General features: G+C 41.6%; 5 protein-coding genes across 6 annotated transcripts; 1 reads left to right on the top strand and 4 right to left on the bottom strand.

Annotated features, from left to right (window-relative positions):
- Nucleotides 1-10,726: 10,726 nt before the first annotated feature.
- LOC306959655 (uncharacterized protein) lies at nt 10,727-17,120 on the bottom strand. Its single transcript, XM_079551830.1, has 7 exons — nt 16,825-17,120; nt 15,907-16,109; nt 15,728-15,829; nt 15,546-15,641; nt 15,354-15,464; nt 14,790-14,913; nt 10,727-13,425 (listed from the first exon to the last, which is right to left on the bottom strand). Exons 1-7 carry the CDS (start codon nt 16,850-16,852, stop codon nt 10,829-10,831), a joined length of 3,261 nt encoding a protein of 1,086 aa, XP_079407956.1. The 5' UTR covers nt 16,853-17,120; the 3' UTR covers nt 10,727-10,828.
- A 437-nt stretch (nt 17,121-17,557) lies between these two features.
- Nucleotides 17,558-107,221, bottom strand: btbd11a (BTB (POZ) domain containing 11a). Of its 2 annotated transcripts, XM_079582248.1 has the most exons (17): nt 106,100-107,221; nt 42,352-42,501; nt 33,114-33,324; nt 32,872-33,024; nt 31,640-31,805; nt 31,242-31,331; nt 27,849-27,950; nt 26,911-27,004; nt 26,601-26,736; nt 25,086-25,318; nt 24,448-24,626; nt 24,161-24,266; nt 23,448-23,550; nt 23,276-23,357; nt 20,144-20,212; nt 19,942-20,055; nt 17,558-19,854 (listed from the first exon to the last, which is right to left on the bottom strand). In XM_079582248.1, the coding sequence occupies exons 1-17, from the start codon at nt 106,959-106,961 to the stop codon at nt 19,624-19,626; spliced, it is 3,081 nt and encodes a 1,026-aa protein (XP_079438374.1). In that variant the 5' UTR covers nt 106,962-107,221; the 3' UTR covers nt 17,558-19,623. The 2 variants fall into 2 exon arrangements, with proteins under 2 accessions (XP_079438374.1, XP_079438375.1); XM_079582249.1 differs by lacking the exon at nt 27,849-27,950.
- A 10,860-nt stretch (nt 107,222-118,081) lies between these two features.
- On the bottom strand, nt 118,082-119,841 carry LOC306959346 (transcription termination factor 2, mitochondrial-like; the record flags this gene model as incomplete). The annotated part of the gene is made up of 2 exons (XM_079551434.1): nt 119,778-119,841; nt 118,082-119,141 (listed from the first exon to the last, which is right to left on the bottom strand). A coding segment is annotated over exon 2 (1,041 nt), but the record flags the coding sequence as incomplete, so codon positions are not given.
- Nucleotides 119,842-123,025: 3,184 nt separating this feature from the next.
- tnnt2c (troponin T2c, cardiac) lies at nt 123,026-123,932 on the top strand (the record flags this gene model as incomplete). The annotated part of the gene is made up of 1 exon (XM_079551435.1): nt 123,026-123,932. One exon carries the CDS (start codon nt 123,026-123,028, stop codon nt 123,899-123,901), a length of 876 nt encoding a protein of 291 aa, XP_079407561.1. The 3' UTR covers nt 123,902-123,932.
- Nucleotides 123,933-132,352: 8,420 nt separating this feature from the next.
- On the bottom strand, nt 132,353-142,985 carry syt10 (synaptotagmin X). The gene is made up of 7 exons (XM_079551390.1): nt 142,498-142,985; nt 141,690-142,086; nt 139,144-139,705; nt 137,134-137,254; nt 136,603-136,774; nt 136,291-136,420; nt 132,353-132,745 (listed from the first exon to the last, which is right to left on the bottom strand). The coding sequence occupies exons 1-7, from the start codon at nt 142,697-142,699 to the stop codon at nt 132,674-132,676; spliced, it is 1,656 nt and encodes a 551-aa protein (XP_079407516.1). The 5' UTR covers nt 142,700-142,985; the 3' UTR covers nt 132,353-132,673.
- Between the last annotated feature and the right edge of the window lie 1,194 nt (nt 142,986-144,179).

Below are 144,179 nucleotides of genomic sequence, written 5' to 3' on the forward strand. Positions count from 1 at the left end.
AAAATCCAAGTGTTCAGACACAAAAGTGCAAATTACAGTTGATAAAATGGCAAAATATGGACTATAGGAACAGTGGGCAAAAGTAAGTTTGTGTTTAGTTCCACTGGGAAACAGCATCAGATGAAAATGGGAGAAGGTCGAGCAGATGCAGATGTTGATTACCTTTTGACAAGTTATGTGGTTCCTGGGAGCTTTTCTCAGCAGCTGCACCTACAAAAAAAAAAAGGTAGTATTTAGTAATCATGGTTGATGGGGAAACCATGATAAAATAATTGGAGCAACTAAACCATTAGGAATCATTTTATTTATGTATTTTTCCGTGTTATGTCTCTTTTCTGAACCAAGTCAGCCCCACGAAAGTAATGATTCACCCATTAAACCGTCGGAAAAGTTATAGTCTCGACTAAAGGCAAATGTATTATTTGTGTAGAACAGTTCATTCACAAGTCAAAGTGCTTCACAATCCTACAGTTAGCCTACATAAAATGACCAACTGAATCCAAACGAAACCAACGGCAACATTGTGGGGGCAGATCAAACAGATTTATTGGCTTACTATTGGTATTATTAAAGGTAAATTAATTATGGGATCGTAAATTAATCATTAATCATGTCTTGTTATGTTTCTGGGATGCGTGGAACATGTAAGCTTTCTTTGGTGGAAAACAGTTATAGGCTAGTAACGTTAGCTTGGCATACACATCAGCTTATGATAAACAAATGACAAATAAATAGCCTATAGCGTACAGTGGCCATTTAGTTTACTTTAAACAACCAAGATGACAATTAAAGTTTAAAAATGTCTGAGCACTTACCAGGTTTGTCTTTCTCCGTCTCCTCTGTGTCGTGCCGAGATGCGAAAACGTTAGAAGGAGCCAGGAGAGCGCTCGGGAAATTAGTTGAAATTTCCCGGGCTTTTCACCCCATACGTTGAAACAACATTGATTCATAGTTAATATTTCAATAACCAAAAATAAAATGAATTCTCAATATTGATTCAACATTACACTTTCAATGGTTGAATTTACATTAATAAAATAGCATTGTTTCAACGTTACACTTTCAATGGTTGAATTTACATTAATAAAATAGCATTGTTTCAACGTTATGCTTTCAATGGTTGAATATATATCTGTAAAATAGTATTGATTCAACGTTATACTTTCAATGGTTGAATATATATCTGTAAAATAGGATTGATTCAACGTTATACTTTCAATGGTTGAATATATATCTGTAAAATAGGATTGATTCAACGTTATACTTTCAAGGGTTGAATATATATCTGTAAAACACTGTTGATTCAACATTATCTTTTAAATTATCTATTTATTACCCGTAATAAAGCATTGAATCAACATTATTTTTTCAACCTCAACCAAAAGTCAACCATCTGACCCTAAATCAATGTTGAAACAATGTCCTTTTGCTATCTGGGTAACCACAGGTAAGTTAAGGTGCTATCCTAACCATCCAAGCATCTGCTGGGTCACGCTAAAAAAAAAAAAAAACATTTTTTTACATTAAAAGTTGCATAGTGCACCTGTAACTCAAGTTTCATCTGAAGACACAAGATCAAGTATCTCTAAATGTGAACATGCCATTCTGAGTACCTTACCTTTAATATGAATCATAATCTTATTTGCTTCATGCAACATCAAAATGCATTTGTTTACTACATCTAAATGTTGCATTACAGATGTTCACTGTGGTTTTACTGACGGACACTGGTGGTAAGAAGGACTCAAATTGGTTAAGGCGAGGTCACAACTTTCTGAAGAGCCTATAGTTTAAAATTGAGGCGTTGAGCACCCAAAAAAAATCCATGGTGGTAAATATGGAAACCATCAAAATTATTGTTTTGGTCTTGGATTATGGCTAAAATATTTGGCAGAAAGTTCATGATTTTTCATGAACGTATCCAAATGTGGTGACAATTTATACCAAAACCTGAGTGATGTTGGCCAATAGAAAGGACTTGGAATTGGTTTATGGTTAACATCACTAATGGCTGGACGTAGCCACATGAAACAAAAACAAAGTTCTCTCCCAGCACACATGAACTAAGGTCAAACTATTCATAAAGGTGTCTAAAAGTGGTGATGTGCTTGATGTGGTTCAGATAAAGGACACTTCCAAATAATAATCGTTAGCAACGTTTGTAGATTTTCAGTTTGGTGATTTCGTTTTCCGCCCCAAAAATAAGCCATGTTCTGACTGTCAATCCCCCATCCTATCCCTGATTATGTTTGCAAAAGAAAGTAGACTGTAATTTTGAGAAGACACAAGAGCAGTTGTTGAGCCATACAAACCCTGCAGTCTTGGGGACCCCAATACCTTTACTTTGTACATTGTTACCTCCTTACACCATTGATGTGGGGAGTGTGATGATGCAGCGTTAGTCGAAAGGTTGACCAATTCCTCTCAGCTTCAACTGCCCTGTGTTGGACATGTTCTTTTAGCCCCAAGTCTCTAAGAATTTACTATCCTTAGCTATCCACACATATAATCTGAGAAAATAGGGGAATTTAACTAAACTGGACACAAGCAACTTTTGATTAAGCAATTATATAAAGCCGACAAAAAAAGTCCTAAAAACAGATGTGTTGATAGTCTTTTTTTATTTTGATAATGAAATTTACATGGACCCATGACTAGATGACGCGCTTGTCACGAGTTTCCATAGTGCGCTGAAGTAAAGTGTTATTCAATAAATCACAGCTCCACCGCCATCTGCTGGTCATAGACAGACACCGAGTATTTTAATTGACACGAAGGCGCTGAATTGAACTTTTTGTTCACAAAACTGTGGGACTACGGATAGAAATTATCCTTTGGCTAGAAATCCGGCGTGTTCACATGCATGTAGCCCACGTTTGTTCATTAACTTGCACTGTCCCTGTTGCCCCCTCGAAATCACCAGGGAGAATCAGTTGGCTTTTCAAAGTTTATTTCGAGCTCAAATAGTACAGAAAAGAAAAGTGTAAACATAGGTCCCCTGTGAATAAAGGATAAAATAGTTTAGCGTACTATGGATTAAGTTAAAATGGACAAACAGATAAAACGACACTTACACGTCCCAGATGTAACAAGGCTTAGGCCACGGCCCGACTACTGCGCCACAGCTTCTGGACTGAGGCTGTGGGCCTAGCTCTTTTAAACTAGTATCAACAGGTCACGTGATGGGCGCGCTTCCGGTTTCAATTATAAAAAGACAGTGTTTAATTTAGCGAAAAGATGAATAAATACTGTTATTTACAGTGAACCATTTACCAACAATAAGAAGGCGCTTAAATACTTTGTCGAAAATGGGCTGACAACACCCTCCCCCACTAAAAATAATGTTAAACCAACATTCCCTTAATCCTACTGGGGGGTCTTACTTGACTTAAACCATAAATTGTAGCAAATAAACAATTTGAACCACAACAATACTTCACAAAAGAGTCCAGGCTAAATGAATAGTGTCCGTTATCCAAGAGTCCTTTGGCCCGGCGGTACACACAGGTTTAAAGGTCCATTTCCGTATTTGGGTAGATAGTCCGTTGAAGCATTGGTGGGTCCCAGAATCTTCAGAATTGACTCAAGGAAAATATCTTTTACCCCAGATTTTGTAGCAGCATAGTAAACCAACTAAACAAATGGCATGTACTACTTAAACAATAATTACAGTACATTTACTACTATTGCACATATCTCTATTGCACACAAGCCACATACTTTAAAGTGCAAAGTGCAAAGTGCAACTCAATTAACAGGTACATAAAGTGCATGTTACTACTGCATTACGACTGGAAATTAAAAAGGATATAGGTTGGCCGAGGTGCTGAAGAAGCCGTCTCGGACCCTCGCTGGTTTGGACACACCGACAGGACAGGTCTGCACTTCCCGGACCGTGGGCTCACCAAGCTGGTCGTAGGTGTAGAAGCGCCTGGGCCGTCTGGTTCTGACAGGTCTTGCAGATCCCTCCGAGGAGTCAGAGGATGATGCCTCTCGCTCAGATGAATCCGCTTCCTGCACTGGCTCTGGCTCCGGCTCAGGGTCAACCTCTGGGATCAGGATCACCACTTCAGCTCTCTCCTCAGCAGGTGCAGCTCCCTGTTCCGGCTGTCTTGGAGTGGGGACTCTAGGTTGGAACTCTCTGGCAGTTGGATTGAGCGGCTGAAGAGCGGGTTGGGGTGGCAGGACGAGATGGTAGTCTTCCTCACTAGAGCTCTCTGTACCTGCAGGCTGGATGTTGCACTTAACACTTGTCCCTCTTCCTGGCGACGTTCTGGTTCTCCTGCTTCTCCTTTTAGGGTTGGGGACGACAGGCGCTGGTTCAACCAGGTAAGGACAAGGTAAGAGCAAGTTTCTGTGCAGCACCCGTCTTCTCCCTACAGCATTCAGAGGCTCAACCACATAGACAGGGCGTCCAGGGCCTTTGCTCTCCCTCACCACATGGACAGTGTCCTCCCAGTGACTGCGGAGCTTCCCCGGACCACCTCGAGGCGTGAGATTTCTCACCAATACATGGTCACCCGGGTTCAGCGTGGAGCTCCAGGCGCGCTGATTGTAATAATCTTGGCCCTTTTTTGCAGACTTCCTCATGTTCGTCAGGGCAATGGCATAGGCTTCCTGCATTGCCTCTCTCCACTTCTCCGCATAGCCAGCAGGGGTCTGTTTCTCTGCGTCACCGAGCTTCTTGGGAAACAAGAGGTCAACTGGGAGGGTTGGTTCACGTCCAAAAAGCAGGAAGAAAGGGGAGTACCCTGTCGCCTCGTGGATGGTGGAGTTGTAGGCATGAACTACTTTGTTGAGGTGCTCCTTCCATCTGGCCTTTTGTGTCTCCTCCAGTGTCCGCAGCATACTCAACAGAGTCCTGTTAAAACGTTCGGCAGGGTTAGCTTGGGGGTGGTAAGGTGTAGTGCGAGAGTGTTGAATACCACCATATTCCTGGAGCTTCCGAAACAGCTGGTTCTCAAACTCTCTCCCTTGGTCGTGGTGGATCCTGGATGGAAACCCAAAGCGTGGGATAAATTCGTCAAACAGCTTTCTGGCAGCAGTTTTCCCGGCCTTGTCTTTAGTTGCGTAGGCCTGAGCGTATTTAGTGAAATGGTCCACTAAAACCAGGATATACTCTTCCCCTCCGTTGCTTTTCTCCAGATGTAAAAAGTCTATTGAGACCATCTCGAATGGTGCAGAAGTTTCAATGCTTTGAAGTGGTGTCCTTGTGACTCTGTTGGGCCTTTTGTTTTTGATGCAGCTGCAGACACGTGTAACGTAGTGCTCCATCTCCTGCCTCATTTTTGGCCAAAAGAAGCGCTCTCGGGCCAGGGCCACCATCCGGTCAGCACCCAAGTGTCCCATCTCCTCATGGAGGTACTTATACACCAGGGGCTTCAAGGGCTCTGGCACCACCAGTTGCAGCCTGTTGTTGGTCTTCCTCCACAGGAGTCCATCTTCACCCAGCTGCAGCTTTGGCCATTCTCTCAGGAGAACCCGGACTTGCTCACTCTCTGCAGCTTTGTCTCTGTACTTCAGGTAAGTGTTTTCTCTTTTCAGGTTAGAGACCCTCTGGATGGCTGGATCTGCATTCTGCTGGGCCTGGATGTCTTGGATGGAGAAGGGCTGAAGGGGTGGTACAGCACTGCCATCTGGTGGTAGGACATCCACATTACAGGTGACAGCAGAAATCCAGTTGATCTCACCTGTTTGGCTGCTTTTGACTGCTTTACAGATGCTGTCCATGACCTCCGGCTCACACTCTTCCGTGCACTCCTGCATGATGGTTTTGATGGGCTTAGGTCTGCGAGAGAGAAAGTCAGCATCTGTGTTAGCTGTTCCAGGTCTGTACTTGAGTGTAAATCTATAGTCTGCCAGCTCTGCAACCCAGCGGTGACCCGTGGCGTTGAGTTTTGCCGACTTGGTAACGTAAGTGAGTGGGTTATTGTCACTGTAGACTGTGAAGTGTGGCGCGTGGAACAGGTAGTCACGGAAACGCTCTGTGATGGCCCATTTCAGTGCGAGGAATTCCAGTTTTCCTGAGTGTAGCTTGTAGTTCTTCTCTGCAGGCGTCAGGGTTCTGGATCCGTAGCCAATGACTCTCAGTGCGCCATCTTGTCGCTGGTACAGCACAGCACCGAGCCCTTGCTCTGAGGCGTCAACATGGAGAATGAAAGGCTGCTCGAGGTCTGGATATGCCATAACAGGTGGATTTGTAAGTTGGTTCACAAGCGTCTCTAAAACTGCTCTGTGTATCTCTGTCCACTGAACCGGAGAGGAGGGTGGGAGCTGAGCACCTGAATGTTTTGTCCCCTTTTTGTGGCAGTGTTTTGGCTCACCTTTGGGCTTTGCCAGCAGCTCATACAGTGGCTTTGCAGTCCTGGAGAAGTCCTGGATGTAAGCTCTGTAGTAGCTCAAGAATCCCAGGAGCTTCCTCACCTCTCTCACTGTAGCTGGGGTCTGGTACGTGAGCGCCTTTACTGCCTCCGCCTCTCTTGGGTTCATCCTGTATCCTTCTGCAGAGATCACACGACCAACATACGTTACTTGTGGCTTAAACAACTCACATTTTTCGGCTCTCAGCTTCATCCCACAGGCTCTCTGTCGCCGCAGGACTTGTCTGACGTTTTCCACATGTTGGTCAAATGTGCGGCTGAAAACAAGGACATCATCCAGATAGGGCACACAGACTTCATCCCTCAGATCTCCCAGGCATCCCTCCATGTGGCGTTGAAAAGCAGCCGGGGCATTTGAGAGGCCAAATGGGATCCTGGTCCACTCATAGAGTCCCCATGGTGTAATAAAGGCTGTGTATGGTCTGCTCTTCTCGCTCATGAAGCCTTGGTGGTATGCTTTGCCCTGGTCCAGGACGGTGAACCAGGAGTTTCCACCCAAGTTTTCCAGGATTTCTTGGATCCTGGGGATGGGATGACGGTCTGGCCAGGTCTTCTCATTCAGCAGCCTGTAATCAATGCATAACCGGAGAGTGCCGTCCTTTTTCCTGACGCAGACTACCGGTGAAGAGTAAGAGGAATAGGACTTTTGAACCCAACCTCTACTCAACAAATCCTGAATGTGAGCCTTGACTTCCTGATACAGGTGTCGGGGTATGGCATTGTATGTTCTCTGGACAGGAACAGAGTCTTTCAAATTAATGTCCATTTGCAAACCAGTGACACAACCAGCATCCCACTCATCTCTGGCAAACACGTCACCCTCCTCCATCAGCATCTGACGAACTCTGTGCTGCTGCTCTGCCGAGAGGTGACTCAGATCTACAGGCGGGACCCAGGGCTCCCTCTGTGGTGCTTGACTGGGCTGCTCCGGTGAGGATGTGGCACTGCCCTCTGGTGACTTGGGCTCTAGTGGGTAAACAGCATCAACACTGTGTAACCAGCCAAGCGTTGTGCGGCCACAAAGAGTAATATCACAGTCTGTTGTGTTTTCAACAGTTACCTTAATCCTCGTATTCTCTTGATGTTGAATGAGCTGCTCTCTTACTTTGAGTCCTGTGGGCCACGGTGTCTCCGGGTTAGGCTCCAACACGACGTGAGTTCCACAGAGCAACCCTTGCTGTAGATAGTTGCATTGCACTTGGATGGCGTTCCTCTTTGGGACAGTAACTGGCATTCTTCCCAGACGAGCAATGTGGGGGTTGTTTTCAGGTGACGGCTTCTGTAAAACAGTTAGAACAGCCCTCGCAGTTTCCTGACCCACATCAAGCGCTGAACAAAATCTCCTTACCATGTGACCAGAAGGAAAACAGCTTCCAAGACCCTCATTTGCCAAAGCCAGCTCCTCAATTACATTAAATCCAATAATAGGACGTTCCAGATCTGTAGAGGCGACTAAGATAGGAACAACTACTGGTTCATCACTCATCCCAGCAACAGCATCTTGTGACAGTGCAAACTTCACTTCAATCCAGCCCTGATATGGAATCTTTGTCCCATTTGCTGCGGACAGATCCAGCCCTCCTTCTTCCAGTAACTCTTCTACAGGCCTCACAGTAACATGGGGTAAGTGTCTCTGCTTCCACTCATCTCCAATAATGGACACTTGTGAGCCAGTGTCCCACAGCACTTTGGTGTCAACATTGTTCATTGTGGCTCGAACAAGGCACCTCCTCCCCACAAGCTTAGCAGTTTGATGTTGTTTACCAGTGAGGGGCGCTGTGGTGCAGAATATGTCTGTGTTCTTACCAAGATGTACGCTGGTTTCGATCTTGTTGGTCGAGGCTGTGGTGTTCCTAGGCGCTCTGCGGCAACCAACGGCCCAGTGGTCTATGCTCCCACACTTGTAGCAGTGGTCGCATTTCCCCCCTGGATTGGTCCGCTGGCACTGGTGACACTGCCGGTTGGGGCGTGTCCTTGGCGGTGGTCTGTTGTAGCTGTGGCTGGCTTGTCCCCATGGTGGTGGTTGTCCGGGTGGCTGGTGCAGGCTTGACAGCTGAGTGGTGAGATTCTGAATGGCTTCACAGATTGCTTTGTTCCCCTGGTCTACTTTCTCCATCAATGTGTCACGTTTTTCAAACTTTTGCTTTTTATAACTGGTAGAGTTACTGTCATAACTGCTGCTCTCTGAATCAGTGAAATGTGGATCATTACTCACCGCTAACACCTTGGCTCTGGATTTGCTTGAGAGCTTGCCCTTCCTCTCCATCTCCAGGTTGTAGGCGGCGGTCATTTTCTCCAGCAGAACTTCATCAGTTACTCTCGGTTTTTGCAAATATGGCTTTAAGTCAATACGGATGGTGTCATCTTGAAGTCCGGTAAGTATGGTTTGCAAAAACTGATTTTGGATGAGCTCTGGGCTGTACTTCAAGCCAGTGTCTGCTCTCTCTGAAGCAAAGAGTATCTGTTGCCTCAAGTCCATAGCTCGAACTAAAAACTGGACTGGAGTCTCTCCGTGATCTTGTGCAGCACGAGTTAAGGAGTGGTACAGCTCATTAGCATCTTTTTCAACAAAATGAGTCCGCAATATTTGTTTCAGAGCTTTCAATGACAAATCATCTCTACTTTCCAGATAACTTCGCAGTTTTGTTCCTGGAATCATAGCTTGAAGGACTGCATCAATAATTTCGCATTCATCATATCCCTTCTTTAATGCTTTTGTAATTTGTCTTTCTAAACTTGCATATCCCAGCTTATCCGTTTGATTATGTTCACCAATTTGTCCATTAATTTTCAAGTCTTTTCTATACATTGGGTGAACAACAGTTTGAGTTCTTTCAGACAAATTATTAGGGGCAGTAAGCGTGGTGGCAGAGGTGCGTGGTCTTACCACAGGTTCCGTGTTGCTGGGCGCAGTACCAGCTGTGTCCGCCAGAGGGCGGCGTGGCGACGTGGGACCAGACGTAGACAGCGTTTTTCTCAGTTCATCAATTCTGTCATTTATTTTCAATAACAATGACATTCCTCCATCTTCAAGCGACGTGACATCCTCACACTCCAAATGCTGCAGAATTAGCCTTCTCAATTTGCGAGGTGAGTCTTTTTCTTCATCTTCAACATTGATTTCAAGTGTAGTGCATATTTTAAGAAGTTCCGAAGCAGGTAAGGCAATTAGCTTTTCCTCGATTTCTTCCAGCATATTTTCCCATTCAGACACTTGTTCGTTAAAGTCTGGCATGATTGGAAAGTCTTTTACCTTGGCTTTGATCGTGACTTGCGGTGGGTTGTGTCGTCTTCCTTGACCTAGCTTCCGTTAGCATTAGCTCCGTGATAGCTTCGTGTTGGCGTCTCTCGTAGCGTATTCCACTCACGAATATAGTCCACACACGCGCTCCGGAGCCACAATCCACGGTAGCGGTCCAGGTCATCCACAAACTTAATCCAACTGGGCAGAAACACCAAGATTTTGTTGCCCCCTCGAAATCACCAGGGAGAATCAGTTGGCTTTTCAAAGTTTATTTCGAGCTCAAATAGTACAGAAAAGAAAAGTGTAAACATAGGTCCCCTGTGAATAAAGGATAAAATAGTTTAGCGTACTATGGATTAAGTTAAAATGGACAAACAGATAAAACGACACTTACACGTCCCAGATGTAACAAGGCTTAGGCCACGGCCCGACTACTGCGCCACAGCTTCTGGACTGAGGCTGTGGGCCTAGCTCTTTTAAACTAGTATCAACAGGTCACGTGATGGGCGCGCTTCCGGTTTCAATTATAAAAAGACAGTGTTTAATTTAGCGAAAAGATGAATAAATACTGTTATTTACAGTGAACCATTTACCAACAATAAGAAGGCGCTTAAATACTTTGTCGAAAATGGGCTGACAACATCCCAATTAAATAAATGAAGAACGAAAGAAAGAAAAAGAAGTGTGTCGTGGCTCATTCACAATTTTCCTGACATTCCAAAAATACTATTTCTTTACAGGAATGACTTGAGAAGCACATGTCACATCATTAACGTAACTCTAATCTAAACGGCAAACACTCTGCAAGTTCCCAATCAATAGAAAAAAGTAAAGTCTTTACAATTACATGAACATCACTTTTGTTCCTAAAATGTCTGCTTTTTCAATATAGGCTTTCGGACGGGCAATCCCCCACTGCTACTACTACAAACACCAAACACCATCAAAAGATAAAATAAAGTTTATTTGCATATTGCCTTTTATTCTTTAACATTTTTACTACAGTTTTACAGATGGTCTATAGTTGCATTGGTCCATTATTGATATAAATGTAACATTTTAACCATAATTATTACTCCCTTCAAATAAAAAATGTACCAACAGAATTTTAACTTCAAATAAAAAATGTATATCAACACATAAGTGAAAAAAGAAAGAAAAAAAATTATACTGAATATATAGAACAAAACAAAATTGAAATATTTCATTCAAACTCGATGCTAACTTCTTCAGTGAATGTTTCTAGTTTGACATTGTGCGTCAGAGAATGTTCCCAAAGGGCACTCCTTTGGAGAAACGTCGTCCCACATTCCTCACACAAAAAGCTCTTCACCTTTCCAGCATGTGTTTTTCTGTGTTTCTTCATATGGTAAGAGAGCCTAAAGCCTTTTTCACAAATGTCACACTTAAATGGCTTTTCTCCTGTGTGAATGCGCATGTGTGATTTCAGATAACCAGACTGGATAAATGCCTTTCCACACATCTCACATTTGTAAGGTCGCTCCCCAGTGTGATACCTGTTGTGAAGCCGCAGCTCATTGGCTGTCAGAAAGGTTTTGCCACAAACTGTGCACTGGTGTGGCCGCTCACCTGTGTGGATAAGTTCATGCCTCCTCAACGAGGTCTCTTTCATGAACTGTTTTCCGCAGATATTGCAGGGGTACCTCACACCAATGTGCACTTGCTCTACATGATTTGTCAGCTGCAGCTTTGTGCGATAGGCCATGTCACACTGTGTGCATGCCCAGGGTCGCTCCTCAGAATGAGTTCCCATGTGCACAGTGAGCTCTGAGGCCGAGCGGTAGCTCTTCCCACACTGCCAACACAAGAATGGCTTCTCCCCGGTGTGCTTTCTCTGATGAACTGTCAAACAATTTGAAGACCTGAATTTCTCTGGACATAAGTCACAGGCATAGGGAAACTCTCCTTGGTGGATCCTCCCATGAATAGCAAGGTATGACAGCTGCATGAAGCTTTTGTCACATTGTCCACAAGGATATGGCCCAGTAAAATTGTGCTGCTTCTCGTAGTGCTCCCTCAAGCGCCTGAGCAAAGTGAAGGTCTTATCACACATGGTGCATTGCATTGGTCTGTGCATCAGCTTGTGCCTCTCAAAGGCAGCCTCATTGGCCAATATTTTTCCACATTCTTTGCAATAAAGCGGGTCATGGATTCTTTGATGCACTTTGAGTAGTGTCATACTCTTGAACTCTTTCCCACACTTTTCACATTTTAGATTTTCCCTCATGTCCAGTTTACACATCTTTTCCTGGTGCTCCTTCAAAGCTGACAGACACTCAAAGTGTTTACCACAGTTGGAACACCACACAGGAATCTTGAGTTGTGATCCCTGTTGGGAATCAGGGTTTGTGCTTTCACCTTTGCTGGACCCCGCTACAGGTTCTTTTTTCCACATGAATCGAGTCATTTTTTTGTGACAAATAGCATAAATTTGATGTCTTTTAAGCCCATGCATATGTTTGAATCTCTTTTTGCAGTGTACACAATGATATGGCCGATCCTCTGTGTGGGATTGCAAGTGCCTGTTGAAAGTCTTAACACTATCAAAAGTCCGTGTGCACACAGGGCAAACTTTAAGTTCTTTTTTTCTTGTTCTTGTTTGAGGGGCAGAGAGGGAATCCCGAGGAGCAGCTGCTGCTGCATCGAGAATGTTCTCCTTCTGATCAGTGCAACTTGGTGCATCAGCCCCAGCCAAAATCTGCTCAACCGTCTTGCTCTCTTCTTCCTTTACACCTTCATGTCCATGAATAATCTGGTGTTTCTTTAATGTATCTCTATACTTAAAGCCCTTTTCACAAGTAACACAGATAAATGGCCGTTCTTCAGTATGTGATCTTAAATGCTTGGCAATGTCTGCAGTGCATGGCAGGACTCTGCTGCAGATGGGACAGATTTTGCCCTCTGCTGGAGACAGCTGCAGATTTGATTGTGGAGTCCCTTTCTTTTTCCCTGCGTTAGGCTTTTGTAGATCTCTATTCTTGCAGATTTTGTTCTGATGTCTCTTCAAAATATATGGATTTTTGAATTTCTTTTTACAATGAGGACAGCTGTATGGTCGGTCCTCTGAATGAGACTTCATGTGTCGTTCCATGTCAACAAAACGAGCAAAGTATTTTCCACACAAAACACAAAGCTTGTTCTCTGATGGATAAGCGTCAGGATCTGTAGAGTCCTCAGTAAGTGGTGGGCTACCCACACTTTCCTTCGCATGAACACGCATGTTGTGTCGGGTCATGTCATACTGGTCTCTGAACTTTTTGTCACAGTTGCCACACTTGTACTTGAGTTCTCGGGTCTCTGAATGAGTTTCTTGATGGCGTCTCATTGCTGCTGCACGTAGGAAGGATTTTCCACAGACAGGGCAGGTTTTGTTACTGGAATATTTATTTCTTTGTCCTCTAGAAGTTTGTGAAGATTCATTCTTTACCTCGATCTGTTTGCTTCGTTTTAGAGGTTGAAATGAAGCTGGCTTTAAGGTGCCGTCATCCTTAGTCAATGTGTTTTCTACATCAGACTTCACTGCCGTCTCTCTGTCATTACCAGATTCATCATCGTCATCATCATCATCAGGCTCCATCAAATCTGATGGCTGTTCAATTTGTATGTAGTCCAACAGTGTTACAGTTTGTCCCTCCACCTGGACAGTCACACAGCCTTGCAGCTGCTCAGATGCAGGTTGTAACTGTATTTGGTCTGTATCAATTACAACTTTTTCCACTTGAGGAAGAGACAGAGAGGAGAGAATGCAGTTTCCAAATGATGCAATGGTTTGCGTCTCATCTGTAAGAAATATAATTAAACAAATTAATTATTATTGCCTTTCGGATCATAGAGCTCTAGGCTAACTCTCCCTGATAAATAGGAGTGATTACAGCAAGAAGATGCAGACGAACACACACACCACAGTGCTATGGAAATTAACTTAATTCATCATTAACTGTAGTACTGCTGGAAGATATATTGTTATCGTATCGATATCGAGATATGAACATTCAAAATATTAAAATAGAAAAAGACAAATGATATATATTTTTATCAATAAAACCGCACTCTTCTGTATTATGATGCTTTTATTTTTCTGAAAAATGCCTGGTTTACACCTAAACCATAGTTATGTCGTATTGTATCTATTAAGATATCTGGCAAGAATATCGAGATATGAAGTTTTGTCCATATCGTTCAGCCCTAAACTGTAGCAGTTATTAAGTATGATTAACACTTACAGGCACACATGGGATGCAATAACATTGTTCTTACACCGAGAGCTGCAAGAACAAAATCAAGTCATTTTTGCCTCGTAACCATGAAAAATGCAAAACAGACGTTTCAATGGTTACATGGCAAAAATGACATCATTTTGTTCTTATGTAAAAACAATTAGTTATTGCATCTAATGAAGTATGAATGACCCTTTAATAACTACTTAACTACTACAATTAATGCCTAACTCTGAATAGATCTTCACATAATAATAACTGCTTAACAATGAATAACATGAAAGAGCTTATGCTTTGGGGTTTTTACAGAGCGATGCCTGTGCTCTGTAAAAAAAACTCTGCTTGAGGACTGGGTGCAAAGCGGTGAGAAAAGTTTAGGAAGCGATTGACAGCGATTTTTTCCATGCCGGCATGTGTGGTTTTGATGCTTTTTGTGCGCATAAAACTCAATTCTGCACTTTGCTTGTAAATAGCTTTTTTTCTTTACAATTACAAGTTTTTTATTTTATTTTTTACACGCATGTTGTTTTGAATTGGCAATAACAAATGGACATATTTCAGGCCATTTATTAGAAAACAAGACTCTGCTGTCTTTAAAATGTCCCGATTTTTCATTACTAGGTTTTCTTATAATTTGTTTTTTTTTTGTGTGAGTTTATTTTTTGTCTGTTTTTGTCATGTCTATTGAAAAACGAATAAAATCTTAAATGGACAAGAACGTCCAAATAATGACAATTAGTACAATCTTGCCAAGCACCTGACCCTACGCGGCATTAATCACTTTACACACAATAACAGTCAGCCTTTGTTATACTTTAGAGATTTTTCTTCGTTTTGCTTCTATGTGAGGCAATTTTGATCACTTACTTTTTAGAACTGTTTACACAAGGAAACTGGCACAGTATCGATTATGTGCACAAAATTCACCTGATAAATCCAAGTGTCCAAGTGCTGTATGGTAATGAAGAACTGTCGTTAGATGCTGGGTGTCTGGGACTAAGTGTAGACATTCTTCCAGAGCAGATGGGTCAGCACGGAGCATAGAGGCAGTCTATACACAGAAAACAAATGCATAATTAAAAGAATGTTGTAAATGGTAGAATTTGACAGTAGGGTTTAAATCTATCACTAAATAGGCTCAGTTATGTTTTTGAACAAACATAAAACTTAAAAAAAAGGTGCATTATGCAACTTTTTAAGCAAAAAAAGAGAAAAGTTAATAATATTAGTGCATATTTGACTTGACGGTGGATCTGTCTCCATGGTTTCGTAAACATTCCATCCTAAAAAACCTGAAATCATATTGGTCCTGGAGCGTCATAGATGCCGCCAAAATAGAAAGCAAAGGCGCAAAGACCACACTTACAGCAACTGGGTCACTGAAAGGTCAAATATGCACAAATACCAGCTTCTGTTTTCGCAATAAAAGTTGCATGAATCACACTTTAGCTGAGCCTTGAACAGCACTTGTTGAGCGTTGGATTTTCGTACCTGCTGGATGTTTGGCATCGGAATGAGCTTCTCTAATCGAGTTAAAAAATCCAGCATTAAGACTTGCAGCGCATTATCAAACTCAGGACCAAATTCAAGTGGAAAAACATCCTGGAATAAAAGACAGTTTGATCAGACTAATTATCTCAAGAAAAACACTTCATGAAAAGGAAAGCGGAGTGAAAGTCATACCTTAAAAAACGTATCTTTTTCCGCAGGATCTTTCAACATCAACTGCACTTGATCTACAAAGGTTGATTCTGGGAACACAAGTTCTGCAAAACACGGCTTAAAACAGAAAAAAAAAAAAGATAAATATAAAAATTCATCAAAACATTCTAGGCAAAAAGATGAACAACGTGGCAAACACACACCTGTGCTGCCCAAGCGGATATGAGTGTTTTAATCTGCTCTAGGTGCGCATCAATAGATTCAAGGTTTGTTATTTCTTCAGCTCGGCATAGTTCGAGTACCACCTAAAATAAAAAAAAACAAAATACAGGTATTCTTTAGCAACAAAGGCTGCGACAAATTACATCAAGCACAACTTTACCCGAGCATGAAGAGCAAGCAGTAGTTGAGTCCTCTGATCGGTGCTTATCAGCTCAGGGACTATGTCTGTGACGCTATGGATGAAGTCTTCTACCATCCCATAGCTTCGTACATCACTCCCTTGAACCACATTCCACATTGCTGCAGAGATCAGGCGCAATGGAGGAACGAAGAGACGAAGTGATGGTAGTGACAGGGACTCCTCTGTAAATTAAAGCATTGCATATCAGTGTAAATGTTAACAATTTCATTTATAGAATATGGCCGCATCCTATGTTGTAGGGCGTTTGAAGAAATGTTAACCTTCACATTTCACCTGATATAATTTCCCATTATCTGGACGGACACGCAAGCCATTATACTTGCATTGTGCTTACTGTTCTCCCATAGTCCCCGAGCAAGACTTGCCATAAGCCTCAAAGCATTTAGTGGCACGTTACCTTTAAGGCAAGGTGTCTCTAAATGCTTTGACTGGCTGTATAATCGATGTGACTTTAATATGCATCACATGGATTAATTGCAGTACCAGTGCATAAAGGACCCCGGGAAGATAAGATGGCCCAAGGGTGCAGCTAATGGGGAACCTAATAAATAAACAAAGTATCTAATAGTTTGCTAAAGTTTTCAAGATGACATTAATTCAACTACTAAACATCACACATCGTTGCCCAAGCTGAGCAACTAAAAAGCTAGTTACATCTACCAATACCCATTATGGAAAACTGACGTCAGGGGTTTAAAAACACTCAAACAGCACGTTTAAGTGATAAGGCTTTATGGTTAGCTAGTTAGCCTCACAGGGAACTACCGCCATCTCTACGAGCGGGGTACGCCATGTTGAAAATCGGGCGCACACAATCCTACAGAAACAGCTATATCTCGCGACGGTGAGTTCCCACGCCCAGTTGTTACAGCTTACCACATTCAACTCCGTGTATTCTTGCCATTTATCCTTGAAATTATTTTACAAAACACGTTCAAATACTCAGGGCTGTTGTGAGTTGACGTCTGCTCGACCCTGCGGAATCTGCGGGAGGAAGGGCGGCTCTAAATAAGCCTAGTGCGCAGGCGCGCCCATGATGCCTCGTGCCAGAACTGTCTTTGGAACTGTCGCGCTATGATGGAAGCTATGGAAGCAGTAATGTTTTCATGTCAGTCCTATCTGCGCTAATAACATATTTTATGAAGTTACATAATGTTAATACAGTGAGTTTGTAATCACCCTGAAGCATAAAAGTTACTCTATGTGTAGCACTTTCAGATCAGTCTATTTGATCTGCTCTTTAGAACCACCTGACAGCAGTCATAATGCTTTGACTGTCCGTCTTATTAATGTAACTCAAATGTCGCAACACGGTTTAGATATTTCTGCCATTACCTGCGATATCACCTTTTACGAATTTTATTTCATAATTGTAGATGAAAGGCAGGGGCCAATATGGAGGAGGTTTTTGAAAGAAAAAAACGAACATAAAACATTTGGAAACTTCGTTTTTGTTGGACATTGGATCCACAAATTTGCCGAATAAATCTTTTGGTTTAAAACAGCCAACACTCATGTTTGCGTGGTACTGCCTGCTCATTATGGCAAAAACACCAATACAGCTGACACATAGAAAACACTGATAAAATATAGACCATATTGTAAAGTGTGGTCATTTATTAGCTTTCCACAAACCATGTCATAAAATAAACTATAAAATGCAAAATACCATTGTAGTTAATTCTGCACAGAAATCCATGCATTTGCTGCATCTAGGGGGAAACATTTTTTCCTACTAGGAACACATATGCAGGCAAATAAAAGACAAACAAATCAGGGTAATTCTTGTAGGGCAGAGCTGGTGTACATTGGCTAAAGCACATTCTCAACAACATTAAACAAGAAAAGCCATGCAGACCACATTTACAGCTTTAACCCACTGGAGCATCAACGTAGCTAACACACTCTCTTTATGCTATTGGCCTTGGCTACACAAACACTAGCACAAAAAGTGCTTGACATCATCTTGAATTGGTTAACTCCTAAAAGTTGCATTGCACAGGCATTTCAGTTGAGACATTAGCAAAGGACAAACAGAGCCTTAAAATGGCCATTAAAATGAGAGTAGGCTACATAAAATATACTTTATGGGATGTCATTTATCTTAATGCATCTTCAGCGAGCCTTTACTCTCATTTAGTGAAACTTGTAGTGTCAACGCACTTTTAAATGATCAATATTGCTTGATTTTAAAAGTAACATCGTCATAGTTTCTCACTTTGATAAACAAAATATTTAAAAGGAACATCAAATATTGACAGTATAGCACTATGTATGTATGAAAATAAAAAAAAAGGTTTCTTTACTATATACAGGACTTTTGAATTATACTTTTAAGGGTATTGCCCAAGATAAATATAGAATTTGCAGTGTGTCAGCTACAAGACTACCGGTACTTTATATATGCCATCTATATACCATATACTGCACTCTATCATCCAAGTGACAATGACAACAAGTATGACAAAACATCAGGACATTTGCATTGTAATCTATATCAAACAGGCAGGAAAGTACCCTATATGGTATTTTTATCTACCTAAATCTCACATTGTCACAGCAGATAGAGCCGCCTCCGACATGTTGTGTGTAAAGTGTGCGTTCTTGTGATTCACTTGATTTTGCAGGTTGTTTTTGACAGTGTATATACTATGACCCCCTTTAAATTTGGTCTGACATTGGACGACACAGCGTAAGGGAGCGGAGGTACCGAAGAGCCTGACATTTGGAATGTATTGGAACCTATGAAAAGAAAAGAGCAGATATTGTGAGGGTTCTATCTACCCCAATCTCGACATTTACACAAAAACACACAGAGAAAACAAACAGAGGTTTCAGGTCAAACATGCAACTTTTTGACAGACACACTTTTTAACAACAGAGAGCAGCACATTCATCGCGTCTTTTATCTCCACCGAAACCACTGGAAAATACCTCACACAACTTTGTCTTTAGTAGTTCCTGCATTCACGACACTCCAAGCTGATCTGTATTCCAGTGGACCAAACGGTTTGGTAGTAGTGCATAAAAAGCATTATCAGGGCAGCTTAGTTTCATGCAAAAGTCCATTTTACAGAGCATCGTTTTCAATCTAGAATAATAAAACTAAGATAGAGGCCTGTCAGTACTGCAGTTCGCCACTGTAGAAGATCTTTGAGACTTGGATCTTTGCACACAGTACAAACAGTAAAACACACCCATTGCAAAAGAGAGAGAGGGGAATAAAAAGAAATCAGAAAGCGTTCCAACTACTGATTGTCTGCTGGCATTGCTACTACTCATCTAATGTTGAAGCTAAAGCAGGGTAATGTGAAATGGCATCCAGGTGAAAAATAAAATATAGACTTCTATTGGAGGTTGCTTGGTAAAAATCTTCTGACATGCATTTGTTTTATTTGAAATACAGTACAAAGTTTAAGTTTATGTAATCTCCCTCTCACTCAGACAAGTGTGGCAGCTGACAGCCAACCAAAAGAGGACAACCTACGAATAAGGCAAGAGCATCCTCTCACTGATTGTGTCATGTATCGTCCCTTCAGGGTCCAGAATTAAAGGGTAAATCCCTGACATAAACACAAATGACAGTTCAGCTCGAGGGCCAGCCAAAAAATGTGGACGGGCTAAGCAGCAGGACAATGGTCGTTACATAAAGGGTATGGCCAAAAGGGGGCAGTGTCAGACCACTGAGCCCTTGGAGGTTGACAGGTGGATGGAGTGGATACGAGTGGCCAGAGTTTTCTCCAGATCGTGAAGGATGTCGGTGTAGGTGCCAGGGCAGGAGCTGGGACTTTCTGGGGGAGACTGTTCGTACAACAGCTGCTTGAAGTTCTCCAATTCGATCAGCAGCACCATGTTCTTTAGGAAATAGCCCTCGATGAAAGCTGTCAGCTCCAAAGCACCAAGGAACTGCAAAAGACAGTTTAAAATAGAAGCGCTGGAATACATTCTCAATTTTCAGTTATTTTCTTTTTTACAGTTTGCCTCGCAGCTAACCTTGGCATGCTTGTAGAGGTCCACGCACGTTTCTGTGGTGATATTCTTGGAGCAGATGATCTCACAGTGTCGTTGAAGGGCCTCTAGTTGGAAGAATTTTGCTGCCGACAGGAGCTGAAGACGACAGTAAAGACACAGAGAATGATGTGATGAGAAAGGCTCAAGCTATTCCTCTGCAGTCTGTATTAAAAAGCTTATTTACCTCCATAACTTCAGTATTTCGTATGTGCAAAGTCTCGGTGCCTCCACAATACAAGTACTGCATGACAAGCTGAAATAAAGAATACACCAGTGTCTGTACCAGTGGTCACCAAGCTTTTTCAACCACAGAACAAACAAGATGACACTGAAAACGCTTGAGCTGAAACGTGAGGACACATATAAAAACGAACTTACAGAAAAATGTATGAGCAATGCAAGCTTGCATTATACTAAATATAAGTGGCGTATGATTATAAAAACATCGGCTACACTTGTTACACTGCCTGCTACAAACTTATTTACCACTAATGAGGAATGCAAAAAAGCACTTTGCAACTCAGAATGACATAAATAACTGATATTTACTGAAGTGAAGTCCTGCAACTACTTTGATTGAAGGAAAGGAGCAGTATTTTATTCTAAATACCTTCAAATGAATGAGTAACGTTACCGGAATACAGTTACTCAAAATTAGTAAGTATTCTACAATAATTACATGTATTCTGTTACTACCCAACATTCTTTTAATAAAAATAAAAAATAAAGTCAACTAAAATGTAGTACACACTGTACACAAATGACAGCTTCAGTCCCTCACCACACATCAAATTTCTCAAATACTCAGACGACACCGCCATTTTTCACTACTTGCAGACAATAACACTAATATGGACCTGGACTACAACCACAGTGGCACACACTTCACCAATGTCACTCAATGTCAATAAAACATCTCCTCTGCATTAACAACCAAACAGTAGAAACAGTGAACAGTTTTAAATATCTTGGACAAACAATAGATGATGAACTTGCATTCGATCAACACACCACGGATATTCAGAAAAGAACTCAACAACGGCTGTCAATAATCTGGAAACTGAAAGGATCTCTGCCGTCATATTGTGCTGTTCCACCTGTTTTTTCAATCTGTGAATTGTCATGAATCAAACCAAACTCACCAAGGTAACAAACACTGCAGGAAAAATCAAAGGACTCCCCACATCAAACCTCAAAGATCTAAATAAACGGGCCACACTTTGCACTAGTAATAGAACAGGGCTCCACACACCCCCTGCACACTTAAATCACCCGACAGATTGTACAGAACGCCTAGATGCGGGAAGGCTCGTTTTAAAAGAAGCCTGATCCCGTCAGCCATCGAATTTCTTGCTCGTGGGCCCCGCAGAGTGTACTCCTTACTGCCCCGCTGAGTGTACTCCTTACTGTTTGTTCTTCATACTGTTTGTTCTCTTTTGTTCGGTCTGTCCTTTGTCAAACATGCACTCTATATGTGAAAAAGAACTTCTCTCTGGGGACAATAAAGTCTAAAGTCTAATCAAAATCAACCCAATAAACAATAGGAAATAGATGTTTGAAGCTGACAGTGATGTGGATCAGAGTATCTAGCGGCGTGGCAGAGGGGAAAACGTGGAAACAGCGGTCGTTGCAGATCAAAAGAATATGCGATTCAACAGTTCCAAAAGCGCTGATTATAGAACGCTGATAGGGTGGCAGAGGCACGCAATAATTAACTTCCTGGTCAAATTCCTTGTCAAACTATAAAAACTGATCAAATATCCGAGGGGAGTTGTGGGTGAAGGTCACTGGTCAATGCAGGGTCGGAGCACCGCAGGGGACTGTATTGTCTCCTGCCTTGTTTGCACTGTATACATCTGACTTCTGACCTGCCACATAGAGATGTTTTTAGATGTTTTGCATCAAAGGGGGAGAAGAGGGAGAGCACAGGCAGCTGGTGGAGGACTTTATGACTTGGTCTCACCAGCTGTAGCTAAATTTCCAGAAGACCAAATAAAAGGGTCTGGACTTCAATATGAGGCCTCCAGCCAGGGTGCACAGAGCGAGACAGTGTGGAGACAGTACCGTGGGGTAGTGTTGAACTACAAGCTGAACAGGACCTCCAACACTGACAGCTGTACTCATCTCACCTCTGGCCTAAACTGCTACACATGCTCTCGCAAGACTTTTACTAACATTATCTGTAGGTTTTGGGCCGCATGGTAGCGCAGTGGTTTGCGCTAGTGCTTCCCAGTTAAGGTCACGGGTTCCATTCCCTTTCTGTGTGGAATTTGCATGCTCTCCCCGTGTCTGCGTAGGTTTCCTCCAGGTACTCCAGTTTCCCCTATCCCTAAAAACATGTGCAATAGGTGAATCCTCCAGATTCTGACCATCAGCCTGGCACCACATCTGAACCCACTGCTCCTTACGGGTTGTCCAGTGGTGTCGAGGGATGGATCAAATGCAGAGGACGAATTTCATTGTACAGTTGTTGTATAATGACAAATAAAGCACCTTACCTTTTGCTACTACTTATGTTCACACATTTCATAAAAGCCTGTGGTAATTCTGTTTTTTTTGCATATGAACAAATAAGGAGCATCTCCGATTGCTCCAAGTGGAGCTGGGGGAGAGTGAGGTGCGGCATGTGATGGTTTAAAAGCACAACTGCTATTACTCAAAGCTAACATCACAGCAAAATTCTTCACAGTTACGGGCGGCGATAACACTGATATTTTCACCTAACATCCCCAATCTAGAGTGCACCTTAACTGTACAGAGAAGAGTGAAGCACGTGTGGGGTACATGAGGTATTGCGAGGAGCTCTTTCCTCTCGAAGGAGAGACGCGTGTCATCTGTGCCACGGACAATTGCTTTTTCTGGGCAAACAGTCGCTCGAGCCACACTCAGCACTGGGGCTGGGGTAGTATCTTCTCCAGGTGTAAAAAGCCAGCAGGGCTGTGTGCAAATATTCAGCTCTTCTCGAATGAGCCATATGATTGTGCATGTTTGTAATATGGCTTCAGTCTGTGGTGGCAAGTATGTGTCTCTATCCCCCGTGTGCTGGTGCAGCACCTATCAGAAGAACATATCCGACTGAACAATGTCATCAAAAAGACCAGCTCTGATATGGCTGAAGCTGACTGCTGTGGAAGAGGTGGCTGAGCAAAGGACTTTGCCCAGATTCAGGGCCAACATGAACAACGAAGAGAAAGTCCTTCTCTATAATAAGCAAGTAGCTGACTGGCATGAATTCAGCTTGAGAACTACCTTAGAGCTTGATAACCACTAGTCTACCAATAGCAAAAAATATCAAATTAAAAGAGATAGTTTTTACATTAAATATGGAGTATTTAACATGGCTGATCTCTATGCAGGTGTTCTCTGCTGCTGGTCGATTTTGGAGCAAAGACTTGAACCTGTAAAAGAAGAGGAAATTATAAATAAATATAAGAGTCTTTGATTTATTCACCTAACAAAGTGTTTATTCTTGGACAGCACTCTCTTACCTGGCTGAAGCTGTAAATAGTAGAACCTTATGTGCATAAAATGGTTTCCCCTCCACCAGGAAAGTGACATCAGACATTTCTTTGTTGTTGAGGAAGTGTGGATCTGAAATATACGACTTCTTATAATGCAGTGTAACCAGCCTAACACGTCCACATTTTCCAAGTGCAGAATAAAATTTACAGCGCACATTTTGTAGTCTTCAGTTTGTTTAATGTGAAATGCAGATGTTCAGTTTTTGCATTAAGCACAAGATGGCACTGCAGCATAATGCACTGTGTTTATTAACAGAACATTTCTTTTAACTATTGGGAGATTTTTATAAAGCCTAAGAAATATGGTGGAGAAAATACAAACATTTTCAGGAGAAAACTATTACAGGACAATACATTCCGTTTTTTCCGTAATTTCTAATTCAGTTTAGTACAAGATCTTTTTTGACAGCAGGCAATCTTTTCCAAATTAAAAGTGGAAGAACTGTGTGAATTATATAAGGCCAATTAGTCAGTCAGTAAGTTTCATAAACAAAGCAAATTACAGCTCCACAAGCCAAACCAGTGGGAAGGTTGACAGACAAGGGAATTCAGAGGTGTGTATAAAAACAGCACTGACAGCTGTCTCGCCTCATTAAAGCTCACCCTTCGCGCACTTCATTATAATCCACCAAATGAATCAAAGACAATAATGAGCAGGAGTCACCGTATGAGACTCTTACCTAGGCGTGAAGTCTGTTTCTTTTTCATCTCCGTCAGTTTGGGGATGGGAAACGGCCCGTAGCACTGGGTGAAAATGACCGACAGCTGCTGACTTATCACTTCATTCTGCAAAAGGCCAGATATGCATTAAGTGCAGCTTGTCTTCTTTCTACTGTATATGCTATCTGGGGCAACATTATCTGCAAATGTGTGGGGGGTAAATATCCCAGCATCGTTAGAATGATGGTGTGAGCAGAAAATGCGTGACATTTGCAAAGTGAGCTGTTTATTTCCAATAGTGATTGACCTTGCTGGTCCTTAAGATCTGGAACATGATCGGTAAACCATGCGTGATGAGCTCCTCTGTGTACTCGTCTTCCTGGATACCGCTGAAGTCTTTAAGGAGACCCTGGATCAGTGGCCGCCGGTGCTGCATCAAGCAGGAGCACAGAGTCTCGAGCCACGTGTGAAGTGTCCAGGGAACGCCTGAAAATAAACACCTTTACAGTAAATACCACAAGAGAAAACTAACCGTACAAACTTGATTTTGACAATCAAGAGCATCACCCGACCATGTTTCTACAACGTCTTTTAAAAATCAAAGGGAGTTTTAAAAGACAGTTGCTTCGTGGAAAAATGTGTTTTTCTAAAATCTATGACAGTTGTTGTGTATCATGTATCATCAATACGGAAACATGATTAATGTGCAAGATAAAACACACATAAAATCACATATAAAAAATGTCTCTAGACATAAAATAGTATACTTTACAGCCAAAATTATTCTGTCGTTTAGAGTCAACAGTAATAGTTCTGACCTGACACACAACAACACAGGACGGGACAGCACAGGACGTGCACAGCTTGAGCACATCTCCAGAACAGCTGGAGGCATCAGACAGCATGTTCATGTGCACCACTGAACCATGAAGTAGTGGGTCTGACCTAAACTGCGGATGTCTATGGTGATATCCACATGGCCGTGCTCTGCGCTATGGTACATGGCCTCTCTCAGAGCTCTCAGTTTGGCCTTTCCTGTCCGCAGAGTCCCTCCACCGTTAGCGTGCGGGGCTAGTCTCTTCTCACCAGGGTCAGACCCCTCAGCCAGGATCTCTTCCAGGGACAACACATCCCCTTTCTCCTTCTCCGACTGGGACAGCAGCCTCCGGAAGACATTTCTACGGAAAGATGTGGGTGGTAAAAAACACTGAATACACTCAAACAATTTGTCTTCCCGCTGAGGAGGCCCCCAGGGAGACCCACTGGAAGCACTATGCCTCATGAGCTGAGCCGTAAACACCTTGGGACCCCCCAGATGAGCTGGAGGAAGTGTGCGTGGATAGGGAAGTCCGGGCATCTCTGGTCAGACCGCCCCGGATAAAGCGGAAGAAAATTGAGGGATGGACAATGTATACATGAAAAATTATATTAACTTATTTTCAAAATGTTACTTATTACATAGGTAGAAGTAAATATAGACGTTCTCTGATTTAATAAATTATAACTACACATTTTCCCTGAAGGGGAAGGCCGATGATGAAGATTCTATGGCCATAGTCTTAAAATGGTTTTATTCTTGTACTGGTAAAAATGTGTTTAATTGTCACGTGACATACTAATCAGTCTCTGTACAAATACAGGTGCGTTTTGGAACCACTTTATGTCTGATGAAGGACTGAGCCCAAAACGTGGTGCTAAGTAATATTTAAGTAGTATTTTCCTGGGAGCTATGTGCGGATCTTTCATCCATTTTCAGTTCCTCTTTCTTTGAATCCGTCATGCCCATTTGTGTTTTGGATATGCGTCTCTTGACTAAAAATAACCAAGTCAGACATTAACATTACATTACATTAACAGCCTTTGTTACAGTAAGTGTTAAAGTAGGTGCAAATGAACAGAAACAACAACTGAAGGTGATTTAATCAAAATACACAACGAACAATGGATGAAAAGCTAATTTGTAAAGCACAGGAAAAACTGAAGCACAAAACAGTAATTACAGTGGATGTTTTCTACATTAACAGTACATCAGAGTGAGAGTCTGGTGAAGGCCTAGTGCCTTTGTACAGGGTCATGTGTTGATTATCGTCACAATAAAGGACAGATGACGTACACCACTATTCTATTTGATTACTGATATGTGAATTTTTACATGTTTCAATGGTAATTTCAGATTTTAGTTTTAGTCTCTTCATAATTTTCCCCGGATGTCCGTAGAATAACTCAACTAACATTATACTCTCTACTATTTCTCGTGGTCTAATGAGTATTACTGTAGAGTTGTATTTGCTGCTTTGTGCTCAAAAACTGGTGGTCGCCTCTTTTTTACAAAATCCCCTTACACTAAATCCCAGTCCCACAACAAAGCCAAACTCCAGTGCAATATTCAGTAAGTAAGTTAATAGAGATCTCACTGCAGCCTGTTCTCCTCTGTTATCCTGTGTCAGATGTGAGACATACCTGTGCCCATGAGCTGCAGCCAGGCTGAATGAATTCATGTCACCGAGAGGAGACGAGGAGACCCCATTTTGACACAAGGTTCCTATCATGGGGTCCGCTCCTCTTTCCAATAGCAAATTCACTAATTCAAAGTTACCTGTGAGAAAAAGAAATTCATGGGAAAATAATATTACACTTGCAGATCATACATACATAGACATTTTGAAAATAGCTTATAGTTTAATTTCCTCACGAGCAACACAGACATAGGTTTGATTGTAGTACATGTGAAGCATATACAAAATGTTATAGTAGTGGCTACAATCATTACCTGCCGCTGCCGCCAGCTGGAGGGGAGTCTCAGTGTGATTCTCAGCCCCATCCTGCAGGGCACCCTCCACATTGGCTCTATTATCCAGCAACAACTGTATCAAGCAGAAAAAGAGCATGAGAAAACTTTGAAACTATGAAAAAGGGTTAAAAAAAACCTACATCCCTAACAAACCAATATGAGCGATCACGGCGTCGTCATGTCCGAGGACTGTGGTCAATTTAATGTTTTAAATAAATAATAGTTCTATGCTCACAAACAGGGCATTGCTTCCCTTGCGCTGTAACACATCAGTGATTTATAGAGCACCTTTAGAGGCCTTGATGCATCAGCTGTTGCCTATGCCATTCACCAAAACATCCGTCAAACATCCATGTAGTTGTCTACTTTGAAGTCAGAAACTTTTGCTTTTACAAATAATGGCTGCACGGCGAAAATCAAATCAACAGATATATTTTACATACATTATTTATCATAAGCACTATTTTTGTAATATTATGTGCCAAAATAAGGATGAATATTTGTCTGCCTGGGATGATATGTCAGTTTGAACGTATTAGCGAGGCTAGACTGATATTTATTTTACACGTGGACATGGGCAACACATTAAGAAGTGGTTAGGCTACATTATCATTATTATCATCATTATATTATTATCATTATCATTATCATTATATTATTATTATTATTATTATTATTATTATTATTATTATTATTATTATTATTATTATTATTATTATTATTATTATTATTATTATTATTATTATTCATGTCTAAATGGGTTAAGCACTAAATGAGCAGAGGGAAGAATCGGGGCTGTATTGTTAAAATGCACCATTATCATTATATCATCATATTCATTATCATTAGCTTCATCGGGTGAGGATGGGGTAAATGTGGGGCAGGGGCCACAAATTATGAGGTAATTCAGTGTCTACCTGCACAACAGGGACGTGTCCGTGTAACACGGCGAATGTGAGTGGTGTCCCCTGGCGCGTTTCAGGATAAACTGAGGGGTGCTTGTTTACTGTGCTTGGCACCTGGGAAGTCATAGGTAAGGTTCAGGGAAAGAGATACAGCCATTAACATCAAACAGCTCAGGCCAAAAGGATGTGGGAGGAGGGAGACGCAGTAAGCAAGAGAACAAGTGAAGTGAAAAGGCAGAATGGCAGAGATTTTGGAGTTTCACAGGAAACTACCATAAGTTTCAAATGTATTCATAAGCCAGCACCTTAGCTTTAAAGTATACGTTTTGTATATCACTGAGTGCTTGATCTAATAGCAGCTAACTCTGACATAGTCTATAGTAGTCATAGTCTAATGTAGAGTGGGGTGAAACCGAAGAGAAAGCAAAACATTGACAAAGGCTGCAAACAGACACGAGCACCAGAGCATGCATTTTTCCAAACACATTTTAGTGTTATGTCATGAAAGGGGAAAATGCACTGCTGCTGACACCGACACTGCTATCAGATTCCTTCACAGTGAATTTCATCTTACAATTTAAACTCCTTGTTATATATGAGACCAGGTACACAACACCTCTGGTACTGAACATTAAGCATACAAGTCAGTCTATCAAACCTAAAGTGAGACATGGCAGGTGAACCATACATTTTCAACACATTTTGATTTTGGAATAAATAAATCAAAAAAAAAAAAACAGCTGGAGGAAGTGTGTGTGGAGGAGGAAGTCTGGGCATCTCTGCTCAGGCTGCTGCCACCGCGACCTGGCCCCGGATAAAGCGGAATAAAATGCATGGATGGATGGTAGTTAATCATGATAATGATTATTTTTGTGGTTCGTAAAATGTAGACGGGGCAAGCTCTGTATAAACTTGCAGTAAAAGTGAAGACATCATTAGTTCATCGTGAGTTCATTATGAATGTGCCCCTTAAACTAAAGCATCAGGTTCAACACTTGCTGAGCTTATCAAAGACTATAATAATAATGCTAATAAAAACAAAACTGCGCTTTACAAGCCTGTGTTACCAAGTCTCTCACAACGCAACACTGTAGTCATTATTCATTTCCTCCATACTCAGTGATGGTAAGCTACTATTGCCACAGCTGCCCTGGGGTACATTGACGCAAGATAGGCTGCCAATCTGCGCTATCAGCCCCTTCCACCACCAACAATCTCTCACTTACACACTATTTTCATACACAAGGTGGGAGAAGTGTCTTTCCCAAGGACAGCACGACGATGTGTATCTACGGGAGCCGGGATTCAAAGAATAACAGAAGAACTGATGAAATAACATCAAGAACACTTCAGGACTGATTCAAGTGTAGTTATGTAAAAAACAGCAAAAGGTGAGAAAAAGTGCATACAAAACTATAAGAACGCATGGCAAACAGAGGTGGCTAACTAGCAGTGTTGGGGAAAATACTCTAGAAATATAATCCAAATGAATATAGAATAATTGCCTTAAAATATATTTTGTAACGTATTCCGTTACTCTGGCCAATCAGACTACTTTATTCTGAATATTTTAAATACTTTCACTTAAACACACAATATATTATAGTAGTGTATACACTTGATGTAGGCTTAAATGTACAAATTAAAGTTACCTATGTAACTATAGTTCTACGAAATGTGTGTGCCCTGATAGCTGCGCTATTGCATATCTCTCGGAAGCCCCAGCTTCCTGCCCCTTTGAGCATCAAAGAACTGACCGCTCCAATCATCCCTCGGGGTCCACACACGGTGCACACATTTTGTAGAACTATAGTTACATAGGTAACTTTATTTCTTCTTCAATTGTGTGCTTGCCCTTAGATATTGCATAACATAATAGCCGTTCTCCCAGCAGGTATGGTCTCGCATTATTAAAGCGAGCCCGGTCTATGCGTCCCAGAGATCAGCCAAGCGCTCCATTGATAGCAGGGGCCCGTGGAGTGGTCAGTTCAACGATCCTCTGAAGGCGAAGAGATATGCAAGGACAGGCACACAATTGAAGTACAAGTTTATTGCGCTGCCTCTTGTTAATGCTTAATTTGCTAAGAAAAAAGTGCTTAATGTTCAACCGAACAGGTTGTGTACCTGGTGTCGCAAATGTGAAGCTGCTCTGGTCTGCAGATTATAACACTGGCAAATCATGGCATGGGGAGCATGTTTGACTGCTCCATGGATAAGTTTTAATCTTTTTTTTATGTTGGGAGGGCAGTCTTTTTATTAACCATTGGGAAAATCTCTGCATTACTTTGCATCTCACTCAACAGAGGAGTTTGGTGTAGCCTCATCCGCTAACTTAGCTTACTGCTCCTTCTGACAACAAGCAGCTTTCATTCTAAATCCTTGAAAACACAGTGAAAAGTTTGCAATCTACTTTGTGAGTTCTCTCCCCTCCTCCTCTGTGGTTCTCCTTGTGTGTCTCCCTCTGCATAGCATGTGTTTTTTTACTCATTAATTGTCCGTGAGAGTAAATACTACGCTGACAAAAAAGACAAAGAGAGAGGGATATTGTACATCCAATTACACAATGGAGATATTATTTTCACTCAAACTTGGCGGTAAATACTGTTTACGTGTGTGTTGGTGACCCTGACCCAGTGCAGTCAAGTTGCAATTGTGGTTTTCTTGTTCTTGTTCTTGTGGTTGAGGGTTGGAAGAAGACTTGCAGTACAGCAGAAGAGTTCATTTGCAAAAGCTGATAAGCAGATTTTCTGTTTTGTTTTGGATGTTTGTAACTGTACTGGACAGATGCCAGTTATGAAACTAAAGTTGTGTGAAGAACAAGTGGCTTTGTATTTTTCTGGCACTAAAACAAATCTGGTAATGAAAAAGACTGCTATATACAATAAATATTTTCAAGCATAAGTTGAGATTTCTCAATGGCACTTGCAAATGAACTCTTCCTTTTTTTCTTGATGTCAGAAATTTTAAACAAAGGTTACAAATTTCCCAATTCACCTGAAATGTCTCACCTTAAGCTTTGACTCAGAAAATAAAGTAACTTTTAACTGTATATTTTTGAAAACAATGAAAACAAACATATAAAACTTCATGCATCATGTTATCTCAGCACCAAGTTACAGTAAGTGCACAGTGTAACTCATCCATCATAATGCAATATTCATGTGGTTTGAAGCAATCGGCTTTCTGTCACAAACTATAGAGGCAATGAAGTAACTGACTGAACTGGGATCAGTGCAAAAACCTGTCCTCAGTCTTTTCTTTTTGCAGATGATTGGATACATTGGAGTACACTTGATGTAACGAAGTGCATCTAAACCATGCGGAGAACAGGTGAAACACTGAAGAGAAGGGTTTGCTCCAAGACATACAAATAATAATAAAAACAGAAAATAATGCAACGCTGACCTCACTGTTAATGTCTGCTCCTGCATCGAGGAGCATCTGCACCATGGCCTCGTCTCCTCGAACACAGGCGTACATCAGGGGCGTCATCCCCTACACAGTCAAAGAAAGTGTACAAATAATACAGATCTAACAAAAAAAACCTGACTGCTCTCAATCTATGTTCATACAATATTTCACATTTCTTTGTAAATGTGCTGTATTCAAATATCCTGTAAAGGTAGGTTTAGTGTTCAGTAATGATCCACCTAATGTTGCTCGTATGTGCCTATAATGGTATTTTAATGCTCATATTACAGCCTCAGTACACTGTGTGAGTTCATTCTGCTTATTGTTTCTCAGTCCCCTGTGTCTCTCCTGAGCATTACCTGCTTTATTACACTGTATTTTAAGCATCACACCTGCTCACTCATGCTGTTGATGCCATCAGGCCCCAGCAGGTTGACTGCCTGCTTGACCAGATCAGTGCGTCCACAGTTCAGCATTCTGAAGCCCAGGTCTTGCAGGAACTTGGCCTCAGTGGATGCTGCATCGAGCTTTTTGGTGGCGCAAAAGCAATCTTCAGCTCTGCGGGCAGACACAACACAACACACCGTACCAATAAACTGAAGCATATGTCACGAAGAAATCGAACATATTGAGCAGGAAGATTGTTTGACGCTTAGGTGACATTTTGGCATTTAAGTGAGATAAACAGAGCATAGTTAATGATGGTATCGAAATCAAAAGCATACTGCAACTACTGTGCTGTTCTAGCAATGGGAAAGCCCTTTTTCTGTGGTCCTCATGGCGACAGCTGACATTGCTGTAATACCACCCCCTGGTATTACACTTGGTTAACAGGGTTCTTATATAGCTTTGGACCTTGTTTAAACTGCTTAAAAGCCTGGCTCCAAATCATTTTTCTTTTTCTAAAAAATGCTATTATGACCCACGTGACAACGCTGGGGTAGGTATCATATTCTTAACCACGCTGGTTTTTGTATTTTAGAAATAAAAAGGAAAGCCTCTGGACCACTGGGCTTCCCGCCTTTTTTCCCTTTGAAAGAACAGGTTTCATAGGAGGAGATTATAAAGCCATGTTAATTTCACAGGCCAACCGGGGATAATTACTATGAATGGGGCTGAACCTGCCGATCTCTATAATTTAGGTCTATGAGTTCTAGTTAACAATAAAATAAGAACAACCTTTTTGTTAAAGCTGTATAAATAAATAAATGATCGGCCCTTCCTTCGTTATTAACTGAACTCTGGAATAAACTACAGAGAGGAGCTATTCGCGGGATACAATTAAAGAATCCTCTTGATTCTGCAATAGTATCACTAGCGCCACTTAGGCATAAGATTTTTTTTTTTTTGCTTTCTATGGCGGCAAACTGATACATGATGTACTGCCAAGAGGGCTAATACAATTTTGTGCTACTCTCCCAACCATGTTCAATTTGCGCCAGTAAAGACAACAACTTCCTTGTCTCTCCTACTCGACACTTTTTACAGACCATATTTGAAAAATATACTGAACGATAAACCTGATTTATGGAACTTCTTATCAATTCAAGATAAAATGTAACTTTTTGAGCGACTCGGGAAATGCAGTTTTAATTAGTGTCAAAAGTTAAACATTCATACATACTTCACTTGTCGTGGTTCACAGTCCACTCCAGGCAGCAGGAGCCGTGCTGCCTGCCTCACGTCATCACTGTCCACAGAAAAGCTTCGACGATGTTCTGTGTGAGCAATGGCCACTCGAATCCACTCCATCAGAGGAGGCAGGACAATGAACGGTCTGCAGGGATATAAAGGTACACAGTAGCAGTGCAGTATCTCTAAATACTACAAAAGCCAAAAGTCATAGGACCTGTTGATTTAACTCACCTCTCCGTATGTAAGGTGACTTTGGATGGCTCCACGTTGGGGTTCTCCCACTCCATTTGCAGGCAGTGCATGAAGTAGCACAGGGTATACAGGGCCTCAGGCTCCCAGTGCATGGACATGCTGCTGCTCTTCTGGTGGACTGGGGTCCCATTGCTGGAGTTCTTTATGTGCAGAGGCTGGAGGTGGTGCATGGCCCTGGACACCAAATCACCTATGGAGCATTTATCAAAAAGATCAACAAAAACCCACATACGCTCACAATACAGAATACCTAAAAAAGAGCAGAACCCTCCTATAACTCACAACTTATATAATTAGCAGAAGATACATCTCTGCTTACTAAATTCCTCCATCCTGATCCATTAGAATGACCAGTTTTTCAAAATTTTGCTGGATTGATCCGAAAGGATCCTTACCATCTCAGATAAAGATTTCCAAATTAAATTCCAGGATCAGAGACAGAAACTTGGTCAACGGTGATGAAAGTAGCAAATACCCAGATTCCCTCAACTAGCAGACAATTTCCGGGGCCTGAAGGGTCATTATCACTTCCAAATTAGAGCAAAAGAAAGAACAAAAGCAGGCATCAATCATAATGAGCGGACGATTTACAAAATTACTCAAAAATATAATTTAAAAAAAGATGTGTGTGTGTTTTTAAAAAAATAAGGTAAATCACTATATTGTTATAGAATGCACAAAACACACATGTTATATTCACATGTTATATTCATCAAATCATAAAGGTTTACTAAATTGACATCATCAAAGTGTCTTTTTTATAAGATATATTACTGTTAGAACTCCATAATTCCATTGTTTTTCAAACTGATCATTTGGAGTTTGTTTGGTGCTGGTAAAAGGACTTGGCTGGTGTGAAAAATGTCTCAATCTTGTTGACAGATAATGTGAGAGTCCTCTTAAATAGTTTGACTGCATCATTCCTCATGAAGAGCTGAGCGGGCTGAGAAGTAGGTCAGCCTGGATGAGATTAAGATGCCAGCGCAAGGTGAAAGATGATGCAGTCTTTTACCTCTAATATGATGAAAAATTAGAATGTGGAGCTGTTCTGAGCATGAAATGTAGTACCTGGCCATGAACCTTCTCTGCCCAGAGCAGTGTGAAAGTCCATCCAGTGCACATGCACAAAGATCATACCAGGCTGCCCTTAAATGATCGCAGGATGTAAAATGCTGCTGCCCGCCTTGACAAAACACTTTAAACATGTCACTACTTTCGTGGCAACACAGAATCCAGTACAAAACACTGACTAAGGTTTTTAAATGTCTTGATGGGCTGGCTCTGTTTTATTTGATTGAACTTTTGTCCATTGATGCCCCTGTCAGAACAATGAGGCTTTCCTCCCAGTTGCTCCTCGACATTCTCGGGTCTAATTTGAAGAGCAGGGGTGACCTATATTACCTCTCTGTGGCCTCGGCTGTGGAACAGTCGGCCTCTGTGTGTCAGAGCTGTTAAGTCACTTCTGTTAGACGCATCTTCTTTCTCTGGCCTTTTAACATGAATTGAGTTAAGCTTTATCTTTTTTACTCATGATTTTATTGTTTATATTTGTTGTCTGAATAATCCTGATCATGATCAATTCTGTGTGCAGAAACAAAACGGGACCAAGCTTCGTATAAACTTGCAGAATTAAACCCACCATTAGTTCATAGTGAGTTCATTATGAATGTACACCCTGCATTTTTGATAACTTAAACAAATAATAAGCAATTACAAAAAGAAGAGAGCTAAAAAAAATTACATTACAAATTACAAATTACATTAAAAACGTTTCTTAAAAAGAAAAAATAGTTCATTCTCTATGGGTGTTTTGCATGACTACACTCAACTCAATCCTAGACGTTTTCTTGAAGATTCTTTATATTTCATTTAAAAAGCCTTATGTGCCAGGCCTAAGGTTAAAATAGACCAGTTTTCTTTCAGGGGGCACAGTCCCATGATTCCTTTCTCAGCTCCGCCCCTGCAGCGCTCAGATTTAATCTCAGCCTGACTGCACTGTGCAGAGAAAACATTTACCACATGGCCAGCTCTGCTCTGCTCATCTTGTAGGGCAGGAGAGGGGCAGAGTGAGGAGGATGAACGAAGGTTTAGTTCAGCAGCGACAGCTGCATTAATCGTACATTAAGGACTGTTGGAGGTTTATGTACTTATTGTCTCATTCTCATTTCTTATTGTAAATTGAAGTTCTGTTTTGAAACCTTGTTAAGATCCAATCATGTGAATTGTGAATTTTTTCCATTATTCAACTGGTTTCAACTTAAACTTTTGATTGGGACTATAGGATGACTTTGCTTGTCCTGTGTCTCTCATTGCTGCTGTTTGGCAGCAACTCTCATATATTTGGGTAGTGGTGCTCTGTGACCCTTGGGGCAGCATTGCACTGACAGACAAATGGCCTGTCTTTGTCACACCTGCTCACAATATGTCAGACTTCAACCCCTAGCTGTAAGTCACAGGCACGCAACAGCCAAATCCAAAAAGTTTCAAAATCTGCCCCAATTTGAAATAGTTCAAGGGCTTAAGAAGAAGAAGATATATATATATATATATATATATATATATATATATATTTTTTTTTTTTTTATTTATTTTTATTTATATAGATTACATGATGAAAGCTGCTTTAACAGTATTATTCATCAATTACAGTACATTTTGTCTGTGAAATTATGCCGACAACTGGCCCTTCACTTTACTTTTAAGCGATCGTCTTATTTTGCAAATGGTTCAAACTTTTTAACAAGCTGATCAAAGATGAGAAAATCCACCGCCATTATTTTCTATGAAAATAATGGCGGTGACGCTCAACCCGATCTGCTGAATCCAGATGCGGCGCAGGACTTTTACCTTTCTGCAGAGACTCATGTCTGTTGACTGTGACAGACAGGGAGATATAAACTTTGCTATAAACTTTGTTTGGAGGGATGAGAGGAGCAGCTGATAAAGAGAAACTATCGTCGTTATTTGACCTTTATTTAACCAGGAAAGTCCTTGCCTGGCCTGCCAGACACTCCTCCTTTCTGTTCAAAAGAAGAACCGCCTGCTTGCAGCCAGTCATTTCACGATTTGACCCCCACCTGTCACCTGTCACCACAAGGCACTCTTCCCATACACTGTTTTCTTCTGCTCTTTCGTCTATTTTAAATCATTTGCAAAATATAAAATCCCTAAAACCAGAGCAAGAAACAGCGTTGGAGGTGTTCCTCATAAAAAAAGTATGTTTTTGGAATGGCTTCCTGCCGCGTGTTACTGTGACGTATCCAGCGTTGCTCTAATTGGTTGATGCCGTCTGTCAATCGCGCAAACAGGGAAATCGTTGAGCTCATGTTTGCTTCCAGTCTACATGTCTTTGAAATATCTATGAAAAAGCATGTAGTTTGGCAGGCCAGGCAAGGAAAGTCCAACTGAGATTAAGAATTTATTTTACAGGAGAGTCCTAGACCCATAGGGGAACCTCTTGAACATATTTTTAGTGGTCGGTAGTGCATTATTTGTCATTGTACAATTGTACAATGAAATTGCGTTAGTTGAGTAAGTCCTGAGCGGCTGCGACTGAGTGCCCAGCCATTGTGGGCCAACCTGACCAGCATGTCGGTAGGAGAAACCGCAGTACTGCCTTCAGTGCTCCTTATTAATGGGTGCAGCGCCTCATGGGTTTGTCCCTGTTTCAGAGGTGGGGTGTCCTGCACTGGTCAGTTCCTCCACACCCCCCTTCATCTTCCTCCTTTCTCCGTAGCTCCCACCGCTCCCTCTGCTCCACAATAGTCTTTCATCATCTTCCAAGAGAGAGCGCAGCAGACAAATATAGTAAAGGCTTGTGTGGCTTAGCTGCGAGTCTTGCCCGGATACTTCCTTGTTTGGCCCTTTTTTGTTTCTTGTTGCTCCTTTTGGGACGCCTCCACTGCGCTGCAGGTGTGGGCGGCTCTTGGTGCCTCTTCCACCTTTTCGCTGATGATATCCAGCTTTATTGCTCCTTTAAGCCGTCTGAGATCCAGAAGCTAAACTCCTTGCTCCATTGTCTTGTGGAAATTAAACAATGGCTGAGTGATAACTCTCTGCAGCTCAATGCAGACAAAACTAAAACACTGGTTATTGCCCCTGATGATTCAATTCCAGGGATTAAAGAGTTCTTGGGTGACTTAGGCCAGTCTGCGAAGCCAAGTCTTAGAAACTTGGGAGTTATCTTTGACAAAGACATGTCATTAGTGCAGCACTGAAATCAGCTGATGAGAAACTGCTTCTTTCAACTAAGGAAAATCTCTAATGATTATTCATGCCTTTGTGTCTACACGTTTAGACTATTGTAATAGTTTGTTTTCATGTCTGAACAAGAAGGAGCTCTCTCGACTGCAATTAGTGCAAAACTCTGCAGCGAGAATTCTGACCCGCACAAACAATTGAGTTCAAAATTCTGGTTCTAGCTTTCAGAGCCGTGCATGGTCAGGCTCCTTCTTACCTCAGTGATCTGATCCTGCTCTGAGGTCTGTGGATCAGAATCTACTGAAGGTTCCACGCACTAATTTTCGGACTAGAGGTGACCGATCCTTCCAGGCCGTTGCTCCTAGGCTTTGGAACGATCTTCCCTTCTCTTTGCGCTCAAATGACTCTGTTAACACCTTCAAGAGCAAACTTAAGAGTCATCTATTTCTTCAGGCTTTTAATTAGCTACATTCTGGGCTACTATGATTTTTGGTGTTGTCTTGGCCTTTTATACTGTGTGTACTTTCTTATGTTTTTAAACTGTGTTGTGAAGCATTTTGTGGCTTTTTGTCTGTGAAAGGTGCTATACAAATAAAGCTTACTTACTTACTTACTTACTTACTTACTTACTTACTTACTTACTTACTTACTTACTTACTTACTTACTTACTCTTCACTGTTTCAGAAGAATACATTTGTAGGTCTCAAATGTCTTTAGCTTATAAGCTAGCTTTTTGCAAAAGGTTCATACTGTCTTCTTAGTTGAAACTATTATATATGGTTATTTTAGAAACACAGAGTGTTTGTTTACCTGCTGTACTAGTTTCCCCACAGCTGGGATGCCGCCCTGGAGAAGGCATCAGTCAGTCGGGGGCGTAAGCTCTCCTTACTGACTGGTAGATCCATGTACCAGGTGACGCTTCTGAGAAAGATCACAGGAAGTGATCGAAACTCGTAAAGCAGGTAAACAAACCTTCTGTTTTAAAAGAGCCATCTATTCACCTTATTCCGGAGGCTCGCGTGGGCGCCGTCATGAATTGTGCCTGCCCCTTTTCTCCTATCTGTTAACATGGGACTGAAGAAGTCCACATAGAATCAGTTACTACATGAAAACAAAGCCGTTTTTCGGCCGCGCTGAGAAACGCTGTAGTGTTGGCATGTTGCTGCAAGTGAACATTTTCATTTTACACAAATCAATCGACGAAACATCAGATTTGAGCAGAGAATATTTTCCCTCGTTCTCCGTTTATAACGGGCTTCACGCTCGACCGGAAGTGTCTGTACAACAGAAGTGCCGAGACAAAGCAAAAAGTGTCAAAAGTGGGCGGGGCAGAATAAGGTGAATTAAACCTCGCGGGCCGTGCCTCCTTTAGCGTACTTCCATGACCACTGTCCACAAGCTCCTGACAGAGGGCGCTAACGCGCTTTCATTTTGTATAATGTGAGATTTATGTGTCAGCCCCATTAGGATAACATGGGGGGCCCCGGGCATCACCATGGTAACACCGTACAAAATATGATATGGGTCTCATTGCCTTTTTTGATCGGGATGCCATCAACTATTTTTGTGCCGAATTTCATTCATTTCCGTGAGACAATTTTTTTTCCATAATGCATTTTTTCTTCTGCACCGGGAGGGGGCGCTATCGCGCCCAGTGTCACTTTTTCACATTTGTTGTGTCCAGGGGTTAAAGGTCAATAAAATGTATATTTCCGGAGTTTGTTTGTGCGAATGGGAGCAATTTTTAGTTTACAATGAAACAAAGCATAAAAAATAGCAAAAAAAATTTGGATAACTTTTGATGCCCCACATCTCGAGATGAGCTGGAGCGATTTTGAGCTCATTTGGTGAAACGCCCAAGGAGGAGTTCGTTAAAATGCGACGTCAGCGAAAACGCTGACTCAGCATTTTCCCAGACTTCCTGTCAAAATGGCGGACTTCCGGTTTGTCAGGGGGCGTGGCCACAATAATATTTTTTGTTTGTCGTCACATGACGAATGTCTGTACCAAATCCCGTCGCTCTACGACAAAGTTGACGTTGGCCCCTCCCCCATTGGCGCAATGTATTTTAATTTTTGTAGGTGGCGCTGTCGCGCCATTTCCCCCCCCCCCCAATATAAAACCACACCTTCGGTGTGGGCTGTCACTGTTTTACACGGTGAGTTTATGTTTGACATGGGGACAGCGCTTCGTGCTGTTTTCGTGCGCACTGGCCTGCGTTGCGATTACAATAGGCCCTTGTGACACCAGGCCGCTCGGGCCTAATAATAGTCATAAACTAGTTGTTTGTTTACTAAAACCTGGGTCCTTCATGTACGGACTCTCTGCAGTTAAAAATCCACTGAACCTCACAAAAACACAGCAAAGATGCACAAAAGTATCAGATAAAATGATGTAGAACCCAGAAACTACAAATGCAGAAAAGTTTGTACAATTAGGGTGAGAACAATTTGCAATTTGCAACAAGGTATAATTACAAGTATTAATCACTGTCACAAATTCATACAATTATCATTATATGCACACAATCCAAGCCGGTGCAAGAATAAGATTTTAGTTCAAGCGGGGTAGGAAACCCACTGAATAATGTGGTGTACCCCCCTGATGCATGCCCACACTTTATAACCCTGTCTGTGAATGCAGTACACATATTAATAAATCCACCTTATTTTATTAATTAAAATGAATGCAAACTTGCAGATTACATATTAAACTTTTAGGTTGGTCTGGTCTTGGTTTAACAGCACTGTAAATCCTGAAGAGAAAACAGCAGAGCAAACTGGAGGACAGGGAGCTGAGCTGAGACAGAATAGGGCAGCTGTAGGGCACAAATTAAACATTTTTATTATTATTACTATTATTATTATTATGAACTCTCTCTTTAATTTAGCAGCAACATGAAAGCTTTGTAATGTATTCTTCCACCAGAGGAGACAGATTCTCTGATTAGTTTTTATATTAATGGATGTTTAATTTACCCCTGTAATTGTTTAAGTATGTTTTATTCATCTTTTCCAGAACTCAAGAAAGCCACTGTTTATTAATGCTCATGGAACAGCCAAGCGCAGAACAAAGATTTCTAATTTCCTATTGTATGGAGACAAGGCAAATACAATGGTCATATACTTAACGTTGTACAGTGTTATATTAAATGCACTCTTGCTGGGAGATATTTATGAAACTTGATATGTAAGGTGTACATACATTTCTGTTTAGTAACTTGGTAAGGTAAAGCTTTCCGAGCTGAAACATATTTTTCATCACAGATTTGGTTTGTACATAATAGTGGAAACAGTATGGGGGTGATGTAGACCTAAAGAAACCAGCCTCTTTTTAAAGCTATATTCCAATGAAGTGCTTTAGCTATTATGTGAGCTCTGTGATGAATGAATCAAAGGGATCACCATGACAGCCAGAAATAAGACTCCTTTACCCTATGGCCTATTTTGACAATAACAATAGAAATGTTTTTGTTCTGAAACACTGAACAAGAGCCCCTCACACCTGCAGCAGGCAGGAGGCAGGAGGCGTCACCAGAGGCGCTGCAGGAAACAAGGAAGGGACAAAGGAGAAGGTGGTGAAAGACTGTTATGGAGCGGAGGGAGCTGCGCAGGAGGAAGCGGAAGGAGGAGGAGCTGACCAGTGCGGGACACCATGCTTTGAAACAGGGACCTCCAAAAACATGCGGTTGGCCCACAATGGCAGCACGCTCAGTCGCAGCGGCTCAGGACTAACACATGAACACAATTTTGTTGTACGATGTAACGATTCACTCAATCCCCAATCTGCATTTTTGTCCAAGACATGATAATGAACTATAATCATTCTGACATGTGTGCTAGTACATTTTTCAGCATAAATAAGATATGTAGCCAAGCTAACATTTTGAGACTTTTTTTCCTTTGCAGTTTGAACATAATACTACCATTTAGAACTAATTTTACAGGGCGACCCTCGAACGCCTCACAGCCTCCCGGTGCAGCCTTTGTAACCATGAGGAGGAAGACGACGGGACAACTCTCTGAAGATATTGGATTATTTGACAAACGGACATTTGTTGAGGATTTCAGCAGAATCAGAGCAGGTCGGTCAGATGTTTGTCAGTTTACAATCTTTGGTAAACTTCTGTCATCATGCTAAACTTTGCGTTAGCTGCTAACGCTAATCTCTGACTGTGTAGCCGCCAACTTTTGCTGCACTGCTGCTTCCATGCCTACATGTGTATGTGTTTACATGGTGTGGTGTGTGCTGAGGGTGAGGCGAGCTGTGGAGCTTGTATTTAGAAAAAGTTAGCTTGCTGTTTTTAGCGATGCAACATGATGGCAAAATGGTGAGGGTGGCTTAAACATTAATTCTTTTATTTTTACATCAATTCACATTTAAAGCAGTTTTATTCGATTGTACAGCAATTTTCGATTAATCGTCACATCCCTTGTACGATTATACAATGGCAAATAAAGCAAATACTGACTGACTTATATTGCATCATGTCAAATTTTTTTTTTTTTTTTACCTGTTTTATAGTTACTATCTCAGAAGTTGAGAACATTTTCCATTTACTCTGTTTCAAACCGTGAAAGTCAGAGGTAGTCTCTCAGATCTCTCAGATATTGCCTAAATAGGTTTCTAGCTCTCACAGACCCTCCGCACATCGCAACTGTTCACTTTAGTCAGAAGCACATCTCACCCACAGTTCATAGCGAGACACAGAGTTCAGACATGAACAAGGCCGACCGCCAAGCAAACACTGTGTTGATTTAGTCTCTGACTTATATGTTTGCGCTGGAGGCAAATGCGCACATGGTCTGTTTTTCTTTTCAAATGTCGCATCTACAAAGTAGATCTATGGTGTAAAATAAAGTTTACTTAACTACAAGAAAATCATTTTATTACCACAGCTTTATGAACATAATAAAAACAGGTTCAATATTAGTGGATTTTCTGTTGAGAAATTTCTTTTGAAACTGACATTATTTATCATACTTCATACATGTGCTATAGTGAAGTGACACTTACTGAGTTCGGCGACGCAGCCTACTCGTGTTGCCAGCAGGGACTGTTCCAGGGTGCGTAGTTCGGCCTGGGAGTATCCATGGCTCTCACTGCCCCGTCCCGACCGCTGCTGGTCCCTGTGCAGGTTCAGGCTCTCAGGTAAACTCAGCACACCTACAGGCAACAGCATCTTTTGTAAGACAGCAGATCAAACATTCATCATTTTATCTGGCAGCATGGATAATTGTAAGTAGATTCCCAATAAGGATGAGAAGAATATGCTTCTATGTTCAATGTTTTTAATGTGTAATTAAACTGTGATTAAATGCTTCTGAATTTAGCCGGTACAAATATGACACCAGAGCAAAGTTATCCTTAAAAGATTAATTTTTTCTCTTAGTGACAATAACTACCTTTAGGATAATACCTCCCTGTACTGCGGCAATGGCTGTACAGATACTAATAAACAGTTTCGCAAATTGCTCCTGTGACTGCATTTGAACAATCTTTGTTTAATAGTCTTCATCTGGCACTATACCAAGATATAATATGCATCAAGACATCTCAAGGGTAAACTTGATAAACATCTTGGATACAAAACCCCAGTGGAGTATATTCCCCACAGGTTCAAGGCTTAACATAAATAAGCCCTGAAAAATGTTCAGGGGCTGACTACAAGGGCTGAGGAGAAATTGGGACAACACCCTGCTGTGCACTAACCCTAGTGACAATGCACAGAGGGGGCTGCTGCCTCTCAACAATCTGTATTTACAATATAAGCCACTTTGTCCACAACAAAGCTGATGTTTGCACTGAGACAAAAGATCTTCATAATGGACAACAGCATGGGTATTGCTCATGTCCACCGCTGCATTCTCGATTCATGTTCCCATTCCCACAGTGTCCTGTCCAGCAATTCCACAATTCCCTCATCAGTTCTTGGTTCCCACATTAGTCAGAATTCAGGAGTTCTCTCTCCTTCTCACCCTCCCCTCTCCTCCTCACCCTTCTCTCACCTCCTCACCCTTCTATCTCCTCCTCGCCCTTCTCTCACCTCCTCACCCTCCCCTCTCCTCCTCACCCTTCTATCGCCTCCTCACCCTTCTATCTCCTCCTCGCCCTTCTATCTCCTCCTCACCCTCCCCTCTCCTCCTCACCCTTCTCTCACCTCCTCACCCTCCCCTCTCCTCCCCACCCTTCTATCTCCTCCTCACCCTCCCCTCTCCTCCTCACCCTTCTCTCACCTCCTCACCCTCCCCTCTCCTCCCCACCCTTCTCTCACCTCCTCACCCTCCCCTCTCCTCCTCACCCTTCTCTCACCTCCTCACCCTCCCCTCTCCTCCTCACCCTTCTATCTCCTCCTCACCCTCCCCTCTCCTCCTCACCCTCCTGTATCCTCCTCACCCTTCTCTCACCTCCTCACCCTCCCCTCTCCTCCCCACCCTTCTCTCACCTCCTCACCCTCCCCTCTGCCCGCTACCCTTCCCTCTCTTCAGCCCACACTGCTCTGACCCTGGTCTACGCCCAGCCGTGACTTAGTCTGAGTAATAAAGCTCATTTTTAGACAATTTTATAGCACGACAAACAGGTGGCACGGTAGCACAGCGGGTAGTGAGCGTGCTTCACAGCTAGAAGGTCCCGGGTTCGATTCAAACCTGGACGGGTCCTTTCTGTGTGGAGTTTGCATGTTCTCCCCAACTAAAACATGGGCAATAGGCAAATCCTCAGCCAGGTGATTCTGACCATCAGCCTGGCTTCACATTTTGGAGAAGGGTTCCCAGGTGCGGTACTGTCACCGCCCACTGCTCCTTAACAGTCCCAGTGGTGTTGAAGGATGGTTCGACACATTTCCTCTGCATATAGTGCCTTTAACCTCAACTTAAAGGGACTATACGGAGTTCGTCATGCACAAGCTTAATATAGAAGATGCAGTTACATGTATGACCTGAGGTGGCAGTGGTGAGTATAAAATGGCGAACTTGCATCTAGCCCCTTTAAAGGCACTATACCTGATTTTTTGCCTTTTTAGTAAAAATGTGACGAAATGGGTATTTATACCGTTATGGCAGTCCTTCAGCATCAATAGGTGAAGAAAAGGGTTTACGCCCCTCTTTGTCACATATTGACTATTTGGGTTGACAATACACAACATCAACAAATCATAATACAATGCAAACCTCACCCATCAAGGTTATTATTTCACAAATTACTACTTTTGCAACATACATTTATCGACAAAAAGAATGTTATCCAACAACAATAAAAAAAAAAAAGTCAGGTATAGGGTCTTAATTTTCCAACCATGCTGAAGAGGACTCTGTGGACTCGCACACTCATGGATGTGGAGCGCTGGACTCAAAGGAGAAACTGAGAGCCTAATTATAACTGCACAGGACCAAGCTTTAAACACCAGAAGAACTTGATGGGCACGCAGGTAAGCATCACATGTCGTAAGTGTGGTGAGACAAAAACACTGGCTCCAGAAGAGTATCAGTAAAGACAACAACACATTTGGGCTTTACCTCAGTCAGGCACTGTGCCAAAGTATGGATTTAGGGACAAGTGAGTAGCAGTACGAGCACAGAAGTGAAAAAGTGTAATGCTGTGGGACATGAACATCCCTACAGATCATACTATCTCCATGACAAAAACAACAAAATGTGCTATTTGATTAATGTGGCTATCCAAGATGACATAAACATTCTAAAAACAGAGGCAAAATCACAAAGTATTGAGATCTAATGATAATAATAATAATCCCCAGGGTGGACACAGCTTCCTCAGGGTAGACTGACAGTGGGGCAGCCAGTCAACAGCCCCTCCAAACTTGCACCAATCACACATCACAATCATACACTGCCTGACCAAAAAGAAAGTAGCAACCTGAATTTAACTGGCTGTTATGATCTGGTCAGGTCAAGGTTCAGCATCACAATATGCCCAACCAGGTTATTCCATCAATTGATTATTTCTTCCCTGATGGCACAGGCATATTCCAAGATGACAATGCCAGGATTCATCAAGCTCACGTTGTGAACGAGTGGTTCAGCATGAGACATCATCTTCACACACGGATTGGCCACCGCAGAGGCCAGATCTAAAGGCTTTACACGGTGGTCACACAAGATCTTGGTTAAAAAGGGTGTTTTTATTTTGGTCAGGCATTGTAAATAGACACAAGTAGTTTATTGTCTTACTCAAGGACCTTGACACAACTGTTTGTCCACTGCAAACTGGACCTGGTAATTCGGACCATTAAGAGAAAGATTGACCACCTGTATGCTATATCCAATAAAGAGGGAAATCTTGTATTAATCTACAGAGTTATATAATGAAGATTTCTAACCTATGCCCCATCCATCTCAACTGCCCCCTACTGTCCAAACTGTCCTCTTGGTATGACGGCAGGGTACACTAAGGCCTTTGCTGAATTATTCATTCTGTCAGATCAAGCCGTATAAACAAGTCGGCTGAGGCTCCCTTTCCCCTACACCTCCCACTCTCTCTCCATGTTATCTCTCTCCAACACTTGGCCGAAAAAATGACTAAGAATATTTGATCCTTGGCTGTTTGTGTAATGAACATCAAAGGTGAGAGGAAAGCTGCCCGGATGCTGCTGAGTTTGTAAAACACAGTACAAGCCGTGGTAGAGCTTGCAGAGGTGATGCACACAAACACATGACAGGAAAGGTCAAACAAATCCAACAAGGATGCTGGACCACTGTTTGATCAGAACATTTAGCATCTTGTTTTCAGAAAGAGGTAGAAAATAAATGGTTGTCTCACTTTCAGTTCAGTTCAATTAGCTTGATTGTCAAATTGATCACATGTAAAGTACACAGAAAATCGAAGTTGCATTACTCTCAATCCCTTGGTGTGAAATCAATAGTTAACACTAGAGCAGGGGTTCTGAAAGTGTGGCCATGCAGGACGAATTTGACTCTCCAGGTTGTTTGATCTGGCCCACGAGAGGTTGTTGAAAAGGAAAGGGATTGTATTAAATTACTTTTGTAACTATACGCTCTTAAGAGTTGGCCCTCTGAGCAAATCTGATTTACATTATTATGGGTTATGTATTTAATGCACTACCCACTTTTACTGTCCCGAGTGCTCAATGACCACGGTCACCACTAATGCCTTCACCCTCCAGGCCTTCTCCAGCTCTTCTCTGAGCCCCTGCTATTTCTCTAGTTTCTCATGTTCCTTTTTCCTGATGTTGCAATCACTTGGTATGGCTATGCCAATGTTCCTCTGCTCTTTGTCCACCACCACAATGTCCGGTTGGTTCACCATTACCAGTCTGTCCGTCTGTATCAGGAAGTCCTACAGGAGCTTGCCTCGGTAATTTTTTTACCACCTTTGGATTTGTTTCCCACTTTGACCTTGGGGTTTCCAGCCCATACTCTGCACAGATGTTCCTGTACACTATGCCAGACACTTTGTTATGGCGTTCCATGTAGGCTTTCCCTGCAGCATTTTACACCCTGCAGTTACTGTTTGTGCTGGATTGTCTCATTAGCCTCTTCGCACAGTCTACACCTGGGGTCTTGTCTGGTGTGGTACATCTGGGCCTCTATTGCTCTGGTGCACAAGGTCTGCTCCTGTGCAGCCATGATGAGCCTCTGCTTACTCACACCCACTCACCCTCACAGCAAAACTGCCAAGTCATTCAAAAAGGGGAAGGGAGAAGCGTTTCCTGGACTTCCTCAGGGTGTGATTAAAAACCAGAGGTGCTCTTTGGAGAACACCATGTGGGCTATATACAAGTAACTAGGGCCCAATACTAATAATAAAGCTCTGACTGAACTCATATATTGAAAATAATCTAATATCAGCACCAATATATCGGTCGAGCCCTACAAGTAACCCACCAATAGGGTTCCTCTACCTGTAACAGGAAGAGTGAGCAGGTAGGAAAAGGAAGTGACCTGTGCAAGTGCTTGCATACCCTCAGAACCAACACTACCCACCCAGAGTACAATAAAAATAACAATATAGAAAAAAAAGCATGTATAATTTTTAACTATACAAAAACTGTACAAATTATAAAAAATACAGTGTAATCAATATCCTCATTAAGTCCAGGATGTGTTGTGGCTCGCAGAGTAAAAATGCAATAGGTCTCCCATTGTTTCAGTTTTTTCAAGCGATTTCCTTTTTGTATAGTGTATAGTGGTATAGAATCTGTTCCATGTGCTTGAAGACTACCTGGGTTACTGTGATGGAAATCTGAAAAATGTCTGGCCATTGTGTAGTTGGGGTTAGCAGTGCAGATAGCATACTTATTCTCTGCCAACCTGTCCTGTCGGCATCTCTTTGTCATTCCAATTTAAAACACTTTACAGCTATAGCGCACCAGCCTGTAGATGTCTGTAGATGTACTTTTACAGTTAATGGAATGCTTTATAGAATGTGTCTTGCCTGAATGAAAGTTCAAGAAGGTTTTAGTTTGATGAATGACAATGATTACAGTTGTTGCATTTGTATGAGCCACGAGGTTTAAATCCAAGCCATATTTTTTTGCAGGAAGACGGCTGGTAACTCTATGCACTAGTTGCACAAACCACTAGTTGCGCTAGTAGTGGTTTGTGTTCAAACAAATCAAGTGGCACAAGATGGATTCTTGGGAAATCACAAATATCGCAAGAACTCAGTTTGTAGGCACATTTCACCTAATCTAATAAACTGCAACCGAACCATGCTGTATTACTAAATAAAACACAGAAACACACAGTGAATTGTAACTCTACTGAAATGTATCTCAGTTAACCCAAATGAATTCATCACTGTCTGCAGCAGTGGTATGCTATATTTTTGAGGGAGGAAATGTTTCTCTCAAGTTTGTCCCCAATTTCAGTTGAATTTATTAATTCCTGTGTATTCTGAAAGTAGTGACTTTGATAACGTAAGCCTACCATCTGTGACTTGCCATCTGTTATTGAATAGTTGCTTGCATAATATTACTTTCGTACTGGAATCCTGTGACTTTTACAACAAGATTTATGCCGGCACAAAGTTAAAGTAATGAGTCATTTAGCTTGCTTTTGCTATATATATGCAAAAGGAACTTCAGGCCTATTTGAGATGTGACTCTGCTGCTCAAGGATTCATGATTAATGTCATTCCTTCAGTTCACAGCAAAGACTCTCTGTTTATGCCTATTATGCGAACACTGTCCTTGATGCATGTCTTTGAAAACATACAACACATTTCCAAGATTAGTTTCAGAGGTGGGATCAAGGTGACATCATACTGGGACACTTCTCCGGAGGTAATGTGCAAGTGCACCTCAGCATTTCCTCCCCGTTACCATTGGCCAAGGTCAATGGGGTCACAGTTGTGCATCGGATATTTCGTTTGTAGATATTATCTAAACCCCTTTGCCCCACTCACTGTGGTCAGTCTGCTTATTCTCTGCAGGATTCTCCAATTGATTTCCTGTACATAGCAGGAAAAGTAGTAGCTCTCCCCCTTTGTGAGGGAGGAAACTCAGTCGGAATATTAACAGGTAGTTACCATGGCAACAGGAAGGGGTGCCTTTAAGCTTTGTGATTGGACGATTCCAGAAGTTTTTTTTTTCTTTCTTTTTTTACTGTACTCGTGCCCAAGGAAACCCTTAACCTACGTTCTTTTCAGCCCCTTCAGCCCTGCACACAGTTACACGCAGAAGGAATAAGCAGAGAAAAACAAAATACTGGATTAGGAGACATTTACCCCCTATCCATAACAGATGAAATGCACTTGAGACACAAGACACATTAGTGAAATTGGCAAAATGATTAACAGTGTCCAAACAGTGAAATGTCAGCTATTGCTATGGTCAGCAACTGCAGTAAAATCAATAAGCAGGTGATGGTTCAGGGTGGGCAGAGGAGCCACTGTGTGTCCCTGTGCTCTCCTACAGTACACACTGGTCCTGATGAGAAGACCAGCTTGTCAATTGAGAATTACAAAGTTCAACATTTTTATGGGCAATCAGATGGACTGAAGATGCATAAAAGCTATTTGAGTGTTATTTTGGAAACATTGATTGGTTGAGCTCAAATTGATCAAAGGGCAAATAGTTAACTAATTCTAAACTCAAGGTTACTGTAGAAAGATTAAAAGGTTTATTGCAATAGCGGTGTCCTGCAAAATGTGAAATAAGATCATCTTAAAAAGAAAATTAAAAAAAATACACACTGACCTGATTCAGCAATTGGCCAAATAATAACAAAACTCAAATGCATTTCGAGACAGCTCACCCTAACACTACTGTGACAACCATTTGATAATTTGCTTGCCCTGAGGAAGGCCTAGAGCCGAAACGCGTTGGCAATTTTACCTTATCTAGCCATGTTTAAATAAAGGCTTTTTAATATTTCTACCTTCGGAGTGCCTCAGTTTGTTTGATTTTTAGCTGAAACTGATCCCTGCACTGAAGAGCACCCAAAAGACTAAACCTATACAACTTTTTACATCCGAGTAGCACTCCATTCTCCCAATTTTTTCAACTATTTGATAATTTGACCAGAGGGTCCCAGGTTTGAGTCCTTTCTGTTTGGAGTTTGCATGTTCTCCCCGTGTCTGCGCAGGTTACCCCTACCACTAAAACAAGTACATACCACTCGCACACTCAAACACAGTGTGCGAGGGGGGAAAATGGGTGCATATTAGCCCATGGGTACAATCCGGTGTGGTGTGTTCAGTAACATGCACTGTCCGAACCCAATACACCAGAATTTAAAAAGATTGGGAGGGCATCTTTTATCATAAATCACCTGGTTATCACATGAAGAATGTATTTGGCTAAAAAAATCAAACATTGCACAATAATTTGTTCTGTATTATTGTAATATAATTAAGTGCTGCCAAAACAGTGAATAGAAGTCACCAAAGTTGCGTAGACACATTGGCAAATTGAATACACCAGATGGATTGCAGACGTCCATGAAGAATGACGGGCCAAATCGAGTCAGAAGAGCTTCGTCCTTTCAGCTAAGCTAGACAGCTCGCCTCCCAGATAGTTATTTGAACACTTACACATGTATTTGCCTGACGTGTTTGTGAATAGCACGTAATCAATCAATCAATCAATCAATCAATCAATCAATCAATCAATCAATCAATCAATCAATCAATCAATCAATCAATCAATCAATCAATCAATCAATCAATCAATCAATCAATCAATCAATCAATCAATCAATCAATCAATCAATTAAAGCTTATTTATATAGCACTTTACAACAACACCAGGAAGACCAAAGTGCTTCACAGAAAGATAAAACATTACAAAAAACACTAAATTATTACATCCTGGACATATATCAGTGCCTTTTAGGTGTTAAAAGCCAGTTTGAAGAGATGAGTCTTTAAAAGAAAGAGGGCTTCACCTTGGTCAAAAGGGGCAGCTGGTAAAAGCTGGCTTTTTGTTGCTTGAAATTCAGTTCTGGGTCAAAGACAACTCCCAGGTTCCTGACTGCATTGCAGACTGGGCCCATGACCCTGAAGTGAGGGACATCAAATGGTACACATGGTAACACTGTATGAAATGTATACTGATGATGTGTATTATACCTTTTTTTCCGTTTTTTAAACTGTATTGTGTTGTGTTTTGTGAAATGTGTAGCCTCCTATGGACAAGTGTTGCAAATTAGCAGTTTTGCTACAGCACAAAAAACAATGTATCTGGTTTGTCCAATGTAGTTGTTATGTCCATAAGCAAAACAGAACAGCAGCTATGGAGGGAGCCAAGAGCAGAGGAAGTGTTAGGGAGCCCCGGTAAATAGGCCTGGACATAGTCAGCATTCAGGTTGAAGGACAAATTATGTTTGGCAATGATGGACCCGCATGTGGCAGCATGTAAAGTGCAAACATGACCGGGCCAAGGATGGAACCCTGTGGCACCCCAGATGACAGCGGGGCAGGGGAGGAGGAATAGTCGACGACCATCACAATGAAGCTCCGGTCAGTCAGGTAAGACCTGAGTCTTTGCAGGATCGTGCCCTGAACACCAGGAGAACTGAGTGTTCCACAGTGTCAAACACCACAGTCAGGTCCAGCATCTTGAGTAGCACTGGCTGCATCAAATCTAAAGACAGCAGAATGTCGTTGTGCACTTTAAGCAGAGCTGACTCCGAGCTGTGACGCAATCTGAAGCCTGATTGAAATTTCTCCAGAATTGAATTATTGTCCCAAAAAGTCTGCAATTCAATAAAAATGAGTTTCTCTAAAACCTTAGACAAAAAAGGCAACCGAGAGACAGGTCGAAAATTTGACAGCAGGACCTAGATTAGGGTTTTGTGGCCTAACCACAGCATGCTTGAAGGCTGCAGGGACAGATCCAGTGCTGAGGCAGCTATTGAACAGAGCGAGAAGTTAAGGGCCCACGGTGTCAAAAGCCTGTTTGAGAACTTTGGATGGAATGATATCCAGAGGACAGTTTGTGGGCCTCATCCCCTGGACCACCTCAGAGAAGAGAGTCAGTGTCACAGGCTAAAAACTCTTCGAGAACAGCAGGGGGCAGTGGTGAAGTAAAAAAGTCAACCGACTGAGCATTACAGTCAAGTCAGGAACCTTTCACATGTAGATTTAGAAACATTCTTGCCAGATGGTCAAATCACAGACTGTATGTTGTTAAATAGCACCCTTGGGTTGCTAGAGCTGGAGGAGACAATATTTGAGAGATATAAGCATTTAGCCTCCCTGACTGCCTTTCGGTAGCTGGCAAGGCCCCCCCTCGGAATTTCTGCGCTCTGCCTGTCTGCATCACTGATCAGGGCTCGGGTGGTTTCATTGAGCCAGGGTCAGGTTTGATTTTAATGGATTTACACCTAAATGGTCCAATACAGAATATCAGTGCAAGTGGAGTGGAAGGAGAAAACTGCATCATCTGGGCGGACAGCGGAAGCCACAGCTATCTCTGTGTACAGAACCATGGTCTTAAAGGTAGTGGCGAACTGAGCAGGGATGGAGGAGGAAATGATGCGGTGACGGGAGGGTGTAGTGAGGGGGTTGGATGCAGAACGGGGTGCAGAGAAGTTATAAAGAATTGGGAAATGATCCGAGATACATGTCTGAGATATTTCTCAGCCCATGTGAGATAATTAGGTCCAGTTTGTGGCCAAGATTGCGTGTGGGTTCATGTACTAATTGTGACGGGTCAAAAGTGTTGAGGTACTCATTGCTACATGATTTGATGGACATCACACATGAATGTTAAAATCCCCACAAATTATGATGGGACAAACTCTGCCAGGAAGTCTGAAAACTCAGGTATAAAATTCTTATTATGCTTTGGTGGGCGATGAAACTAAAGCACACAAAACAGGAGTGACTGACTCATATAGGAACAACTGTTCAAAACTACTGTAAGCTTTGGTGGACAGTAAACGGCAGATGTTTATACACAGTAACCAGGCCACCACCACCGTCAAAAGTGGTCGTTATGAAAGTTAAAGAAATAAAAAAATGCAAAAGTATTAGGGTGTCTTTACAAGATTACATTACATCTTAATAGTAATAACAGTAACCATGAATTGCCATGACAGAGTAGAGAGAGGAGATAAATGCTGTGGTGTTTTGACAGAGCAACCTTACATTACACAGCGTGAGTATAACTAATTCAATACAGAAGCCACATGACGTAGTTTCAATATTGTCATCATGATTGACAACTACACTGGAAGCATGCTATAACAGCTTAGTACTGTTGAACAGAAAAGTATTAATTTTTTAATTTAATACAGACAATTTAATCTGATTTTAACAGTAATTTCACATACACTCCAGAGTCCTTGTGGTAATTGAAAGCATGGCTTTGCATGCTGCTGTGAAGGTCAGCTCTAAATGGTTACTACGGATCATGTAGTCATCTTTGTGAATCACAATACCACTCCTCTCCATCTGTCCCATGCTGTCATTTACAAATAGAACACAGAACATCTAATTGGACCCGTTGCTTCTGACATTTGGATCTTTTGCCCTGTGGGAAGGGCAACATCTTACATTCGGATGCTGCTCCTCTGCTTTGTATTCACACTGCTTCATTCAGAGTAAATTCCCCCTAAAAGAGGAGGCCTTAATCACCGGTAATGCCCCTAAACAGCCACTGTGCTAAAACAGATTCAGTGACGTGAGGCTGCAAAATTAGAAATCTCAATGTCAAGTTTACTCATTAAGCACATTTAAAAACAACCTCAGTTGAAGTGCTGTACAGGTACGGTAACAATATGTACAATCTCAGGACACTGGTTTTCCTGTAATACACTTGGGTACAGTTCTTCGCAGAAAACCCCTAACCCAAATTCAGCAATGGGTAATCACAGTCCCATAGATCAAATTATCAACAATAATTAGTGATGCTGGTTTTGATTCCCAAGGTCAATGACACTAATACAGAAAAAAATGTAAGTTAAACCTAATACTTATCCTAGTTGAGGTACATATGATATGTTTGAAATTACACACTTAAAATACTACTTGTCAGGCTTATTCATTTGGATAAACATTTGTCTTGATTCAGATACTCCCAGCTAGATGCATAGCCACCAGTTCAACTCTGACTTCATGGGACTCAGGAACAGCCTTTCCATTAGTTGCTCGCTTCCACCACTGAGCGTAAGTCAAAAGGGATTTTGAAAGTGAACAAAATCACTTCAGAATCCTCAAAAAGTTGAATTAAAGTCAAATCATGTTTTGTTGGTTGTAAAAAAGCCTTGTAATTGGAGAGTATCAGACGATTCTGTCACATTACTGAAACTGGCCTTAGCGTGTGAATAAAATATAACAGAATGTGTTTATTAAAAAAAAAAGAAGAAAAAATCTCATTCTGCACATTTGTGGTGTTAGCTTTCTTCTTTGGTCGTCTTTGTTCTGTAGAAAGATTAATGCAGAACTCAAAACATACCTTTTTTTTAATTTCAAATCCTCTAAACTTTGTTCTGTTTTACAGCAAGCAGTAGTTTCATAAAAGAGATGGTAAAGACTATTGTAAAGAGTATTCTAAACTGTATTACGTTGGGCTTTTTACACTACAATAATAACGCATGATGCCCTGGAGGTCTCACTATAAGTAAATAAAGTTCTTCTGACATTAATTGATTTATGAAGTGCAAAAATGTGATTCTGAATCCATAAGGGCTGCAACATAAGTGTATTGCAAAAAAAATAAAGGCAATTATCATGGCTAAACCAGCAGGCTTATCATCTCACCACAGAAGCACACTCACTGCTTTAGGGCAGTGATTTTTATATGAAGGAAAGGCTAGAAAATTGCTCAAAAAAGACAATAGCCATGATGCAAGTCAAAAAGCTGGTGCCGAATCGGAGTGGCAGCTCTATATTTATGGGCGACATGAGTTGCTGGTGATGATAAGGTTGCTGATGTTGCTGATATGGCCGTGCAGTGTGTTGGCAGGTCACAGAGCTGCGGGGTTTCTGTGGTCAGTCATGTGAGGTTACACAGCTGTGACTGGCCGCATGCCACTCAGAGGCTGCCCCCTCGGCTCACTTCACAGGTCCCCATAGAGCTGTAGCACTCAGATCCCCAAATGAAAGAGTGCGGCCTGACAGGGGTGATCAAGAGAGTGTGAAAGAACAATGGGCAGCGACCACAATGGACCCGGGGCGTGCAGCAGGTACAGCAGCAAGAAGAATGGGTTTGGATTAAAAGGGAGCAATCCACAGGGGGATATGAAGCCCAGAGACACAAACCTGGCCTAAAAAATGTGCTTTTAAAGTATTGTTTTAGCAATGGGCACAACCACATAAAATTTGAATATACTACATTTCAGAGCAATGAAACCTACCGAACCTAGCAGTGCATTGATTATAATTATTGCAATCATAGCAACAATATTAACAACGATTTGTTGGGCATCATAAAATAAGCCACAAAAACATTTATTTTCACCATATATTTTTCTATTCATCAGAGCACGCCCGAATGGTACATTCATTACTCAAGACTCCAGGGATAAAGTAAAGCAATGGAACAGAATGAATTATGTAAGAGCAGACATTCTCAATCCGCTGCCATGCTTTTTATTAACACAGAGCCATTTGTCATGTGACCTATGGGCATCCACTCATATTATCCTGACCTCCCTGAGCCCTGCCACATGGTTGTAGTCACTGGTCATAGTCTAGCTTCCGGTGCAAGAAGAGCAAAAAAAGAAAAAAAGAAAAGTTCACATTTTCGTTTTTTTTTTTTAAATCAAAACAGTCAAATTGGACCCAGAGGTGGCAAGGCACAAATTGATTTATTCTTTAAAAAATCCTAACTACGAAACAACCACAGCTAATACTCATAAATAGTTTTAGCATATCATTTGTAAATGAGACAAAATGTTCAAATTTTCCTCATGAGCAGAATAGAAAATGCAGATTCAAGCTGGCAAGAGTTTGCACTGTCTTGGACCAACCTAATAATCCTGCCTGTGTGGATAGGTGTGTGCTAGTTGCCTTTACTGCTGTGGCAGACACTGACCAATTTTGTACACTGACCATGAGATATGAAGCACACGATGCATTTAATCAGGTCTTACAATACAGACAGATACATGGTGGTTTCAAACAAAAGGGCATAATGAAGTGTCTGTAATGATGCCTTACATAAGCTTAGACGTATACGCAACACACTTGCAGAAATCAGATTTTACAAAGACAAAACAAATTCTCCCTAATTCTGATACTGGTGAGCCCCGGATGAGCCACTCTCACTGCGGGGTCCATTTCCCTCTAAACTGTCCCTGGAGGGCGATTAACGTAGATCGTTCTCACCAGAGCCGAGTGCAAAGGATGTGTCAGCTCCTGCGCTGTGTCACTTGCAGCATTAGCATAAAGGAATTTGTGGGGGGAAAAAAGAGGATGATTTGGCATGAACACTGAGCTTTGAAATCCAGAATCACAGTGTGTCTCGGCTGACTGCTGCCCTTGCGTGACTTTGTGCTCTGACACCCCAGTGGTCTATTGGAAAGCAGATAAATCCCTGACGGGCGACAGAGGAGCAGAGATGAGGAGCTTACTGTCTGACTCCGATGAAGCTTTGGATCTGAGTAAGAGCGTGACATGACGAGCGGAGTTACAAAACGCATCGATGCAACAAGGATTCACCTGGTGCTGGCTTTCCTGGAGGTGTGCTCAGAGAAAACAAAACGTCTGCCTTATTTTCCAAACTATAAGTTGCATTTTTTTTTCATCGTTTGGCAGTCTTATACTCCGGAGCGACTAATATATGATTTTTTTTTTCTTACTTTTTATAAATTCAAATATATAATTTCACATGCCACTAGAGGGCACAGGCTAATCAAGCAGCAAAAAAAAAGTTTGGAGTGAGTGAGACACTTGCGAGGGACTGGCGAAAAGCGGTTACTCTTACAGCAATGAAGAAAACAAAAAAAGCTAATCACGGGCTAAAAGCTCGATGGCCACAGCTAGAGGAACGAGTTCACACATGAGAGCTTGAAAAATGTGCTGCCGGGAGAGGCTTGTCAACGGTGCAGTTACGCCTCAGTGCCCAGGTAATTGCCAAGGCGATTTTTCAGAAGTGACACCGAAGATGAATCAATGGATTTAGTGATTTAGAGTGAGATTCTTGAGTTTGGTATGTTCCTTATGCTATACTTATCTGAACTGTTGATGTGACGTTAACATACCAGACGCCTATTTAGTTCGTTGTTTGTGTTTCATGTAGCTAACCATCAAAGTGTTATGTTAGCAAACCGTACGCTGTTGTTTTTTTCTTCATTTTTTTGGCTGGTGCATCCGGAGTGACGTATAGTCCCGAAAATAGGGTAATAAAAACAATGACGTGCATGTATGATGAATGAATGAATTCACGGTTCCGTGTGCTGGAAATATTGTTATATTTGATATTCCATATTATTCTGTTTACCATTGAGGACAAAGAAAAAAATGAGCAGTTTTAATTGTTGAAAAGAGTACCAGAAGTAGGGAGACCAGATCTATAAGAATGAAAAGTAGGACTGTTGAGCTCAAAAGTGAGGACAAAGGGTAAAAAAAACCTATGGAAAAATGGCTATTTTCCGTGGCCTGTCCTGTCGGACCGTTCATGCGAAGCCAAAGTGGATGTTGTCTCCCTCGCTGTGGTGAGTCTAAATAGACTATAGAGCGATGACAGAGAGGCAAAGGAGTGATTCTTCTCATGGATAGGGTTGCCAGATCATGCAAATAAGCGGGAGCACCGCGGGAGATAGGGTTAAAAATCGAGAGTCTCGCGCGCGAATCGGGAGAGTTGGCAAGTATGAGGTCTCCGAGTTTACAAGTTGTAATTACCAGTTCGAGCGCCGTTCCAAGGCATTTCTCCAAGTGGGAAATTTACCAGTTACCAGTTGCCTGGAACACACCATTAGATTACAGGGTTAATTTTTGTCAAAGCTGTACTCATGATACAAATAATCTTATTGAACACGATGCATAATTACTGAAGGACTTGATTATTTATTGATGCAATTGGCAAACTTTCAGGCTAATTAATGCAAAAATAAAATAAAATAATGAAGTGTTAATTAAAAACAAAACTCAAGTCAAAATGAAACCCAATGTAGAGAAGAAACCCAGCAACCGTTGAGTTAATAACAAGAATGGTGGTAAAAACAAACAAAAAAAGCACACATGGCACATTTTTATGGTTCTCAGTTTTTGCACATAAGTTGCAATAGTTCAGACTCTAGTCAGTCCAAGTGGCCAACACGCCAGGATGAGGAGCTGTGTTTAGAGGGTCATCTAGCCAACTGGAAAATTTTTCACACTGGAACTTGGACATTTTTCTTTCTTCTAAAGTAAAAGTTTGAGCTTATACTTCTGCTTGTATTTTTCCATAATGCATAAACACATTTTCTGGGGAACACAAGTTCAAAGACAGTGTGGCACAGCTTCGGGATTTTTTTACAGCTTATTTGTTCATAGCCCTCAGCCCAGAGACTGCAGGCTGCGCGCTGACAGTAGATGGTGATGGGTGCTGACAGTAGATGGCGATGGGTGCTGCTGACTCAACTAAAGGTTAAAGGTCACAGCAGAACCTGAGCCCCACAAAACTGTCATCTCTGCCCCTTACATTGCTCTGTGGGCGACAGGGCATAGGGCTTGGTGCACCTCTGCTTCCTGGAAAATAAGATCTTTGACCTTTTCTGTCACTTTTTAATAAGTGTGACACCTCCCGCACCTGACTCTACAAGTATTGCACACTCTCTCCTTCCCACTCAATTTCTGATGAGATATATGTTTCTGACAACCAACAACAATAAAAAAAAAACCTTCAAAAATATTAACTTGAGTATAATGACAATTATTTCAGTTCATTATACAATTCATTATTGATATGCAATAATGACCTAGTCATTATGATGAAAAGATTTGTTATATCATAGGCCTAGTTACACAAAAATAACATTTTGAATTAAAAATATGTGGTAGAACAGGGCACAAATCTCCATAGAGCTCCTGCTGAAGTTGGCCGTGTGTGTGATTGAGTCTGGTGCTATCAGCCTGCACAGTGCTATGACCCAATGAGACAATTACGCTGCACAAATGGCACATGCAGATGCCACAGTAGCCGGTGTGTTGCCAGTCTTTTTGTTGGATTGAACTGCACAGGGATTGAACTGTACAGAGACAAGCAGATGAACAGCAAAAAATATTGCTGGAAATGTGCGAAGGACGAGGACGAATTTCGTTGTACAGTTTATGTACAATGACAAATATAGCAACAAACAAACAAGCACCTTCAGAAAAGTATCTTGCATCTTGGTCCCTTTGGTCCCCCTTTTCCAGCTTCTAGTACTTCACCTTTGCAGAAGAATCTGATGCTAGATTACATGGCTTGTTGGGGTAGTTTTTGTGACAAGTACTCTCTGGTAGTAACCTTGCCTGCAAGCTGAATTCTCGTGGTATTTGTTAACAAACACAAGACACACAAGAACTAATTTTGTGCAGCTCAGATTGATTAGTTAGAATTTGCAACACTGGTGGTTCAAGCCAATAGGGCGTATTTTTGTGAGAAGGTGCTACATTTGCTGACGGCAACAGGCACTTTTATTGATACTGTTTAAAAACAAGATAGCGTGGGAAAACGAGGCGTTTGATCCAATCAGCAGCAAATGATCTGATAGAACCGTAGAGAAACTGATCAAGCTGTGTGTTGTCAGGTATAGGTTGCTCCTGAGCCATTTCTAAATTCCGTTCAATTTGACAGAAAGAGTGTGACGTAGTAAAAGTAAAGCCTTGTGACAGCTTCTGCTCTCAGGTAGTAACAAAACAAGAAGTGCTATTTCTCCACTGTAAACTTGTGGTCACAGGACGTGGTCCCGTTTGAGTGACAGCCTACTGCAAGGCGGCAGCTTCTTTTTAATGTGTTTGTGGGGTTGGGTAGGCAAATTGAGACCCATTTTTTGTTGCGTTGGGTCAGAAAATAAAGTGCATCACTAACACACTATTCCCTCACAGTAGCTCTTGTCTCACAGCAAAGAAAGTTGCAGATTCAATCCCAGCACTGTCCTTTCAATGTGAGTTTGCATTTTCTCTACTGTGACTAGATGGGTCTTCCCCATCCATCAACAACCACGCACAACAGACTAATCCTCTATCCAGCTGATTCTGACCATTAGCCTGGTTGAAATCTGATGCGTCCCTGGGCAATGCACTGTGGTCGCTCACTACTCTTATTGACGGGCTGCCCCAGTGGCATCGAAGGATGTGACAAATGCAGAGGACAGTAAAGTACACCTTAACCTGAACCAGTCTTCATCCAGGTACGGACCTGACCAGCCCTTGCTAACTACAAGACAGGTTAGTTTTACCCCACTGTAAAACAAGTTAAACTCAGCACACTTGAATTGTTCTGACCACAGAAGAACAGGTAAGATGCATCCTTTCAAGGTTTCTGAACAGAGCAGCTATTTGAGCAAAGTCTTTGTCACTCACTCTAAAGGCAGAAATCTGCAAGAGACAAGTAAAATACAGCTGACAAGGCCTTTTACACGACTTACCTGAATTAAACATGTCGCACTGTCCTCATGGACACACGGGGCTAATGATGCACATAAGTATGAGGTGTAGAGAAAGGTAAAGATGTTACATAACTGTTGCATAATAGGTCAAACACGAGCCTCTGGTAAAACTATGATATTGTCTCTGCTATTTCACCGAAGCAGTACATGAGCATGTGTTGGGCTCCTCATTAGAATTCACTCGGCCACACTTTAATGCCTTGGGAATAATAATGATAGTAATTGAACAAAACTTTTGCTCCGCTGATAAAATAAAACAAGGTAAAAAATTCTATTTCCTTTTAGAAATGTTCACTTTTACATCCTGGCATCATGTGTGGATGTCCACTACACTCGTAACTCTATTTTTTCTTGATCATTTTCTTGGCATCCAGCCCTAGAGTTAACATACTTTTAGGGCTGCCAGGCTGCTATATCACTGTAAACTGCACGTCCAAATAATTTCAGTCTGGCCTCACTCAAACATCACGGTTCATTTAGCATTCATAATTCCAAGTCACTCCAAATAAGCTCATTATTTAACACATCAGAAGGCTTGCTACAACCCAAAACACCTTCTGTAGATGCACATTTCTCTCTATAACGTATAGGCCTAACTATAATGTACTGAATAATGTCAAATGGGCTGCATAAAGGTTATACTGAGTTCATCTTTAATCACATTCTAGCCATCTCAGTGACCCAGTTCTGTTCTGGAAACTCCCTCAGCACTTCTCTTTTCAAGTTCGTCCCACACCATATGGCGTGCAACCCATCTCAGCGGGAGTTGACGTGGGACTTTGAGACAGCCCTCTTTCAAAACATTTTTCGGTGAGCATACCAGTAGACGCACTTGACACACATAAACATAAATTGTTGCTTTTGTGATGTGAGTAAAAGCCCTCAGCTCTCGACTTGCTGTTTCTTAGATTTGGGAGGTGACGCAATAGTGGGATCTGAACAGTCGCAGCGTGCGCGGCAAGCCCACCTCCGTCAGTGGGCCTGTTGCCTAGCTACCTGGCTCTGCAGCAGTGGATGTGCATGGGCTGCTGCTGAGGGGACCACGGCACGACCCAAACCCACTCGCGCCACAAGGGAGAATACAGTGTGGTTTCCTCTGCTAAATATAAAACACTCGTGAAATAAATAAACTCGCTCCAGAACCAACGGAGTTCCTCATCAACGTGCGTATAAGTTCAGAACACAAAGTGGTGCCAATATATACTGCACGATGGTCTTGCGGTTGAGGTTGCGGCGCAAATTAGAGGTCAACCGATATGGGTTTTTCGAAGGCCAAAGCCGCTTTTTGGGGATTGTTAATGGCCGATGCCAAAATGCATGGCCGATATTTTGACCGATGTTTCCAAACTTTAGGTGATTCAGTCATAGTTTCTATCCCAGCTTTGATTATTTCCCGTTAGCATTAGCATACTGTTGCTAGCAGCTATCAAAAATACAATTCCGGAGGTTAAAAGTACCTCAGTGATTGACTTCTCCAGCTTCAAAATGACATACAGCAAGTCCATATGGGCTGAGGTTGAGTGAAACTTACTGTAACAAACTTGTAGCGATCCAATTTCCATCGCGATGTTTCTCCGCCCCCCTGAGACCTAGGGAGTTGTGGGAGGACTCATTTTAAGTCTCTATCCCTTTCGGTCCCAGAAATATTGGGGCTAGATTGGCTAATAGCCGATATTGTAAAATTCCCAAATATTGGCCCAATATATATCGATCGACCTCTAGCGCAAATAAGAGACTATAAGGTGGCACAATGGTACAGCAGACACAAGAAATTGCCTAGGTTCAATCCCCAGGCGGATCCCGTCTGTGTGGACTGCATGCTCTACCTGTGCCTGCAGATATGAATCTTATGGATGCTTTGGTTTGTCCCTGCACCAAAACATTTTCAAAAGTGTCCCCTATTGGGGCCAGGAATCTTTAAACAGATTTAGGGCTCGATTTACTCAGCCAAGTACTAAATTGTGAGTAGTACTTAAAATGAGCAAGTGCCACTTTGTGGGTGTGTTGCACATGATTTACCATTATAAACCTGTGCATATTTTTCACCGCAAACCTGAAATTATGTAAATGTGTTTACTGTGTGAGCAAAGGCTGCATTAAACTGCTCTCACATTCCTGAAATATTTTAGCAAATCAATATTCTTATATAGGCTCTAAAGGACTAGCGTAGGCATGTGATTTGTGGTTGCTGCCTTCAAATATTTAATAATAATACAATTACATTACAACAAAATAAAACATACTTTCATGCCCTCCGCTCCATTACTAGGTCTGCGCTGGTTTGAGGAGCATCAGTCAGGTGCTGTGTGGAGTGCCCAGGCCACGGCCATATGGGATGGAACACTAACAGCATCAGTGCTGCTGAACAGTGGCGTGTCTAGGGGTGGATTTCTGCTGGGCCACCCTAGGTGCTACCCCACTCAGGGGAGCTGAGGCAGCATGAGTAACAATATTTGTGGCAGTGTTTCCTCATTAGCACTACCCTCATAGAAAATAAAATAAAATGAAAATTAATGCTATAGTGCAAGTCGGCACAATGAACATTACTATTACTAAGCACAACATAATCTGATTGATACTTTGTAAGTAACACAATCCAACCCATTCTGTTGTGGTGTTAGTTTTAGTTTGTGGTGGCACAGCTTTGATTCTGGTTGGTTGATCCAGCAAGGAGATTTTACTTCACTAATATTTAATGGCATTTGTTCCAAACTTTGCTGTTTTTTCCCTGCTTGCTGTATTAAGTTTTTATTCAGCACATAGCATAACATTAATTAAATTAAAGCTGAAAAACAACTATGTAATGCCTCACTTTATACGTGCTGCTTCAAAACCTCCCTGGTCCTTGTGCCACCCCAGTAAAAAACAAGTGCCACCGCAGAAAAAAAGGTCTGGACACGCCACTGCTGTGTAGTGCATTCATATCAAACACAGCACAAGCCGGAATTGCAGCTAATTTCTATTATTTAAAAAAAAAAAAGTACTTCCTGGTGCCACTCAAAGATTATTGTATCATTGAGTGGGGCAGATTAAGACGGGGTGTAGATGATGTTATGAACTGAAGCATCCTTGAAGAGCTAACTGAGGGAGTAATTGGACACGTATCGCAGTGTGCCTGAGCATTTGGAGAGCCTTTAGTCTCACAGGCAGAAAGGACAAAGCCTCTTATTCCCTAATCATGCTATGAAACAGCTGCAGCTCTGACATAACTTGGCACATTCTCTATTCAGTTTCAACTTCTATTACAAGCAGCCCATAAATGACAGCAGTAAAACACAACACTCACGTTGATAAAAGCTCAGGCTGATATATATTTTTTTACAATACCGCCTTTGCTCTGCCTAATCCCATCAGATCTCTGAAGCTAAGCCTGGTTGGTACTTGGATGGGAGACCGTTTGGAACACCAGGAAGCCTGTAGTATGTGAGTGGTTGGTGGTGGTCGGAGGGGCCGATGGCACAGACTGGTAGCCTCACTTCTGTCACTCTACCCCAGGGCAGCTGTGGCTACAACAGTAGCTTACCAACACCGAGTATGGCGTGAATGAATGATGACAATGACGAAAGTGTAGTGCTTTGATAAACTTGGTAATACAGGCTGGTAAAGCGCAATACAAGTGAAAGATGTCTGCGTAGGCTCTCAGTCGTACAGGAGTTGTCCATCTTCAATGAAGGTTTTTCAGTTATCTTCTATACAAAGTCATCTTTTGGGGTCTGATACCGATCTGAAGGGGATTGGCATGGCCGATAGGTGCAGTGCAGTGCAGGACACCACGCTCTGAAACAGGGACAAACCATAGACTGTAAAAAATAATGGACGTCTTCTGCTCACTCCTCCCCGTTTACCATAATGACTACGGTCGTGGGGGAATTCATGGCGGATTAACAGACTCCTCCTCCCCAGCTCTGACAAAGCATGTTCCTAAAAAGGACATACGGGCGGGATCATCACTGTAGACTCGGCCCTTGCGTGACGTGTAGCTCGCGCTGCTCCAATGCTAACAGTCCGACCCTCATTAAGTACGAGATTTCAAAAATTCTTCTTACGAAAACCAGTCTGGTTTCTTAAATTGTGACTAACCCAGCGTTATCTCAGGAGGAATATCTAGCCTAGTCTAGTGTTGAAAAAATTGAAACCAGGCGTTAAAGTTGTTTTTAAGGTGTCTAAACTCCAATGCTTTTCAATGGGGCACTAGCGGCGATACGGAGATACTACAGCAATAGCGGCCCCCAGTGTCGTGGTCATAAAGCACAGCAGCCAGGGGCCATTGGGACAAACCCAGGAGGCGCTGCACCGTTTCTGAGAAGCAGCCATGTTTCCTCCAGGTGCATGCTGGAGGAAACATGCTGGTCAGGTTGAGCCACAGTGGCAGCAGGCGTGCGACACAGCGGCTCAGGACTAACACCTGAACACTATTTCCGCTCCTCTGAGTTGTAAACGTGTGTAAATATCAGTCCCTTTGTAGTTTGAGATTACTTAAACAAAAAAAGTGTGCCTTTTATCAATCGCGTCTTCGATATTGTGAGTTATCCGATTGACATTAATCACATTTTATATTAAAAAGCCAAATGAGCGATCTAAGGTAGCGTAGTGTGTTATGAGTATCAGATGACTTCCCATCAGTATACAGAAAGAACTTGCAAGGCTTTTTGTGCTCTGAGGAAATCATGTTCTGATGCACTTCAAACAACCCACTTGCTTCAAGCATGTGAAATCTCGTTGCCTTCCTATCTGGAGAAAGCAATGTGGGAACTGCAGACAAGTGGCACTGTAGCCCGAGACAAACAAAGTTAAGGCTGAGATTACTTATTTTTTCTCTTTTTTTACACAGAGACAAGTTGTATGGAAAGTTTTGCAAATTACATAGTTTATCAATCTTCCATCCAAACAGCATCTTCTGTCTTAGTGGGGTTACTGTTCTGCCCTCAATTCCTCCAATGATGGTGACGGTGTGGTTGACCAAGCCCACTCCTGACCCCTCAAATTTTTTAGTTGAACTAAAGAGTTTTGCCTTGAATGCAGAAACAGGTGAACGCTGACAAATCATGCACAGATTCCTTTGGACCAAAACAGACTGTGAAGACAAGCTAACCTTTTTAGCTTGACTTTTGGCAATATTTTGCTTTTTTCAAATGAGGTCAGAGCCCAAGTGAGAAGCTCTGTTGGAGTTGCTGAAGGCTGCATATGCGATGAGTTCCCACTGTAAGCCCTCTCCTCATTATCTCATCCATACAGCAGATTCCACACAACAAAACAAGACCAGCATTTCATAAAATGCTTGCTTTGCCTCAGAAATGTATTAAAGCAGATTGATGATGGCTTTGTCGAGCATTTTTATTAAAAGCTTGTCTTAAAGAGGCATGTTTGAGAAGAATGATCTTAATAAGCTGCAAAACAATAACCCTCCTTTAACTTTCGATAATAAATTTGGTACATCCCAGGTTCTGTAAAATCTAAAGAAACACTTCTCAGTGTATAGTGATCTGGATCTTTACTTTAGCACAGTAATACAACAACTTTCTAATCCTCCTGGGCTACTTACACAACATGAATATTTTTCTTGCATGGTTCTAGTCCTTTGTCATTATACAGTTCTGGCCTTACATACCTCAAACGGGTGGAGACTTGTACATAACATTGAGTCTGTCTTGGGGGCTCTGAACAGCATCCAAAACATAATACCATTGTCTCAAGCTGAACAAATCCCTCACACAACCGTTGCCATTTCCATTTTCAGTAAATACACAAAACTCAGTATTTTCTTGAAGCCGACAACGAGGGATGGTTCTCAGACTTGTAATTTGCAAGAGCTACTTCATAGTACTCATCAACCTGCTCAGAACATTGTTTTACCTTTTTTTGGGATACACATGGATTTCAATGGCACGAGTTATCAAAGCCTGTACCTGTTCAAAGAGACAATGTCTGCGTGACAGTCGCTCTTCTCTAATAATGCATGACCTTTCAAATAGTGGAAGATAAGTACAATTTTAAAAGTTCGCTTTTGTTTTTAGACAGCTACTTAAACCAGGATTATAAAGCCCAGCACCATCACATTAGGTTTGAAAAGAAAACAATTTAATAAAAATGAACCCTAATAGTTTTGAATACAATGAGAAATGAAAGCAATGAAGGTGTTTCACAAGAGCTGTTTCTTAAAGAAGTTGTTTTGTAATAACCCACATTCTCACATCCCACAGAGGGAGAGGTCCAGCACCTCCTCCAAACGACAGACTCTTTAGTTTGGACCAAACATGAACAAATGCATCATGGATCCTCAGTGGAGCTCCCACGCTTGTGATCACTGAGCAGCCTGAATGCACATCCTCACTTTACTTTCCAACGCTGCCAATTTAAACACTGTTCTTTCATTATATACACACACACCTATATAGATATATCAGTTAATACTTTATTGTCCCCATAGGGAAATGTGTCCTCTGCATTTGTCCCATCCTGTGTATAAGACTTCCCCATTTCCAAAGCGATACAACATAGGCTTCAAGTTAAACAGCATTTTGTCAGAAAATTGCATGAATACTTAAATTGAACTAGCTCACAGTGAGTTATCGTCTTCGTCTTCTTGACACTGGACGGTCCCGTGAGCTGAAAATCTATTCTGCATCTGAAATACTTGATTGAAATGGAGCAGTGTTCTGACAAAACCCCTTTAGTCAGACGATGACTCAAGTGAGTAAAGCCTGATGCTGATCGAAAACGAGGAACCTTTGAAAGTGAGTCACTGTGGTGCAAAACAAGTCTTATATCGCATCCTCCCATGAAATATGGAATCTCTTTGACTTGAATGTGCAAGTACTGGCTCTGATTACTTTATTATTGGTCTCCCACGGCACAAATTTGGCTCGGAGTAGAGTCAGTTTCAAACAATACAAAAATGCACATTACAAGAAAACGTACCACCCGCAGTGTTACGTAAGGCGTACACATTCATTTCACGTTGTTAATTAATCTCATGGAGTGTGGTACAGAGGTTTTCTTGTAGCAGTTGGGGAATCCTCAACTCCCCCAAGAGAGGTGAGCACATGAGAGGAATCGGCTGTGATTTTCAACACCTGTGTGATTGTAGACTGCTCAAAAATGTCCTGCAGGGAGGCTGGAGGAGTGGACATTCCCATGATTACTCCCACCACTTCCCACTAGATTTGCGAATTTCTGTCTTATACTTTACAGACAGGTCCCCCAACCCATTTATAATTCCATACAACAAATACTGCATTTGCAATAAAAATGTGTCCAAATAACAGGACCGAAAAGTCTTGGTTAAATGTGGGCAGTAAATAGATCTATAAAAGCAGTCTGAAGGGGAGAGCAGCTGGATCCATACTGTATTCCACCTCCTACAATTCTGTCACACATTCGCTCTTCTCTTAAACCAGTATTACTTCTACAGCATACAATAATCAGTAAGCTGCAGGCTAGAAGATAACCCATCTGACATCCAACAGAATCAAAGGCAAATAACCATAAAAGTAAGCTGTTTCTCAAAGTTAATCAGCTAATTGTTATATTTTCACTATCGCAAGTATTAGAAATGTACATCTCGGAACGGTTGTTGTTGTCGTTTTGCCTTTACAAAGTAACATGATGTCATACTAGAGTTTGGGTCAGTGGACAAAATGTATCATAATGGGAGGCTCTTTCCGAGCAGTGAGCCGCCCAGCAGAGGTTGACACGGGTCTTGACAGCGACAACAGCAGCTCTTTTTAACAGACATAATTTCTTAATGGTGTGCTCGGCTGCGAGAGATGTACAAAGCAGGTCCTGATCCTGATCATCAGGGGTGGTTGGAATTGATATTTGGGAGACCTACTGAACCCTGGCCCAGGTCCAAATGTGAATTGTCCGTTCTCACAGGGGGGGCCTAATGGAGAACCCAGAGCCAACTTACTAATGGTAACACAAATGTCATGGCAATTATAAACAGTGGTAGTGTGCAAGGCATTTTCGAGCGCAATGTGCGACATGTGTTCGTAAAGGAGGAAGCTTGAGGCAGCATTTTATATTGTTAAAGCAGAACTAAGTAACTCATGCCCCTAGAGGCCAAAAGCGCCACTGCAGATGCCGTAGCATGTTGGGTTTTTTACACATTAATTTTCCGTGAGAGTAAATACTACACTGACAGAAAAGACAAAGGGAGAGAGGGATATTGTACATCCAATTACACAATGGAGATCATTTTCACTCAAACTTGGCTGTAAAGACTGCCAAAGTGGTGCTAGCCCACAGTTAGCTGTCAGCTTCTTCTTCATGAGTCCATTAGTGTGTATTGCGCCTCCGACCCGGTGCAAGGAAAGTTGCAATTGTGGTTTTCTGGCCAGAGACACCAATTATCCCGTCAACACTTGTATTACCCCCAGAGGGACTATGAGAAGGATTTATTAAGGTAAACAAGTTACTTGGTTCTTCTTTAAGGTTATATCTGTATTATTATATATCAACTCTTTGTTCCATTACTGAATGTGAAGTACACTTTTGTTCAACTTCTTATGAGCTAGCGACCAAGTGCACACTTATGGATGAATCAGAACAGGTGGAGAGTAGGTGGGAAAGGTATGGATGTGTGGTATGAATGACAAGGTTGGGACATATGTGCGAGGCTGAATGAGAGAACCAGTGTGCGTATGTGTGGGTGAGAACGAGGCTACATTTTTGACGTCATGAAATGGGCAGCACCCTCATGGAGAGTGTTTCAGAGAAAGCAAGCTTTTTACTTCTAATTACAAAAAACATCTCCAGAAAACAACTCATATTTCATAATAACTGAGTTTCACATACGGCCAAAGGTGAAATATTATGTGTCCATATGTGACTTGGGAATGTGTAAAATAACGCAACTTAGGCAATATGTAGCTGCATCGCCACACTCCTGTGAAAATTACTATTTCCACTTATGTAACCATAGCAACTGAGAGTACGCGGATATAATTGTGAAGCTCACAAGAAAATGGCCCAGTTTTATTTACTATCCAAAAAAAATCCAAAATGAAATGAGGCAAAACACAAGATATCCCAGGTCACAGGCCAATCAAGGCAAGGCAACTTTATTTATACCGCGCATTTCGTACACAAGGCAACTCAATGCGCAACTCAATCAGAGCTGATTGTAATCACGACAATTACTCTATTCACACCCTCTACATGTGCTTGTGCTGGAGAGAAGAGTTTGACAAGTGGAGAGAGGGGTCCATGAGCACTGAAAAGGGCTGATTGATCTGATAGCAACACCAGCTATTATGGTTGTTCAACTGAAAGGGTCCTATTGACTGTCACTGTGCTGGAGCAGGAAAGATACACTACAGGGTACTCCAGGCTGTCATTTACTTTCTTATACTTCACAGGGAAAACTAAACAAAACACCTTTTTAATATTGAACACCAGGCCATACTCTACCTTGTTTGGGAGATTTAGTTAAGAGGCAATCTTAATCGCACTGTCACACATTCTGGCTCTGATATTCTAGCTACATATAAAAAAGTCATGTCATATATGAAGTATGCAGCCCAGCACCGAACATCACCTGCAGCAGGACAACCCGACAATGGTGTGGCCACGCGATGCTAGAGCCAGGAATCTCTGTGTTAATAGCTGCAGTGAGATTAAGGGAGGTAGACAGGACAGCGACAGCTCATAAAGATGCTGCTGGGCAGAGAGACACAGACAGAGGAGAGGGAGGGGAGGCCTGTCCAAGAGCGGGGATACCCCCATAAACCGGGATTGTAACTCTGGCTGACAGGAGGCGCTGATGCTGAGAACTGGCCAAGATTATAAAGATCACACATCCGCTAAAGAGCATAAAACACACTGCCAAATACCCAGGGGTACACACTTCATACACTAAATTAAAATGATGTAATACATGATAAAAATAAATGTTGTAAGGGAGTGGGAATTATGCAGCTCAGTCACGCTCCATAGATACTTTAGCACGGTCTACCAGAAAGCACCAGAAGGAAACAGCACAGTGATGTCTGACTGCGTTGCAGATGTGCCGAATCGAGAGGAGGTGGGGTTAAAGACAAGACGTATACAGTGACCCTGAGTATTGTTTCATTATTCAATGATTATGAACATCATATAGCAGCCACAGCTAGCCAGTTCTAAAGACAGATAATTGGACACATTATTTATTGAAGATCTGCTGTTGAAAAACCATCGTGAAAAACAAAGTAATGGCATTATTCTCTTATCTCCCAAATAGTGGACATATTAGTGTCACCATATTATGACAAGGATCAATGCATTTGTATGTCCCTGGGCAGTGTGTACTCTGGACAGAAAGATTTTTGTGATCATATGCCTCATTAGATCGATAACAGCTCATTTCTGAATGCCGCGCGGACTCTACTGGATCTAAGTGTCAAACAAAACGCAAAGGAATTATTTTATATATTTTTTCTATACAGTTTTCAAACTTATAACTGCAATAACTCTTCCTTAGATGAAGCTTACCCAGTGTATGATCTAAGAGAATAATGCCATTCCTTTGTTTTGCACGATGGTTTTTCAACAGCAGATGTCTGGGGTCTTACTAATAGAGTCTGACCAATAAAAACACTATTAAAGGTGCCTTTTATAGTTTTAAGTTGTGTTCCTCAGTCATTTCCCTCACCACAGCTACAACTCTCCTTTGCAGTTAGATAAAACATTTACTTTGACACTCATGCTCAAATGTGAACAAAATCATGTGTGTGTGTGCGCGCGTGTGTGTGTGTGTGCGTGTGTGCATGCGCTGGCGTGCGTCTGCCAATAATTAACACAGCTGTTGCCAGGTGTGACATGACCGTTCGCCGTCGTAGCAGCCTTCCGCAGCAGCTGCTGATTCCATGTTTGCAAAAGAGCGATTATAAAATTAGTCCAAATGTGCTGTTACAAATGTGCAGTTTTCAGTTCTCAAGAGGGAGATGTATATTTTATGAATTGAATAACAAAGCTTAAGCCTGAGAAAGTAAAGAGCTTACTGCATTTAGGTCTACATGTGTATTATCGGTATTGCAGTGGTGTTTATTCAATATACAGCGCCCCCTGCTGTCACTGTTTTTGGAATTTAGCTGTAGATTGCCAACAATCCAGACCATTTTTCATGATATTTGTAGCACCACAGCACATTCTATGTTATAGCTATGGACACATGCTATGGCTCATTTGAAAGGCAAGACTCTAGTTTAATACTACATGCATCGGTTCCTGAGAACTCTAAGCTAAACAGAGGCTCGTTTTAATCAAAATCATTGACTTTTTCTAGAAACTGAGATATTGCGTCGTGTTTTGTGAAACACTCTCCTTTCTGATTAACTTCTCTCTCCTCCACTCTAACGTTACGGGAAGAGACAAATGCCTAAATATAATATCTCAGTTTCAAGTCAATTTTCAACGACAACATTGTTGACACGTTTTGAAACACCACGTGTTGCCACAGATGTGCCTTTAAACAGCCTGGTTCTTGGATTGAAGACTGTAACGTGATGTTTCTCAGCCGTCCTTGGACCGATTTTAACCATTTAAAAACTCAGAGAAATGTTAAAATCTCAACTGTTTCGATCTATCTATGGAAAGAGAGCGAGAGAGAAGCATCAGCTTTACAGCTTCGATGCTAACACCACGCCCCCTCAGACAAAAAAAGAAAAGAAAAGAAGCACAAAAATATATATGAAATGTCCAGATGTGACTTATCACAAGTTTTGATCGTCATCTATTTCAGTTCCGTTCATCACAGAGCTTCCAAAATCACACATAAAGTGTATTAGACTGTCTAGTTTCGTGATAAAAAAAAAACACTGTCATAACAAAACCATAACAGTTACCACAAGCCTGAACTGCTGTGGGGAGAGTGTGCATGAGCCACAGCTGATTTCATTGATCTCACTGAGCAGAGTCAATCACAGAAGCCTGCAGGCCAGCTCTACTGATTATACCTCCCTGACCACGGTACAGCTGTCTGATTTAACGCCTTTACTCAGAGGGAATCCGGCGCTCAGACCACAAGCTCACACTGCACATGAAGTTGAGCAGAACTTTCTTCTCATATCCTTTTTTAATTTGGAATGTTGGCCTTTTCTGTGCCAGGCTTTTGGCTGTGTGGCGCCAGCTAGGGAAGGACTGCGACAAATTCTTATTCAACCCCTGCAGCAGCGCTACCCTCAAATCGATCCTTAGCCTTAGCCTTATCGGCGCAATCACTTGTCTGAAAAATAAAAGAAGAGACCGTAGCATCAGGGGATAATGAAGAGATCAGCCAGCAGCACAGATAAAACAACAAGATTTATGACGGGCGGATGAGGAGAAGGCGGGTCTCTGGGTAAAGGCACAGGGGATACATCATGTGTGAGCGATGATATTGCAATGAGGCATTACGATCACAATGAATGATGTCCAAACCTGCTTGTCTGCAATACTCCCTCTCACACCACAGCAAATAAGATAATCAGAAAATAAAATGCTGGATGATTCCTGTGTACATTTTGCTAAAAAGAACACCCAGTTCTTAATATTTAGTGTCCCGACAGTTCGCGCAAACCAATGTGGACGGTCGAAAGTCTGCAGTGACCTCAGACCAAACTGCCGAGATGTAAAGAGGACTGACAGAGTGGCCCAGGGCACACCACACTCACATAGGCTACTTCTGTAAGAGACAAAATGAAAGAACTTCAGACTTTACAGCGTTTTGAGAAACCGGAGCACCAGGAACAGTCATGTGGCTATAATATGTCTTGCTTATTATGCTGTATCAACAATCAACAAAAACTTTAATTTGCAGTTTCCATCAGTGACCACCAGGAGGCCTATCAGCTGTTAGCAACATCACTTGAAGGGTTTTTAATTAGGAGCCTTTCTATGGTCCATATGGGAGGAATTGTCATTGGGTGGCTCTGATATAGTTTTTTAAAAGAAATGCTTGAAGGGACGTCTTCAAATGATTTCATTATTCCACTTTCAAAATGAAACACATCTTTTATTTGTTTTATGCCCTGGTTGACCCACATTTTAAATCGGCTCGTCCAGTGACAAAAATTCTGCGGTTAGTGCTTGTGCTTCTCAGCTAGACGGGGACAGGGCCTTTCTGTGTTGAGTCTGCATGTTCTTGCTGTGTCTGCACCCCGGTTTCCCCACTACCAGTAAAAACATGCACAATAGGGATGAATGATGTGTGTGCATGAATGAATGAATATGTCAGTCTACCCCTCAGGATACCAAAGCTAAATACGTAACTTGTGAGTTAAATAAATAAGCTTCTAGCCCATTCCATTGTTACCTGGCATTGGGCTATACTCTGGAATGATCAAATATTTATTTAGAAATTGCTGAGCATCATAATAACTGTATATCATATTTTTCACAATTCAGAATTCTATGGGGGTAACTATGGTAACTGCAGATGTCTAATTTTGTCTAATATCTCAGTCATTACTAGGAGAATCCACATGAAACAAAAACTGTCACAAAGTTCTTCTCTGTCGGCACATATGAACTAATGTCCAATTATCTCCTCACAAAAGCACCCAAAATGGAGACAATATTCAAAAACATGAGCATGACGTTGGTCAGTAAAAAGGACTTTCAGCCATAAAAATAATGTGGCAGGTTTGTGAATCCAATCACTATCAAATACTGTTGAAGAACCAACATGGTAACACATTGAATACAGGCCGTGAGTTCCAGGTGTAATAAGCACGGGTAACAAGAAAGTAATTACACATGTAAGTACAGGTACTCTTACAACGTGTAACAAGGGGAACAATGTGTAACAAGGCAGTACAATGTGTAACAAGGGGGAACAATATGTAACAAGGAAGTACAACGTGTAACAAGGGGAACAATGTGTAACAAGGTAGTACAATGTGTAACAAGGGGAACAATGTGTAACGAGGCAGTACAATGTGTAACAAGGGGGAACAGTGTGTAACAAGGCAGTACAATGTGTAACAAGGGGGAACAATGTGTAACGAGGCAGTACAATGTGTAACAAGGGGGAACAATGTGTAACAAGGCAGTACAACGTGTAACAAGGGGAACAATGTGTAACAAGGAAGTACAACGTGTAACAAGGGGAACAATGTGTAACAAGGCAGTACAATGTGTAACAAGGGGAACAATGTGTAACAAGGCAGTACAATGTGTAACAAGGGGGAACAATGTTTAACAAGGAAGTACAACGTGTAACAAGGGGAACAATGTGTAACAAGGCAGTACAATGTGTAACAAGGGGGAACAATGTGTAACAAGGCAGTACAACGTGTAACAAGGGGGAACAATGTGTAACAAGGCAGTACAATGTGTAACAAGGGGAACAATGTGTAACAAGGCAGTACAATGTGTAACAAGGCAGTACAATGTGTAACAAGGGGGAACAATGTGTAACAAGGAAGTACAACATGTAACAAGGGGAACAATGTGTAACAAGGAAGTACAACGTGTAACAAGGGGAACAATGTGTAACAAGGTAGTACAATGTGTAACAAGGGGAACAATGTGTAACAAGGTAGTACAATGTGTAACAAGGGGAACAATGTGTAACAAGGAAGTACAACGTGTAACAAGGGGAACAATGTGTAACAAGGAAGTACAACGTGTAACAAGGGGAACAATGTGTAACAAGGTAGTACAACGTGTAAAACGTGTCAAGGTGTGGTAAAGGTATTCATTTTCACCTGTTCTGCTTATTTTTTCTCTGTTCACTCTTGTTTCTGCTTGTTACATGCAATAGTGTCTCACTCCAATTTGCAGCCTGTGCTCTCCTGTACATACACATTAGTTACAGTATACATGCACATTGATTATGTGGTACTTTTCCTTGTTTCTGCTTGTTACAGGCAACGGTGTCTCACTACAAAAAATAAACAACAATCAATAAAAATGAGTCATGTCTTCACTTTCACAACAGTAATACTGTTGTCCTGCAACATTAAAATTAATTGCTCTTTGAATATCTTTACTACACCTTGACACATAGTTACTACCTTGTTACACACTGTTTCCCCTTGTTACACATTGTACTGCCTTGTTACACATTGTTCCCCTTGTTACACGTTGTACTACCTTGTTACACATTGTTCCCCCTTGTTACATGTTGTAACAGTACCTGTATTTACATGTGTAATTACTTTCTTGTTACCCGTACTTACACCTGAAACTTGCAGGCTGTATTCTAAAGCGTTACCAAAAACGCTTAACATTTTTTGGGGATTTCTTACAAAAACTGTAGTTCTCCCATAGAGTTGTATTGGCTCCAGCCCTCCACCTGACATAATAACCACATTCTAAAACGTGAACGTGAACACTCTTTGCACAATCTGTGTAGGAAAAGGCAGATCCACTGAGGACCACTTCTACCAGGCTGGAGAATTGCAAGAAAAATAGAAAATCATCGTTTTAATTTGTGCAGGCCAGCTTGTAAAATGTTTTACATTTTAGAGGGTTTTGTAGAAATGAACACTTTTGCTCACTTGTCGTGTTTCCGAGTTAGGTCTTTCTGATGAGAATGTGTAAAAACGAGGCCCTGAGTAAACAGTGCTTCAGACCATGTAGGAAAATTAAGCCTCATCATTATGCTTGCTCAACAAAGAATGTGTACTGGCCTGGTGGGGATCTATGCACTGCTAATTCTCATCCTCCTTACATTTGGCTCAAGCCCCTGAAGGGAAACTCAAGACAACAATCGCATTATTTTCTGTCAGAACTAACATACCACAGCAACGATTTACTGTCATGGAGATTTCAACTGTAATAACTCGAAACTTGAGTGTAACAGAAAAAAAAAATGATTGAGGTTAGGTTAGATCCTCTAGGGCGCCATTATATTCTAGTAAATTAATTGATGCAGAAAGATTGCCGCGACCTGCAAACTGGAATATTTCAAACCATACTGCATATCATTTCATTAAATAAACATACCAACATTAATTGCGTGTCTTTAGGGTGAGCGGGTTTGCCCCTCCTCAGACCTAATCCTTAACAACCTTATAAAAATGATCAATGTCCGTGCCGCATTAGGAGCACATATGGTATCGCTGGCATGTTCGTCTATTAATTAATTTATTTATAGGACAGATTAATCTTGTGATGAAGTGACATATAACCTGGAATGTTCCGCAGTGCACACATTCAGTAATAGAGTATTAGAGAGCGGAACAACATAAAGGAACAGGCCGCCATTTTCCCATACTGATATGTTCTTACCTGAGCTTAGATGAGTTGATGCGTACCTGTCTGGTCTTTGTGCCAGACAGACCAAAGACGTTGTTAGCATTCAGCCTCTCCCAGCATATTCTTATGGACCTAAACGAGGGTAAAGTTAGAAGCACCCAAGCTCTTCCACGTTTCCCTTATCTAAATATGGTTACGTGAGTAGTTACACGATCCAAGTATAGTTACACAAAAACATGTAGGTACTATATTGTAAGGTGTAATAACACATTAGGAGCAATTCGACTTCCGCGCAGTAATATCTTCACGTTACTGCTTTACTGGTAAAGGTTTATCTTATCTTATCTTATACTTGGATTGTGTAACCACCCACGTAGCTGTGAAAAGATAGGGAAAACATGGAAGAGCTTGGTCGCTTCTAACTTCACCCCCGTTTGGGTCCATAGCAGTGTGCGAAATACCCGTCAATATTCGGGGGGTCCCCATCTCCTAGTTGTTGCCCCCGCCCTGTTATTTTCACTGGTTTCATGCAGAAAAACAAACCTCTGCAGAAGCTGATTGATGATAATGTCCGGTCTGGCACCGCAGTGATGCTAGTTGGATATTCGGCAGATATTCAGAGCGGGAGCTGCAGCGGCTATGAAGCCGAAAGAAGCTCGTAGACTCATGGCCAGTCAGATTAAGGGACCGTCAGCAAATTACTCTACTTAAATTGTGGTTGTGCAGTAGGCCTACGTGCCATCTATGTTGACAGTATTTTCATATTGAGTCTGCACAATGCGCCCTATCCCTGCCCGCGATGGGCCCTTCAAGTGCCGCTGCCCCAGCTCACATACACCGCCGGCAAGAGCGCAGCGTGCGCTTGTGTCTGCACCTTTGCTCTAGTCTACCCGAGTCTACCACGTTTGCCTTCGCCCTCAAGACCCCCCCGGTATTTCGCACACTGGTCCATAGGAATATGCTGGGTGAGGCTAAATGCTAACAACTTCACTGGTCTTTTTGCGTTACTGAGTGCACACACAAAGACCAGACAGGTACGCATCAACTCATCTAAGCTCAGGTAAGAACATATCTCAGTATGGAAAAACGGTGACCTGTTCCTTTATGGTATTTTCTGCTACAGCACCTTAATCTCTATACCAGTTGTAAAATGACACGTCGCTTCACAGTGCGATGACCTCGGCATTTCATCCCCCGCCGCCCCTGCTCAGGGTCACTGCTCAAATGTCGTACACCTGGGGCTAAGGTGGTAAAAGCAAATGGCGTAGAAGCATAAGAAAAGGCGATGCTTCATTTAACAACCACGGTCCACATGAAATAGCACGAGCAGTATATATTTCATACAAATGAAGTGTCAAAGTAGTGGGTGGTGACCGTTTTTACTGCAAACTGTGAGATATGGTTGAGCACCTATTTATAAAGATGTAAGGTATTCACTCCATACGATTTGATTCATTTCATTCGGGATGTAACGGTGGAAGCAAGCTCTCTATTTTTAGTTGTAACAATATAATAGGGGTCAGGGGTAAGGTTTAAAATGAGATTGTAAATTGTGCTTCACTCTCACAGATTTTACACATAGTTTTACTGAAGGTCTTGGCTTTCAAAAAAGGTATCACACTGGAATAAAGGTTATAAGCTCTTCAGTCATTACGCTTTGACATTGGATATGCATAATTGCTAACCCTAACTTTAACCCTAAACCTATCCCTAACCCTATGCTGGCAGATATGAGGTTAAAAGCATTTTGAACAACAGCATTTGAATTGAAATCATGCTTGGTTTATGCAAAACAGGGAAGCAGATAACACCATATTATTATCATTGAAAAAGCGTATTTTTTTCTGTATTTCAGGCTGTTTGACCTACTACTACTGAGAATAAATTAGTTTTGTTTTTTCACTCGTTACCCACTGACCTCATTTGCACAAGCACAGAAATTCTGGACTCTTTCCTTAAAATTTCAGAGAGACACAAAGGCAGAGAGTTCTGAATGTTATCTATCTGAAAAAAATCTGTATAGGTTAAATCTCTACCAGAAAAACAAATTCACAACATACTTTTTAGACTTTGCTTTGAAGCAGAACACTGAAATGTTGATCTACCAAAGAAAAGGCCCCCGCACTAACAGTAAACAGTTCTTGTTTTATAACTGTTGAGTCACAAATGTTTAATTCATGTAGTCACAAAAGGAAACAAGCATTAGGCATTAAACCCGTTTCATACCAATTTCACAGTTGGACTTTTAAAAATTATCATTTGCTCAATGTGTGTGTGTTTACCTGAGAGTGATGCAAATGTTATTAACGTTTAAAGATATGAGCTGTTCATTATCAAGTGATAAACATCACTTGGCTCCTACAAACATATAGTTCCAATTGTTAATGCAAATGACATTTTTGTAAATTGTTTTTTTATAAACAAATGACAGTCAACATAATTTTCAAGTTTTTAACTGATCATTTGAATGTGATTGAAAAAATCTCCCAGTGATAAGTAAAAAACTCAAAATCTACTGTTCCAAATTATTATGCAACTCAACAATTTCAATAACTTTAAAGCTTGTAATTGACTGAAAATGGTCAATTATTTCAATTTGCACCATTAGGTCATATATACATCAAAAACATCTTAACTGGTCAAGTTATATTAGGAGCCCTTCTTTGATAGCAGCTTCAAAATTCTTAAAGCCATTAAACTTGAGAGTTTTTGGACAGTTTCTGCTTGGATTTCTTTGCAGGATGTCAGAATACCATCCACTACTCCATCCATCTGACCATCCAGGGTTACACGGCCTCATCAGTGAACAAGACTGTTTGAAAATGAGTCTTCATGTATTTCTGAGCCACTTCAGTTGTTTTTGTTCATCAGCTTCAATTCACAGTTTAGGGGAGGCCCGGATAGAAGGTTTATGCACAACTGCAGCCTCTGGAGGGTCCTACACCTTGATGTTCGGGAGACTCCAGAGGCACCAGCAGCTTCAAATACCTGTCTGCTGCTTTGTAGCATCTGTTCTCTTAATCTGATGTGTTTGTCTGGCAGAAACCGTCCCTATTGTGCCTTTATCTGCACAAACCCATGTGTGCTCTGAATCAGCCACAAATCTCTTAACAGTACAATGATTATGCTTAAACTTTCATGACATATCGGAGGTTTTCATACCTAGTCCAAAATACAATTTGCATAATAATTTGGAACGCAGTGTACAAAAGAAAGACTATTTTAACTCGGTCAAGGTCGGTACACTCAGCACTATGCTATTGGATCTGGTTGGTCACAATGGGCTAACTCTGGAGCTCTGCATATTTGAATAACAGAGATTTAGCAGAGAAATTCCATGTAAGGGAAATCATAATATCAATAATCATTAACTATTTATTTATATTAGGGCTGTCAATCAATTAATTTTGACAGCCCTACTTTTTATGCTGCCATCTTCCTAGGGCTGTTAAACAACGAGGAGCTGTGCATTATACAGTTTTTATGCAACTATTACTTTGGGTCTGTTTGCATTTTTTTATGTCCTGGGCAGGAGTCATTTCACGGCAGTTTTTACCTGAAGCTAGTTCCAGCTCAATTGTTGTCATTACTATGGAAACAGCTGCAGTGGAGTGATATAGAACGTGATTTAATTGTTGCTGGACAAACTGTGCAGTTTTACTAAAATAATGCACACCAGATTTATTAGAATTCTCACTGACCCGGGTATAAACATCTATAATTGCCATAATGCAGTTGGGAAAGAGCTCCCAATTTCACAACCTGTTAAGTCGCTCAAAATATTTTTTATGCTTGGCAAGCAACCATAGTTATTAAATAGGAGGACAGAGCTAAAGTAAGCCTTACTCCAATATGCTTTCTGCAGAAGTGGACCGCGGTCAGTTCTCCCAAAATTAAAGCCATTAAAAAAGAGCAATTCTGCATGACCTACTTTGAGGTACTGTCTGCATGAATTGTGTTTACAAACAAACTTGCATTGCATCTATCATGGATTAACGTTGGAAGCCTGTACTCTTCAGTGTGTGGCTGGAAGAGCTCATATTTTAGTGTGATAAGAAAAATACACTGACTCCCGCTCGGACAGAAAATATAAGAAAGAAAGAATGAAAGAATGAAAGAAAGAAAGAAAGAAAGAAAGAAAGAAAGAAAGAAAGAAAGAAAGAAAGAAAGAAAGAAAGAAAGAAAGAAAGAAAGAAAGAAAGAAAGAAAGAAAGAAAGAAAGAAAGAAAGAAAGAAAGAATCTATATGAAAGATACACAGAATATGTTTAAGTTCACCTTTAAACTACAGGGCTTTACACAAAGACCACTTGACACCTGTTACCCCGATTTCCACTTAACATATTCAACATACTGTATTCATCAAATTTTGTCTGTGTAATACTTACAGACACTGAAAAATGTTGTGTGTAAACATTATCCAAGTCTAAAATATATGTGGGCAAAAGTACAGTCTAGATATAGGTCAACTATAGGTTGGGTAATCAATCTATTACCTAACCTATAATCGTCTTTTTTTTTTTTTACTGGTATACATAATGGACTGCAGAGAGTCCATAATGGTCCTGAAGAAAGCAGCTTTTTAAAAGTAAACAGCAGCTAAACCCATTTGAGACCTACACATTTCTTCTTCTGAGACACTGAAGAGGCACTAAGAGCCGCCCACACCTACAGCACAGTGGAGGCGTCACAAGAGGAGTTACAGGAAACAAAAAAGGGACAAACGAGGAGGTATCCGGGCGAGACTCACAGCTAGGCCACGCATGCCTTCTATTGTTCTGGCTAATGGACGTTCACTGGAGAATCAAAAAAATAGAATTAAAAGCGCGGCTCAGGACTATCACATGAACACTAATTTGTTGTACGTTTGTACAATGACAAAAAAAGCACTTACTTACTTACTATTGATGGGGTGAGCAAGAAGCAAGCCCACTCTTATTGCTATCAACCTGCCTCTTCCACCGACATATGCATCAGCTGTCCCAAGGAAGTAACTGCATGCTTTGATTGAAAAGGGCAGAGAGAGCATTGCTGAGGACTAATGGGTATATTCCCCATAGTTTGACATGGTCTGTGTCAGGTGTTGAGTTTCTTCACCTGAATGCCAGACTGTCAGAGTGACGCTCGTATTAAAACCCCATCATGATTCTGATCCAATTATGTTTTAGAAAAAATGACATGCACTTGAATGCACCTGTAACCAACAGCACAGAGGAAGACAAGCGGATGAAGAGCCTTGATGCTGCAAGAATAATGTAAAAATAGACGAAAGAAGCCGACAAATCAGTAAAGAATGGTGATAGAAAGTGAGCTTTTGAAGGTGAAGGAGACAGAGCTAAACACACTGTCAGGCTTTGGCACATTATATAAAAGAAGGTTGTAGAAGGTTATTGTGTGAATCCGTCTGAGATAACTTAACGGGGCATAAAATCTCCCTTTCACTCAGACACCCAATAAACACAGAGAAAATGACGTTTATGTTCAATACTTGGATGTGATTCATTGTAAGATGAAGGTAGTCATCGTGGTGTCAGTAAATCTGCTCTTTTTACAACTGACAGTGTTGCTCTCGTGAGACAAAGTGGGATTTGTGCCACTACAATCACACCAACCAACACCACTGATGCAGATATTTTTCCAGTCTTCACAAAAATATTAACATATGCAGTTACTTAAGTGATAAATAACATACGAGCTGAATAGTCCCAGTGCCCCCTGGAGTAACAGTAAAATCTAGCATCTGGAAGTTGGGCCTGACACATGCGGTAATGAGATAATCTTCAGCAAAACTTTGAGACAAGCAACAGCCATTCACTCAAGCAATCATCTATTTTTCAAAAAAAGTGCGTACGGATAAAGTGGATGTCTAAAGAAAGTCCTCAATATTATTTTACACCTCACTGACTTGCCTGTGTCAGTGTGATGGGTGTTGTAAGACCCTTCCTGGACATTGCTGAATTGCATATACTTTATTATACTCCAGCAAAAGGAAGAAGTACAGCCTGTATTGAACTGTATTTGCCAACACATACAGGGACATAGATGCCCCTCTGGCCCTGACCTGTGTCTTATAAAGTTGATGTTGCACATTTCACCGCACAGGCTCATTGTGCTTCCTGCAGACTGTTGAACCGCTCTGCTCTGCTGTGGTTTAGCACAGAGAGATTGCACACAGAGATGAGCTCAGTGTGAGACACAGGGCAAAGCAAACAAGCTGTGGAGCAGCATCAACAACTTGGGACATTGCTTTCTGCTCCTATTCTGTTTATGAGAAAGGTTTATTGGAACTTCTGCTTGAAAAATAACCCTGTCACCCTGAAAGTGCGCTGCAGGGATTAAGCTGAACACATAATTGCATCTACATCAAATCAAGACTAAGCCACTGGATATTTACTACATAAAAACTTGTCATCAAGGCTTCTAACGAGGAGTTATTTTTTCCACTACACACATATCTATGTACTAAATTCATGAAAAGCACATTTGATGCCTTTGCATAATATCACAAAGGCTTGACCAATGACCACTTGTGAACAAAGAAAAAATGCTCCCATCTTTGTACTTAATTTAGTATGACAGTTATACTGTATTATAATTGAAGCAATGCTATTTGAGCAATGGCCAATTTGATCAAAGAACTGGCATCTGCTCTCCCAAATAATAACATAGTTCTCTATTTTTATATATATATATATATTTTCCCTACAAGCCAACATGAGCTGAAAATGTTTTAATGCTCAATAACTTCAAACCGCGCTTCGTTCCTCCTCCGCCTCTCGAACTTAACCTAGTTTGATTTACCACAAAAATTAGTTCTAATTAAAGAGGGTTAAGCTCGAAGGTACAACAATTAAAGCGAAATAGGCTGTTTTGAAGCGGATCAAAAGTTTAGGACCACGCCTAAAAAAACAAAACAAATCAAAGTTCCAAACATGAACTCAGTAATGAGTAGCTCCCCCATTACTGTTGATCACTTCATACATTCGTTGTGGCCTGGTTGATGCAAGTGTTTCCAGGAAGTGCGTCATGAAGGGCATCTACTGTCTGGATCAGTTTTTGTAAACTTCCCTTGCCATCCATTCCCAAAAGTTCTCAACTGAATTTAGATCAGAGGAAGACGCGGGATGGTCCAAAAGAACAATGTTACTCCCTGGAAGAGTTTCTTTGTCTTGCAGGCATGCAGCAGGAACCGTAGCGTTGTCCTGTTGAAAGGCCCAGTGTTTCCCACACAGGCGTGGGCCCTCAGTCACGAGGGACGCTCTCTGCAACATCTGCACAGAGCCAGTGGCCGTTTGACGCCCCTGCACCACCTGAACCTCTATTGTTCCACTGAAGGAAAAAGCAGCCCAGATCATTTTCACAGCCCCTCTCTGTGGCGCGTAGAAACATCTCACAATGGATCTGCTGGTCATGTCAGTAACGTAACCATCAGGACCATCAAGATTACACAAGATTTCTCATCAGACTACTTTCAATGTCCCATGTTTGGTTCAAATGTCCAAACGGGCAGTTCTGTGGCTCAATGAGACGAGGCCTTTGAAGACGTTTTTAGGCCAGAGTGCCCAGCATGGCGTAAGGGTGCTTCTGTGTGTTCATTGAATGTTTATTGTTCTTACCTGCCTTAAGAGTAGCTATTGTGCTAACTGCGACTACGTTGCTGCTATGTTGATTGATGTGCATTGTACATTGTGTATTAATAAGAATAATAATCACATAATATCACACATGGAAAAGAGAGTGTAAACCACATAATTCAAAACATTCATTTGGAAACTTATCTTATCATTTCAAAGTTTTCAGTCTCAAGATTTGATGATTGTCAATGTGCAAACCTGATTGAAATTATGACCACATATCTCTGACTAAAAGCTGACTCAATCTTTTGCAACGCAATCAGAAGAAGATGTATTGACATTTCACTCGCAACGTTCAACTGAGTTGATGAATACAGGCATTACTGCACGGAGCTAAGAGTTTCTGATGCAATTTCTAATGATGAAATGATGTATTTGAAATAACAAAAATCCAATCAAACCAGATTTTTTTGTCATTCTTGACACCTGATCTTAAACAACAATAGGCCACATGCTTCTCTATCAAGACTGACATACATCATCAAACCATCTAATCCCACTTATTGACCCAAGAGGTGGATCATTAGCAGACCTTGTTGAACAGAGTTGGAGTATTCAAGTAGATTATCCTGCCACAACAGAATCTGAGGGAGAGTGATGTGGGTCTGTAGCCTGTACCACCAACTGTCTCTGCATCCTCCTCCCTCAGGGCTCTGTGCTCAGCCAGCCATCATCATCAGCGAGCGGTGGCCAGGGGCCCTCCTCTGTGAACATCCTGTCTAATGTGCTGGTCTGTGCACAGGCTCGTTCACTGTGCTGGTCATATCAACAAGAAAAATTACTCATTACTGTTTATCATAATAGAATTGAAGTGAAATTGCTATGCTATACTGTATCTTGTATAATGTCAAGTGTTGTGAGTGATTTATGGACACTAGAACTTAATCTGTAAACTCTGTATCACTCATAATTATGTAAATCAATCACAAACTTATTTTCTAGTAATAGCTGAGTGTGCACATGTGCCCTGTCAGTGTATCAGCCTATTTAGAGGCCTGCTCTAATCCCAGCACATGGTTGTGCTCTGACAAAATCAATTTCTACTTACACTGTATTTAGACATAAGCCTCTCCCAACTTCAATGTTCAACTTTGATTGAATGATGTAATGCAGAGACTGGGCCATCTGCAGTGTGATGTCTACAGTGAAGAAACATGTCCATATTAAAGTGTTTAAAACCCAAACAGAAAATAATTGATTGGTAACAATAACAGTTACAACAGGTGCTAATAGACCAAGCTGATTCAAACTACATGAAAAGTCCAATAACACTCATAAACACAGCACGTCATCATCCTCAAATATACTATGATATAAGGGATGGCGATAGGTTGAGCATTAAGTTTGTGAATTCAAAATGCTTCACACTGCAAGAGAGCCACATGTCCCCTCCTCTTGGACCTTCTGATATGCACTCAATGACCATTGGTTTGTTTTTGTTTATTTGGCAGAGACATTACAATTCAACGCAGCAGCACACTCCTGCCTCAACCAATCATCACCCAGGATTCAGCTCTTAAGCTCCGCCTTCACTGCCTCGGCTGCTTCCCAGCGTGCTGCGCCCCACCTCCACCCCTTCTCCACCTGGCCTCATCTCTACTCTGCTCATCGAGGCTTGTTGGCTACTGGCCTCAGACCTCATTCTCTACCACCACCAGTCTTCATTCATCATGCCCCTTTCATACCGTTGATTCACTGTCTTCTGCTGGGTTCTGGGTTATCAGACAAGACTGAACCTGAGAGTTGAACACATTGGTTTTGAGTTCAGTGGGTAATGAATTCCACAGGTGTGGTGTTTTGCCATTTAAAGCTTATATAGGAATGGCATATTATATGCTTACTAAAAAAAGTAAAAAATAAATACATTTTTAAAAAGCCTACCATGTAAAATACATTTCCACAATGTCTGCCAAGGGATTTACTGTATTTGTGTTGCATAATACGTACTGCGGAGTCATCAGTCTCTGTCGTCCATCTCACAGTCACTCAGCCTGTGTGCCTCCAAGCACAGGAGCCCTGTCCTGCCACTCAAGTCTGTGACAGTGCTCCCTCAGCTTATACAACATCCAAATGCACTGCTCATCTAAAACAGTTACTGCTCTGGGTTTCAGTATAGGCACTAAATGATCTCTGTACAAAGGACATACAGTCTACAAAAAACCCAAACATTTAGCATTCAACACGCTGCCTTTATTTATCCCAAGAAAGACAAGTTGTGGCATTTTAGTCCATGTTGTAATTTACTGTCAACAAATTGATTGATTAACTAATTAATCAATACAAAAATACAATGACTGATGATAATATTGCACCCTCATCTCATGCATACAGTACAAGATACAGAGATACAGTTTTATCTTGTAAATACAAGTATATTACAGAGTTTTAATGGACTACAGGACAAAAACATCTCTGCCCAATATCAACAGCCAGCATGGTGCAGCCATTAGCCACTTTGGCACAGGACTTGCACTTTGACTCCAAAGACTCCAAATACTGTATTACTGTTTTTAAATATTGATTAAAAACGTGTTAATGTACTTTTTTGTGTTTATGTGTCAGCCTAACCCTTCCCTGTCCTTTGCCCGGTCCTGCGACTGAGCTGCGCTGCCCCTGTGGGTCAACCTGACCAGCATGTTTTTGGAGGTCGGGAAATACTGAGCACCCGGAGGAAACCTGTCTGGCTGCCTTCACTCTCCACTGATCCTCTGAAACGGTGCAGTGGCTCCTGGAGTGGCTCCTTGTCCCTGTTTCAGAGCGTGGTGTGCTGCACTACTCGGCTCCTCTACCTCCTCCTTCCTCCCCCGCAGCTCCCTCCGCTCCACAAGAGTCTTTCACCATCTTCTGGGAAGAGCTTAGCAGTAAATCTGTTTTATTCTCCAGTGAACGTCCATTAACCACAATAGAGTTTGAGAAAATCCACTGTTACCAATGATTATGACCTAAGAGCTGAGAAGAAGCTTCTGTGACTAGAAGCGAAACATCCTCAACTTGACCAAAACCCAGTCCACTTGATGATTTAACCTATTATGCAACCATAGCTCCAATATTTTACCTTAAAAAAATCATTTGTTTATTATTGCTGCAAATCCCAAGATGCTTAGCAATATCACATCACAGTCTTGAACTCTAGGGATAGAAGGCATGTGTGGCTTTTCTGTGAGTCTTGCCCGGATACCTCAACCTTTGTCCCTTCCTTGGTCCCTGTAATGCCTCTTGTGATGCCTCCACTGTGCTGCCTCCAGCCCTCCACTGTGCTGCAGGTGTGAGGGCTCTTGGTGCCACTTCAGTGTTTCAGAAGAAGTAATGTGTAGGTCTCAAATGTCTTTAGCTCAGAAGATAGCTGTTTGCTTACATTTAAAAAGCTGCTTTTTCAGGACCATTGTGGACTCCTCCACAAAAACATGGCAAAGACGTACAAAAGCATCCAGTAAAACAATGTGGAGCACAGAAACCACAAATGCAGTTTACAGAAAAAGGCAAAAAACGCAGATGTACCAAGAGAGAGAGAGAAGTTGCAGCTTGTTAACTACATGTCGCCATGACAACGTGAAGTTTCACATCAGCTTGTCTAGGGCCAATAGATGGAAATCAACAAAATCTCACATAGTTGCATATTTTATATGTTCATTAAAATGTACTGTCTGTTCCTATTTAAATAAATAAACAAATCGTCGTCCATACTGAGTATTGAGCACAGCCCTACAGTGAATTTATAACACTACATCACAAACACTACTATATATTTAATACTGAAATATACATACTATTAAATATTAAATTATACGTAATAGTATGTATATTCTTTTCTACTGACTTACTTTTTATTCATATGTTTGTTTGTTTTTAACATCATTTGGATGCAGTCTTCTTTATGGATCAATAGTTTTTCTAGCATTAACATTAGTTTGATGTTAAATTTAGGCAGGTTCATCAGGTAATAGTATGTCATGGTGCCGATAATATACTTTTTTAATTTCTTAGCTACTTAATCACAGTAGATATACAGTAGTCCCAGTATGGGAGAATCAATTTACTGCTCTTTGGTAGAAAGTCTTCCCTGAATTTTATACTCTGCCTCAGTCCTTTCTCTGCTATTTGAAAAGCTCTTGCCCGTCATTATTCTCAAAAAGCACTTCTTTGGTCTCTGCAAAGAAAAGCAAGAGACAAAGCTCTACATTCAGCCTTAAGTGTAAAGTATTTTGAATGGAAATAGGTAGACATACTATATGAAGGAGGGCTATTTGTGTCCAGTGTTTACTTTTATCTTAAAGTGTTAAGTGCACATTGGGTTTCATTGGTATCAAACCTTCACTGAGACAAATGCAAACGCTTAAAGTAATTGTAAAGAAGTAAACCAATTTGATTCAACTTTATAACAGTAAAAATAGCTGAGATCAGGCCATGGAAGTGACAGATTTCCTTATAGGCTCACATGTTCCCCAGTGTTCTCATAAAGCTACATCCTTATAAAGAGCGTAGCACACAGTATGCTGCCACGTGTGCAAAAAACACATCATTCTGTATAGTGGCTCTAGATAAGATGCTCTTCTGACCGCAATGTTGATCCATACAGAAGTGTGATAATAGAGGCACTGACCCCTAAAGCACACTCCACTCAAGGCAGGGCATGTTTCCTCCACTGCCTTCTCTCAACTGGGCTTATCTGGCACAGTGTAGCACAGTGTTGCGTGCCTATCTAACACTGTACAGCCAGGAAGAGTTCTTACAAATGCATGTCAGTCCCCAAGGTACACAAGTCTTTGCACAGCTTATGGAGTTTCAGCAGCATAACCAAGGAGGATTACCGAGTACAGGAATGGATGAGGAGATAATCTGGCACTTAGACACTGTTAAAAGCCTGTGCATCTAAAATTTAAAATTTAGAAGATAGAAACAGACGCCATTAAAGTTTCTCCGGGAGAAAGCAGTCACAAATTATTGCTTCTGGCTTCTGATAATTTGTCTTTTAGTATGCAGTCAATATTGATGATTTCTATGCTGTTTAGACGCAACCCTCTGACTGAACGGAGGGCAAAACGAGTATGTACATTTTTATTTTTCATTGTTAAACTGCAGATTTGGGTAATGACCGAAAGGACAAGATCGCGAATACAAGCGGCCGGAATGAGTTTCCTTCGCAGGGTGGCTGGGCACACCCTTCGAGATCGGGTGAGGAGCTCAGTTACCCGAGAGGAGCTCGGAGTAGAGTCGCTGCTCCTTCACGTCGAAAGGAGCCAGCTGAGGTGGCTAGGGCATCTGTTCCGGATGCCTCCTGGTCGCCTCCCGCGGGAGGTGTTCCAGGCATGTCCTAGTGGGACAAGGCCTCGTGGAAGACCCAGGACACGCTGGTGGGACTATGTCTCCAAACTGGCCTGGTGTCGCCTCGGGGTCCCCCCAGAACAGCTGGAGGAGGTGTGTGTGGATCGGGAAGTTTGGGCATCTCTGCTGAGACTGCGACCCGGCCCCGGATAAAGCGGAAGAAAATGGATGGATGGATGGATAAACTGCATATTCTATTATTTTTATTAGGCTGACCCGAATGATTGCCAACTTCCTTGTTTGTGGATAATCTATTTCAAAGAAGGTGAGATGCTTTGTGCTAAGCAAAGATTATGATGTGAGAACAAAGTAAGCAAGTGGTATTTGATCAATTTAAAAGCATCATAAACAAGTCCTGCAGGCTTCACAAAAGGTTCTTGCTTCTTGTCCCCTCATCAAAAGTCAGTCAAGCAGCTTTGTCACACAAATGAAGAATCTTTCACAACCTGGGGAAAAATAAACAGCCCATAGATTTTTTTCAGAGCAAAGACTGATGATATCAGATGTTTTTGCCGACACTGTAGCAGCAATAAAATGCATTGTCTTTTTTATCATACTTGTTATACTTGTCATTAGCTTAAAGTTCCATTGATGGTCACAATAGTAACACAAAAATGAAGTGTAGGTCAAAGGTTGTGGACACAACTTTGGACATAAATATGGCACCACCCAGCTGCACAATGTATAGCCAAATCATCACCACAATATTCAGTTATAAACATGATGCAATTTTCCCTATTTTATCCTCAAAACAAACTATCTTATGGGTTGCATTCAAGTTCTTCTTGGATTTGATCATATTTGTCAGGGATTAGGTCCACAAACCTGCCAAATTACTCTTTTAGTTGAGAGTCCTTTCAGCTGGCCAAATACATGCCATGTGGTTTTGATTATTGTCGCTACTTTTGGAGACTATTGTGAGAAATAAAGTGACCTCAGTTGATGTGTGCTGACAGAGAATAAATGCTTGAACTGTGAGAAAGTTTTTGTTTCATGTGGATAGACCCGGTAACATGTAAGTAAAAAAACACAGCATTTTATTAGATACTATAGTTACCACCATAGAATCTTAGCTGCCCACCAGCTCAATTGAGTGTGAGTGGGGGACAACGGATACAAATTAGCCCAAGGCTACAAGGCTGCAATCAAGTGTGGCATGTTTACATGCATCAGTCCCATGTATGTTCATTAACATGCACTGTCCTGACCAAAAAAATAAAAAAATAAATTGATTTTGATACATCACGCCAACGCAAATTGAGTGGCAAGTCTGCAATGTTACTCTTTGATTTGACTCTATTTGCAGTGTAAGTTCTATTTCTATTTAGCTTTAAAATGTGCATACCCTTGATTGACTGCTGCAAACGACTGATAGCCCCTTGTGTCCATCATGAGCTGCTGGACTGTCATTGATGTGCTCATCATTCACCACTCTTCCCTAAACAGATGTTGACTTTATGACACATTTCAGGAGAAAGCAGAGCATTGCAGCTCACCCTTTGGTTTGGCAGCTTCTCTGTATGGTGGCTGGCACAAATCTCCATCTGCCATACGCATCACAGTAATGACTCAACACAGCGCAGTCTGAGACTCATCCACTGTTCTCCCACACACATGTTCTCACGCATGAGCCAGGAGAACAGCATTCCTACCCACAATCAATGCTTTGGTATGGTAACATTTTGACTTCATCTGCTAATGATGCATTTTAGGTGCATTTCCAATATTTCCATTTCAGGGTGGTTCTTAAACTACTCACATCAATGTAACAATATGACTTAATGGTTTACTTACGAGACAGTTTTGAGAAATAAGTGTTCTCAACATATCAATTTGTACTCTCCCTTAGGCGTGTCCACCAGTGCAACATTGGCTATTTACAATCACGTTGTTTTTCTTGGCTGACAGCAGCCCAAATGTACAGCTGTGCTCAAAAGTTTACATACCCTGGCTTGACTGTTTTTCAGAGAATATGAAAGATAACACGAAACGTTTTTTATTTTTCACTCATAGTTAGTGGTTGTGTGAAGCCATTTGTGATGAAAAAACGGAATTTGCGTGGAAGACCAAGGACACGGTGGTGGGACTATGTCTCCGAGCTGGCCAGGTGTCGCCTCGGGGTCCCCCCAGAACAGCTGGAGGAGGTGTGTGTGGACCGGTAAGTTTGGGCATCTCTGCTGAGACTGCTGCCCCCGCGACCCGGCCCCGGATAAAGCGGAAGAAAATGGATGGATGGATGGAATTTGCTCTTTTTAAATCATAATGAAAAAAGCAAGTACCAAAATGACCCTGATCCAAAGTTTATGATCAAGAGGAATGGGCCGCTTTACTATTAGAATATATACAGAACCTTCTCCACAACGACCACAAAAGACTCCAAGCTGTCATTGATGCTAAAGGGGGCAATACACATGACGGGGATTGGATTTGGATCAGGGTCATTTTGGTACTTTCTTTTTTCATTATGATTTAAAAAGAGCAAACTCCGTTTTTTCACCACAAATGGATTCACACAACCACTAACAAGTGAAAAAACACTTTTTGTGTTGTCTTTCATGTTCTTCGAAAAATGGTTTAAAAAAATGGTAAAAAGAAATGGTGAAAAAACAACAACTTTTGAGCACAACTGTAAGTCCACATGGTATAGATACTTTGAGCTGGGATACTGCCAAACTAAACAGAGCGTACACTCTTCACAAGAGCCTGACGTCGCAATGTTTTACGAACAAGACCCAGTGTGGGACAGAAGGTAAATGTCAACATAAAGCCTGTTCAAGCGCGCAAGCACTTAAACAAGCTTGTAACAGTTTACCAATAGACCATAGAGGTAAGATAAGTAAGTTAAGTGTTTAATCGAAGGATACATGTGTAATCACTGACAGAACCTTAATGAGCCTTTATGGATCCTAACAGTTGTAGTTTGAGTAGGTTGAGCTCCAACAATGTTATTATTCTTAAACTCACTCCAGACACACCACTAAGAATATAAAAAACAGCAACAGTATCATCATCTTCTGTTCAATGGCGTATCCTGTTGAATATTGACTTTGCTCTTTGCGCAAGTTCAAGGTGTTTTCCCCAACACCATAAAAAGTTGAACTCCCACATTTGTTTGGTCACAACTAATGTTTTACTGTCACTTGGTTTACCTGCTCCTGGCTTTTAAAGTCCTAGTTAACAGACACATTTCCATAGTTTCCACCCCCGCTGGTCCCCCTAGAATCGTGCTACTGCCTCTAACCTCCTCCTCTGTGCTCTGGGTGCGTGTCATCCATCAGGCTCGTCGTCAGTCGCTCTGGGGCAGTTGGTGGAGGCTGCGTGGGACTCGCCTCATTTCCCGGCTCTGATTATCCTGCTCTTCTCTCGCAGCGAAGGGGCGTCTGCCACTTGGGGCTTCACCTCCTATACTCTGCGCCACCTAGTCCTCCTCCGAACACTTCTTCATAGGGCTGAGCAACACATTTCATTTTCAAGGATATTTGTAAAGCTCCTACTCACCTTTATCTGCGAGACAGGCTTTATGAATAAACTTTACTTACTTACTGTCACTTACATGGCTCAAAAGTGCACCTAATTTGGTCATAATTAAGACCTGGGTACAACTAAATATATTTCCTTATGCTGTGTCCACATGTCAAAAAGGTGCCTTAAGCCCCTAGTTGGACACTTGTACTTATTGAAGTCAGACGCTTGTCACGATATCACCGAGCATCAGGAAGCTGTGGAGGCGCGTCAGCTCAGAGTGTGTTCTGAAGCGTAGCCTACAAAGCCACATCTTGGAAGGAGCTCTTGCCTGAAACTGCTGTCTTGGGGCTTACTAGTCCCCCTATGTTTCTGCCATGTTCTAACTATACCCCCATGGGCTGTGCCAAAATCTCCCCAGCATTTAAGCTTATATCCAGCCCATACACTTGAAAAAGGAACATTATTTGTACCGGTGGCAAGTGGCATGGCTAGGTTAGCCCGGTCAGCTTGTTACAATCGCCTACAGCTCATTGTTGACCATAAGTCTGCAATAAACCACAAATGCATCAAGCCAGGCTCAGTGTGTGAACATCGCAAAGGCTGCTTTATGTAGCTTCCGGCTTTATTGACGTTGTTAGTGCATAATACTTGTTTTCACAAGATCGACTGGTGCTAGCTGCAAAGAAACTAGCTAGCTTCGGCTATGGCCAACTACAAAATCAACAAGCTCGGCTCGGTGTGTGATTCAGATGCTTTATGTAGATGGTGGTTTAACTGACTTTATTTGTGCGTATTTCTCGTTTTCACGTGATCGATCGGAGCATTAGCTTGTAGCATTAGCTTGTAACATTAGCTTTCTCCGATGGGAATGCTTTGTGCATCGTCAAGGCCCAAACACATTCCCAGCGTAGATTACAGCCACTGAAATAAGTTTTCTTGTGGCCGCTTTTAATCCTGGGTGCTTAGGTAAAGGAAACACTGATGTGTTTCTTTGTAAAAGTCCCAGAGCTGCTGTAGCTCCGGTTCACAACACAATGAAGCTAATCCTCCATGACTCTGATTGTTTACATCTGCGGCATGGGATTTGCACTGGTGGCTCCGCTCCAACGTCACTGTTGGGGAGAGCTCCTGATTAGTCGACCCTCCCAAATTTCTCCAAAAAGTTCAACAATCCCAACTCTGGCGTCGTGCCACTGGATCTCTCAACGCTTCCTGATGCTCGTCCACCATATATTTTAAAAGTAAGCCTGGCGCTTTGGAGGCGTTGGCCACGTTTGGTGTGAACCCTCCATTAGTCACACTGGAGCATCTGCCCTTTATTGGCCATGATTTACATAAACTACATTCAATGAGCGCATTTGCTATGTTAATCCATCTATTTTATTTATTTATTTATTGTCTAAACTCAAACCTTTCTGCATAATAAAACTAAAAAGATCATAAGCATTTATCAATATGTAGATAGTCGTTAATAGGAGATTAATTTATACAGCTATACAGATTTGTGTATAATATGAGCGATTTAGACTGAATTTCTAAATCAGTATTGTTAAGTTTTAGGGAGCTTTCAGACGTTTCTAAAGTGTGCTTGTCCTGGTGCCTAAATGAAAATAGTAATAGGTGCACCGGTGCATGACTAAAGACTGCACTGCTATAGAATATACTCACATGACAGTTGGGAATAACAATGGAAAAGATTAAAAAAGTGACCTGTGAGGTTGGAAATCTTACTGTTTTTTGTTAGTAGGCAAGATATTCACTACACTCCCAACACAAAACGAAGCTAATTGCAACAGGGCATCATCTGATTTCAAGGTGTACCAACTCAAATTGATTTGCTCTGGTTACAAAGGAGTGAGAAACGAAAATCAGCACAACAACGAACACTTAGTGACAGCTTTGGCCCCGAGTATATAATGTAATTAGAATAATAACTATAAAATTCTACATCATGAGCACAGTGAATACAATAGAAAATATCGCAGAAATTAAATCAAAATCTAATCAAGAGTGGTGGAATGGAAGCAATGCATGTGCTCGGTAATGCTGATTCAGCGCGTTTCCACACTGCACTTTAGCTCTCCTCGTCCTGACAGCTCTGTGTTCCCCTGAGACTGTTCCTAAATGCTGCTTCTTACATCGGCAAGAACGTTCATCCGGCAGCTCCACTCATAGGCAGGAGCTGGCCTACTTTCTTACCCCCAAATGCGCCTCTTAGGATGCCCTGCTCTGTCCCTCTGCCATCTACTCTTCAGCCACTTTAAGACAGAGCAGATGCTCCGAAGGGATGGCCTGCCCTCATGATGCTGGACAATTCATGCTGCGCTCCAGTCATGACTCAGTCAGAGAAAGAGCACATTGAAACACCAGGGCACAGAAGAAAAAAATAAGTTTCTCTCTGGCTCAACATCTGCAAGAAAAAAATGGTAAAAATAGTTATATAACAAGGACTTGGAAGCAACAAATTACCTAATTATGTGAAGCTTTAAATAATGTACTTGGTATAAATACAGTAATACTCTTCCTCATAGTTTGGCAACTTTTGCCTGGTCACTTTGCGCGATCTACAACACTGGAGTATGTCACCACCCAGTCGACCATCTAATGGGACCAGGCCTCCGTTTTTGCACACTGAGATATGGTCTTACCTTAGCTTAGACGATGTGTAACTGTCTGGTCTTTACGCAAAAAGACTAAACATGTTGTTAGCATTTAGCCTCTCCTCCTCTCCTTATGGACCCAAATGGAGGTGAAGTTAGAAGCGACCAAGCTCTTCCATGTTTTTCCTATTTAAATACGGTTATGTGGTTATGCATTTACACGAGCCAGGTATAGTCACACAAAATAATACATGTGGATTTTCTAAGTGGATAAAAAGGGGAACTATATTGTAAGGTGTAATAACACCTTAGGAGCATGTCTGTGCAGTAAAGTCTAATTGCCCCTAAAGTATTATTGTTGTATTGTGTACACGCTCACATAACCGTATTTAAATAGGTACAACATGGAAGAGCTTGGTCGCTTCTAACTTCACCCCTGTTTGGCCCCATAAAGGAGAGGAGGAGAAGTAAATGAACAACATGTTCGATGTTTTTTGTGTGACTGAGCGCACGCGTAAAGACCAGACAGTAAATGGACCTACTTAAAAATCAATGATAGCCTTTGCCACCTTTTCGGTACCGATATTTGGTCTGGCCCATGGACTATTATGCATCAACTCGTCGAAAGCTAAGGTAAGACCATGTCTCAGTATGCAAAAACGGTGGCCTATTCCTTAAAGGGACAATGTGGAGTTTAAAAATTTAAAAATTAAGTATTTTCCTCCCCCTACAGGTTCCAGCAATGTCCTAAGGTGTAGAATGAGCCCAGACCTGTTCACCACAACCGCCTCTAAAATCCTGCACTGTCACTCAAAAAGTTGTTATTTCGGATCCGAATTGCCGTCATGCACAAGTTTAATATAGAAGGTGCAGTTACACGTATGACCTGTGATGGTAGTAGTGAGTATAAGATGGCCAACTTGCATCTAGTCCCTTTACACAGTTTTGGCCTTTAAATAAGAGAATTGGATTCTCATAACTTCGGGCAACTATGTATAAATATGTCCTGTTAAATTGATTTAATCTTCTGTGTGATAGTCTTCCTCCATTCTGTGTACTGTATTTACTGCATGTAGAAGTGGTGGACAATTAAAACTGATGTTCCACTTCTTTGGTTTGAACCAAAAAGCTTACTAGTCAATGAGCAATACATTATCGTTTGTACATAATCTTGTTGTTGAAAAGCTGAGATGAAAAGCAATATCTAGCTTGTATGTTATCTAGCTTGTATGTAATAAAACTATATTGAAATCTCCTGTCATAAATGATTATTTTCTGAAGCTGAACAACCACACAAAGTTGGTGGCATGTAGAGCCAACATGTGTGGGGGTGAATAAGTGGGAGGAAAGCAACTAATGCCACTCTCGGATTTGGCTGTTTAACAAAGCTAACGTGTAGGCCCACATCACAATCAAAATACTTGTCTCCTCCACCTCAGCCAGTGTGAACTGGTTTAATATGACATCTGCTAACAACCTGCCAACTCATAGTGTCTCATCAGTCCCAAGTGTGGAGTGTGCATGTGTTACTCTACTGTAGGTGCTGATGATGGAAAGGATGCTCTGCTGTAATTGAAACATGTTAAAGATATATTCTAATTTAACAAAAAGATTGTCTTGATCACAGCTGAGAAACACATTTTTCTTCAGTGGGATATTTTAGTGTTCTGGTTGTTGTTTTTTAAAGTTGTGTTTACCCTTAAGTAACTGTGCCCTGAAATGTTCTCTTACACAAACAAAGAAAGGCACAATCTAATTACAGGCAAGACCCAAATCAACATCACTCCTGAACACTGCAGGCCAGGACACACAAATTAGCTTATCAAAAAGCAGACTGTCACTTTTGCATCAGGTAGAGGATTTTTCCCAAGCGGTTAAGGCTATAAAGATGTTCAAAGAAGGGCTCGGAGGAAACAAATGATTTAAAAAGGCATATTAGAGGTGAAAGGAGAACTTTTCTCTCTTCCAACCCCAGCACCAAAAAGGAAGCTGTTTAAAAATACCCCTTCATCATTCCTGCACAGGGGTTTATTGGAAATTTAATTAAGTTTGATCCAAAGCATTTATCTACCATGAGCTAAATGAAATTACATTACAGGAGGAGATGCATGGACCATTGATTATGCATGAGACGCAGAAAGACAAAAGAAAGAGCAACCCTAAAAATCGTATAAATATATATATATATATATATATATATATGACCTATATGACCTCTCTCCATCCATCCATCCATCCATCCATCCATTTTGTTCCGCTTTATCCGGGGTCGGGTCGCGGGGGCAGCAGTCTCAGCACAGACGCCTAAACCTCCTCCAGCTGTTCTGCGGGGACCCCGAGGCGACACCAGGCCAGCTCGGAGACATAGTCCCACCAGCGTGCCCTGGGCCTTCCACGAGGCCTTTCCCACTAGGACATGCCTGGAACACTTCCCGTGGGAGGCGACTAGGAGGCATCCGAAACAGATGCCCTAGCCACCTCAGCTGGCTCCTTTCGGCGTGAAGGAGCAGCGACTCTACTCCGAGCTCCTCCCAGGTAACTGAGCTCCTCACCCAATCTTGAAGGCTGCGCCCAGCCACCCTGCGAAGGAAACCCATTTCAGGCGCTTGTATTCGCGATCTTGTCCTTTCGGTCATTACCCAGACCTTATGACCATAGGTGAGGGTGGGAACGTAGATCAATCGGTACAGCGACCGCATCACTGCTGACGCCTCACCGATCCGTCTGTCGATCTCACGCTCAATCCGTCCCTCACTCGTGAACAAAAACATTTGAACTCCTCCACTTGAGGTAAGGACTCCCCACCGACCTGTAGAGGGGAAGCACCTTTTTCCGGTGGAGAACCATGGCCTCGGATTTGGAGGTGCTGATCCTCATCCCGGCTGCTACACACTTGGCTGCAAACCGCCCCAGAGCGTGCTGAAGGTCCTGATTTGTTGAAGCCAACAGAACAACATCGTCTGTAAACAGCAGAGATGAGATCCTGAGGCTCCCAAACCGAACACCCTCCGGCCCCTGGCTGCGCCTAGAAATTCTGTCCATAAAGGTAATGAACAGAAGCGGTGACAAAGGGCAGCCCTGGCGGAGACCGACACACCTCTCTCATAATTCTTATTAAGTAAAAAAATTACAGATGTTGACAAATGCCATATTTTTGACAAATGTTGGATAATTATGTGGTAGTTTTTATGATAATCGCCATGGAGAAAGTTCACTGATGTGTGAGTGAGACAGGGACACTTGTAGTCACATGCTCAGCAAATGATGTGAGACAGAAGCTTGCATGTGTTTATAAAAAGAAAACACAAATATAGATGAGGAAGAATACAATGTAGCATTTACATTCCATTCACCCAACAAAGTCCAGATTTGTTTTGCTTATAGGTGCAATTTCTTATCTCTAAAAGGATGTCTCTTTTAATGCTTTTGAAAATATGACTTATCAGAAATGTTATTTTTTATTTGAATTGTAAACTGCTGACAGGAAGTGACATAGATAAAGGTAAAGCTCCACAGCAGTTTGACTTAAAGGAACTGGCCACCGTTTTTCCATACTAAGATATGTTCTTACTTCGGTTTAGACGAGTTGATACGTACCTGTCTGGTCTTTGTACGTGCCCGTGGAAGAGCTTGGTCGCTTCTAACTTCACCTCCGTTTGGAGCTATAGGAATACATTGGGATTGGCCAAATTCTAACAACATCTTTGGTCGTTTTGCGTGACTGAGGGCATGCACAAAGACCAGACAGGTACGCATCAACTCGTCTAAGCTCAGGTAGGAACATATTTCAGTATGTAAAAACAGTGGCCTGTTCCTTTAACATGGTCGCACGGCAACAGTTTGAAAATATTTACCTTCTCCTATGTCACTTCCGGTCCAATAAGGAAATGAAACTATAAACATCACAAAAATGGCCAAACTAAGGAAAGCTGGGTACAATCTTTAGCAAAATATAAATATAATCGTGTTAACTATGTTTTAGCAAAAATTGTGTCTAATGTGTCATATGCACTTTAAGCATCAAGTGTATAAAAACTAATATCGCATCCTTCAATTCTTCCTTCCAATCCAAGACAGCATTTGTGAGCATTTGAAAGTCTCAAGGGGAAACTTTACATTTCCTGACAGCAGTCTCCAACATTTTAGATGAACAAAGAGTCCTCCGAGTGAATACCGGTCACAATGAATCTGCTCAACACATTTCTCTCCAGACACGACTCAAAGACTACAAACAGAACTGGGATTTTTACAAGAAGGAGCTGATCAAAGTTGCTTTCTGAGGCACTGTTTATTCCCCCAGCAGCGCATGGGGGCTTGTTCCTCTGTTGTTTTTTTTTGTGCATACTTGAGCGATTAATCGTGTCATCCTCTGAAATGAAAATGTGTGTGTGTACGCCTTGCACGCATACGAACACGTTTCATAACAACAACAACAACAACAACAGGAAAGCAGCTGATGCCCGGGACACTTGGACAACGGAGCGAAAACTGGTCAGACTGAAAATGTGCTTGCATCATTCTGTGCCACAAACCGTTGACAACAAACTGTTGGTGTTGACAGACTTTGCAGCAGTGAGGAAGGACTCTGAGGGAATCACAGAAAGAATTATTTGTGAGGAGTAACCAGTGGCTTGATAAAAGTGCTAGATTTGGATACTCTCTGTTTTAATCTCTGCATGGAGATATGGAGAAAGTTGATTTTGATTTTCCTGCAAACACAAGGTGTACATTAACACTTTCGATGCTGCAAAAATGATCATTCGGACAATTCCCCAGCTGTCCGTGTTGTGTTTGCAACAAGCAAGACTAAAAGGGAATGTCCATGTTCAGTGTGGCGAGACTGACTGTGTGCTTGAGCTGCCAGTGTGAGAAATTGATCGACTGCTGATCTATGGAAGTGACACAAATGAATAGGATATGGAATGAAAGCAGCAGGGAGAGCTTATGTTTAGTAAATACACTGTAGTAAAACATGTGTAATAACAAATACAATTTATTTTCAATATTTAGCGTCCAGGGTGTACTCTCCCATAGTTAAGCATCGTCAAAGCATCCCTGTCGTTTTCATTTTGTGAAAGCATAGAATAAGGTGGAAATAAAAAGTTAAAGACCTCTGGAAGGCCAGTTAGAGGTGAGATATAGAGAGATTGGCTTAAGCGGGACAGTGATATAAACGAGCTGCCAGAGACTATCAATGACATTAATAGATCTTAACAAGAACAAGGCAAGAACATGAAACAGAAATGTCTGTGGTGATGATTTGTTTCAGTGAAGACCTCCAAAGTTAAATTGTCTGTTTGTTTGCAGAAACATCAACAAGCTAAATGGAAAAATGCTGTTTAGTAGAGGCAGAAGTCCTTGTTCTCTAAAAAGACGAGATGAGACCGGTGCAATGAAGGGCTGAAACACTGGTTGATTATTGTTCTGTTTTATGGTTATAGAGGACAAATATTTTAGTTCATAGGTATCTGTAGTTTCAGAAACACATTCGTATTATTGTTTTGGTTTTGGTCTAACACTATTTCAACATCTCGAATCTTCACCAGATCCTCCAAATATTTTGATCTGCCTACTGTGCATGTTTTTGGTTAATTCTTACTGCTTGGCGTAAGTACTACACACAGTGCCACAGTGTTTGTTTGGTGCTATAGCTTAGTACTTGTACAAAGAAAAAACATGAGCAACGTGAGCAGATGTGTGCCAAAAGTCTGTTTCAACTAAATGCAAGTTTCTTATTAACTTTGATTTTCACTTTATTCTACTCCTTGGCTGCGCACTGTTTCAGGGGAGACTGAAGGCAGCCAGCCGGGCTTCCTCAGGGTGCTACGGTTTCCCCGACCTCCAAAAACATTTTGGTTAGGTTGGCCCACAATGGCGCGGCTCAGTCGCAGCGGCTCAGGATTATCACATGAACACACTTCTGTTGTACAATGACAAATAAAACACTTATTTTTTGTAGTTATACTGTAACTTTAACACATTGGGTTTTTCTCAGATAATTAACCTGCCTATTGATGGGTTGCAGGTTCTAGAAAGTGATGATGTCACAGGACCCAGTGGGGGGCAGGAGCCAGTTTTTCCTATCATAAGTCGTATCTAAAAAGAAAATGTATAATTCCAAAAATGATCATTAATATCAGTCACTAGGACCATGATCTCTCTGTACAAGACCAAAAATGTCCTCAAAAACAACCTCTATGTAATATTTTAGGCCTTCAGAACGCTGTGATGTCACCTGAAACCCAGCAATAGTCTTTATGATGGTCTTTGTTTCCCTGAAGAGTTCCCTCATGTTCTCATTCTGACAGATCAATAACTAAAAGAGAAGGAGACTGCACACTTCACTTCAAGAGCGCTCAATAAAATTGGTATTAATAGTGTAAACCCTACATAGAATGACATGTCACAGGAATAGTGTAGCCTACAGCAGTGGTTCTTGAACTGTGGTATGTCCAACTTGAGTTTGGATTGTACTCTGGGTCATCAACTAATTGTATGCTTTAGTAATGCATGTCATTGATGTTTCTCTGGCTTAGTCACGGTTTCCACCTAGTTTAGACATAATTTAGGCCTATTATAAACCTGGTTAGGTGCTTGGTACTTGGTGAGAAAAGACTATGAATCGCTGTAGAGGAACAGAATATGAACTGGAAGTACTTTGAATGGGAAAAGTGGTGGAACATACTCGGATTTTTGAAATGTATTTGATCCTATTTACGAGGAAGTACAGTGCAGTGTATGTAACTGTTAGCTTTGATGAAAACAATTTACAATCAGCTCAAGATAAACATATACTCTGTACCGTTAAGCTCTCAGTCAGTACAGATTTTTTAAGGAGCTTCAGGGATATGTGTTCCTGAAGCTGCAGAGACTTTTTTAAGAGCAGGGAGCAGCATTTGAGATGGCTGTTTTTGCTCATTTCAGTGTGGATCCTGGGGACAGAAAGGAGAAGCCGATGTGAGGAGCGGGACATGCAGACACTGTTGGCGGGAGACAGGAGATGGCACAGGTATGGCAGTTTCTCCAGAACGGCCTTACATGAGTGTTAGCAGAGCTTCGGTCTCCTGAGGTTGAGTGAAGGCCACAAGAACAGAGAGAACACAGCACAGTGATGGGTCCTGTGAGTTGATGATGAAGCCCAGGGCACTGAGGTGTCCAGGCTGTCGAAGGCTGAAGGGGCTGTGTTCATGTACAGAATGTTCCTATAGTCTGAGAGCGATGTGGACTGGACATGTCTGTTCCTCACAATGGGGTTCAGACAGGGTTTGTTTCTGTGATAAAAGCCCAGCAGAGCTTTTAGCTCTTTCTGCAGATAGTCAATTTGAATTGTAAAGGACAGCTTATCGTTCTGATGTCCCTCCTGGACTATTAGCTTTTAGCTGACGTCAGCAACTCAAAAAGTGAAATTAAAATTTAACTTAAATATAGCACAAGCACAAATACACAGTCTATTACTGGGCTAGTGAGATGTTGCCTCGGTAAGTGGGTGTGACGCACTAGGCGGCTACTGTTTACTTGTCCATAGGTCTGGTACGATACAATAATGAATTCTTTATTCAGTGATAAATTGTAATGCTCAAAGCCATTGATTACCCCTGCCTATTACGCTCATAGCAACAGTAGCACACCATGTATGCAGAGGATCAAAGCACACTTAATACACTTGGCTTTTAATGGTCATACAATGTTATTATATTTGAACTATGGCCGGTCGGTTCGTCTCGTTGGTCTCATGAGCGTCACATGCCTCATGTGCCCGGCCGTGACAGAACAAGTCTGGAGCAAGTCAGACAGAAATGTAACCAGAATGCACAGTCATCTGCAGGTGGAGTTAAAAAAAAAGGTACGCGAAGAGTGGTTGAGCCCAACATACAATAGTTTCGGCGACTTGTGATAAAAGCATTAGGATCTTAAAGTGGTGGCAGGAAAAAACATGGTTTCCACTTTTGACAGTGGATGAATTTGGAAAAAGATCGTTATAGGTCACAGTCCAATCTCACACCAAGATCTGCTACAACAGGCTTCAGATGCTGCGACAGATCACTATTGGCTCAGGTTCAAACACAATGACTTCTAAACAAAGCTATTCCAGATTGTTTTACTTTGCTTGTGTTATTTGTAGCGTAATATCAACCTGGCTCTTACATTATCATAATTATCACTATTATTATTATGATTATTATTATCATTAACTACGTACATTTCATCCATCCATCCAGCAATTTCAAACAGAGAACATCAAAGAACACAAAGAACACAGATCACAAGAAATGTACCGACAACACAAGCTCATTGGAACATACTAGTCATTAAGATATTAGATATAAACGGACAAGATACCATCTTTGTTCGCTACAGCTTCCTGGTGTTTCCCATAGCGAGGCCTAATTATAATGAGTAGCAAATACGCACAAGTGTTAATTAAAAGGAGCAACATGGTAATTATATCTCCGAGGGAACTGTGCCAAAATCACATAGCCCCTCACTCAGCTGATGCCCCAGCCCACTCTCTCCTCCTCCTCCTCGCTATGCCCACATGCCAGTGATGCAGCACGGGACACTCTTCATCTGACCAACTGCGCTTGATCCAGGATAAGGGATACATGATGTTGCAGAAAAATAATAATCTTATCTTATTTTTCCCCAGTTTTCTCACAAAAGAGATTATTCATACTAAAACAAAAACTCCACAAAGTCAAAAGCCAAGTCAACATATGATCCTGCAGAGGTGTAGCAGATTTTTTAATCAGCATCAAAGACACTATACCTCATTACTAACTTTCCTAACATATTTATAGCATCCAAATTCTTCACAAGGATGACTTGATATGTTTCACAACTTGCAGGGTCACTTTTACAGAAATGCTTGAAAACTGACCTGCAACTTCATGAAATTTATACAAATGCTTAGTGTTTTTTTTTCCACAAACAGCTTAGTTTACAATACACTAAAGGAGGGCAAAGCTAATTTCGTTCCACAACAGGAACACCAAAAGTACTACCAACTCGCTTAGAACTTGGTTGGTCCATTTATCCTTCCTTGTCAGTGTGTGATGAGAGTGATGCTATTTTAACCACGAGAACACGCAGGACAGTGCCAGTGTATTCAAGAAGTCAACTTTTTGTTGTTTTCTACACACTAAATATGAGATGCTGGAAAAAGAGAGGGTGCGGTGTTTGGGCCCATGAAAATACCAAGTCTCTAAAATCCATCACTAGCGCCTTCGAGATCCGAGCGCTAAACCAGAATGATAGCAATCTGTCACTGCATCTGCGAGTCCACCTCAATAAGGGACATATTCACAGAGCGGACAACAAAGCTTTTGGCAGATTTTAATTTTGAATGTTTGCTTTGGATTCACCAAGAACACAAAGGGGTCAGAAATGCTAAGAGCACAAGGGAAAAAGAGCAAAACATGTCCAGAAGGAAAGGAATTAGCAGGAATCTCACGTCACATGAAGATCTGGAAACGCAAATGTCGCATTCACAGAGCAGCCGCAAGGTGTTGCACTGTGAAGCATCCAACTATAACCGGTAAATGTTTAAATCAAACCATCAGGTAGTTCAGAACGGCAGTAAAACAGCAACCAAAATGATCTTTGTTCTCAGAGTCAAACGGCGGTTGTGTCTGTTTGGTGAGCTGTATCAAGTGTTTTTAACAATTTAACATTCAGACGGGGACAAAGGCTTTAATTTTGAGCCCATTTAATTTGTACTTTTTAGTGTGTAGATAATTAGAATATGACAGATTTTAATAGAAGAGAGGGTGAATAAAAATACTATGTTTGGAAATGCTGAAAGAGCATAGTACAACAGCAACAACAACAACAACGGGAAATTGATGATGTTGTACAACCTCGTGTGTGATTGAAATCGTTGTGAGTGATATTGATTGCTTGGGAAACGATGATAAATCCATAAATGCAAACATGCTATTATACATCTGCTACTGCAACAAGTGAGCGATCGAGGCAGTATTGATTTCCGTGATCAATGTTCATGTACATTGTGAGATGCATGGAGACCTGCAGACCCCATCAAGCTCATCCAGATACATTTTTCTTCGGTCGTGATCACCTCATTATCTCGGGATGGCTGCAGCAGGGTACTGGGTTCTTTTTTGTGAACGCCATATGCTTCCCTACAAATCTTGCTGAGGTAAGAATGAAAATATTATCTGAGAGAAAAAGAACAATGGATCAAGCACACCTGATGTGCTTCTTAAATCAATGAAATGCAGTATGATGATGTTGAGACCGTCATAAACTATTATTTTAGCCTATATCTTTCAGTCATTCAGAATAGCCTAAATATAATTATTCCAGAATAATAATCAGTCTATTCAACCATAAGGCTATTTTCTTGTGAAATATATTGGCTCATGGTGTTCATGTCTTTATATTGTTGTAATGCGTTGAATGAAACCGTCAAATGCGCCACAAGTGCTTACAAAGAGCAGACTTTTGTTCTTTTATGGCTATTTTACAGACTTGATGTTAGTGGGTGATATAGTTTTGTTGATTTCTGGCATGGATAGCCTACGTAATTTAGTTTGACACGTGCTTGGGGTTTGACTTACCACTTGAGTTCTTCCCGCAGATGAGGTGCTGATAGGGCTGCAGCAGACCCCATATCTCAGAGTCACTGTTGATGGCTTGCTCCAGTGACGTGGGAGAAAACTTGGGGATACCGTTGTCTCTCTCCAACAGCGCACTGCGCATGACGCGGCTGAACACGTCTCGGAAAAGACTTTCCATGCATGCTGCAAGGTAAATAGCAGCATGCTCGTGGATCCTTTGGGCCACGCGACTATCCACCATCCACCTAAAGAACTTCCCCACGGAGAAGATGAGCCCGCAGCGCGCGGACTTGCCTCTGCTGAACTTGTCGCTCGTGCTGATGTTGTAGAGCGACAGGGCGCTCACGGCTGCCGTGATGCAGTTCACAGAAATGGTCCAGGACAGTACCATCTTAATGGCACTCTGGATCTCATGCTTTGTGCACTTGGCATAGCGCAAGCTCAGGCGTTGAGCCTCGCGGGCCACCCGCACAAGTGCACGGCTGATAAGAGCCGAGAGTCGAGCCAGAACCTCAGGTGGCGGTTCCCCCACCATCAGACTCTCGTCTCTCCTCAGCGCACCCTCCACCTCACCCAGGCTCCACGGCACGTCCTCCAGCTCGGGCAGCTTGGCGCACTGGCCCGAGCCGTCCAGTATCTCCGTGTCCTCCGCCAGGACTGTGTTAACCGTGTCCAAACTGTTCTGTCTGCTGTGCATAGATTCGGTCAAATGCCAGCAGTTGCCCCCATGCAAGGACTGATGCGTGTCGGAGCAGCACAACGACACGCTGGATGACCTGACCGAGTCCGCAGCTCCACCATACCCAGAATCAAGAGTTAGATCCTCCAGCGTCCTCACGACTGTTTTACCCTTGCCTGCCATAACTGCACCGCATACTGTTAAGTGCTGGGGATTTCTGTCCAAAGCCACAAACTCGTCTAAGTGCTTTGTCTAGTCGCCGCCGAAGACAGGCTCCACAAGTTTCCTAATTAAAACGAACATACATCACACGAGCGATGTTCAGTCCTCTTCTTTGTGCCAATGGTGATTTTCCTCCCGGTTGTCACACAACTTTGGACGCACAACCTGAGCGCGCACAATTCTCAGCGTTTACTGCAACGGAGCCAGCATAGGCTCACTCTGGCGGGGAGGAGGGGCTTGAGGCGCCTTTATGATCATACAAACCAATCCGCATGTGTCCACGACCATGACTGACACGGGCAACAGACTTCATTTCAACAGTGGCTGCATATGCTGTCAGAAATATGTGTCAAGCTGAAGACAAGTTTTCAAGGTTCAAGGAAAACTATTCCAAATGATCATAGTCTTAAAATAGATTAGAACATACATTTAAAACAGGTAACAAGATACATAGCATTGGGCCATGATAAGGACTTTAGAGTCATCTTAAGTATAGCTTGTTGCTGTCTCAGAATGAGTAAAGTACCAGTTTGGGAAATGATGATTCATCCATTCTTCTGGGGTTTCTCCTCCTTGTGTCGGCTCAGGTCCAGCCATCTGTCCACAGTGCTACGCCAGAGGCTTTTTGATATTTTCTTTGCATGACACTGCACAACTCTCAGTGCTGAATACAGAAAGCTCACAGCTTATAAACAATTTGAAGATTTTTTTACTTCAATAAAAATCGTCTTGTATACATAGTCTAATGATAATCGTGTCTAGCTAAAACAAGACAACTGGATTTACATTGTTCATAGATGCCAACACATGGTGGGCGTGATCATCACCAACTGTGCGGAGGCTTTCTGGAGGGAAAGTAGAACATTGGCACCTGTCAGAATGCCAAAAAATATATGTCTTGTTGTGTTAGGATTAGATTGAAGATTGAATGAACCACTAGGATGATTTACACCATTTTAATGATTAATAACATGGGTATCATGCCCATACTTCTCAGGATGAAAGGCCTAACGTTACTTTTAAAACAGTGTGATTTGTGGTGTCATAATTTTGTAAATGCAATAAAAGTCAGTGTGAGGTATAGCCGGAGGTGGTTGACTTACTAGTGATGCACTGCAGCAGTTTTGGCTAACAAATTCAGTGAGTGATGATGGGCAGCTGTCAGTGGTAGTCAGGAAACCTTTATCTTGTTTTGATCCCTCATGGTTGCCGGGTAACAGCAAAACAAAGAACATGTAGGCTCTGTCATGTGTGTCATCATATGTGTGTTAAGTGTGACATCACACTCAATAATAAGCTACTTCCGGGTCCAAACTGTTGAGAGTCCCTATAAACACAGCAAAACATGCAACTTTATCTGAATCTCCTGCTGAAATAACAGCAAATAAAAGGCTCAAAACTGTTAAAATAATATAGTTCACCATTTTTCTAGGCAAAATTAAGGTATTTTTTAGATTTAAAATAAGTCTTCTTCTAAGATAATTCTTGCCAGAAAAGCATCAATAAAGAACATCTGGAGTAAATGTATTGTTATTTTTGCGATCAGATGTTTGAAAACAGCCTTGTAGTCATGATTGTGGTCACTGCAACGCGTAAACAAGCAGCATCTCTCTCTGCCTTGGTACAGCTGCATTTTTTTTTGGTCTTTTTCTGCGAACTGCATTTGTGGTTTCTGTGTTCCACACAGTTTTGCTTGATGCTTTTGTATGTCTTTGCCGTCTTTTGCCAATTTTTTTGCATACATATTGCATCACGGCAACTGCAGTAAATCAATAAATTTCAATGCAGAATATTCACTCATTGAGTGGCCATCATGATGGTATGCTAACTGACTTCCTGTTGGTATGTAATGACATCACACGCTTAAACTTTATAGTGGTTATGGATGAGCAACATCTACGTCAGTGGTTATCAACCTGGGGGTCACGAGACAAATTTGGGGGGTCACCAGATCATGTAGATAAATATATATATACAGTATATATACATATATATATATATATATGTGCCCAGATCTACCACACCAGACAAGACCCCAGGTGTAGACTATGCATAGAGGCCAATGAGACAATCCAGCACATAACTGCAGGGTGTAAGATGCTGGCAGGGAAAGCTTACATGGAGCGCCATAACCAAGTGGCTGGTATAGTGTACAGGAACATCTGTGCAGAGTATGGGCTGGAAACCCCAAGGTCAAAGTGGGAAACACCTCCAAAGGTGGTAGAGAATGACCGAGCCAAGATCCTGTGGGACTTCCAGATACAGACGGACAAAATGGTAATGGCGAACCAACCGGACATTGTGGTGGTGGACAAAGAGCAGAGGAAAGCCATTGTGGTCGACATAGCAATACCAAGCGACTTCAACATCAGGAAAAAGGAACACGAGAAACTAGAGAAATACCAGGGGCTCAGAGAGGAGCTGGAGAAAACCTGGAGGGTGAAGGCATCAGTGGTGCCCGTGGTCGTTGGGGCACTCGGGGCAGTGACCCCCAAACTGGAGGAGTGGCTCCAGCAGATCCCAGGAAATACATCAGACATCTCGGTCCAGAAAAGTGCAGTTCTAGGAACAGCAAAGATACTGCGCAGAACCCTCAAGCTCCCAGGCCTCTGGTAGAGGACCCGAGCTTGGAGGAAAAAAGAGACCGCCCGCGGAGGGTAAGGAAGAGTTTTTATATAGTATTATTTTATTGGAGCATGTGTGTGTGTGTTATTTTACCAAAGTGCCATCATTTGTTCTTAATTTGATTAATTTTATTTAGCCATTGTTTTTTCCCCTTTATTTTTTAAGAATTATACAGGCTAATGTCCCCATCATGGTGTGACCCAGACGGGGGTCACGAGTCCAGTTAACTATTATAATGGGGGTCGTGGCTCAAAAAGGTTGAGAACCACTGATCTACGTCATCGAGGTCACCGCTCCCTCTGGGTGAAAACAGCAGCTCTTGTCCATTGAAATGAATGGTTTGAGAACATCAAATTTACATATGACAAAAAAAAAAAATCCTATTTGTCAAATGTGAAAAGGATGTCCTCGAAGTCATATGTTGCTTCAGATAAAGAGAAGACGGTTAACTTTTGTTTGCGTCATTTTTTTTCACTGGCTGCTTTATTTGCTCTTCTGAAACACTGAAGGCACCAAGAGCCCCTCACACCTACAGCAGAGGTGTCACAAGAGGCGCTACAGGAAACAAAAACAGGACAAACGAGGAGAAGATGGTGAAAGACTGTTCAATCAATCAATCAATCTTTATTTATAGAAGGTTTTATTACATTATCGCCCTTCAAACCCTCCCAATATATGCAGTTATCACAATACACACACACACCTACACCCCCTACCCTTTACTCTACTCTCTGCTCACACACAGAATCAAAATCAAGCACATAAGGCTGGGTACAGATGACCAAGGTGAGGAAACACCATCAGAGGAGCCGTCCTCCCCGGGAGCAGCAGACAAGCTGCGGCCGCCCGGGCGCCGACACAAGGGTCCTCATTGGAGGCGCGGCAGAGACACCACACCTCCACCTGGGCACCCACAGGAGAGCACCCACACAGCCACAGCCAGTCACCGCTCCCGAGGAAGAGGGCTCCTTCAGAGGAAATTCTAAAAATATAAGAAGCAGTATAAAAACATTGATAAAAAGTTTAAAAACAAAGTGAAGATCAGTAAGAAACTAAAAATAAATATCGATATATCAATAAATATCAAGTTATCAAAATTAATAAATAGATAAATAAATAAATGGGACTAAAATAGATAAATAAATATCAGCTAAAAAAAAAAGCTAAGCTAAAAAGGTGGGTCTTGAGCTTGCTCTTAAAAACATGAACGTTCTCTGCAGCCCTGAGCTTCGTAAGGTAAAAGCAGTTGTTGTGGAGAGGAGCTGACCAGTGCGGGACACCATGCTCTGAAACAAGGACAAACCCAGGAGGCGCTGCACTGTTTCAGAGGAGCACTGAAGCCAGTGAATAGGCAAGTCTGCAATGGAACTCTTTAATTTGCAGTTGAAGTCTTTGAATCCCAGATATTTTTATTGATGAAAAAAACCTTGAAAAATGACCAAACACATGCTTGTTTGCTTGCGACTCACCTTTCCTCAGACTTGACTCTAACTCCAGCCCATCTCCATGAAGATGTTCACTAAAGGCGTTCGAATATGAGATTTAAAGGGAAAAGGTCCTCATCCAAATCCATTCTTTGAGTAGTGGAGACCGGGGCTATTTGTCACATGGAGTAATTTGTCACATTGCTTTTTATAGCCACTCTAGAGGGCGCTACGCTGGTGCTGATATATAATATGTGATTCGGCGTTCCTCTTCTCTTCCAATAATAATTTTCTCATTTGGACTGAAGACATGAGGACAGGACACATTTGAAATGTTTTTATGCTTTTTCCCAAACTTTAATGCTTGTGATATTTCTGTAATGAGAACTTTCCTTTAGTCAGTGCCTTAAACAAAAGACACTGATCTGAAAGACAGAGATGCTAGCTTTGGTTTGAGCCGTTTTATAGCTAACATGCTAAAGCCGCTAGCTAGCTTACAGTGTTGGTAAAGTGGACACTAGGGGTTATTTGTTATTCGTCACATGGGGCATTAATGGTGGGACATTTTTTTCTTTTGTGTCTAATATGTTTTTTTGTTCACTTTATTTTAATATTATATTTTATAGGCCGTATGTTTGGGTCATTTTAGTGAATTTGTACATTTTACACCTCATAGAGCATTAAAAAAAAAAACATTAAAAACAACAGTGACAATCAACCCCACGCCATGTGACAACTAGCCCTGCATATGGGGCACATTGTCACAGACTATTTTGTTGTGTTTGACGGTTAATAACTATTTATTGCAATATGATAGAGAAAAGAGCTCTCATTTAATGCAGGTTTGACTCTTGTGGGATTTTCTGTTGATGAGCAGTGAACTCTAGAAAAAAAAGGGTGACAAATAGCCCCTATCCACTGCAAAAATAGCCTAGCTGCTCATGAGGAGCATGTTTTCATTGATGGCAATAGGGGAAAACAAAAAGTTACGCAGTGTGCCTTTTGCACATGATAAAAAAATAAAAAAAACACTACTGCTATGATAAACCTAAGCTCAACTGTCATCATGTACAAACATACACAACATTTACATGTTAAATTATGCTTTGTGTGTTGTTGCAGATGTTTTCACTTGGTCTATCAACTTTCATTAACTTCTCTGTCAACAAAATATAGGCTATTATATAATCAACTAGCTGAGACCCGGCCTTTGGCCGGGCCTCGCTAGTCTCCACATTTGATATTCAGTGATTATGAGTTATTACAAAGAAATGTCCAGTATAGTCCCTATAACCCGTCACTCAGTACAGCTGTAGACCCGCAGTAAGCAGACCAGTGGTTCCCAACCCATTCCTAAAACTATGGCCACTCCAAATGTTTAAAATAATGAATGCTAAAAATAATTTCAAACAAACTGCAATTGGAGTGTTTGCACCCGTACTCCTTTCTTATAAACTACATGGACAATATGTTGCAAAACTCAGGGAATAGAATTCAAGAAACAGTGGAATATTTATGGAGAAATATTAGCGGTTCAGCTCTAACGGTTCGGTTCACGGTGCAGGACCCGTGGTTTGGTGCAATCTAAAAAATAAGAAGTTGTTTTTTATTAGACAGTATTTATATCCTTATAATACAATTGGCAATGCTTTCAAAGGCGATTTATAGAATGTAAAGAAGAAATAGAGAAGAAATGGTACAGCAGCAAAGTAAAAAAAAAACATAAATTAAAAAAAAAAAGCAACAGTGCAGGCCATGCGCTCGTTAAGTGGTTTCACTTTCGCTTTCCGCACACGGAGGCTGAAGCTCTCGGAGCAGCGCGTTTCAGTTGAAGCTCGTGTTTCTGCGTGTAGTTTTTGTCGGAGACAAAACTTTGGAAACGCAATATGAGCAGGATTGGGTCTTACGCATGTGTCTGAGCTTCTGACATGACAGCACTGGATCTGTAATGAACCACAGCCTCGGTCACTGCAGGAGAGACTTAAACAAAGACGCGTAGATGTGTTTTGGAGGATGTACCTGTACCCGCGGAGCGTCTGCAGCTGCAGTTTAGGGTGAGTGACGATGACACACATCGCCCTGTTAGGATGCGCGCACGCACACATACACACACACACGCACGGCAGTCAGATCTCGTGCACTCGCGTTGTTGTGACGGCGGGTTGTCCTCGGACAGCAGCACCGCGGTCCATATGGACCCGTGACCAATGCCCGCGGCCGGTGGGACGGTGACGTGGGGCCGCCCGCGGATTGTTGGGAAATGAACATGGCAAGTCCTATTTAGCGCTGTTCCAGACGCTCGTCGGTGTACAATTTGTTGCAGTATTCATTCAGTCCACTGCGCACATCAGCCCCCACCACCAACCACGCACACACTCACTACTGTCGCCAGGTTCCCAAACGGTCTCCCATCCCAGTCCTAACCAGGCCCTCCCTGCTTAGCTTCGAAGTCGGTATGGGAAATAAAAATGGCGGCGCCCAGGCGGCGGCCATTGAGATAGCGTTTTCTATAATAGATACGCTTTTTTTCTTCTTCTGAAAACATCATTAAATTCTTCCGTGTCATGGATGCTGTAGGTAAACAAATCTTCATTTGTGATTGGCATCTACAGTTATGATGTGTTTTTTTTGTCATGAGTTATGTGATTGAGAGTGCTGAATGTGCCATGTCTCTTTTCTGAAAAAGGTCAAATTGAGCTGTTGATGTTGTGCTGCCTGTATTTGTAAGAAGGTTCTCTCTAAGGGGGAAGATGCTACTTCATGAAAAAAAAATAAAAAAAAATTGTACAATGACATGGATATGGCTGTAGTCTTTATGGCTAAGGTTTATGGCGCCATCTTGTTTCAAAATGGGGTTACTACAGAAAAATATACAAATAAAATTGGCTTATAGGCTTACAAAACCACACGGTACACACTGAAGAGTATAGGCCTATATAAGTAATAATCAATAACATAGTAGTCATGTGTAAACACACGCACGCACACACACACACACACACACACACACACACACACGCACACGCACACGCACGCACGCACGCACGCGCGCACACACACACACACACACACACACACACACACACACACACACACACACACACACACACACACACACACACACACACACACTGTCGGTAACAGTTCCATCAATAATGAAGATGTGAACAGCAATGGGAATATTGGATATGTGTTAGACTGGTGGTGAGCCGATACCGCTGCAGCTTCAGGTGGTAAGTTTACCCATTGATTCAAAGTGAAGTGGAGAAGATGAAGAACTGGCAGGATGTATGAACCAAGTGATCTATAAATTAGCCTCTCTACACACCAACTGGGTGAGAACTCCATGGCAACCTGGGTATTTTGGTTTTCTTATACATATTTTTTTCAGACTTATTTTTTGCCATGTCACGGTACATCTCAAAAGTTATTGAGCTGCGGGTACCAGTACATACAGTACATACAGTACATACAGTACATACACTACATACAGTAGGCCTACATACAGTACATACAGAGCCATGTAATTCAAAAGTGTGAGTTTATACAATGACTCTTAATTCAACCTGTCATTCAGTGTTTTCCAAACTGTGTTACGTGATGGTACTTTTTTAGACTTTTTCAATTTAATTAGAGATAGTTTAATTTATGCTTTTGGAATGTATGTAAGTAAGATCATTATTTTATGATTTAAACATAGTTAACATCCAGTTTAGTGAGTGAGTTTTCAAATGTATCTATCAGCAGATGTGTTGCGTTGTTTACATCAACATCTATGATGATTGCAACATCTGTACAACTTCACTGTATGTTACCCTTGTATGTCACTCCCCTAATAAATACATAATGTAAGTAATAAGTAATTTAATGTAATTTCTATAAATATTGGAAATAGTTGCTGTTTTTTCTTCATATACACTTTATTTTTACCTTGGAACACAGTGTGAGCGTTAAATAGAGAAGTAGGGAAGTTTAACAATGTCACATTTAATAACAAAAGTGCTTTATTGGTACAATCACTGTATAAAAATGCATTGCAAAAGCTTACAATCTTCCACATAGGTATGATTCCAGGGTGTTAATTTTAATTTAAAAAAAATCTCTACACAGATCTTGGACAAGATCACAGAGTTGCAGAGTTTTGCTGTCTTTTTTGCAACATAGCACAGATCATGTCAAAGGACCGCTTAGATCTTATTTCAGACATAAAATTTTAACTTTATGTCTGAAATAAGACACAATCAGAGAGGTGGGGGTGTCTGTTCCCTATTTAAGGACAATTTATCTTGTCACAAACTGTCGTTTGGGGAGTTTTCATCATTTGAGTATGTGTCATTTAAAATGAAGATACAACAATCTGCCATACTCTATATTGTTATTTATAGACCGCCCCAAAATGTTTCTTTTATCGATGATTTTATTGGATTAATCTCAATTGTGGCAACTGAATTTGACCTTTTGATAATTACTGGAGACCTGAATGTGCATGTGGATGTACTGAATGACCGGCACACAAAAGAACTCAATGCTGTCCTGGACACATTTGGTTTAACCCAACATGTGTCTGAGCCCACCCATAACAGGGGTCACACATTGGACCTTCTTATTACAAAAGGTGTTTCAATCTCTAATGTGAATGTTGTTGATGTTGCACTATCTGATCATTTTTGTGTTTTCTTTGAACTTTCTGTCGTGCCCAAGCCAGCAGTTGGGTCCGCAGTGGTTCAGAAAAGACTCATAAATGATAAAACAAGGGAACAGTTTATAGAAATGATAACATTTGAAGATTCCCCCTGTTCCGATGTTGATAATTTGTTGAGCGCTTATACGTCAGGTGTTTTAAATGTCTTGGACACCATAGCCCCTGTTAAGGATAAAATTGTTAAAACTAAGCAAAAGGCCCCTTGGATAAATGAAGATTCGGTCCGGGCACATAAAAGGGAGTGCCGGAGAGCTGAACGAACATGGCGCAAATCAAAGCTTCAGGTACATTATGAAATTTACAAAGAAAAGTTACACATGTTCAACCAGACTCTGCGTAGAGCAAGAGAGAAGTATTTTGCTGAAATAATTTCAAATTGCCACGGTAACTCTCGTGTTCTGTTTTCCACGGTTAGCAGACTCACAAACCCTCCAGTTTCATTGCCCCATGAATTAATATGTACTTCCAAGTGCAATGAGTTTGCAAATTTTTTTAGCGACAAGGTCCAAGCAATTAAAAACGCTATTAGCTTCTCACAACAAATGGTAACATTTCAACCAGTAATAGAACTAGAGCTGACACATTTTGCACCGGTCACTCCTGACTTAGTGGAGGATGTTATCTCTGGTCTGAGCTCAAGTACCTGTTGCCTGGATGAACTGCCAACCAGATTTTTGAAGTCTGTGCTGAGCAGTTTATCCCAACAACTCACGTGTCTAGTTAACACCTCCCTCCAGACTGGAGTTTTTCCAAAGGCCCTAAAAACAGCTGTCATTAAGCCACTGCTGAAGAAGAGTGGTCTTGATGCAACAGAAATGAACAATTATCGGCCTATTTCAAATCTGCCCTTTATAGGAAAAGTCTTGGAGAAAGTGGTTTACAGCCAGCTTACGGACTTTCTTATTGTAAATAATGTTTTTGACGTGTTCCAGTCGGGCTTCAGACCCTGTCACAGCACTGAGACAGCCTTGATCAAAGTGACAAATGACATCAGGCTAAATACAGATGCAGGCAAGGTCACAGTCTTAGTTCTGCTGGACCTGAGCGCTGCGTTTGACACAGTGGACCACGGGATCTTAGTAGAGAGGTTAAAAACCTGGGTGGGAATCTCTGGAAAGGCTCTCGAGTGGTTCAGATCCTACCTCGAGGAACGAACATATTATGTCGCCATCGGAAACTGCGTCTCAGACCTAATAGCATTGACTTGTGGTGTTCCCCAGGGGTCGATTCTGGGGCCCCTCTTGTTTAATTTGTACATGCTCCCGCTAGGCCAATTAATATCAGGTAACAATGTATCTTATCATAATTACGCAGATGATACGCAGATCTATGTTTCATTGACAGTGGGTGAAAATGGGCCTATAGATTCACTGTGTCATTGCATCAAACAGATTAGTGCGTGGATGCAAAATAACTTCCTCCAGCTGAATACAGATAAAACTGAGATAATCGTCTTTGGCCCACAAAAACACCGAGAGGTTGTCATTGGTCATCTTGAAGCTCTTTCACTGGCACCCAAAAGTCAAGTTAGAAATCTCGGGGTAATCATGGACTCAGACCTGAATCTGAACAATCATATCAAGTCCATTACATCAGCGGCCTATTACCACCTAAAAAACATTGCCAAAATAAAAAACATAGTGTCCAGACCAGACTTGGAGAGACTAATTCATGCTTTTGTCTCTAGCCGGTTAGACTATTGTAACGGCCTGTTCACTGGCCTCTCTAAACGAGCTGTTAGACAACTGCAGTACATCCAAAATGCTGCGGCTCGAGTCCTGACCAAAATCAGGAAATACGACCACATCAGTCCAGTGCTCCGGTCTCTGCACTGGCTTCCTGTTGCTCAGAGAATAGAGTTTAAAACAGCTCTGCTTGTGTATAAGTCCCTTCATTGTCAAGCACCTAAGTACATCTCTGACATGTTACAACTATATGAACCACCTCGGGCCCTGAGATCGTCAGGCAGGGGTCTCCTGGTGATTCCCAGAGTCAATAACAAACATGGTCAGGCTGCATTTCAGGTTTATGCAGCAAAAGTCTGGAACAGCCTCAATGAGGATCTGAGACAGGCCTCAACCCTGAGCATTTTTAAGTCCAGGCTGAAAGGACACCTTTTTACTGCTGCCTATGGAGATTGAAATGTTAATGTAATTGTAACTAATGATTTGTTTTCTTGATTTTCATTGTGTTTTTGATGCTTTTTATTGTGTTTTTAATGCTTTTTATTCTATTTTTGCTCTGTTTGGTGTTACTGTGAGGCACATTGAGTTGTCAAGTACATGAAATGTGCCATATAAATAAACTTGCCTTGCCTTGCCTTGCCTAGATCCTACAATTATGTCCAGGGTGCCACTGTGGATGTCATACCCACAGGAGGCTAGTTTTTGTATACGGTACCGCACCGTCTGAGTGGACAGCTCCAGGACAGCAGGGGACTCCTTCATCTGCTCTGAGTTCAGTCCGATATCCATCAACCCATAGAACCTCTCCACCAGAGTGGGAAAGGAGTATAACAGTATCGCTGGACTGCAGATTACAATCTGTTTTAACTCCTCCTTGGAACAATCCAGGGCTTGTTCAATAAAGGACAGTGCCTGGTGCATGGTCTGTGGCTGAAGCTCTGCAATAGAGGCTTTGAGGCCGGAGACCAGACAAAGTATCTCCTCCTTTGTGAAGCCCTCATCTGTCAGGAAGCACAAGCCATCCCTCCAAGCTGCAGCAGGCCACCGTAAAATGTAAGGGTTGAGGCCAAGGAGCTTTTGTAGCCACACACGGAGGTTATGCTCATCACCTCCCAGATCCAGGTACGTCTCTCTCAAGGTGTGGATGACCTCTTTATTCATCTGAACGGGCTGACTGAAGCTCTGTGGGGCACTGGCCATCACTTTACCAATGACTCTTTTAGACAAACCAAGACTCTGGAGGTAATGAAGGTTGGCACGCTGGTTTTCATGGCAATACGTCATAAAGAAAGCAGCTGGGAACTTCTCAATAATGCTGATCAACTCGCGCTCACTCGCACACACAGACATCCACAGGTCTTTCTGGGCAGCTATGTCATACGGCCGGCACAGGATCGCTTCGGGGTGGTTTTGTAGGATTGAGGCAACTAGAGCAGGATCCGCACCCATGACCCTCAGCATGGCGGCGTTTTGACTAGCATAGACTGACGTTTCTGACAGCACCCAGCTCTTAAATTTGCGAACCTTCCCAATGTCCACAGAGAGTTTGCAGAGTGCATCTATTGTGTGTGGGTTCTCTGGTCTGTTGTGGCCAGAGGTCACTTTGGAGAACGGTGCCACGGGGGTAAGAGGTAATTTTATCCTCTGGCTGTATGTGCACAGAGAGGCAGTGGTGACACGCAGCATCGTGGTCAGCAGTGCACATCTGTTAGGAAGTATAGATAGAATGATTAGGGTGTTATTTTTGTTAATAGTTATTTTTTACAACCAACAGAGCTTCATTTCAGACTTTGAGATCGTTATAATTACAATACAATAACGCTTTTTCAGTCAGCACTATAATTCTAATTTGATCACATAATAATCGGATATGATGACTGAAAGCGAGATTAGAAATATTTGTGCGGTAGTTTTTATTACAATTTATTCATTGAACGTAAAGACAAATATGATTAATCAGACCAGCATAAATCATAAGTACAAACATAACAACAAATAACTATATAAATAGCAAGCCCATTCCTTTACATAAATTATAATTACTATAACATTGTTTCCAGTTAACACTATAATTAGATAATTTAAACCACTAATAATCGGATATGAACGTGAGTTTAGAAATATTCGTGCTACTGTTGCTGTCAGTGGGACAGAGATACAATCTAGGAGAACATAGTGTACTGAAGCATAATGTACCGGTAGCTTACATTGTGTAGCCATATCGCAGCAGTTGGTTGGGAAACGTTCGCTTCATGCTTGTCTACGCAGGATATACTTCTAAGCGCAGTCATTGCATTCATTTTGTGCATAAAGCTTGATAAAAAAAGCAATATTGGTTTACCAGCTTTTGTCCCAGTGAACCGCGAATAGAGCTCCTACACTCCGCTGTGCACTGCATACACGTACACACGCATGGTAAACATACTCGCTCCTTGCCTTCAAATGGGCGGAGCCAAATGACGTCACGAGTATCTCTTCTTTTTTTTTACGAGAAGCATGTCCATTTATTTCTTTTGATTTATGCAGATTAATGATGTAATCTGTATGTAAGCTTTACAGATTCATGTCGTGATCGCATTAATAACAGATTGGCTGAAAGAACTAACAGACAGAATGGCAGATGAAAGACTTTGAGGGAAATGTCTCAACCATTTCGAGCCATTATGGAATAAACCTACATTTCTGACTATTTCATTTCTCAATGGACCCTTTTGTTTGTTGCCTGGCCTGCCAAACTACATGCTTTTTCAAAGATATTTCAAAGACATATATAGTCTGGGAGCGAGCATGATCTCAACGACTTCCCGGTGCGCGTGATTGACAGACGTTATCAACCAATCAGAGCAACGCTAGATAAGTCGCAGCAACAAGTGTCAGGAAGCCTTTCCAAAAACGTCCTTATTTACGAGGAACGCTTCTGTGCTGCTTCTGTGCTTGTTTTAGGGATTACGTTTTTTTCCAAATGATTTAAAACAGACGAAAGAGCAGAAGAAAACATCGTCACTCGCAGCGCACGCCATCTTTTGGTAGAGTGTGGTGACGGTGGTGACGGCTTCCGCGTCTTGTGGTAATGAAGTCCCGCCTCTCGGTGCGTGATTGGACCGATGTGGATCAAATCGTGAAACGATGTGAAATGGCTGCGAGGAGCTGTCCAGAAGGTTCTACTTTTGAACAGAAAGGAGGAGTGTCTGGCAGGCCCAGGCCAGGCAATTTTGTTTGTGTCCAAGTACAATATTCACGACAGCACCTCTCTGTTGGATCTGGTCGTAAACAGCGCTGCAACTACAGTATATGTGTATAAGTCTGTTTAACTTAACCTGCGCCTGGGGTAAAGTAAACCACAAGACAACTAATCTATAGAACCAGGTCACATATTTGTGAGACACAAACAGTTTGAAGACACAGTCTGTTTTCCTTGTCTTTGTCAGTTAATAATCACTATTTAATGCAAAATTATAGGAAAAAAAGAACAAACGCGGACTTCAAGCCAATGGTTTCAGTTTCATTTCATGTATGTGGCTCTTGGGGATGTTTTGTTGATGAGCAGTAGACTCTACAAAAAAAGGATAGGCCTAGAGTAGCTGGAAGTTCATCCATACTGTATGAAGGCAGTCGCAAATTCATTCGACTATATATTCATCATTAAAGCAATGTATTCCTCCAACCTAACCACAAGAGGACGCTATTCTGCCAGGACTGCACTAATGAAAATAGGAATATGCTACATTTGTCAAAAGTATAGTCACCCGAAAAATGTATCTATTAGGCTTCTGTATAGACCAGTATTATCTCTATTTGCTGAGGTAATTTGCAACACATGCAGACAGAATAATGCAAACAACCTTGGTATTTAAAAAGGATAACAATTAGCCACATTTTTTCCTGACTCTTTGCATTCCCTGAGTGTTCTTGAGAGCTTTCGTAACAAGTGAATTTCTCCATTGTGAGATCATTACAAGGCTTTTGTCACTTGGAATAGAATGGAAGCTTGTTTGTTTGTATATGATATGGACTTCATTCATGCTGGTGACAAGCGACACATGTATCTCTACAGGTTCTCCTGGGGTAGATTGCACACATTTGCACCAACTGTCCCTCTGACACACATACACCTCATCATTCATCCTGACCTATTGTACATGTTTATGCTGGTATAGGGGAAACCGGAGCACCTGGAGGGAACCGCAAACACAAGGAGAACATGCAAAGAGCTGTCATTTCAAAATGTCTTGAAGCTAAATTCAAAAGGTTAGTCAAGTAAATGTAACTATATGGTGAAACATGAAAACAACCTATAGTTTTGAGCTTCTATGCAGTCTGCTATAAGTTTTTTTCTTTTTTTTTCTCAGTGCTCGTACCCAAACCACAGTCATCACTAGTCTTGGGTTAATAGTTTACAAACTTTGTTTCAAAGTTAAGCCACAGACAACAAAGTTGAACCAATTTAAATATATTCATCAATTTATTTTATTTTATTCATTTATAGGAAAAACTCCATTGACAATTGAACAGTTGAGGCAAGTTGTCACAGCCATTCATTGCAGTGTCTGAAATCTTATAACTGGGAGTCTGCAGTACATGAAAGGACCAAATATGCTTTTGTATAACATATAAGCAATGCTTTTGCGATAGTCCAGGCTGACAGAAGTGCCTTTGCTAATCCTTCCCCCTCCAAAAACAACACATTTTTTCAAATGACATCTGTCCAAGAACCAGCTGTAACTTTTCATTGGTTCCAGATATTTTTGTACAGAGCTCCAGACAGAGGAAGTATTTATAGCCCTTGTCATTTGTTGTTTCTCTTTGGTGATGAACACAGTTGTTCCCTGTGCCTTAATTACTCTGAGACCACCTGCTGCCTTAATGTGCCATGCTTTAGTAAACCCCACAGTCTCTGCAGACAGTGCATTATCATAGGCATCCGTATGTGTCTAAGACTCTAATTACCAATAATCATCCTTATCATGAGTCATAACAGGCCAGAAATGTGTGCTCCCTTAGACCTGCTAATCCTTAACTGGATCACATCATTTGCTTTATCTAAAGAGACTGAGTTGACTTCATTGAGATTCTCAGACATTGTGGCACCTGTCTGTCAGTGTCGTCCCTTGAAATGAGTTAGTCTTCTGCAACAGCTCTAACTTAAACCTTTGGATTAAAATGTTGATAAGAGCACCTAATTATACCCATTAGGGATAGCATGTCAACTGTGTGGAAATATGTTTTGCCTTAATCCATGTCTGTAACATAATGATTGTATATAATAATGACTGGACACTGAAAGGCACAAGTGTTTGAGTGCATCTGTTGTGCATCTGAAATAGTTTGACAGCCTGCCCATACAAAGGACGGAGGAGGAACAGGGCTCTAGGGAAGAAGGGCATGTGCTGGAGAAGACCAGCTGATGGACAAAATAGACGCTCCCCCATTCGTCTCAATCCGCCCTCTTTTTGACCTTTTTCTGTGAGACTGTGATCACATGGTGAAGCCCAATGCTTTAAAAGGCTGTGCTGGATCAGGGACCTCCAGAGTCTATAGTTTGGCCCAACACACACTCTGTTCCTCTGAAGTTGTCTGCAAGCCTCTATAATGTCAGACACTGAAGACATCATGGAGTATGAACAGGAGGACGTGAACTCGGAGGGAGAACATGAGGAAGAGGCTGAAGAAGAGGTTGATGAAGATGGAGTAGAAGAAGAGGAGGAGGAGGAGGAAGAAGAAGAAGAAGAGGGGCAAAATTGTGAACATGAGAAAAAGGAGGAAGAAGAGCACGAGAGCGACTCCAGGCGGCGACACAAAACAACTTATTTGCCAAACATTTCCCCTCCTAAACTCCCAGATGGTGAGAAAGTGGATTTTGATGACCTGCACCGGAAAAGACTGGAGAAGGACTTTAATGATCTCCAGACATTGATAGAACTTCACTTTTCCGGCCGCCAAAAGGAAGAAGAGGAGCTTGTGGCGCTGCGTAACCGCATTGAGCGCAGGCGTGCTGACCGCGCGGAACAACAGCGCGTCCGTGCAGAGCAAGAGCGAGAGCGTCAGGCTCGTCTGGCTGAAGAAAAGGCTCGACGCGAAGAAGAGGCTGCAAAGCTGCGTGCAGAGGAAGAAGCCAAGAAGAAAAAGATATTCACCAACAAGTCCTTTGGTGGTTTCCTTCAGAAGGCGGATCAGAAGAAGGGCAAAAGGCTTACGGCGAGAGAGGAGAAGAGGAAGGCCTTGTTAGAGCGCCGCAAGCCTCTGAATATTGACCACCTGAACCAAGAGAAACTGGTGGAGAAGGCCCAGGAACTGTGGCAGTGGCTCCATCAGCTACATGCTGAGAAGTTTGAGTTCGCTGAAAAACTCAAGAGGCAGAAGTACGACATCTACGTGCTGCGTAACAGAGTGAACGATCACCAACGGGGCTCAAAGGCATCCAAGACCACACGAGGGGCCAAGGGCAAGTCCGGCTCCTGGAAGTGAGTGAAATAAGCCCTTTGCAACTGGAAACCATGTTTGGAGACATTGTGAGCGTTCGAAACAATCATACGTCACTAAACGGATTAGTATTGTCATCCTCACAATAGGCACTTTCTTCAGTTAAAAAGAAAAAGTCTATTATTATTATTATTATTATTATTATTATTATTATTATTATTATTATTATTATTATTATTATTAGTATTAGTATTATTAGTATTATTAGTATTATTATTATTGTTATATTCGACACTGATATCATCACTATGCATTTCTGGGAACTTGAAAGAGCTAAGCTGGCATAAACTATAGGCTCACCTCAAATTTGTGTTTAATAAACAAAAAACCTTTGCTGTGATGTGTTTGTGTGTTTTTTTTAACCAAATTAAATACGGGTATGAAGTTATTGGTATGGTGAAAGCAGGTTGTAGGTTTAATATTGGTCACTTCATACACAAGTACAAATATGAGGACGGCCACACAGGGCAGTACTCAGTTACATCTAACTTTTTCAAGAAACACTGTACTTTTGCAAGTTCTTTCCTTAAGGATTTTACACTTCTACTTGAGTGATATGATAGAATATCTCTACTCTTACTTGAGTGAAAGGAAAATAGCAACTTGTGACACTGTGAGTGAATCTTTAAGCAACAATCTTCATTTTGAGACGTATGAAGGCTATTTTGTGTTTTGTTTCGAATAATTTACGTCACTACTGAAACATGAATCAGATTTTTACGCTCAAACTGTTTTCGGTACTCAAGTAACATTTTCATTTTCGGGGCACTACTTTTTATTTGTGCCTGGGTAAAAATTTAGTTCAAATGTATTCGATTGAGCCCGGACATGTGTGTACCTTCAGCGTCCAGTAGGTGACAACATAGTATCGATTAAAGAGGCCAAAGCCCACCAATCATCTTTACGTTACGTTACGTTATGAAGTGTAAACAGGAATATGTAATAGATTCAGGGACAAATTAATTACAGAATATGTCAAATAATCTTGACGATTTTGGGACTTTTCTGCTGTGGCTCTGAAGCCACTCTGGGGTCACGAGCCCCACGTTGAAGACCAATGGTTTAAAGTACAGCTTTTACATTTTATTCACAATCAAAATAGTCGTAATGTCAACGTGGACATAAAGGACATACTCAAACTTGATCTCTCAAGGCAGCCATTCCCAAAGTGCAGGACATCGCGACCCTCTTTATTGGTCCAAAAATCTAGTAAAAGTAATAGTAATTTACTCTATTCAAAGTCATTTATTATTATTTTACAGCCAAAATTACATAAAAAGCATCAACTAGCTGTGACAGTAAGCTTAATACTGCTGGTACATTTGTCAAAATAAATGTATTTTTACTTTCTAAATTTGGCCCCACTTTGTGGAACCACTGAGGTATCGCACTTGCTTTCATGTCAACAGTCCTACTTGCTGGGTCTTTTCTGATCTGTTATTATAATGCCACTTACATTCAAACTATGCTTGACACAATTTCATTCACATGGCTGAAACAAATCATTAAAGCTCAGCAGCCTGTGTGCCAATACAGGTTTCCATAGAGACTGGGGGAGGCCTCCTCTGTTTGATCCGGTCTATCATGCACCCATCTCTCCTGTGCGCGCACACGCGCGCGCGCGCGCGCACGCTCTGGGAAGAGCCCAGTGCGTCACTAATCCCAAACATGCCACCTGTACCATCTTGTCCTAAAGCTTTGCCTCTCAAATAAGTGATGTTTCCAGGAGCTTCCACAGCATTGCACACTGAGGTCATGTGTGTTTACCTAACAGAGAGTATGGCAGCAGCTGTGGAGTCATCAGGGGGTGTTGTCTGCTCATTAAATCTCTGCAGACACTGGAGGAAAATGGGAGCACATGACTGAGAGCTCCTCAGCCTCCTTTATACCTCTGCCAGTCACAATCCACAGAACATTTACATTATGTCGTGTTAATTTGAAAATGTTATGTGATGCACTGGATCATGGATCTGTTGTTTGTAAATTGAAGCATGGAGAACTGTGCGCTCCTTTACATAGGTTGTAAATCATCTAAAGGGGTGTGTGTGGAGATTCTCCAAGAGAATTGTAATGAAATTAACAATATTTCAGTATTTTTGCAATACTTAAAGTGTTTAGTTCAAAATTGGGTGCAATAGCATATTTCTTAAAATCAGCGGTTGCCCTCTTCTTCTAAAAACGTTGTCACAGAGGCATAGTGTCAAATGCAAATGCCTCTTTCAGTACAAATAAACCTACATTGTAGGAACGTCAAGCTTTCATATGGTGTATTGCTGCCAAGTACAGCATAACATGTTATGTTAGGTATCATGCAATGTGATGATATAACTAGAAGTAGCTAAGTAATATTTTTATTCACTGTATAAAGTTGTCCTTGAATTAAATCTCTCTTTTAGACCTCAGCCCTTCACTGAGGTCTAAAAAGAGAAAGAGCTAAAATCTCAGGTGTGCTTGCAGATTCTTAAACCATCCATCCATCCATCCATCCATCCATCCATCCATCCATCCATCCATCCATCCATCCATCCATCCATCCACCCACCCACCCATCCATCCATCCATCCATCCATCCATCCATCCATCCATCCATCCACGTTAAGGTGGTGGTTCCAGGAGGGGATATTCTTAAACATTTAAGATAAATCTTTATGTGTAATGATGCCTCTACATGTGGAATATTTACCTATAACTCATTGTTAAAACAAAAATAAAGTACAGTGATTATTTTAAAAACAACAGAGTTTAAACCCCTTTACTTGTTGTTTGTGTTTTCCCTTGTGAGAGAGGATCAGCACATATGCCAGTGGGGAAGTGGATGCCCGTGCAGCAGCTCTACGAACACCTGTGGTCTGTGAATAAATAAGACCGACAAGAAGCAGTGCACTGTATGGGCTTATCTTCAGCTGCCTCCAAATTAAGCTGGGAGTTGGTCGGAGCTGGGGATATAAAGCAGGTTTAACCAACTCGACAGGGCATTTATCTCTTTACCTCACCACAAGCTCCATACTGGGCTGTGGTGATCAGATGGAACAGTGCATATCTGAGATTGTATGTTGAATTACAGTACTTGCCAGCATGTTCTCATCAGTGTTTGGGAACTTTCATTCCCTGCACAGCCTATCAAGGACACCTTACATACGATTGCTGACATTCCTTGTGATAATCTCCATGCCTGGTGTCATCTTGTGTTGGATATCTCCCTGACCAACCTTTACTAATTTCACTTGGCAAGTTGGCATAGCCATCACAGACGATTTATGCTATGCACCTATCAATATGCCCTACAGGCCAAGTTGTCTCATACAAATCTTATTGGCATTCTTGACTCTCTGGTTGATGCCATATGAATCTCCTCCCGGGGAAGCATAGCTGGACTTGAATGACCAAAACCACAACAATGTGTAAACTTCTCTTTTGTTAGACATTCATGTCTCTGCCGATCTCTATTTATGGAAAAACGGTGGCCTATTCCTATACAATCTATGGTAAAAAAAAAACAAAAAAACAATCAAGAAACCAGCATAAAATATCAAAATATAATTAAATAACATAAATAGTCACAATAAATAAAGTTAAAGTCCTCTGCGTCCCTGAGCTCCTCAGATAGACGTTCGTAAAACTGGAAAGACCTCGCTGTGAGTGTGTACTGGCTCGAATGACCAGAGACGCCTGCCGGAGGAGTGCAGGGACCGCAAGGGTTCATAGGGTAAAAGGTTCGGAAAGATAAGACCCATGACCATTAAAGGAATAGGCCACCTATTTTACATACTGAGATATGTTCTTACCTTAGCTTTGACGAGTTCTATAGGACCTGTCTGGTCTTCAATCACGTAAACACAGAGCAGACGGCGTTAGCATTTAGCCTCTCCCTCTCTCCACTATAGCTCCAAAACAGGTCAAGATAGAAGCTACCAAGCTCTGCCACGTTTTCCCTATTTAAATATGGTTACGTTAAGTGTTACACTACAAAGTATAATTACACAAAATTAAACAATGTGGATTTTCTAAGCGGATAAAAGGGGGAACTATATTGTAAGGCGTAATAATACCAGGAGTAGTTCGAAAACCGCGCAGTAATCTTCACTTTACTGTGCGGATGCCAATGCAGCGATTTCAAAACTGGTGTAATATGGGTCGTTGGCCCGAGAGAGAATGGAGCGGACTCTGGCTGTGTTCTTCAGGTGGTAAAACCCTATCTTTGTGATATTCTTAATCAGCTCAGAAGTCAAAAATCACGGCCAGGTTTTTTTACTGAAGTTTTGAGGTCTAACATCTAAGACCCAGACATTTGTCATGGTCTCAGTCAGTAAGGGCTTTGTACTTTTGCATACGTTTAAGACCCCTGGACACAATCCACCTACTTTGGTGTTTTTGTGTTAAAACGCACTGGAACATGCTCAGTGACGGGTGTCTCTTAGGTGATTCATGCTGATTGCTCCACAGCTGACCACACTCCCCCCGCAGTCCATTATTAGAATGTGTCCCTGCCATGTGCCAAGTGAAGACAGTAATAATGGTCTCTGGTCGCCTTCATCCTAAATTTTTATTCTTAGAACAATTTAAGAAAAGGCTGTGTGAGTCATGTCTTTTCAGAAAGCTGCAGTGACGTGAACACTTCTGGTTGCACGTCACAATGATTTGTTGCAACAACGCATCATCAGTAGAAGGTCTAAATCCCAGCTCTCATTCCTCATTAGTGGGTTCTTCATTGATTAACTGCCATTTATCTGCCATGCTGTCATCAATGAAACCATTTTCAGATATTTTTAAACAGCGTATGGTCAGTCCAGAATGCAAACATTTAATCAGTGTGCAAGAGCAATTATTTTGAGAATACCAAATATCAATATTATTGCATTGAGTGGAGGCAATTTTTTGGGTCCTTTTTTTTTTGGCCAAATGTTATATTTCTCTGTGGATTCCTTTCCCTAACCAAAGACATGTAACATGTAACCAAAGCAACTGGGGCCCATACAGCCCGGGTAAGCTGCAGGGACAACAGAAAACAAATAGAGATTCTAGACAATCCATGAGGAAAAAAAGAATATGAACAGAGCCACAGTGGAGATATCTAATAACAGAAGTACATGCACTGTCCACCAGTGACCAGGAGGATCTACTGCTCCAGTAATAATACTCTGATGTTGAGCCACTGGCTCCCTGTTGAGTTCAGGATAGAGTTCATGTTTGTGTTTACATGGTCTTGCTCCTACTTGTAGCTCTCTGATCTACTGACAGTGCACCATCCTGTTGAATTGCAGACTATGAAAATGCTACTATTTATGGACAATAAATTCAACATATTGAGGCACAATTACGAGTCCTTGATTCTCACGTGTCCTAAGTTAATGAATTATTCAAGATTATTAAATTAATTTGCAGAGGGTGAGTGGAGTCTGATAATGCTAATTAAAGATTTAAGATGCCGCTCTATTTCAAATCAAAATAATGTCAGGCCATAGAGTCTTTTCATTTATATAAATGAAATTTCCTACAGGATTATTCAATTTCCTCAAAGGACACAGTAATCAGGGTTGTAAATAAAAAAGAATCAAATTGTAATAGAATTGTAAATATGGAAATAACTGCAATAAAAGTATTGGCGTGAGAATGATGCACTAACCAAGTATTTGAATTTATCTTCAAGATTAGCATAAGTTTCGCATTGTTCCAGTAGTATCTGTAAGAAACTGTTTTGTATCAGAAATAACGAGACAACAAAGAAGACGAGAGGACATTGAGTAATGTGGGGCCCTGGAGCGTGCAGTCCAACTGTATATCACTAAGAGCAGATGGCCTTGCACGCGCCGGGCCTCCCCATTCAGATAAAAATAGTGTGATTCATGTGTCTGAGATGTGTTGAATCACAACATGGACCCTAATAATGGTTTTACCTAATTCATATCCATAAGTGCACTTTCAACATGGGCTTGCACGTAACTGTAGTGACACACTCTCATCGTCAAGGAAACCATTTGTCTCCATGAAAGGAAGTTCTTCTGGGTCAGGCACAAAGGAGCAAAATGTTCTCTTGTGATGATGTTTCCCCATCAGACACAACAGGCTGAGGGAAATGTATTTCTCCTCAAGGGTGTTGTTAGACGTCAATGACCCCAGCACAGGAGTCCACTCTGACTGCAGACTTACTCTGAGTCTACTCACGTTTATCAAATGTTATATTAGGTATTAAGGGTTAAATCGATGAATCGTTACAACCCTAGTTTACAGTATGAGGAGTTAGTATTGCATGTTATGACCATTATAAAAAGAAAGAAGCATCACCTTTCTTCATGTGACAGAGATAGTTTATTTTGATAAACTGCATATGAAATGGGTACAATAAATTTGATTTTTAAAGTCAACTTGAAATGTGTACAAAAGTTATGACAATCTGTACACATCAGGTGACTCGTTGTCTTGCTCAAGACACGGCTAGAGGGTCCCGGGTTCGATTTCCACCTGGACGGGGCCTTATTGTGTGGAGTTTGCATGTTCTCCCCGTGTCAGCGTAGGTTTCCTCCGGGTACTCTGGTTTCCCCTAGCACTAAAAACATGTGCAATAGGGGAATCCTCCAGCCAGGTGATTCTAACCATCAACCTGGCTCCACATCTGGAGATGGGTCCCCGGGCGCGGCACTGCCTTTGCTCACTGCTCCTTACGAGTCGTCCATGCTGCTGCATTTGACCCTCTGCATGGGTCAAATGCAGAGGACAAATTTCGTTGTACAGTTGTTGAATAATGACAAATAAAGTGCCTTAACGTTGATGTTACAGGAACAGGCCACCGTTTTTCCATACGGAGATATGTTCTTACCTGAGCATAGGAGCACTTTGACTTCCACACAATAAAGTGAAGATATTATTACGCCTTACAATATAGTGCCCCTTTTAATCTGCTTAGAAAATCGTTTAATTTTGTGTAGCTATACTTGGATCATCACCCCCGTTTGGCCCCATAGAGGAGAGGAGGAGAGGCTAAATGCTAACAACTTCATTGGTCTTTTTGTGTGACTGAACGCACATACTCATCTAAGTTCAGGTAAGAACATATCTCAGTACAGTATGGCAAAACAGTGGCCTGTTCCTTCAAACAAGAATGACCACAATGTTAGCTTTTTCCTCACCTAAATTTGATTTCAAGACAAGCTGCCTTAACTGGGCATTAATAATAATTATTCACTCTAGTCACAGGGGCAAATATTTCCTTCATATCTGAGCAGCACAGTATCAAGCATTACTATCCAAAATACAAAGTGTTGTTGGCTATTCACATAAGAACTGCACTCCAAATACATACATACTGTATACACAGGGCAGTATGTTGTGTTACATTATTTTTTTTACAGCAGAGTTTCCCAAACACTGGACTATAAGTAGCAAATAAAGATTTCATAAGTAAAAGCCAAAATTTGGTGGGGTCAGTTAGTATCCAATATTTTGTTATACAACATTTTGCTCCACATAGTCACAAGAACAAGATCTAGGTACAAACCTTTTTTTTTTTTTTTTTTGCAACACCAAGAGTTTCAAGGAAAATGCATCCATGATTACAATTTACGTACTATTATTTCCTGAGCTCGGAAATGACTGGTGTCCCAAGCTCCACGTCCAGCATTAATAAAGTTCCTTCACAGATACTAAGCGAGCAATAAACTGTATTCTCTGTTGATGATGTAAACTTTTCTTTGGCAAAATACACCTTTGGGTTTGGAAAGCAGAAGGTGCAATATATCTTTCTTTGACCAATACCATTGCCAATTACTGCTGCTATATAAACATACAAGCGAAACAACAAAAATATAGTCAAAGTCACTGAAGTGGAAAAAACATGCTTCAAGTAGAAAATATATATTCTTTTTTTTTTTTTTTTTACATGTTACAGACAGCGCAAGGAGAAGAATCAATATTAAAATATCAAGTTTAAGTGGCAAGATAACAGTTTACAGCCATTTACTATTTGCTTCGTTTATTTTTATTACTCAGAGCCGAAGCTCAATATGTCAGAGGTAAAACACGTTTGTTTTTTTCCCCACTTGTGTACAAATACAATTACCGGTACATCACGACTACAGTACTATACAGTGCAACAGAGGTTAGTGTGATTTTCTTTTTAAATAAATGTGTATAATTACTAATTTGTAATCTTGGCCATGTGAGAGTTTTTTGTACCATTTCAAAAAGTGAATTACACTTACAATGACCAATGACTGGATTTTAGAAGCAGTATATAATTTAGGGGAAACAAAATGAAATGAAAAATCTTGCATTGACATATTTGCTACATCTACTTTAATGCTACACTAACTTTGAAACATGATTACATGTATAAAAATGTAAATGCATTGTTGATATCTATGAGATGTTCAAATGATTTTGTTTGTACAAGTTTGCACAAGCAGATTCTAAATAGAAAATAACATGCACCTGATCTCATCATATTGGCAAACACTGGTAATGGCTAATATTTAGCGTTTTGAAGAGAAGCCCTTCAACTTTGTGCCATTTGGTTCAAAATGCAAGCCGGCTAAAGAGCTCTCACGCCAGAGAAGTCTGCACCCAGAATATTCAGGACAGTTTAAATGCCATGTTATGAATACTGCAAGTCCTGTACTTCTTTTCAGTCCTCCTTTTGTAAATGTACTTTTAGGCACTGATTTGAGGTACTCTGCTTTTAATAATCTTTGAACCACTAAAAAAAAAAAAAAGAATAGTTGATTTGCTTCATGACTGGAACTCCGTACATATGTTATGGTTTTCTCATGGAGTGTGCAGACGTTTGGGTGAAGGACATGAGCCTTGACTCTCAAAGCTGGCGGCTCTTCCAGGCCACTGTATGCAAGACACAAAATAAAACATTCACATAGTTTAAATGGATGAACCGGGCATTATCATGTGCTAGTTCACTGGCTTATGATCACCTCATAACTAACAACAACGATAATAACAACAACAACAACAACAACAACACAGAATGTATGTGATGGGATTCGTGGGAGCCAAATCAGTGGAATCAATTTGTTTCAAAGACGGGACAGGGTTCGTGGGGGGTTAGCATTATCTAATTACCAATGCGATAATTTGGAGCAGTCGGGAGTGGCCAGGTAGGTTTTGGCTGACGTCGAGACAGCGGTCTGTGGAGGGCGGTCTGTGGAGGGCGGTCTGTGGAGGGCGGTCTGTGGAGGGCGGTCTGTGGAGGGCGGTCTGTGGAGGTCCCAGTTGCTGCTCTCGGATCACTGTGATTGGCCTTGTTTTACCGGCAGGTCAGCGAATCAGCTGGATATTAGAAGGAGAGCTTTTCTACTGTGTTTTTGAGTCATGAAACACTCTAAATTTGGCTCCTTCGTGCTAATTTTGCAACACCTGCTGCCAGAGACACACCACACGGCGTTTGAACGGGGACCAAGGCATTTTGTTACAATTTACTTCTGAACATACGCTGCAAACATTATGTGCACATGCACTGTGTAGGGTTAAGTGTCTTGCCCAAGGACACAACAACAGTGTGCATTTGCGGGAGCTGGGATTCGAACCCATGACCTTCCGATCAGAAGATGACCCACTCTACCAACTGCACAACCATCGCCCCGGTAACTGTGGTGACTGTAGTAGTAGTAGAAATAATAGCAGTGAAAGTGAATCCGTGTGCCCTTCGATCATTGGTTATTCTGTTCCAAAATAAAATCTGAAAAACAAAATTTCTGGTTGACTTTTTGTTTTTTTCCAGCTGACTGTACGCTGTGTAAAGTTCCTGTCAGGTGTACACAAAGACATTCCCCACTTTCCTGGAGCTGAATATCTAGTGCTGCACTTGTGATGCAGACATTTTGTCAATAATTCTGCGAGTGAGGATGATTAGAGCTTGCTCGTTTAGCCACAGGCATTGTACGCACTAGAGTCCATGTCGCTGTATTAACCCTTCGGTGATTTCACTCAGAAGCACAATCTCCCCTTTGTCCCTTTCTCTGTGACCACAGCTGCATCAGCAGGTTGAGCCAGCAGCCAATATGCAGGCAGCACTGCTGGAGCGCTGCGCTCGGTACTACAGAGGAAGGAGTGTCATTGCACTGGGACATCTTATTTGAGTGTTTCTGGAGTTTTGACTTAGGCCATCTAGTGCTTGATTGATTTAACTGTTTTTTATTTTAGAGTTCACCTTCCCCAGTTTTGTTGACATGACAACCCCAGACACCTGACTTTATTCGCCAATGACGCAGATAAGGGGAAGGCGCTTGGACCCAGAGCAAGTTTTCAAGTTTTCATCTCTACCGTTCAGAAGTAACATTTACAACATTTACAATGAGGCTCGCTGTGTGCCACTTTAACATGTCTCACGGTCATCGCAGCCACTGCTTTGGTTGGTCTGCTTTCGTTGCAGGTTGGGGCACATAACACTGTAGAGCAGGAGTGTCCAAGCTCTTTGTCGCCGAGAGCCAAAATGAAAATGTGCCTGTGGGCCAAACACACATTTTTTCGGTATACATTTGCATTTTATTCTATCTCTTCAAATTACATGCAACATTAAAATAAATGTTAACTATGCCAAAAACCTAGTTTTACTAGAACAAAATCAACAATTGCAGCCACCAAATTTCAGCAATATATGCAACATGTAAACAACAACAATCCTTGCATTTTTAACATTACAAACGGCTTATTTATTTTACCTTTATTTTACTCAGGAAAGTGCTACTGAGATTAAGAATACATTTATATCGTTATTCTGGCGTTATAAGTGATTTGCCTCAGGTGCACTGTGCGTAAGACTGTTTTTAATGCAGTGGAGCTGTTACCATAGAAATGCGCTCGCCTTGCACTAGCCTAGCGCCACGTAACTCTTCAAATATAAGAAGGGCGTGAATTACTAAAATAAATATCTCCAGAAATCAGCAACACTCTGGATAACTAGGAAATGAGGCCCTATGTCAAAAATCCTGAAATATCCCTTTAACTTTGCAGGAGGATCGGAACAGCGCCCCCAATCTGACACTGGTGGCCAAAAAGTATACTGCATCCATACTAAGGGCTTACCATTAAGAATGAATGGGAAGAGTTAAAAGAGTTAGTATTCACCTTAAGTAGGTCACCCTCTGGTGGGCCAAACTTATGGCCTACCCTGCTGTAGACTATAAAGGAATGATAACCAAAACATATGCCATACCCCACATCAACGTGCAGTCGCGCACTGATGGTTGGTATACCTTCCTCCTGCGCAATGGCGCAGTGCAACCTAAGAGCTGGGAAAGACAACTCCATTTTAAAAGCTGCAAATGATGCAGCTGATGTAGCTGTGGACACAGAGAAAGTGACAAGGGGACAATGGGGAGATTGTGCTTCTGAGTAAAAATAACCAAAGTGCCAAAACAGCGGTACAGACTTGTTTAACTGCGTTAATGCCAGTGGCCACCTTTTATTGTTGATCTAGTCCAAATCAGCCCAGCTTGATTCACATCTAGATCTAACAAAAGCACACAAGTGCAGCACTGGACATTCAACTCCAGGAAAGTGGAGAATGTCTTTGTGTACAGCTGTAAATGTAAATCCGGGTGTTTCTAGACGGTAAAATTACGCGGTGTACACACAGCTCATAGGTGCCCCAGACAGATAGAGTTGGAGGAAAAAGTGAGTACACCATTGGAATTTCTTACATTTCTGCCTAAATTCCTCATAAAATGTAGTCTGATCTCTATTACAATCATAAGAATGAGTATGCAGTGTCTGCTTAAACTAATACCACCCAAACATTTACATTTTATCATATTTTTATTGGTCATAACATGTAACAACTGCTCTATTTATATCGTTTTGGCATGTCACGTTCATAAGTTCAGAAGTTTGTGGATACGGCATCGTGCACATGTTTGACGCTTTTTGGAGAAGTTGCTGGATGTGTGGCGCGGTTTAGCTTCCAGGCCACGGCTGCATGGTGCGCACTAGACACACACTGTTTGGATACAATCAGAACTACAGGTGGACTTTGTCATACGAGGGATGTCAGGGTTGTCTCTGGACTTCACCGGGAAAAACACTCAATATATACTCTTAAAAAAAATGCTCTTCTTTAGGAATTTGCCAAAGTGGAATGTGATCTGACAACATCTGGCACACAGGTGAGCTCCCTGGTGCATGTCACCTTAACAGATTAGGTGGCATCATGGCACTTGAAGGCATATGTGGTTTGTTAGAAAACTGTTGTAGCTGTTATTTTGTTTTTCAGATTTAATTTTGAAATGGAATAACCAATGATTGACACAGATTGTTTTAGCACTTCAGCTTTTGTTTCTGTGTTTCAGTATTTGTTTTAATGCTTTAATGCAGTTTCTTCTGTGTGTTTAGTGTAAAACATTAATAACAGAAAGAAGTCAGACACATCTTACCTCTCCCAGTGCGTGCCAGTGTGTGATGGGTTTCCGTGGATACGCTAACATTTCATTCCAGTGGTCTCGGCCCAGCCCTTCTGCTTCAGGACCAGTGCGACAGACGCCTATCACTTCATTGTGACCAACCCTGTGAAAAACACACAAATATGCAAAAAAAAAGCTATAATTTATACATTAATTCTCCAAATGTTCCAGGTCTCACAGGAAGAACCCAAGTGACCCCAATTACACCTCCTGGAAATCATATTATTTCCATTACTGTGTTGAAAGACTAGAAAGAATTGAAGATGCATAATGTGTCCTGCTTACCTATCATAATCCATGACCATGATGGACAGGCTGACTTGTTCCACATTTTCAGGAGGGATATCGAAGATAATGGCCTCGTTGTACACAGGGTTGAGTGTGCTCTTCTTAGTGGTGGTTTTCCTCTTCTTTAACCTCCGCCCATCACATATGAGGTACACCTTCACATACGGGTCTTCAAAATACATACATAATTTCAGCATCCAAATGCCATTTATGTTTCTCTCTCTCTGTCTGTGACTGCTTTATGTCTATATGCCTAATACGTTTCAGGTCCAATTTTGTGAGAGACGATTCTGTGATGAGTAATTTCAGCATACCATTTATTTTGGTGTAAAGAATCAGTGATTTACATAGTACATCATATCTTGTTTAGTATTGATTTCATTGCAATTCTGTATCAAAACAGAAGACAACTGGATAGTTATATTTTCCTATTGGCTTGGTGGCCTCCTGTTTGGTTGGATTGAAGTTTATTTACACCACAGTATGCCGTTCTTCATGCGAGTTCCATGTTGTTTGCTGTGTGGTTACCTGAAGAGCCCGTGATGTCCATGGCTTTGAGGTTTCTGCATTTGATGACTGTTAGGGTCATCCTGCCTGCTGTGGGCAGGTAGCACAACGAGTACATGATCTCTCCCAAGTCAACACTCTCCTAGACAACAAGGTGACATCACTTTTAGAAATTAACTTGTTACCAATTTTCAATACTGTTTAATGTGTACTAGCATATCCAGCATATGTACATGATTGTGTGTTTGTGGTAATTTCCCCGTTTATAAATGAGTTAAATTTATCAACTCTACTCAACAGAAAGAGTAAAACGTACTTCGTAGTGTGTTTTCACTCTTTGATAGGCTATTACACATATTATTATAGTAGTTTTATGCCAGCAGAAAGATTCTAGTTTGCAATTGTTTCTGTCCTTAGACTTAACTCAAATTAGAATACTGTTTCCGTAACTCTAATTAGCATGGTGCAGTCAGTATGCTATTTTAATACAGTGTAGATATATCGGCCGGCCGATATTTGGGGCCAATATTTGGGGATTTTACAATATCGGCTATCGGCTGATCTAGCGCCGAAAATAACAGAGACTTCTCGTTTTTTGCATTGAAAAGAGCCAGGGCTTTAAAATGAGTCCATGCACAACTCCCTAGGCCTCAGGGGAGGTGAGAAACATCGCAATGATAATTGGTTAACTTCAAGTTTGTTAAACACAAGTTTCACTAAACCTCCGTCAATATGGGCATGCTGCATGTCATTTTGAAGTGCAGAATCTGGAGAATTCAGTCGCTGAGTTAGTTTTAACCTCCACTATTTTTGATCGCCGGGCAAAATGCAGAGGCTAGTAACAATACGCTAATGCTAACGACAACTATTCAAAGCTCGGACAAAAACTATGATTGGATCACCTAAAGTAATAAAAGGTACAGGATTATAGACCAGACATTTGGAAAAATCGACCAAATAACATCCCAAAATATCGGCCTTAGAAAAACCCATATCGGTCAGCCTCTAATACAGTGGGTCTATATACGTGTGTGAATCACTTGAGCAGCTCTTCAAAAAAATATATGCAGTTCATCCGGAAGGTATTCAATCCCCTTCACTTTTTCTACATTTTGTTGTTATAGCCTTGATATAAAATGGATTATAATAATAGAAAAAAAGAGCCTTGGTCAGGGAGGTGACCAAGAACCTGAGTGTCACTCTGACAGAGCTCCAGCGTTATTTTGAGGAAATGGGAGAACCTTCCAATAGGACAACCATCTCTGCAGCACTCCACTGATCAGGTCTTTATTGTCGAGTGGCCAGACGGAAGCCTCTCCTCAGTAAAAGGCCCATGACTTTGCCAAAGGCACCTCATTCCGGCACCTAAACAACTCTCAGACCCTCAGAAACAAGATTCATCAGTCTGATAAAACCAAGATAGAACTATTTGGCCTGAATGCCAAGCGCCTGGAGGAAACCAGGCACGGCTCATCACCTTGCAAATACCACCCCTACAGTGAAGCATGGTGGTGGCAGGATCCTGCTGTGTGGATATTTTCCAGCGGCAGAAACAGGGAAACTAGTCAGGATAGAGATATAACATTAATGCAGCAACGTACAGAGAACCAGCTCCAGAGTGCACAACAGGACAACGACCTGAAGCACACAGCCAAGATAACAAAGAAGTGACTTGAACCCAATTGAACATCTCTGGAAAGAGCTGAAAATAGCTGTGCAGTGATGCTCCCCATCTCGCCTGACAGAGCTTGAAAGGATCTGCAGAGAAGAATGGGAAAAATGCCCCAGATGTGTGCCAAGCTTGCAGCATAATGGATACTCCAAGATGACTTAAGGCTGTAATCGCTGCCAAAAGTGCCTCACAAAGTACTGGATAAACGGTGTGAATACTTGTACAAGCAATATTTCAATTTTGATTTTTTTGATAAATTTGCACACACACAAAGAAGATTTGGCTGTAACATAGCAAAATGTGGAAAAAGTAGAGGGGTGTGAAAACTTTCCTGATGCACTGTATGTTTGTCATCTCACCGTGGTTGTAGCATGGATATCCTTCCACACCACAGCCTCACGAGAGAGGTCAGAAAGTTCAAAGAGGTTATCTACCACGACTTCACCAATCATGTCGTGACTGGTGAAGCGGTCAAAATCATAGACACTGAAGTGCAGCTTTCGGTTACACAGCTCATCATAGGCCACGGGGAAGCAGAAACTCTCATCAAATGTAGGGTTGAGATTCTTGCGGTGGACTCTGGTCTGAAACTTTCTCTTTCTCTCTGGTAGAAGATAGATCTTTACATATGGATCAGAGGTGCCGGTGAAATCTTTAGCAGGCAGGTCTAAAGCCTTGAGTATCATCACAACCAGGGCCTGTTCCTCGTAGTCGTATCTGAGAGAGAAGCTGAGTTTTCCGCAAGTCTCCACTGGTGGCTGACCCTCATCTTCTGTGTCAACGGACTTCTGCTTGTACAATTCTGGTTTGATTCGGCCAATGCTTGCTGTGGACGACTGTCGCAGAGGCACTGCATCCATACTGAAGTCCACACTGGACACATTCTTCTGACGTGGCAGGTGACGCCGGAATGAGTTGTGCCTGTGGAGAAAGGGATGGGTCAAAATATTTGGCCGCAATCTGGCTCTTCAGGACCGGTGTAAAATCATATACAATTTAGGTCATGTAACATAACATATTACTGAAGAGAATAGCATGTGTGTCAGTGTTAGGGTCTTCTCTGTACCTCTATCCCCTCAGAAGTACCATTAGCTCTACCAAATTCCCATTGAATCTCGGCTACATGTGTTATGGAAGCTTTCAAAAGAAATGTACTTTTGTGGCCGGCTGATATATTGTTCGGGCCTACTTTTTACAATATTAATAATATTACAATAACTAAAGGCAGCTGTTGTAAACCTTGTTGTAGACATTTATAGCCATGCACAGATGGAAACAATCTGTGCAAAAGATTCACACTGTCTTCTTAGTATAAACTATTAACGCAGGTAAACAAACCTGCCTTACTAAAAGAACAATTGTTAATAGTGGAAACAATCTTATCTACCGGCCATTACACCACATACATAGTCCAGTGTTAAGCCATCTTTTTTTTTTAACTTATGTTAGGTCAAGCTTAAAATTCCAAATCATATATAGACCATTCATGTGACTTTTGGTTGGTCAGCTGGTTCAAACTGCACCTATTGAAATATAAATTAAAATGAAACAGCTGACTTGTCAACCAAAATGACAGAGACTGAGTGTGATAGACACTCAAATATGCTATTGACATTATAAAACACCCACAGCCAGGATTGTCTTACAAACGAGATTAGAGTACTTCCCCTCGCTCAGTGTGCAAGGGCGAAGTTGTGCTTCTAAAATCTATGTACATACCATACTTAGAAACGAACTGAGTATCAGTATCAGCTTTGACAGTGGGGGCCATCCCACAGCCTAATTATGGACATTCTGTTTTAAACACAGCACAGAAATACAAAGAAGAGTCACAGCTGATTGTTTAATTATTAGGGTTGCTTCCCTTTGGTTGCCATAGCAGCTGAACTTACGGGGACAGATGATTACAGGGCTGAAAGAGAGGCCAGGAGACATGTGCTGCACATAGCGAGGCCTGCCGTTTCCACAGTCATATTACAAGGCAAAACAGTATTCCATTTTCAAGCCAATAAATGTCTCCTTTTTTTTTTTAGTTATGGCCATACAATTCATGATCTGCTGTTATGCTCTGCTTATAATGCATTTGTTTACATATAGTTGATGAGTAAAGTCTGCACACCCGAGGAAGCGACAGGTGCGTAGAAGAATTGGTTACTTAACTTGAAAAAAAGGCTCCCGCGCACTGTCTCGCTCTTTTGCGTGGCTTTTTTTACAGTGACGTTTCGGTCGCTCTGACCTTCATCAAACATATAGTTACAATGGAATAATAACCACCCCAAAAAATCACTTCAAACGTGAATTTGACCATCTGGGGTAATTAATTTGTCTTTGTCCTGTACAGTGTTAATTTTGACAACATATTTTAATTTAGTTTTAGTTTTAGTCTTTTGACGAAAATGTAATTCGATTTTAGTCTAGTTTTAGTCAAAAAAGTATCTTCAATTTTAGTCTAGTTTTAGTCGACTAAAATTGCAAGTAATTTTAGTCGACTAAATTTAAGACGAATTTAGTCGACTTTGCATTGATAATCTTCATTATAATCATATTTAATCTTGTTCCTCTGCTTCATGGAGCTGCTCCACATGAACAAAGCTCAGAGCTGATCCTTTGGCAGTGAATTTACATGATCTGAGGCTCTTTCAGACGGTCAATAGAAGTTTGGATGATTTTAGTCTCTCCTTTTCATTTTTATTTAGTCTTATTTTAGTCGACTAAAATATCTGGACATTTTAGTCATAGTTTTAGTCTCATGAAAAACTTTAAATTTAGTTTTAGTTCAATTTTAGTCGTCAAAATTAACACTGGTCCTGTATTGATACATTCATTCATTAGCATTACTGCATTGGTCAATTTTTGATCAGACTGAGGTCTAGGTCAGCCCTATGGTATTGAATTGTTGCAGTACCTGGAAGAAGAGGTGGGCTCGGTGGTCTGCCTCTGGATCTTGTTGGGCGGTGTCACTTTCTCCCTAGGGGGGTTCCTGAGGTCTGCTGGGATGTCTGGTGATGTCTGGCTGATTTTCATGGCAGCCTCTTGCAGTTTGACAAAGCAGCGGCCATTGGTCTTCACCTGCAGAGGGTACTTCTTCTCCACCTCAACCACTTTGTACTCTGGGGCATCAGCAGGGTTGGAGGGTGGCGGGGCTTCCGAGAAACCCACATGTAGGGCATTCTGTGTTTGAGTCGACAGACTTTTGTTTCTCCAAATGGGCCAGCAAAGCTTCCAAAATACAAAGAGAGACACTACCAACAGAGCAAGACCACAGAAACCCACTACCACAGCAAGGAGACTGATGGAGATGTCTACACAGAGTAGGACGCATGGACCACAGACCAGTTAAGCAAGCAGCAGACACATATCAAGACAAGACCAACATGCAAGGAGAAAGAGATAAGGAAGCTGTAAGAAGGAGGGGAAAGCAAAGTTCATCCTATGTAAGAGTGCTCTTTAAATCAATTTTACACGGGCAGATTCAATTTTAAAATCATCTACATCACGTGGATGTTTTCCACCTGTTGCTATTCCAAAAGCCACCACTGAGGTGCTGATGTACGTGCGCACAGGACTGTTTAAAGCGTCGTTGTCTGTTTTATAAATGTGTGTGGGGTAGTCTACTACAGAATAGGAGAAAAAATTAAACACTTTGGAAAAAAATAATAATAATACACATATATGTGTGTGTGTGTGTATAGGCTACATATATATACATTCACCTGCATGTCCTTTACCCAGTATACTACTCTCCAAAGGGAATATATCCGAGCATTTCTGACGGTCCACAAGTCCAGTTAGACAAAGTTCTGTGACAATCTGTAGAGCCCTTTGGCACAAAGTAATGCTGTCGTCCCCACGCACAGTCATGTCTCTTCTGTTAAGCCATTGCACGTGGGGTGATCCTGAAGGGCGACCGCTCATCTGGGCAGCGGTCACTCGCCGCAGAGAGCGGTCAGTAGAGGCTGTGCTGAGAGCTTCTCCAGTCGATCCATGCCAAGCGCAAAGAGAAACAACTGGTCGCAGGCGCACTTGTAGAGGCAAGTCCGACCCTCACTTTGGCCAATGGCTAAGCTCTGCAGTTTGCTCGCTGAGCTCATATCGCGTCTCGCAGCTGTGGCTACGTTGGAAGAGTATTCTCATGCTGAAGATGAGAAGCGAAAGGCACTGTCTGTAGCCCCGCCCTCTGCGCGCCACAAGTACGCACTTCTGCCACTTGTTGTCCAGTGGAGCAGATACTGCAAAGTTGCACTGCGGTGATTCTAACATTCAACAGGAACAGAGCGCCTCTCCTCATATGATGATCACAGTTGTTGATGAAATTTGACCTATTCTCAGGGTGGCTGTCTGTCACTGAATTAGCACGAAGACCTTTACATAATAATAATACCCTAGTGATAATACCTACATCAAACTTATATAACGCTTTTTTTTGGGGACACTCAAAGACACTTAACATTGAAACACCTAAAAAATAGCCTAACTAGCCTAATCAAGAGACATTTAAAGAAAAGCCAGTTTAAACAGGTTTTGAGAAATGATTTGCAGTTTCGCAGTGAGTCTCTGATGGGTTAAGGGAATGAGTTCCAGGGGGTAGAAGCAGCAATGGCGAAAGCTCCCCCAAGGTCCGGCATTAGTGTGGGGGATCATCATCAGCAGTTCGATAGTTAGTAAATAATAATAATTAAAGCCGCACATTAAGCTGCATTAAGGCCCTGACCCCCGCGCAGGTCCCTCCCTTGTAACAGCCCCTGCCCGCTCTCTCCTCGGCCTCACTTGACCAGGCTCACTCTCACTTTGATCAGTGGTGCTGCAGAGATGGTTGTCCTTTTGGAAGGTTCTCCCATTTCCTCAGAATAACGCTGGAGCTCTGTCAGAGGTTCTTGGTCACCTCCCTGACCAAGGCTCTTTTTTTTCTATTATTATAATCCATTTTAAATCAAGGCTATAACAACAACCCCAGCATCACTCGCTGCAGCGTCGATTTCCACGCAGTATATATAAAAAATCCTTTCTATGCCCAGTTAACTTTTCTGCCGCAATACTAGGGAGCAGCCACTTATCAAAAGGGGAGCTGGACAGAGGGACAGTAAGATTTTGTCATTTAAAAGACAAGCTTAAAAAGGAGACAAATTCCACGGACTTGTAATCCGAGTGCAGGTATAAGCAACCACATGTGGCTCTTTGAAGTCTGTGGTGCAGCTCTTTAGAGGTTTTTGCAGAAGACCGCCTCTATTTGATGTGGGGCTGTAACACCTGGGGGCCCAATGCAGCCCTCAGACCAATTTGATGCCCTCAGGCTTCTTGTTTTATTGGCACCAGCTGAATGTTTGAATGCTCGACCACGGATCTGTGGCTCTCCATGCTTTATGTCAATAAGTGGCCCTCAGTGAAAAGGGTTTGG

Source organism: Gobius niger, assembly GCF_951799975.1.
Source record: "Gobius niger genome assembly, chromosome: 2".
NCBI lineage: Eukaryota > Metazoa > Chordata > Actinopteri > Gobiiformes > Gobiidae > Gobius > Gobius niger.

Bases quoted from the DNA above. Each gene is read 5' to 3' on its own strand.
- LOC306959655 (XM_079551830.1), bottom strand. From the start codon at position 16,852: ATGGCAAGAATACACGGAGTTGAATGTG. The intron at 15,642-15,727 runs GTGTGTGTTTGC...TTCTGTTTTAAG, and splicing joins TATCCGCTTGGGCAGCACAG to CCGTGTTTTGCAGAACTTGT. The intron at 13,426-14,789 runs GTGAATTTTGTG...TATTTCTTACAG, and splicing joins TGGACACTTGGATTTATCAG to ATGAGACGCAAACCATTGCA.
- btbd11a (XM_079582248.1), bottom strand. From the start codon at position 106,961: ATGGCAGGCAAGGGTAAAACAGTCGTGAGGACGCTGGAGGATCTAACT. The intron at 33,025-33,113 runs GTGAGTTAAATC...ATATCCCTGCAG, and splicing joins GTCACCTTACATACGGAGAG to ACCGTTCATTGTCCTGCCTC. The intron at 24,627-25,085 runs GTCAGACCCACT...GTTTATTTTCAG, and splicing joins CATAGACATCCGCAGTTTAG to GCGTTCCCTGGACACTTCAC.
- syt10 (XM_079551390.1), bottom strand. From the start codon at position 142,699: ATGAGCGGTCGCCCTTCAGGATCACCCCACGTGCAATGGCTTAACAGA. The intron at 142,087-142,497 runs GTGAATGTATAT...TACTCTGTGTAG, and splicing joins ACTGGGTAAAGGACATGCAG to ACATCTCCATCAGTCTCCTT. The intron at 139,706-141,689 runs GTACTGCAACAA...CTTTCTCCACAG, and splicing joins GAGCCCACCTCTTCTTCCAG to GCACAACTCATTCCGGCGTC.